Consider the following 144,179-nt stretch of genomic DNA (forward strand, 5'->3'; position numbering starts at 1 on the left):
TTGAGCACACTAGGCACTCTTATGTTTGATCGGGTTTATAACTTGTCAGCCCTATCTGAGCATCCTGCTCAAAGAATGCTCGGGCGTGCTTTCAGAACTTTGATGTTGGGCAATTAATCAGGACCAGTTAACAAACATCACCCTATCATAACCTTCATCACCACTTCACCTTAACTTTATTATCCTTATCATTTCTTGAATCCGCTCATCATAACCCTTATCACTAGGGTATCATATTCCTACATTAGTCGTGCCTTTTAAGTATCTATAGATTCATTTTGCCTTAGCCAAGTGTGATTCCTTGGTATAAGTTTGATACCTAGCACACATACTAACTACAAATAAAATATTAGGTCAACTTATAGTTACGTACAACAGTCTTCCTATGATACTTCTGTAATATTTTAGGTCTATGAATTTTTCATTTAGATTACTATCTAAGGTTATATTGGTGATCATTGGAATCTTCATTTCTTTAGAGTTTTCCATTCTAAATTTTTTAATTAACTTTAGTGTATATTTTTGTTGATCTACGTAATTTCCTTCATTAGTTTGTTTTATTTGAAGACCTAGGAAATAGGTTAATTTACCTACTAAGCTCATTTCAAACTCATGTTCCATTAAGGTTATAAATTCTTGTAAAAATTCTGAGTTTGTTGATCCAAAGATTATATGATCTATATATACTTGGGTTATAAAAATATCTAATTTGAGATTTCTTACAAATAGAGTTGAGTCAACCCTTCCCTAATTGAATCCCTTAGAAGTCAAATAGGTAGATAGTCATTTATACCAGACCCTAGGAGCTTGTTTTAGACCGTATATGACTTTCTTTAATTTAAAAATATGGTCAGGGTATTCTAGACTTTCAAACCCAGGTGGTTGACCTACATAGACTTCTATCGGATCGTTGCCGGCAGGCTAGAGGGAGGTGAATAGCCTTAACAAATAAAAAGAACCTTTCTCGAATTTACGGCTTAATTAATCTAATATTTGCATAAATAAAATAAATAACTGAAAGAAAAGAGACACAAAAGGGTTACTTAGTTACAACTGAGGAGGTTGTTAATCCAAAGAAGTTGGAGCTTAGTAAACAATCTTCTTCAGGCAGAGAAGCCTCTTACAATAGTTGAAGTACTCAATTACAGAACAAAACAAAACTAGATTGAATCACAAGTGTCGTATTGAACCTCTTGGACCAAGGCTATATTTATAGCCCTAGTCGTGACACTTGGAAGGGTTTAAGACGCTTGGAATGGGATAGAATTCTATCAATGACGCAACAGTTAAATGCCACGTCAATTTGGGTAAAGTTTGGAGGAGGTTGTTAATCCAAAGAAGTTGGAGCTTAGTAAACAATCTCCTTCAGGCAGAGAAGCCTCTTACAGTAGTTGAAGTACTCAATTACAAAACAAAACAAAACTAGATTGAATCACAAGTGTCGTATTGAACCTCTTGGACCAGGGCTATATTTATAGCCCTGGTCGGGGCACTTGGAAGGGTTTCATATGCTTAGAATGGGATAGAATTCTATCCATGACGCAACAGTTAAATGCCACGTCAATTTAGGTAAAGTTTGGATTCTAGGCGCCACGACCTAGTCCGGGTGCCCGGACTAGGAAAGTCAACATAGTTGACTTTTTTCATCCAAGTCTTTCACTCTAGTTCCACTCACCTCTATCCAGGTCTTCTACTCTAGCTCCGCTCACTTGGGTGATTTCGGCCATCCGAAATAGGGCTCACCCGAACCCAACTTCCGGCCTTCTCGAGTGACCTTCCGCTCTGACTTCTCATCCCTCAGAAACGTCGCGCGCCTCCTTCTTGTCTGCCAATGTAGTCTTTTGTAGCACCTCATCCCTTAGATGCATTGAGCCCGTTGGCTCTCTCCTGTGTCGTCCCTAGTTGGGCCTTTTACTCGACTTCCTGTGCTCCTAAGTTCCTACACACTTAGACACAAGGTTAAACCCAACAGGATCTAACTTAACTTATTTAATCACATCAAAACTACCTTGGGGTTCTAACAATCTTCCCCTTTTTGATGTGAGCAACCCAAGTTAAGTTAGGATAAATTAACATAAGGTAAAAGTTAGCAAATTACATTTGCTATTAATTTTAAGCTACCTCCCTTTAGACTTAATTTTTCCTTCTCCTCCTTTGATCACATAAAAAATGGGGTACCTCAAAAGTCTAAGGGAAAAAAAATTGAGTTGATAAAGTTTTATAAAAAACTTTGAGATAGATAATTTTTAAAAACTTCAATTTGTTACCTTTTCTCTGAGATTTTTGAATCCGGTGATCAGCTCCTTCAGTTTGGCGTGTAGTTATGTTACTGACTGTCCTTCTTTTAGTTGGAGGTTCGTTAGTTGGTTCTAGAGAAGGTCCTATTTAGTGAGCTTTGATCAAACATTCATTTGTGTAGCTCTAGGAAGTTTTTCCAAAGTTCCTTTACTGATTCGTAAGCATCGATTCTGTTGATTTCTTGAAGTGACAACACACTTAGTAGGTAGAATTCGGCACAAACTCTGCTTGTTCTTTTTTTATCTAAAGGTACTCTTATTTTTGTTCATCTCTTTGATCTTTAGAAGCTACAAAACCATATTTAATTATTAATAGAACTTCAAAATAAATTTTTAAAAAATACCTCCATGCGTTTATTCCATAACACGAATTCTCCCTCGAACTTTGGCCGATAGATGCTCAGTCTAGCCATCATCTTGGTGCTTCAGTCAGTGGTTAGTTATTTTGAGGTGTTCTGGCTCTGATACCACTTATTGATGAAGTGGGGGCTGGCAAGAGGGCGGTGAATTGCTTATAAAAAAATAACCCCTTTTTATTCTTTTGATTTGATTAGACTAGCATAACTAAAATAAATAAAATAATAAAATTGAACAATTAATGAAAAAGAGACAAATTAATTTACTTGGCTACCTAGGTGATTGTCAATCCAAGATAATGAAGAAAGCTCTACTAATGAATCTCCTTTGTTGAAGGCAGTGATGCCTCTTACACTCTTTTTAAGCTCAAAAAATACTAGGAAATTGAATATAGGATTTGTAGTTTAGTTGTTGAATATCTCCTAACTCCAAGACTCTTTTTATAGCCCCTGGAAGATACTATCCGTGGGTGGAAGACTCCTTCAAAAGGGCTCAAGGTACTTTTAAGTGGATAAAATTTTATCCACAACTCAATGGTAACAAGTGGTCATTTGAGGCTGACATTGTTCACTGAAGGCGCCTCTGAAGCCATTGAAGGTACCTCTGATATTATTCATGGAAGGTGCCTTTCAAGCCTTTGAAGGCACCTTTAGTACTGCATGGAAGGCGTCTTCCAAGCCTTTGAAGGCGCCTTCCAAGCCTTTGAAGGCGCCTTCAATACTATTCATCCAAAAATGGTTAACTTTCCTTATTAATCATTTTTCAATTTGCTCACTTAGGTGATGCTCCAACCATTCGAAATTGAGCTCATCTGAACCCAACTCTAGCTTTCTCCTCGAGCAGCCTTCCTCCCTGACTTCTCGTCCCTCACACCATCGATCGCGTCCTTCTCATCCACCGGTGTACTCTTCCGCGACACCTTGTTCTTCTAATGCACTGAGCCCATCGACTCCCTTCCTGTGCTATCCTTCTTGCTAGCTGCTTCTTCCTCTCAACTTCTTATGTTCCTAAGTTCCTACATACTTAGATACAAGGATCAAATATATAGGACCTAACTTAACATGGTTGATCATATCAAAACTAATCCGAGATACTTACAAGTGGCTCAGCTCAAGGTCACAATATTACTTTGAAATTTTGCTACCAAACTACCAATAGAAAACTTAGGTCATGAGCTTTCCAAAATCAATTTTAGATTTTGATGATCGACAATGACATAATTGACATTAAAAGTAGTGATAAGGGATTTGGGTTGAATTAAGAAAGATTTGGTCATAGAGAAAATGATAAACTCAGTTAACTTCGTTGACTAGCCCTAAATGTGAAGACCGGCCGGATAATGGAAGGAGTGGAAAGGATGGAGTTAATGGGACTCAAAACACTTGGATAATGGAAGAAGTGGAAGGGATGGAGTTAGTGGGATAATGGAAGGTGGAAGTAGTGGGTTAATGGGAGATCAAATATTCACCCTTGCCATTATAAATAACCTCACACCTATTGAAGGGAAGGTTTAGCCATAAGAGAAGACAGAACCCTGGCAGATTTATTTTGGGCAAGGAATAAGAGATCACCATTGTAGGAACGGGTAAGTGGACTTATTATGCAAATTCTGAATTTTTTGAAAGTAATAGTTTTTATTATCTAAAAATTAATTTGTTTCACTTATAAACATTTTTGATGACTGATTCCCATTATTTTTGGAATTTTGGGCACTAGACTAATCATAAACTAAATTGTAGGAATACATATTCTGAACATATTTAACTTTTGACTTCTGTAATTTTTCTGATCTTCGACCTCTCCTCTGGGAGGGATAATTCCAGAGGTCTAATATCAGTTAAGTCATAAGAAATATTACCTAATTTAAGTTCCCACGTGAAAATCTGTGTCTAGATTTTTTGTTATTTTTACTATTGCTACTCAAAAAGTTTAGTATTTGTGTTTTATCCCCCACCTGCTGAGTGATTCCCAAATCACTTACCCCCTTACAAACCATTTTAGTTAGAGATGAAAGTGGTACCGAGAATGAGATTGAGGATGGAGGGTAAGTGGAGTTCTCGGGATGGTGAACCGACTCTAATTATAGACAGGAGAACTAAAATTTTACTACAACTATGAGTTTCTTAATTTAGTTAGAGAAATATAATTTAATTTGTTGAACAGTGAAAATGGTGTCATTATCCGCTCACTTGGCAACCAGGATTCATAAACTCTAGTACTTAACCTGCAGGTCTAGAGTTTGAATCCTGGGGAAGACAAAAATCCATTGGCCAGGGGTGGAAAGTCCTAGTGAGTAACGGTACGACCGAGGGTCGTCGGTCGACGACATAAGAGGTCGCCAGTTGGGTCGTCCAAGGGGCCGAGGGGCCGGGTCATTACAAACTATTTCATTTTTCAATATGAAATTATCTTCCTCAAGTTTTGCAACTTGAGTTGGGATTTCGGTTTGAATTGGTTTAATTATTGAGTTTAATTTTAATTGTTCATTAAGTTTATCATTTTCTTTTATTAGTTTGTTTATTTGATTTTCATAAGTAGTTAATTTCCTATTTAAGCATGCAATAATTTTAAAGAACTTTTTATTTTAACTAAAATATACCTCATCGGAACCTTCGAAAATGAGTGCGGACTCGTGTCTTGATTTGGGTTCGGACCTGTGTTTCAATTCACTTTCTGATTCAGGTTCGTGCGCCATCAATGCGAGGTAGTTGGAATGTTTCGATTCTCTACCGTCAGATTCATCTCCGGACGACTCATCCCACGTCGGTTGGAGGGCCTTCTTCTTTTTCATATTCGATAGTCAATATTGTAGTGCCCCTTCTTGTTGCATCCAAAGTAGGTCACATTCTTGTTGTTAGAGTTGGAGGTAGAGTTGATCTTTTGCAAGTCCTTACTGGTGAAGTTCTTCTTTCTCCTGGTGAACATTTTTCTTACCAAGTTCACCAGGTGTTCTTCATCATCTAAGTCAAGGTCAAACTCATCTTCTAGTTTAGACTTGGATTTTGACTTGTCTTTTGATGATCCTGCAATAAGAGCAAGACCTTTCTCAGATTTGGCGTTAGTTTGTTCATGTAGTTCTAGTTCACAAAACAATTCACCTAGTTTTAATTTTGACAAGTTCCTCAAAATATTATAGGCATCCACGATGGATGCCCACAGTATTGGAATGTATACTAAAAACCTAGTTTTTGTATAAATATTTATTTAGAAATAAGAATCACATTGATCAAATGTCTACATTTATGTTAAGTGTAGTTGTCCATTTAATTTATATTGTAGATAACATGGTGTGAGGAAACACACAGAAGATCATGTTATCATATCCTTATAAATTATAAATAGTAGCTCACAACCAAGATAGAATGGACAATCCATTGGAGTAGTTGTAGTGTAATTTAGTATTAGTTTATCTAGACTATAAAATTACACTAGTACACTATGAGTGTATTCAGCAGGACCATCTGAGGTAGTTTCTTTTTATATTGACTATATAAGAGAACAAAACCTCTGTTATTATGGAAATGCATACTCTTAATCATGATATAATAACAAGCACGTATATTTAATATTTATTTCTTTGATTTATCAAAGTGTGCGATTTAGCTCGTTAAATCAATATGCCTGATAAGTTGGAAATGATATTATTTACATGGTGTGTTGTTGATTATAGAATGAAACCGTGTCCTAGTAATCTAGGTTGATGATGTCTCCTTGAGGAGCTCATAAGGATTGTGATGTAAACTCTGCAGGTGAACCTAGTCCGGCATGACAATGGAGTTGAGTGGTACTACTCTTGGAGCTAGATATTAATTAAGTGAGTTGTCAGTAACTCATTTAATTAGTGGACATTCTATATCTTAAACCCAGGAAGATTAATGCACTCATAATAAGAAGGGGACCATAATGTAATTTGGGATTGGTGCGGTAGTTCAATAATAACTCTTTAGTGGTATGAGCTATTATTGATGAACTTGAGCTGGGTGTTCAGGGCGAACACAGGAAGCTCAAGCTCATCAGGAGACCAAAACCAATTTCTCCTCTCGATCCCTATTGTAGCCTCTATAAAATCTTGTGTCCACTAAGTCCACTTCTTGTCCAAGTAATGGGTCAGACACAACCTTGCTTGGAGTAAGGGGGTCGGCCAAGCATAGGCTTGGAGCCCAAGTAGTGGCCAGCCACCAAGCATGGGGCCGACCACATAGGATTAATGGGAGATTTTATTTTTGTTAAAAATTTTCCTTTTATAGTCATTCATGAAAGGGATTTAAAAGAGAAATTTTATTTTTAAAATTTCCTTTTATAGTCATCCTCATGGTTTTAAAAAGAGAGTTTTAGATTTTAAAATATTTCCTTTTATAGCTATCAACAAAAGATTAAAGAGAGATTTTAATTTTGTTAAAATCTTTCCTTATTTGTAGTTGTCTATAATGTTTAAAAGAAAATTTTTAATTTTTGATAAACTTTCCTTTTATGTAACCATGATTTAAAAAGAGAAGTTTTAATTAATCTTTCCTTTTTTTGTAGTTGTCTATATGTTTTAAAAGAGAGAGATTAATTTTTAAAACTTTCCTTTATTGTCATGTACAATAGGAAATTTAAAAAGAGAGATTTTAATTGTTATTAAAATTTCCTCTTTTAAACAAATAAGGAAGTTTTAATTATATTTAAAACTTTCCTTTTTGTAGACATCATGGTTTAAAGGAAACTTTAATTTTTGTGGTAAAATTTTGTTCCTTTTTAGACTCCATGATGTGGTCGGCCATAGGAAGAAGAAAAGGAAGTTTTAATTAAACTTTCCTTTTTTGCCAAGATCAAGGATTATAAAAGAGATGGAGAGGGTGCCTCATGAGAAAACACAACCTAGGCTTTCTCCTCTCTTCATTGTGTGGTCGGCACCCTTATTGTTTCCTGAAGGGCTAGCGGCACACAAGCCTTGATTCCTTGGTGCCCGAATCTCTTCCATGCTCTTCTCTTTTGTTTTCTTCCTTTGAGGTCGGCGGTTCTTCAAGCTTCTTCATCTTGGTGGCCGATTGCTTTGAGAGGAAGAAGAAGAGAAGAAAATTTCCTATTTTGGCATCCCTTGATGGCTCAAGATTCTTGGAGAAGAAGAAGTGGTCCCGGTGGAATTCATCTTGGTAGATCGTCGCCCACACGATGCCTATGAGGAGGTGAGGAATATAACAGAAGATCAAGAGGTCTTTAGCTACAAAGAAAGGTATAACTAGTTGTCTTATTCCGCATCATGCTAGTTTTCTTTATATGGATTTTGAAATATCAAACACAAGAGGCTAACGATTCTAGGCAATCGAATTTATGTTTTGATTTTGTGTTTCTTTTGTTTTTCGATCTTATGATTCGATTGTTCTTAATGGTTAAACCTAGGGTTACTATAAGAAGATTAAATATTGAATTTCGTTGAAAGGCTTTGTTTAGGAAGTGGTGGATGATGTCATACCCAAGAAGGCCTAGTGTCTCTCCATGTTTAACCTGGAAGTCGATCTCTGAAATAAATATTTAATTAACTTTGTAACATGGGTGGATTTGGATTAATAATGTTAAGCATCGTTTGCGATCCAAATCTAAACTTTAAGAACAGATAAGTTGAATTTAGAATCAATAATATTAAGTTCTATTTGCGATTCCAAATTTAATTTCTAAATAACACAGTAGGTTGTTAGGAAAGGTTCGAGACTTGTACAAATTTTTTATACAGGGGAACCAGTACGATATTCCGAGTAGCAACCAACAATTAGTATCAGAGCTAGGATATTGCCTCTGTGTGTTTGGTTTTTTAGTTTAATTATGCACATGTCATACATATTTTAGGCAGGATAATAGTAGGATGTGCAATTAAATTAACTCTATGGTTGCAGGCATCCTATACCAACTATTTTGGCCCTAATATGATTGTGTATGATTGGACCTTCGGACATATCGAGGGCATTTTATGTGCGTGCATGATTATATGTATTACATACAGTAGGAGCTGTATTAGTTTTAGAATTTTACATTTTTGTTTCGATCTAGATTACATGTACATTCCCTTGTGGAATATAGGATCGATAAATATAAAATCTATTTTTGTCGTGAATCGTATTCTTGCAAGGCGTGGTACTATTTGAGGACCAGAGGCGCAGTGGAATAAGAAGCAAGATAGATGCGACAACTAGACCCGATTGCGGTGGCTAAAGATGGCAGTAGTTATAGTTGGCAGCACATGGAGGACAGTGATAGAAGAGGTCATAATAGTTGGAAAATTATTTTTCCATATTTATTGCTTTGCTGTAATGTGTGTGTGTGCATGTTAAAATCCTCATCTTAAATAACTAAGTGGGAGAGGAATTTATAAATTCCACGGTCTCCATTACTGGTTTGAAAGTGATGCAAACAAACGTGTGTGTTGGCTCTGAGTGCCTTCCTCCACAACGGATGAGTATGTTTGTGGGTCACTAGATCAAACTTCCTTTTATGGATGATTATAGGAAATTATTTAGGAGCGTGTGATCTTCTCCAACTGAAGGGGCACAATCTTATTTAATGGACTAAGTATCAAGTAATGATATATACTTAGACGTATTTAATAGTATCCTCCCTAACGGAGTCACTACTATTTTTACGCGGCCAAAGGAAAAATAACTATTAATTTGTCATAAAGTTAGGTAAAACCCCCTCTTACAAATGTTTGAATTTGTATACATCCACACTAACGTGGCATATAAAAAATCATGGTGTTTGAGGTAATTTTATTTGTCATAAAGTTAGGTTGACAAAATTAAATTAAAGGGTAAAACCTCTTCTTACAAATATTTGAACTTGTATACGTCCACACTAACGTGACATACAAAATTCATGGTTTTAGAGATAATTTAAGGTTGACAAGATAATTAATGGGTAAGACCCTCCTCTTACAAATATTTGAATTTGTATACGTCCACACTAACATGGCATACAAAATTCACGGTGTTTGAGGTGTTGGTGAATTTAAATTATATTGTTTTGAGGAATCAATATTATTTTAAATTCTAAAGTTTTGACCAAATATTTGATCGAAGACAGACAAACTATTAATTTTATTTATCATAAATATAGGTTGACAAGACAATAAAATTAATGGATAAAATCTCCTCTTATAAATGATTGAATTTGTATACATCCACACTAACGTGGAATACAAAATTCACTGGAATTTTGAGGTGTTGGTCTTGACCAAATATTTTTGTGATTCTTAGGATTTCAAATGTTTTTCAATCCCCTAGATGTTAGAGAATACACTTACTAGTCCCAAATTATAATGATTGGAAACAAAACTTGGACACTAAGGTGGACTGTCCTCTCATAAATGAGAACAATAAAGGTGTATTTTATTCATTAGTTGTTGAAATATATTTAGTGGTGTTATCTACCAGTACCTGATGTGTAGATACGAGAGCCACTGATCGTGTCTGTAATTCATTAAAGGGGTTCCAGGAAACCCGACAACTATATGAAAGGGAAAATACCGTCTACATGGGCACTGCTGCAAAAGTAGCAGCTGTTGCAGTGGGAGATGTTTATCCTTTGATAGGAATAAAGCATTGATTGTCTTTACGTACCAAGTTTTAGAAAGAACTTGATTTCAGTTTCTAAAACTATTTAGGGATGGATATTCTGTCTATTTTAATGATAAAGTTGTTATCAAGAAAAATAGGAAAGTTATCTGTTCTGGTACGCAATACTACCACAATGTAACAAAAGGAAATTAATAACGCATCTTCTAATTTTAATAAGAGAAAATAACATTCGGAAATGAACCAAACATATATTTGGCATCTAAGGCTAGGTCATATTAATTTGAGTAGGATTCAAAGGTTAATAGCCGATGGACTTTTGGGTTCATTGGTGGTGGAAAACTTTCCAACCTGCGAGACTTGCTTGGAAGAGAAAATGACCAAGAGGCTTTTAAGACTAAGGGGTATAGAGTCAAAGACGTATTGGAGTTGGTTCATTCTGATTTGTACCTAAAACTATCCAAGCAAGAGGTGGTTTCAAATATTTCGTCTCTTTTAGATGACTATTCGAGATACGGGTACATTTACATGATGCGCCGCAAGTCTGAGTGCTTTGATGAGTTCAAAGAGTACAAGGCTGATGTGGAAAAACATCATGGTAAAAGTATCAAGACACTACGGTAAGATCGTAATTGCAAGTACTTCTTAGGAGAGTTTAGGAGTCACTTATCATAACTCAGGGATTCAATCCCAACTGATTGCACCTGGTACACCCCAACAGAATGGTGTGGTAGAATGAAGGTATAGGACTCTTATGGAAATGGTTAAATCAATGATAAGTTATTCAGAATTACCGAATTCGTTTTGGAGATATACTCTGGAAACGACAATGAACATAATACCTTCTAAAATCAGAACCCTCTACTCCCATAGAATTGTAGAATGGACGTAAGCCTAGTCTGAAACATATTCAGATTTGGGGTAGTCCAGCACATGTGCTGAAGGGAGACACTGATAAGTTGGGCAGGAGTTCACTTGTTTGTGGGTTATCCTAGAGAAACAAAAAGAGGTTTATAGCCCTAAAAATCAGAAGGTCATTGTTGGCACCAATGCCCGATTTTTAGAAGAGGACTATGTTATGAACCACAAGCCCATGAGTAAAATTGTTCTTAAGGAAATAATAAAGGACATGTCTAATCTAGTACCTACAGTGCAAGATGAAATGTCACAAGAAACTGTAATACGTATCACAAATGATACACAACTACAAACAGTGTCTCGCCATAGTGGGAGGGTTGTTAGGCAACCTGAAAGATTCATATTTTTGGGAAAGTCATCGGACTTGATCCCAGGTAAACATGAACCTGATCCTCATACATATAACGAAACACTCCAAGATAAAGATGCAGCATCTTGGCAAAGAACAATGAATTCAGAAATAGAATCTATGATTCTAACAAAGTTTGAGAGCTAGTAGAACCATCAAATAGTATAAAAGCTATTGGATGTAAATGGATCTATAAAAGGAAAAGAGGGACAGACAAGAAGGTGGAAACCTTCAAAGCAAGGATTGTTGTGAAGGGGTATACTCAGAAAGAGGGAATCGATTATGAGGAAACCTTTTTGCCAGTAGCTATGCTTAACTCTATCTAGATACTCTTATCTATTGCTGCTTATATGGATTATAAGGTTTGGCAAATGGATGTCAAGACAGCTTTCCTTAACGGAAGTCTTGAAGAAAACATCCATATGAAGCAACCAGAGGGGTTTATTGCAAAGGGCAAAGAGCATCTAGTATGTAAACTCAATCGGTCTATTAATGGACTGAAGCAAGCTTCAAGGTCTTGGAACATCCAGTTTAATGAAGTAATCCAGTCATATGGATTTATTTAATGTCCGGATGAGTCTTGTGTATACAAGAAGTGTGATGAAAACGTGGTGGTATTTCTTGTACTATACGTAGATGACATTTTGTTAGTTGGAAACAATATCAAAGTGTTGTCGGAAGTAAGGGTATGGTTGTCCAAGAAATTCGATATGAAGGACTTGGGAGAATGTGCACATATTCTCGGGATCAAAGTAATAAGGGATCGCAAGAAAAGAATGTTGTGCTTATCCCAAGCTTTATATATCGATATGATCCTAGCTCGTTTTAGCATGCAAAACTCCAAGAAAGATTTTTTACCTTTTAGGCATAGAGTGTCTTTATCTAAAGAGATGTCTCCGAAGACATCAAAAGAGATAGAAGAAATAAAGGCAGTTTCTTATGCTTCAACTGTAGGAAGCTTAATGTATGTTATGTTATGCACGAGATCGGATATCTGCTTTGCTGTGAGCATGATTAGCAGATATCAAAGTAATCCAGGACAGGGACATTGGATTGCCGTAAAGCATATATTAAAGTACCTAAGAAAGGCTAGAGATTATATGTTGGTTTACCAAGTAGATGATTTGCTCCCTGTGGGTTACACGGATTCTGACTTCCAATCAGATAGGGACAATAGTAAGTCGACCTCGGGATTTTTGTGTTTACTTTAGGAGGTAAAGCCATAACAATGGAAGAGTGTTAAGCATAAATACTTTTCGGACTCCACCATGGAAGCTGAGTATGTGGCAGCCTCTGAGGTAGCCATAGAAGTTGTATGGCTCAGAAACTTCATGATGGACTTAGATGTGATTCCTGGTTTGCCCAAAAATTATTACAGTGTATTGTGATAATAAGTGGTGCAGTAGTAAACTCGAAGGAACCACGACCCCATAAGGCAAGTAAACACATAGAGCACAAGTACCACCCAATACGAGATATCGTATAACGAGGAGAAGTTGCTGTCGCCTAGATTACATCAGCGGATAACCTAGATCTTTTCACTAAAGCCCTTAAGGTAAGAGCTTTTGATGGGCATGTTGAAGGGTTGAGAATCAGATGTATGGCAGGGTATAAGGCAGCATAGTCTTTTAATATAAGTGGGAGATTGTTGGAATGTATACTAAAAGCCTAGTTTTTGTATAAATATTTATTTAGAAATAAGAATCACATTGGTTAAATATCTATATTTATGCTAAGTGTAGTTGTCCATTTAATTTATATTGTAGATAACATGGTGTGAGGAGACACACAGAAGATCATGTTATCAGATCCTTATAAATTATAAATAGTAACTCACAACCAAAATAGAATGGACAAATCATTGGAGTGGTTGTAGTGTAATTTGGTATTAGTTTATCTAGACTATAAAATTACACTAGTACACTATGAGTGTATTGAGCAGGACCATCTGAGGTAGTTTCTTTTTATACTGACTATATAAGAGAACAAAACCTCTGTTATTATGGAAATACATGCTCTTAATCATGATATAATAAGAAGCGCGTATATTTAATATTTATTTCTTTGATTTATCAAAGGGTACGATTTAGCTCGTTAAATCAATAGGTCTGATAAGTTGGGAAATGATATTATTTACATGGTGTGTTGTTGATTATAGAATGAAACCGTGTCCTAGTAATCTAGGTTTATGATGTCCCCTTGAGGAGCTCATAAGGATTGTGATGTAAACTCTGCAGGTGAACCTAGTCCGGCATAACAATAGAGTTGAGTGGTACTACTCTTGGAGTTAGATATTAATTAAGTGAGTTATCAGTAACTCATTTAATTAGTGGACATTTTATATCTTAAACACAGGGAGATTAATGCACTCATAATAAGGAGTTCATAATGTAATTTGGGATTGGTGCGATAGTTCAATAATAACTCTTTAGTGGTATGAGCTATTATTGATGAACTTGAGCTGGGTGTTCGGGGCGAACACAGGAAGCTCAAGCTCATCGAGAGACCAAAACCAATTTTTCCTCTCGGTCCCTGTTGTAGCCTCTATAAAATCTTGTGTCCACTAAGTCCACTTCTTGTCCAAGTAATGGGTCAGGCACAACCTTACTTGGAGCAAGGGGGCCGGCCAAGCATAGACTTGGAGCCTAAGTTGTGGCTGGCCAAACCATGCTTGGTGTCCAAGCATTGGGCCAGCTACATAGGATTAAAGGGAGATTTTATTTTTGTTAAAAAAATTTCTTTTTTAGCCATTCATGAAAGAGATTTAAAAGAGAAATTTTATTTTTAAAATTTCCTTTTATAGTCATCCTCATGGTTTTAAAAAGAGAGTTTTATATTTTAAAATATTTCCTTTTATAGCTATCTATAAAAGATTAAAGAGATATTTTAATTTTGTTAAAAAAAATTCTTATTTGTAGTTGTCTATAATGTTTAAAAGAAAGATTTTAATTTTTGATAAAACTTTCCTTTTATGTAACAATGATTTAAAAAGAGAAGTTTTAATTAATCTTTCATTTTTTGCCAAGATCAAGGATCATAAAAGAGATGGAGAGGGTACCTCATGAGAAAACACAACCTAGGCTTTCTCCTCTCTTCATTGTGTGGTCGGCACCCTTATTGTTTCTTGAAGGGTCGGCGGTACACAAGCCTTGATTCCTTGGAGGCCGAATCTCTTCCATGCTCTTCTCTTTTGTTTTCTTCCTTTGAGGTCGGCGGTTCTTCAAGCTTCTTCATCTTGGTGGCCAGTTGCTTGGAGAGGAAAAAGAAGAGAAGAAAATTTCATATTTTGGCATCCCTTGATGGCTCAAGAGTCTTGGAGAAGAAGAAGTGATCCCAGTGGAATTCATCTTGGTAGATCGTCGCCCACACGATGCCCAAGAGGAGGTGAGGAATACAATAGAAGATCAAGAGGTCTTTAGCTACAAAGAAAGGTATAACTTGTTGTCTTATTCTGCATCATGCTAGTTTTCTTTGTATGAATTTTGAAATACCAAACACAAGAGGTTAATGATTCTAGGAAATCAAATTTATGTTTTGATTTTGTGTTTCTTTTGTTTTTCGATCTTGTGATTCGATTGTTCTTAATGGTTAAACCTAGGGTTACTATAAGGAGATTAAATATTGAATTTCGTTGAAAGACTTTGTCTAGGAAGTGGTGGATGATCCCATGCCCAAGAAGGCCTAGTGTCTCACCATGTTTAACCTGGAAGTCGATCTCTAAAATAAATATTTAATTAACTTTGTAATATGGGTGGATTTGGATTAATAATGTTAAGCATCATTTGCGATCCAAGTCTAAACCTTTAAGAATAGATAAGTTGAATTTGGAATCAATAATGTTAAGTTTTGTTTGCGATTCTAAATTTAATTTATAAAGAACACAGTAGGTTGTTAGGAAAGGTTCGGGACTTGTACAAAATTTTTACACAGGGGAACCAGTACGATATTCCGAATAGCAATCAACAGTCCACAGTGCATTTCGAGGAAATGCATTTATGGCACACTTTATCAGATCTCAATTCTCTAATTGGTGGCCAATTATGTGGAGTCCGTTGAGGATGCCCTTTATCATCGTGTGCAGCTGACTTGTAGTCTCACCTTCCTGCATTTTTGTCATTAAACAATTTATTTAAAAATAAATCTCTCTTTGTGACCTTAGCGTCTTTGGTTCCCTCATGCAATTCTATAAGCTTGTCCCAAAGTTCCTTTGCATTTTCGTGTGGGCCGACACGATTTAGCTCTTCTTTTGTTAGTGTGCACTGAATTATGTTGAGAGCTTTGATGTACAATTGAGCCTTTTTCTTCATTTCCTGATTCTAATGTTCCGGGTTCATTGGAATTCCGGCGTTGTCGATGGGAACTTTGTAGCCTCTGGTGATGCTAAACCACTGGTCGAAGTCGATCTTCAGATATACCTCCATCTGTTTCTTCCAGTAGGGGAAGTTATCACTGTTGAATAGGGGAGGACAAACGGTGTTGTGCCCTTTAAGTTGTGTCATTTCACAACCGTAGAAAGAAAAACTAAAAGGTACCAAGACTTGGTCTTGGATTAGCAGTGTTTGAGATGAAAAAAAATGTAGAAAAATTTGAGTGGTGTTGCACTAATCTCAAATTAAAATCGAACGAAAAATAATTATCTAAATGGGTAAAGTTTTACCAATTCAGATAGAGAACAAAAAAAATGTAATTCCCTGGCTGAATGGGTAAAGTTTTACCAATTCAAATAGAGAACAAAAAAATGTAATTCCCCCAACTTGATTGGTGGTTGCATCAAATCAGAGCAAAACCTATTCTAATACCACTTGTTAGATCGAGTTGCACGTGAGAGGGGGGGTGAATCATGTGGTTTTCAAAATTCCTTTTTTCTTTGTAGTTTTAAAATCATGAGTATGCACAGTGGAAATTAAAAAGAAAATAATACAAGAAAACACAAGCTATTTCACTTGGTTCGGAGCCTTTGGCGACTCCTACTCTAAGACCTATGTCCCACTAACCTATTAACGGGTAATTCACTAAAAACCTCTTCCGGTACCTCCGGAAGAGGAAATTGAATACAAAGAAATTTAGAATAAGTGCAACACCCTACACTTGTCCTTTTGCAGTAATTAAATACACAAAATAAATGTTACCGACACCTAGAGATTGATGTTGAAGTGCTCATGTCGATGTCGGTCTGCCAGCCATGATCGAACTCCTCAGAGCAGTTGTCGGGTGCAGCAGCTTCATAGCAAAGTCGTAGCAGGAGCCCGGAGCAGTCAGAACCTTAAAAAGATACGTAGTAGCTCGAATAGTTGTTGTTCTTGAATGCCTTCTCGAGACAGCCTTATAAAAGGCATGGAAGGCACCTCCAATAAGGTAAGATCGATCCTAATCTGCCCGGTGCTTATCCACGACTTCAACCAAAATTTATCCTACGGAAGACGCCTTCCATAGCCATGGAAGGCATCTTCTATAAACAGTACGAAGGTGTCTTCACTACTTGAAGGCGCCTTCAGACATTGTTCATTCGAAGACAATTTTCTTCTATTTTTCCTACAAAATAATGTTAGTCCAAAATACCATACAAAACCAGTATTAGGACAATTTAATAATAATAAAAAGTAGTAATTAGTTCTTGTCCTCCCAAGACTAGGAACTAGTCAAGGTCTCAGCTTAGGGATCCCAAATGAACTTACACTGGACCGACGTCTACTGTCACTTCAACCAGGATGCGTCCTCACTTGGTTATTCTCCTCTAGCGACTTACCTTAACTTACTAGTTTGCCAAACATCCAGTCAGTTCGTCGACTTGTCTGGACTTCGTGCTAGTTATCCGGTTGACCCGTCGACCTTGCTGGACTTTGTACCAACTATCCGGTCGGCCCGTCAACCTAGCTGGATTTCATGCCAACTATCCGATCGACCCGTCGACCTAGCTAGATTTCGTGCCAGCTATCCGATCGGCCCGTTGACCTAATTGGACTTTGTACCAGCTATTCGGACGACCCGTCAACCTAACTAGATTTCGTACCAACTATCCAGTCAGTCCGTCGACCTAGCTGGATTTCTTGCACACTTGATCAAATGGTTAGATCATAATAAGGCCTAACTAAATTTACTTGTCATTCATCAAAATCCAAGTTAGACCGTTAGTACAAACTGCACCAACAAGACCGTCCGGTTCTAAACCCTAGATCAAGAAGAGATCGTGTTCCATGGTCAAGTTAAGAAGCGGAAATCTCTCTTGTCTGCTTCTCAAACTTGGGAAGCCATGAAAGGTGGGGAAGAAGTATACTTTGTAATGATAAGCAAGCTAAGGTCAAGGAAGACTCCGAGTTAAGACTAGAAGATATACTGATAGTAAGGGAATTTCTAGATTTTTTTCTAGATAAACTTCCAGGGGCACCTCCAGACCGAGAAATTGAATTCGAGGTCAATTTAGTGTTAAACATCACACCTATTTCAAAGACTCCATACCGAATGGCCCCAACGAAACTCAAGGAACTCAGGGAACAACTCTAAAAACTACTAGATAAGAAGCAGATAAGGTCAAATACATCACCATGAGGAGCACCAATATTATTCATAAAGAAAAAGGATGGTAACATGTGTTTGTGCATCGATTATAGGGAGTTAAATAATATCATAATCAAGAATAAATACCCTCTACCAAGAATTGATGATCTATTTGATTAACTCAAAGGAGCTAAAGTGTATTTAAAGCTCGACTTGAGGTCGAGATATCACCAGTTGAAAAGCAAAGGAGAAAATATTCTGAAAATTGCTTTTCGAATGAGATATGGGCATTATGAATTCATGGTAATGCTATTTGGATTAACAAATGCTCCCACAACATTCATGGACTTTATGAATCATGTCTTCAAATCATTTCTAGATAACTTTGTGGTAGTATTCATTGACGATATCCTCATCTACTCATCAAGTAAAGAAGACCACATAAAACACCTCTGACTTACAATCAAAACTCTTCGTGAGAAATAATTATACTCCAAGTTCAAGAAATATGAATTCTAGCTAAAGAGTGTAACCTTCCTGGGTCATATCATATCGGCGGAGGGAGTATTAGTGGACCCAAAAAAGGTGGAGGTGATACTAGAATGGCCACGACCGACAACGGTTATTAAAGTTCGAAGCTTTTTAGGATTAGCTGGCTACTACAGGAAATTCATCGAAGGATTTTCCTCAATAGCCATACCTCTGACCAAACTCATCCAGAAAAATTCCAAGTTCAATTGGGATGAGAGATATGAAAGGATCTTTGAGACCTTAAAAAGGAAAACTAGCGTCGACAATAATATTGATTCTACCCACCGAAGGTAAGGATTTTACCGTCTATAGTGATGCTTCAAAAAGGCCTGGGGTGTGTGCTTATGCAAGAGGGCATAGTGATTGTGTATGCATCAAGACAGATAAAGTCATATGAGCAAAATTACGCTACCCATGCTCTTGAGTTGACAGTAGTAGTCTTCGCTTTAAATTTTTTGTGACATTATTTATATGGGATTAAATGTGAGATCTTTATCGATCATCATAACCTCAAATACTTATTTACTCAAAAGGAACTAAATATGAGGTAGAGATGGTGGATTGAGCCCCTCAAGGATTATGATTTCACTATCAATTACCATATAGGAAAAGCCAATAAAGTGGTGGACACTTTGAGCCAGAAAAACTTAGGAAAGATGATTCTTTTTTCAGTGTCAGTCGAACCATGCATATATGAAAGAATCAAAATGAGCCAGAACCAAGACCCTAATTTGATTAAACTTAAAGCCCAAGCACATGATAGAAAAACTTCAAAATTTTAGGTAGATGGTAATAACATAGTTTGGATGAGAGAACAATTATATGTACCAGATGTCGACAACCTCCAAAAGGAAGTACTATCTGAGGCACACAAATCTAAATTCTTAATTCACCCCGGAAGTACAAAATTGTATAAAGACTTGAAGAAAAGCTTCTGGTGGAGTGGAATGAAGGGAGACGTAGCATACTTCATAGCTAAATGTTTGGTGTGTCAACAAGTGAAGGTCAAACACCAGCGACCTGAAGGACTCTTACAATCATTAGAAATTCTAGAATGGAAATGGGAACACATTTCAATGGACTTCGTGGTAGGGTTACCGAGATCGTGCCAGAGTCATGACGTTATATGGGTAATTGTGAACAAACTTACCAAGTCCGCTCACTTCATACCAGTCCACATAAATTATAATCTCAACAACCTAAGCAAATCTTTATATGGATAACATAGTGTGACTGCATGGAGTGTTAGTGAGTGTCTTATCTGATAAGGATCCAATATTCGTGTCCGAATTTTGGAAAAGCTTCCAACAGGCAATGGGCTCTAAAGTTACTCTTAGCATAACTTACCATCCACAAATGGATGTGCAAACAGAAAGAACCATCTAAACACTCAAAGTTATGCTATGAGCATGCACGCTAGAGTTTAGTTCAAATTAATAATAGCTACCACAGCAGTATCGGGATGGCCTCGATGAGGTACTATATCGACAAAAATGTCGATCGCCCTTATACTGGAATGAAATAAGAAAGAAAACTCTTATGGGGCCTGAGCTTATATAAGACACCGTGGGTAAGGTAGAAATTATTCGAGAGCGACTAAAGACGGCCCAAGATCATCAGAAAAATTGGGCAAATGCAAAACGAAGGCCCTTAGAATTTGATATTGGTGAGAAAGTAATATAAAAGTATCACTGATGAAAGGTGTGGTGAGATTCAACAAATCAGGAAAGCTGAGTCTTAGATATGTAGGACCATTTAAAATCTTAGGAAGGTTTGGTACCCTAGCATACAGACTGGCCTTACCTCCGGCGTTATCGAGAATCCACAATGTCTTCCATGTCTCTCAATTGAGAAGATATGTGAAGGACCTAAGTCATATCTTGAAAGTAACCATTGGTGACTCAAGGAAACTTACGGGAAAACCTAAAGTATAAAGAGATCACAATTCAAATCGTGGATTCAAAGGATCAAGTATTGAGACAAAGGACTATTCCATATGTTAAAGTCTAATGATCCAACCATACTACCAGGGAGGCTTCTTGGAATGAGAAAAGGAAATGCATGTACTATACCTACATCTTTTTGAGGTCTAAGGCAAGCCAAGTTTCGAGGACAAAACTTCACATAAAGAGGGAGGAATGTGAAGACCAATCGGATAATGGAAAGGATAGAGTTAGTGGGACTCGAAACACTTGGATAATGGAAGTAGTGGAAAGGATGGAGTTAGTGGGATAATGGAAGGTGGAAGTAGTGGGTTAGTGGGAGATCAAATTTTCACCACCACCGCTATAAATAACCTTACACCTATCGAAGGAAAGGTTTGACCGTAAGAGAAGATAGAACCCTGACAGATTTGTTTTGGGCAAGGAAGAAGAGGTCACCGTCATAACAACTTCTAAGGAACGGGTAAGTAGACTTATTACGTAAATTCTAGATTTTTCAAAAGAAATAGTTTTTATTCTCTGAAAATTAATTTATTTCACTTCTGAGCATTCTGATGACTGATTACTATTATTTTCGTAATTTTAGGTACTAGACTGATCATGAACTAAATGGTAGGAATATATATTTTAAACATGTTTGTCTTTTGACTTCTGCAATTTTCCCGATCTCTGACCTCTCCTCTAGGAGGGATAATTCTATAGGGCTGATATTAGTTAAGTCATGAGGAACATGACCTAATTTAAGTGCTTATGTGAAAATTTGTGTCTAAATTTTGTTATTTTTACTAGTGCTCCTCAAGAATTTCAGTATTTGTGGTTTATCCCCCGCCTGCTGAGTGATTCCCAAATCACTCACCCCTTTACAAACCATTTCAGTTAGAGACGAAAGTGGCACCAAGAATGAGATCGAGGATAGAGAGCAAGTCCAATTTTGGGGATGGTGAACCAACTCCAATTACAGATAGGAGGACTAGAATTCTGCTGCAACTATGAGTTTCTTAATTTAGTTAGGAAAATATAATTTAATTCATCGAATAGTGGAAATAGTGTACTTTTTATGTTGGAAATGTAAAGACCGACTTCATGTGCCAATTCTTATACTACCAAGGCTGATTATTTTTTAAGTTTGGATTTGAAAGCAATGCTGATGTCACTATCCGATTGACCCCCGGTTGTGGGGTGTGACACTGGGGGTGACCGACCCGGTCCCATGGAAGTTTTCCACTGACCACCAGGGTAAATAGAGAAGCGCATACAACAGGCAGCCCAGAAATCTAGTATCCTTTAGTTGCACATCCCATTTGGAGGAAAAATTCCTACAAATACTCCATATCTGAGGATCAAACTGTGTATACCTGGGTGACAATCCGGATACCCTACCGTGGCACTATAGCCCTGAGGACTTTTTTTTCTTTTTATCTAGTGATAGATTTGATCGGGGAGAGAGAATATAAATGGAGGGAAGAGAAAATATAATAGATGTATATTGAGTTGAAATATGAGAAATATAGTGGAAAAAAAATTAAGATCTAGTCATCCATAAGACTAAACTCAAGTTGTGTATAAAAAAGGGGTTATCATCATATCAATTATACATATTTATTTTTGGAGTGGTCAAATAATATATATACTAAGAAAATAAAAAATTTCTATAGAGTAATAATGCTATTAAAATTTTTGAGGGGTCATGACCCTTCAGTTCATGTGTAAATCTGTCTTAAGTATGGATATATATTTAGACGACTAATAAATATTCTAGCTAGTAATATGAAATCATGCCAACTATGTATATTAAAATAGAAAAAGAGAGAAAAAACTTTATTAGTAATGATAAAATCATATAATAATATTTAAATATAAATAATAATATAATAAAAGATAGAGTATAATGAAAGAAGGACTTGATTTATTGTGATAGTAAATTGACACAAATTATCTCTTTTAAGTATGGACGTATATTTTTTAAATTTCTATAATTTATTATTGTAAATACGAAGTTATAGTTAATTCGGGATAAATCATATGCTTAAAATTTAGGTAAATGAAAAAAATAAAAAAGATGAACTTAATTATTATATTGCAAATAAAAGCATACCATCTATAATTTAATATTTGAAATATCCTTTCTATACTCTATCTTGTATCAGATTTGGTCGTCCTTGGAGTCATGATGTCGTGGTAGGATATTCAAATTATTTCTCTGATACCTACGGTTCGAACCTCAGCTACGATGTATTTGTAGAAAATTTTTCTTATCCAACTTGATTAATCATTTTTTTATATCAGATTTGATCATATCAGAATTATGATATTGTAGTAGGAAATTCAGATTATCATTTGGAGATTCAGGTTTGATTCCCAATTATAACTTATTTGTAAGAATTTTTCCTTCAAATCGAGGGCACAATAAAAAAATACTGGGTTCTTGGGCTATCCACTATGCGTATTTTCCGATTTATTCTGATGATCGGTGGAAAATTTCCATGGAACTAAATCGATTATTTAAAAATAATACTAACTAGAATTATTATTTTTTTAATCAAATTTGATTAAATCTACTCTAGATACACTTTCAAGAGCATGAGAAGTTTAAATCAAAATTGTATCATTTGCAAATAGTTTTAATCAAAATTACATCACATTAGAGCAATTTAAATGAAAGGTGTCCTATGGACATAATTAATATCCATACATAATTAATATCTGTATGTATGTTTATTTTAATAAATTTTTAGGTTAATTTTTAATATATATAAAATATCTAAGTTGGATGATTGATTTTTCTATGAAAAAACTGATGTATTGAGATAAAATATTTTTTATAATTTATTTATTTTTATTTAAGTGTACGATAGGTGATATTGAACGGTTTGGAATGATATTTTAAAATGAAAATGAAAATGAAAATAATCACTGTTTTAATAAATCTTAAAATAGAAGTATATTTCTGATAACATAAATAATTAAGGACGACCTTCCAATTGTTCACCCATAAAAATTAATAAATTAATGATTTATATATCATATTTATTATTATCTGCACAAGGTGCGGATAACCGAGTAGTTATTGATAAAAGGGGCAACTATTTTTGCGACGCACGAATTTTCGACATCCTCCTCCTTTCCCTTCGTATTGGGAACTCGGGAAGCCCGGAGCCGCAATGGCTTCCATCCCTCATTCCGCCTGCGCTTTCCCTGCTACCCAGCTCAAGTTTTCGTCGTACCAAACCCATCTGCTCTTCTTCCGCAGCAGAAGTTCCAATTCCTTGTGTTCGGCGCAAGCCTCTCCTGCTGACCAAAATCCTGAACAAGAACAGCCGCCCCCAGAGGCGGTGAAGCTTGCCTTCTCCAAAGCCAAAGCCTACAAGAAAGCCAAAAAGCCTACTCCAACTGTGGAATCCGACCTCTCCCCTAGACTTAGTGATACTGAGTTAGCCGATGAAGCTGCCGCTGAATCTCCTCCAGAAATCCCCACCGCAGTTAAGCTCGCGATGGAGCGAGCTAAGAAATACAAAAAGAACAAAGCAGGTGCTACAATGGAGTCTGGTAAGTGTTTGTGATGTAACATTATGTTTATTGCAGTTAGGGCGCTATCATATGGTAAATGTTGGTGGTTTTAGTTGCTGTATTGGTTTCTCTTTTCTGGTTCTGGAAGAAATTTTTGTATTTCAGAAATTAGCTAAGCTTTCATCTCCTTTTGTTTGTGTATAGGAAACATAGAGATGAAAAATGTTTTTGATTGAAATAAAATATTCTATGATGATGATCATCATCAACTTCATGCTGTGTAAGTCGCAACTCTGGGATTTGCTGACTGAATCTTCTGTTGATTCTATCGTTAGTCGATTGTTAACTCACCATTAATCGACTTGACCAAGTTCTAGTTGACTGTAAACCTCAAACCAGGCAATTGTGGTATAGTTGAATTTAGGGTAATAATAATCGATTGATGGAAATGGTTTAAGCCTACTACACAACAATTGACAAATAACATAGTGTAGACAACATGTACTAAAGTGGATGACAAGGTCACTCGACTGGTGCACAATAATCTACTGATAACATAGTGAACAACGACGTGTATAACCGAAGCAGATGATGAGGTAGTGATCCAGAGGATTTAGTTATGAGATTTTATTTGGTTTAGTCGATTGATGGTAAATAATTAGTGGACTAATTAGCGAAAGAACAAGTTCAGTTTCAGGAGAGATATGCCAGGTGTCATGGAGGAGTGGATTGATAATCAACGAACAATCAGATCCACTAATGTGAAAGAGTCAAGTCGAATGATCAACTACAAGAAGTTGATTGGTCACTCGCGAACAAGAGGCTTGTAAAAGCTGATCTAATGGAGATTTCAATAACAATGCTTGTGATTGGTTCCAAAGAAAGTGTTGTGGTATTCTAGAGCCTTCCTGAGCAATCTACAATGACCAAAAATCAACCAAGCTATTTTTCTTGTGTAACTTTTATTATCCTTGCATTTCTTTTTGTTATTCGGTTGTACTTTTGTATTTCTTTGTGTTTGCTATAAAGAAATAGGAATTGTAAAAGGTTTCTTTACCTCTGGAAGGTGTTCAAAGAAAAGAAAATATAGTGATGTTTCTAGTAGTAATCCACTAATAGATCATATAGTCCTTGGAGTAGGAACTGAGGATTTCAAACCACGTAAGCTTGCATTCTTCCGTGCTTGTGTTCTTCACATTTGTTTATTTTTCTAGATTTTTGTCGTGTACTAACATTTTTGTAGAAGAGCAAAATTAAACAAACGTTAAAAATTATATGCACCTATTCACCTGTCTCTAGCCGCAACAACACAATCCAGAGCTTCCTATACATGGAGTAAGAGATGATCTTTTTAAGTTTTATGCATGAATGTTTATCATTAATAGTTTCATAATGTGCTAATTAGGGATTTTCCTATACCTCCTATTTATGTTTACCTATACGATTTCGATACCGTATCGTGTCATGCTAAAATTTATTAATTAAAAATATTTTTTAACATAAATATAAAAAATTAAAAATACAAAAAATAAAAAGAAAAAAAATTGTGGGATTGTTGTGCCCTCGCGAGCCCACAGAGGTCGCTATGGGATGGCGGAGTCCTTGTGACCCCGTTACACTGCCACCCTGCAGATTTCGCTGTGGGATCGTGATGGCTATGGTGCCCGGGTGGCGAGCAGATGACAAATTCTACCAGTGCCACCCAACATGATATGAAATTTTAAACCATGATGTCTACAATATTTTTTTTTGAGTTCTTGGTGCTTAGCATTTAAGGAACAAATGAGTAATATTGAATTTCTAATCAGTTGCACTCATTCTCTAGCTATTCTAAGCCATTTTTAACAAATTGGTTTATAATATACAACAAACACTTTGAATATGAAAATAACCTACCATTCAAAAGAATAAATTTGGGTTGACACTAACAATAGCAACATTATTTGATGCATTATAATTTAGATGTTATTGAGAAAGTCTTATCATTTATGCCCCTTGTAAGTGATGCTATATGTGTTAGTAGATATGTCGACATTGTGGAGGATATTCTTGTTGGTGCAGTCGACCTCTAGGTTTTTGATGTTTGATAATATACCTAAGTCGGGTCAATTTGACCAAGGTTCATCCAAACAGGACTTGGTGTTTGGAAGAGAAGAGTCTAGTCAGGACTAGATGACAAGCAAAGGTAAAGTCCTATCCAAAGGATAGGTAGGTGAGAAGTCCTGATGACTGAAGCCAGACCCTAGTGAGTGAAGCTAAGTAGTGGAAGTCCTGGCGAGTGAAGCTGGACCCTAGTGAGTGAAGTTGGGTGGTGGAAGTCCTGGTGAGTGAAGTCGGGCCCTAGTGAGAGAAGTTAGGTGGAGGAAGTCCTAGTGAGTGAAGCTAGGCAACCCTAGGAGGAGATAACTCTAGGTTATATGTGACCAACTGGTTTCCGGTCGTGACTAGCGAATCTTGAACTTTGTTAACACTGTTTTACTTTACTATTTTATTTATTGTGCTAACTCGGTATTGCAGGGAAGTCCAACTAGGTCAACGGGCCGACCGAATGGCTGACACGAAGTCTAGACTGGTCGACAGGCTGACCGGATGTCTGGCAAAAGGTAAGTGAAAGTAAGTACTGGAGGAGAGTGACTGTGAGGACGCGTCCCAATTGAGGGACAGTAGGCGTCGATCCAGTTTAGGTCCATTTGGGATCCCTAGACTAGGTCCATTTGGGATCCCTAGACTGAGACTTGACTAGTTCCTGGTCCTGGGAGGACATGAACTAATTATTCTATTTTTTATATTGTGCTAACACTTGTCTTGCAGGATATTTTGGACTAATACATTTGTTGCATGGCAAGAAAGCAAGCAAAGAAGCAAAGTTGTCTTCGGGTGAACAATATCCGAAGGTGCCTTCCATGGCTTTGGAAGGCGTCTCGGTACTATTCATAGAAGGCGCCTTCCATGGCTATGGAAGGCGCCTTCCATTGGATGAGATTTGGCCGAAGTCAAGGATAAGCACCGATCACTTCGAGATTGATTTTGCCTCATTGGAGGTGCCTTCCATGCTTACGGAATGCGCCTTCCAAGGTAGTTTTGAGGAGGCATTGGATCATCAAGAATATTCGAGCTACTACGCGTACATTTGAGCTTCCGATTGCTTCCGGTTACTGCTGCTACTCTACAGTGAAGTTGCTGAGTCCGACGACTGCTCCTAGGAGTTCCGATCGCGCCCGTCAGACAAACATCAACACGAAGTGCTCCATTACCATTTCTAAAAGTGTTGATAATATTTATTTTCTGTATTTAATTTCTACAAAAGGACAAGTGCAGTGTGTTGCACTTGACCTAAGTCTCTTATACTCGATTCTCTCTTTCGAGGGTACCGGAAGAGGTTTGTAGTGGATTGCCCATCAATAGGTCCGCGGGACCTGGGCCTTGGAGTAGGAGTCGTCGAAGACTCCGAACCAAGTAAAAATTACTTGTGTTTTTTTGGTGTTTGAATTCTTACTTTCCGCTGCGTACTTTGCTTTTAACTTTTAAAAGAAAACGAGTTTTTCAAAACCATGTGAGCATCACGATCCAACAATTCTAAACATTTAAAACTAACAATTCTTTTTTGATACACCCAATACTATTGCACAATTCACTCATTTTATTTATGTATATCTTAGATTTGAATTGATCGTATATGTTACACAGATGGAATAAAGCATTCCACCTCTTAAACTATGGAATGAGTGAGACGAGATGACCAATTCTTCTGAATGTCTCATTCCTTCTCAAATGGTTCATCTATATATCGCAATGAAATCATGGGGGGAATATAGCATTTCCATTCCATTTCATTCCACCCTACCAAACATAACGTAATTCATGTAAAGTAGAACCCTGTCTGAAAATATAAAAATTTAGTCAATTAAAAAATTAAGATTATCTTATAAATTCTATACGCCATGAAACAACCAAAAGCTAATAATTGACCTTTCTCCATAGATCAAAAAAAGATGAAACTGCCAGATTCAAGGAAGGGCATTGAAGAGAAAAGCACATCAAAAAAGAGTAATCTGAAAGTATCTCGTATTGATTTTTTGGGGCTTGATTTTGCGGAGAAGAAAGCATATAGAGGAATGCCACCTGGCTTGACTCCAACTGTAGAACCACTTGTGGATGGAGATTTCCCTGAGGTGGAACTTATTGTTGGGGATCCTAGCAAGTTTGAGACTGCCAGGCCATTAGAAACAGTTAATCAAGAGAAGAATGATGATAACACAGTATGTTATAAGCCCAAGGTTTCTACATGGGGAGTTTTTCCAAGACCAAACAACATTTCTAAAACGGTATGACATCTTGTGTGCTATTTATTGGAACTTAAATAGTTTGATGCTTTTAATGGTGCACTGTTATCTATTTTTCCTTTGTTTGCTTGTTGATAAGGCCTAATCCAACGAATATTTTTATGTGACATATTTCCATCATTTTCCTTAAGTAACTACTGCTTATGGCAAATCTGGTTGCCAAGTTGAATAAACAAATTGGCCCATTGACTTTGGTAATTTAATCACTTTGGAGATAGTACTATGTGGTGATCTTCTTTAACTATAATCAGATATTGTATTTGAGCCTTGCTTTATTTTAGTGGTTTAGGCTTTAGATTCCATTCAAATAATTTCAAGATTAACTTTGCAATATCTTGTTCTTCATCTTGAGAATCTTACAAAGAAATTAAATCCACTTAGAAGTTTGGTAATTGATAATGTAGGGTTGGAACACAATAGATTAAATTAGTCTGCCAAATTTATTAATTATGCTTAGACTATAATGTGGGTTGTAGCTAGATTAGCAAAATTATCTCAGTCGAAGCCGAGAAGGGGCTATTACAGTTTGCCTAGGTTTCCATAGTTTCAGTTGTGGTGCCTTTTAGGCTATTAAATTCAACAGAGGTCAGGACCATTCCATCTTAGGTGAATCAATCTTTGGGGTGATAGGGTCAATTCTTTGAAACTGAACTTTGATTTTTTGAGTTCAAAAATGTAGTTATAGAGAGTTTGGTCTTGCTCAAGGTGGTTATGGCTCCACCAAGGCGAGTGAGTAAAGGGGCTAGCTTACCAAGGGGGACTTGAGAGCACACAACTCTTTTTGTCTCTCTTGTTCTTTACTATCGAACTAACACTCTCAATGGATGACAGTTACTCTCTCAAAGCTACCAAAAGTTTCTGATAATATTGTAGCATCGCCTATTTATAACCCAAGCGTATAAATGCCGCCCTTGTGCCAAATATCACTCCTTCGGTGGGTCTGTCTATTTTACTTTGGACCTCTGAGGGTCTACTCTGGTGATGAATACGAGATATACATATGACATCCATCGATAATAACCAGTGAAAATGACAGTTTTCTCTCCTATTAATACTCCCCCCTCGCCTTGAATTGCAAGGGGAGGTGGGCTTTCAGAGGTTAAGGTGACGCAAAACACATATTAATGGTGACGATTGTTTGACAAGGCAAAGAGGATCTCTAATGATTGCAGAGCATCTCAAAAACTTTGTAAAATCACTCTCGAATGGACCATTCCTTTCTTTTTGAAATCACTGCCTCCTTATAATTCTTCTTCTCTTCTGCTTTCTTGTTCTGCTCTGTTGATTACAACTGTGCTCTGGCTCGTGGGTCGTCTCCACAGGTTTTTCTGTCTCCTTTGAGTCTTGGTTCATCTGAACCTGGTGTGTGTTTTCCACAATTGCACTCAACATCTTGTCCGAGCTTCACAAGGAGCTTCAACATGCCAATTGATTAGCAAGCTAGATCAATACCTTCACCTATCTTCTGATTATAAGGGAGTCCAACCTTGAGGTTGTCAGGCTTCTGGAGTCTCCATGTTCACACCACATCATGTGTCTTTGTCATTTCCTTTCTTCCTTGCATGCTTTTGACTTGTTTCCTTTTTCTGCTTAGATGTAGTTTTATTTGATGGACTACATAGAAGCCAATTTTGAAGAAGAGAAACCAAATGCCCCACCTTAGAGCGAAAACTTTGAGTTTAGGGGAATTTCCACCAGATTGAGACCTGCAACTTTCTTCCAAGGATGCTTGGCAACAAAATTCTTTTGCATAGGTGATCTCCACCTGATTCTTCAAGACCCAACCCTTGCCTCGACTAAGTGCCCTTGAAGCTGGTCAAAGTGCCAGGATTGTGGGCTAAAGCACCCATCTTTGGTTGATGTAGAGCCTCATAGTGCTATCCTTCTTTGCAAAGAAGTCTTGTGCTCCCCAAGGAGAATGTTTAGTCGAATAAAACCTTTATCTGATGGTTCTTACGACTACTTCAGTTCTTCTAGCTCTCTTGGCCATTCATTATGGTGCTTTTGAGATAGGAGCAGTTCTCGGTAGAAGTTAGTGAACTCCGTTTGCCTATCTCTGGGCAGATCTGTTAAGTTTTTAAGAAAGACATCAAGGAATTTTCAAGGAATAGGCATGTAAGCATGTGTTATGGATTTCTATTCTCTTTTGGTGTACATTTTTTCATTTGAATTATCTGATGTGGATAGATGTTACCATGGTGTTGGATTTATATTTTTGTATTATTCTTTCCTATGCTTATGATGCATCCACTGTGTGCGTGTTTTTTTATATATAAAAAGTGGTGAGGTTATTTTATTTCAGGAGCCATAGGTTTGGCTTTTGAGCTTTTTAAAAATTGCAATGTGTTTCCCTCGGATATAGTCAGTCGCCCATGGTGCATGATAACATTATTCCCTTATATCTGTCATACTACAATTATCAATATTTTCATTTCTATTATATTTGTAGGGAACTATAATGTTTAATGCTGAAACATTGTGCTAGTTCTTAAAAAGTTACACTTCGTGATGACACTTATATTTTCTCCTTCATGTTTAGTTTGGCGGAGGAAGAAATATCCAACCTGGTGAGATGCTTGAAACTTCAGAAAATAAAGTAGCTAAACAAAAGCACACTCAGGAGCTGTTAGCAGCCTACAAAAGTAAGATGGGATTGACAATTGATTATAAAAAAAGAGTCGAGTGTGAGAAGGTATCTGTTGAAAGCTCATAACTTTTTCTTCCCTAATGATTCTGATTGTGTACTATTCCTTTTGCTGTAGAAGTGCCTATGTTCAAATTCAGGATTCTTACTCCTATGCACCTTTTGAAGCTTACATCTGTTTGTTAATGACTTGTATTCCTCATTACGAGAGTTCAAACTTTCTTGGGGATAAATGCAATTGTTTTAGTATAAAAAAGGGCAGCCCGGTGCACGAAGCTCGAGCCGTGCGGGGTCCCGGGGAAGGATCCATTGTACGCAGCCTTACCCTATTTTTTGCAAGAGGCTGTTTTTAGGATTCGAACCCGTGACCTTTTGGTCACATGGTAATAATTTTACCGTTGCGCTAAGACTCCCGTTCTTGTTTTAGTATAGAATAACATAATTAATTATTTTTTAAAAATTGGATTCTTATTCTCATGCGCACATATATAGGTTATGATGAGTTCAATGTACTTCTGCACAAGTAAACTTGCAACACAAAACCAACTGATCTAGAACTCACCTCAAGATATAGATATCAATTATGTCGTTCATGTTCTCTAAAAGTAAAGAAAAAAAAAAATCAAACTAGGTGGCTTGTGTATGCATGTAATTCTTCCTTAAAATTCAGAGATTGGTGCTCTAGTGATCTGAAACGGTATGATTGGAACAAATTCACCACCTTAAGGATAAACAACATCACCTCAAGGATAAGAATTCTGATTTAGTTCATGAATGTTCCCAAGAGATAAGAAATCACGTGGCAAATACATAGTATTTTTTCTCAACTCAAAGATAGATTAAGTCTTGCAAAATTTGACTCCCTCTTATACTTAACATCCCCAGGAATAGGAAGTCATGCATCATTCATACAATAAACTAAAGTTCCAACTTCCAAGACAACACAAAGCACAACACACCTAAGGCCAACTACAACTACCAACACGTGTGCAAAATACAAGTATCAACACACCTTAATTAAGAGTCTTTCTTTCAATTAGCAAAGATAGAGATAAGACCAACTGTTATGTTTCTAATTAACTTCATACTTAATTGAAACATTAAAGTAAATAGTGGGTTGGTTAAAAAATTAAGTTTCGGTCTTTGAGTATTTCATGAACCATTGCTCCAAAATTAGACTCCATTGGACTCTTGCTGGTCAAATTCTCATTAGACTTGGACGGTCCAAGTGCATCATTTTCCCTTGGTTGAGGACTCATCCTCGAGTCTTTTGGCTCATCATCTTCATACGGAGAAAGATTTGAAACATTAAAGTAGATGAAACTACGTAGTCGCCGAGAAACTCCACTTTATAAGCATTGTCATTAAAGAATCTTGAAAGGTCCATCACCTTGGAGTTGAAGATTAACAAACTTTCTGTTAGGAAAGTGTTCCTTTCTCAAATGAATTCACACCAGCTCTCCTTCCTTAAACACAACTTGGTTTCAGTGCTTATCAACCTACTTTTTATACTTTTCAGATTGTTTCAAAATCTTATCTTTCACTTGCTCATGAATCTTCTTAATAAATTTAGCTCTTTCATCAACTTCTCCATTAATGTGATTAGCAATGTGAATAGGAGATAAATCCAAAGGGCCAATAGGGTTCAAAGGAAGTGGAAAATCAGAATCCTTTTGGCATTGATGACGATCGTAGTGATGAGGAGTAAGATCACCAAAAGCAAAGAAGGCTGGCAAGGAGATGTGAAGGTGATATGAAGGTTGAACTCCTGGAATTTGATGGCAATGCAAGGTGTTGCTTTTATCGATTGGTTATATATTGTTGAAAGAAATTTTGAATTCAAGGAATTTCGGAGCAAGGAAGGTGAAATTGGTGGCTATTAAACTGAAAGGCTATGCTTCACTTTGGTGGGAAAACAAATGAGTAGAGAAGAGAGGGGGGCCTATTCAGACTAGGGAGAAAATAAAGCGGGGATTATAGACAAGATAACTATATGAAGTTCTAAAATTTCAAGCAATACACTTGCTTGTGGAAGGGGATATAAGAGAATTTGGGTATTTAATGGTCAGATGTGAAATTAGAGAACTTAAGAATGAAGTCAAGGATGGAGGAATGATGCAAATGCCCTCCAACATTTCCAGTTCTACTCAGAAGTGTTACATTGCTTTAGATTGTTCCAACCGAACTGTAGTAACCATTAGAGAAGAAGTGTGAACCAAGAAGAGGAGGAAGAAGTGAACCAAGAAGAGGAGGAACTTGTTTTTGCAGAATTTGCTCAATATGCAGATGAGGGAGAAGCTTTGGTGATTCGGAGGAGTCTCAATATGATTCAAAAAAATGAAGAAGCATGGCTGCAAGAAAAAAAAATTTCAAACAGAATGCACTAGCCATGGAAAAGTATGTAATGTGGTCATTGATAGTGGAAGTCGTATTAATGTGTTGGCTCAAGATATGGTGACCAAGTTAAACTTGAAGATTGAGCCTCACCCTCACCCTCACCCTCACCCTCACCCGTATAAGCTTCAATTGTTTCAGAATGGTAATGGCTTGATGCTTACAAGGAGGTGTTTTGTTTCTTTCTCCATTGGTAAGAACTACAAAGATGAAATCTGGTGTGATGCTTGCAATGTTTCTTCAAGGGATGCATGCCAATTACTGCTTGCAAGATTGGCAGTATGATCAGAAGGTTTCTTATGATGGTAATACAGACTCCTTTATCAAGGATGGTGTTTGAATTGTGTTAGCACCCATAAAACTAACTGAAGATTTCCGAGGAAGGTAATTCTTTTCTTAGAAGTTCACAAATAGAACATGCTTTGACTAACCAAATCGAGATGAGATTTATGCTATCTTGGTTATGAGGCTACAATGGCTCGACAAGCTCCTATTGATGAGTTATTGCTACCATAATTGGGGGAGTTCCAAGATGTGGTACTCTATGAGATTCCAATTGGTTTACTACCCATGAGGAATATTTGACATCATGGCAAATATGCTTGATCAACTTATAGCTCAAGGCTTGATCCATAAAAGCACAAGTCCTTGTGTTGTCCCTGCTCTATTAGTTCCAAAGGGTTGGTGCATGTGTGTTGATAGTAGATTTATTAATAAGATCACTCTCAAGTGTCAATTTTCTATTTTGAGGTTGGCTGATATGCTTGATCAACTTCATGGAAGAGCTAAGGTATTTTCCAAATTAATCTTCGAAGTGGATATCATCATATCAGAATGGGAAAAGGAGATAAATGGAAGGCATCTTTCAAACCAAGAAAAGGGTTATATGAATGACTTGTGATGTTGTTTGGTCTTTCCAATGGTCCTAGTACTTTCATAAGACTTATAACACATTCTTACTCCGTTCTTGAGAATAATAGTTATTGTTTACTTTAATGACATTCTGGTCTACTGTTCATCTATCCATGAACATGCTGGGCATCTTAAAAATCTTCTTCAAATCTTGAGAAAGTAACAGTTGTTTGCTAACTTGCAAAAGTGTAATTTCTTCACAGATAACCCATTTTCTTAGGTTATGCGATTTAAAGTGAAGGTATCAAGATGGATCCTAGCAAGGTGGAAGCCATAGATAGTTGGCTAGTTCCTAAAATCATTCATGATATAAGGAGCTTCCTTGGTATGGTCTCTTTCTATAGGAGTTTCATTAAGCATTTCAATTCACTAGTAGCTCCTATCATTGAATGCCTTAAAGGAGGGACTTTCAAATGGACCAAGGAGTCATAAGAAAGCTTTGCATCTATTGAGAATAAAGATGACAACAGCCCTGGTTCTAACACTTCCAGACTTTAGCAAAGTGTTAGAATTAGATTGTAATGCATCCAATGTAAAAATTAGAGTTGTTCTTAGCCAAGAAGGAAGACCCATTGCTTTCTTTAGCGAAAAGTCGCGTGATGCAAAGAGAAAGTATTTACTTAATAAAGAATTATATGCCAGCATTCAAAATAGCGAGTTTGTGCTCAATTCTGACCATGAAGCATTGAAATACTTACGCAATCAACACAAGCTAAGTGTTAGGCATGAAAAATAGGTAGAATTTCTTCTAACTTTTCAATTTGTGCATAAACATAAATATGGGCTATTGAATAAGCTTGCAAATGCATTAAGCAGGAGGCAAGCTTTGTTGAATGCTATGACATATGTAGTGGTTGGTTTTGAGATCGTTAAGACTCTTTATGAAGATGATTTTAATTTTGGCAACCTATGGAAAGCTTGTCTAAGAGGAGTAAAGAATCAATTCTTTATTTATGATGTCTATCTTTGGGATGCCCGCAATTACTAATCAAATTCTCAGGACAACATTATAATAATAAAGCTTTTTGGGAAAGAGTTAAATACCTTGGGAATATTTGACTTTTGCTTAATCGGTTGCATATCTTGCATGTTGACCTTGAAATAAAAGTAATGTTCAAGAACACCGGAGGGACTTAAATGTTGCATAAGCTTTGAATTGTGCATGACTCTTTGAAGTTAGACTTTATAATGGTGCATGTTTACAACAACAATAATCAAGTCTTTGTCCTATATGGATCTTCCTGCACCATTGGGCTTGATCCCTTACTATATTATTATCTATATTTAAGTGAATTTTATCTTATTTTATCATTGTCAATCAGGTCTTCTTAGGTCTTTTTCTTTCTTGATTAATGTACGTATTGTCATGATCTCATATCACCTAAAATTTCATGATATAGTTCATTAACTAATTGCCTTTATAATTCTTGCAATTTTGTATGTCTCCTTTGTTTTTATACCGAGGGACTAAAGTACTTACCCTCCGTTGATAAAATATTTTCTTATTTTTAATACAACGTTAAATAACTTTATAAATCATTCATTACCTTACTTCTTTAGACGCTTCTATACCTCAACTGGAATTCAGTCTCCCATTTTTCATCCCATTTAATGTTTGTTCTACTTTTGAAATTTGAAGTCTCTTATAAAAATTTAAATTTATACCCCTCTAATCTACTTAAATTTCCTAAGCTAAATTGGTCACCTAAAATTTCATTAAAGCTAATGAAAATTCCTTTTTCATCGCTCCTTTATTTCTTAATCTTTCACTAGTACCCTATTGAATTCATTTTTAATGCATCTTTTTTGGGTAAAACCCTTTGTTCTCCTTTCTCTTGCTTTAGCTATTTTATATGTATCTTTTCTCTTCTTTTTTATCAAGTTATTGATATGATCATACAAAAGTTTTATTTTTAACTTCACTCACTACTTAGCCTCTTTCTTGACTACTACATACTTTTTAATAAAAATTCATTTTTACAAATGTCCATTAACTAATAGGTTATTTAATTTTTTCTTCAATTTCTTTTGTACTCCCTCATTTCACTCTTGCAGTTTTTTATTTAGAGGTATCAAGTTTTTTATTTAGAGGCATCCATTCTCTTGACTCACTGAGTACACTCTTGGCCATCTTTTTTAAATTTGAAGACATTTTATCTCATGTTGTATTTGAGTCTTCATGTATTTCTCCTAATATTTGTGCCCTTACCCTCTCCTTAAAGATATTTTGCTTTTCATCTTTTTAACTTCCACCATTTAATTCTAGGAGACATTCATATTTTCTTTCTATTGATACTATGCTTAAGGTACGTATCTAACACCACTAACGCATGTTAGGTGGTTAGCTTTTCTCTAAAGATGACTTTAGAATTTGCACAAATTTTCATATATATTTTCCTAATAATGAGAAAGTCAATTTATGACATTATTTCCACTTTTAAAAGTAACTAGTTGTTGTTATTTTTTTTAAAACGTATTCGCTATTGTAAGCACATATGCTATTGCAAAATCTAATATAATCTTTTCTTCTTTAATACTTGTTCTAAAACAATCTCCATCCTATCATATTCCTTATTCCTTATTTTTACATGTCCGTTTAAATCTCTTATTAAAATTATCTCATTTATCGAAATCATTAATACAACCTCATCTTAGTCTTCCAAAAGATATGTTTGGTGTCTTTATCTAATCTTATTGAAGGTGCATATACATTAATTATATTAATCATTTTTTTTATTACCACTATCTTAAGAGTTATAATCCTATGTCTCTTCCTATCTTATATCTCTTCCTAACTACTACTAAGTCTTTTAACAAACTATGTACAACAATGTTAGTGTAAACCGTAAGAGTCAATCATGAGTTGATTGACTTAGGACATATTGTATCATATTTATCAATAAAAGATAATGTTTTGGTTATTATATTTACTTCATGTTTGTGCTAGCTGAATAAATATAATAATACCTGAGAATAGTAGGTTCTAGTTTACAACATATCAATTTTGAATTGATTGTCGGAGGTTGTCGACAGACATATATAGAGAAAACTATTCTTAATTATTCTTATCCAAGTATTAGTATACATGAGTAATATTAATACGCTGAGATTAGTATGCAGGTCAATTGATGACTTATTCTTATAAATCATGGATATAAAATATCAAGTTGACACAATCATGTATATAAAATATCAAGATGACACATAAGTATATCTGTACTGAATTAACTGTCATGAGAAGTTTCATGAATCGTTATATGAGTGTTATAAACATTCTCATAGTGACTATTAGTATAAATAGTCCTTAAACTTGAATTCACTACGATTCCTTACATAGAGTTGTGTATTTTGGTATCAACAAACGTCACCTATAATAAGGTGGACTATAAAGTCATTTCACTGGGTATGCAATAAGCTATGCAGCGAGATGTGAGTGATGTAGATCAAATTTGTCCTTTCCATATAATGGAAGAGATATCTGTGGGTCTCTTAATTGAGTAGGACTACTAAAATACATGACCATGCTCAAATAAGTCAATATGAGATATTAAACTTATTTGGTTAAGTGAGTCTATTCAGAGATTAAGAAATACATAGATTGATTAGAGGATGGTACAGTCTATGCCTCGTGGATCAATCTAGATATCAAGGGCAAAAGGGTTGAGCTATAAAAGATAATGGTCACGGATAGGTTAGGTCGGATCTCAATATTCTCGTCACTTGGGTAGTAATGATACATTGCTAGATGCCACTCATTGCTTGTGTATCTAAAATAGTTTTTAAAACATTGCCAATGTTACGAGAACCTAATGGGTCACACACAAAGAGCATATTGATTTAAAGATTAATTTATTTTATGGTTTCGATCCTTAAGCTTATTGGATTAATAAGTTAATCTAATTGGGTTTTGGACTTGTTGGATTTATTACTTAATCCGTTTAAGGCCCAACCCAACTATAGAGTTTGTTAAGAGTTCTTCTTGAAGATGAAGAGTTTTTCTTGAAGATGAAGGGTTAGCGAGAAGGTGAAGGGTTAGCAAGAAGGTGAAAAGTTAGCTTCTTCTTCCTTACCACCTTAAATACCCATCTCTAGCAAGAAAAGGAATCTTCTTCCTTTTCTTCTTCACCTAGCCACCTTGAATAACCATCTGTGTGGTGGTGTGAGACTCTCCGATTCTAGAATTTGTGAGACGAAGGAAGGGATATGCTCGTGTGGATACGAGTCGTGGACATTCTGATCGCGTTGAGATCAGTCAGACTAGAAGTCTTCTAAGGGTTATTCATGCATTAAAGGTAACACTCCTATTTGCTAGTGTAGTTGCAAGAGTAGTTTTACAATCACATGAATCTCTAGAGGGATCAATTTCCACTGCGTTTTTAATTTATTTATCGCTAGAAAGTATTAGAGCCACTTGCGAATGCATTCTTTCTACATCTTCTTTTATATTTGATATAAACGAATGGACATATGTTTATTATGATTTGACGGGTGTTGTTTTTTATTTGTCTATAATGAAACAACTTGTGTTAATCAAACTATAGTGATTGTGGCATCTTCATGTTAAATATGAACGCGTGCTTCAATCCGATTTCATTCGACAAATCATAAATCCTAAGACCTCGTATGGTTTCGCCATATAAATCGTTAATCAGAATCATAATAAAATGATGTCATAGATCTGTTATATGCGATGCTTGCCATGGTGCATGATTATGGCCCATTACTCAAATTGATTGGACTATGTGTGTGTGTTGTAAGTTTATAATACGGTCTGTGTGTTGTGCCTTTTAACTTCATACTTTAAGTTGTAAAAGGATTATCTTCTCACCAGACTCCCTTCGAATGTAACTCGAGGTTTCTCTTTGTAATGTACAAATTAGAATAGTGCTAGTATAATACTGGACAACTATTGAAAAGGAGGCCAGCAATACATCACAACCAAGGAAGCACTCGGAGAAGATATAATCCCCTACGTTGACTTATTGATCCTCTCATTGGCTTGAGAAGATCGTAGTAGACAGGCTATAACCATGTCACATTTATTTGCTTATTTTGCATATATGTTGATGTATACTATGTTTGAATGTGATGCATGTATAATTAGTAGTTTTACCATAATTAGGTCAATTTAATATGTCTATCAAAGTTTGGTACTCACTGCTACCTTGATCAATTGTAGGCATATTTGTCAAAGCAAAATGACTTAATTTATCTTGGTAAAGTGCGACAAGACAATTGTGATGTCTGACTATTGAACTTTGGGTGCGACTTAACTAAGTTATCTCAATTGAATTGAAAACTTAGAGACATGTGGTCATTCATTGGGCAACAGAATAAATAATCTTGTTCGCCTAACTATCCAAGAGTTGCATACGATGCAATTGGTAAATATTACTAATATGGATATAGCTTAAGGGCAGAGGAGGGATTAGGAGAAGGGGGAGGGACATTTTGGTCATTGCATTGTAGCATCCCTTTTAGGGCACTGTTCACCCGTGGAAAAGGGGATTTCTTCGTGTTTTGCTTCAGCCGCCAAGGGGAGGGCCTGACTTCCTCCTTCTCATGCACTCCCCTTCACTATCGGCCGGTGGGGACGCCACCATTCGACACCACCTCTCCTCTTCCTTCTCCTCTTGATGCCCTGGCCGCCATCGCTTCCCTCTCCACGCCGACGACACCGATGTCACGTCTCTTCTTTCTCCTGTGAGATGTTGCCACCGCCACAACAGCACATGTGAGAGCCGGCACCTCCTCCTCCCTTCTCCACGCCGACACCGCCCAGGAGCATCGCGGCCGCCTCCCTCCCTCGCCAGCTACAACGCCTCTCTCCCTCTTCTCCTCTGCTCTCTCTCTCTCGACCAGGCTGGCGACCGCTAGCTTAGAGCTGCCCTCGTCGCCTCACGCAGGCCAAACACGCAACTGCTGCCTCTCCCTCTTCTCCCTCTCCACGAGTTCTCCTTTGTCGGCTCATGACACGCATCGCAACCCCCTTACTTGCAGCTTGCACCTACTGGCCACCCACATGTTGGCAGTACCCATACTGACTTCGCCCCTGTTCCGGCTTTGTGCCGGCTCTGTGCCGATCCGACCTTCGATCCGTCCGATCTTAGCGCCAATCTAGCCTGTGTGCTATGTTTCGACCTTCACGTTGATGTAGTTGGTATGCTGGGTGTTATGGTTTGTAAGCTGCGACCTTCGCGCCGTTATTGTATCCCGGCCTGCGTGCCGCTATCACATCCCGGCCTGTGTGCCGCTGTCACATCCCGGCCTATGTGTCGATGTCTTATCTTGATCTGTGTGCCAATGTCCTATCTCAGCCTATGTGCCGAAGTCATATCCCGGCCTGCGTGCCGATGTCATATCTCGACCTGCACGTCGCTGTTAGGTCCTGGTCTGCGTGTCATCTTCTAGCCGGATACGGGTCGTGTTCGTCTAGGCGCCGTCAGATCAAGCTCTCTATCCAGCTCAGAGTCACCTGCTCTTCCGGGCTGCGACAACTCGAGTAGCATCCAAACCAGCTCACCAATCAACCCGAGGGCGTCCCCTTGGTCTAGGGTACGTTATTCGTTCATATTCTATACGCATTTCATTATTATTCGTCTTAGTCTGTTAATTACATATTTGTTGGGTCTGCCTCGAGCATCGGGGTACCAGGGATTGGGGCAATCCGGTCGCTGGCGGCAGGTAGCGTTGACCAGAGGACTTCTAACGATTTGGTCAACATAGAAGCCATCTCAACATACCCCCTCCAGGTTCTCTCCTTGGTCAGGTGCGGGTCTCAGTTGCCGTTCTATTCGACACTCATAGCCTGGTCGACATTCATAGTTCACGACTCACTCGTCGTTCCGCCTTGCACTCGTCATCCGCGTCTCATTCGTCGCTCTGCTATGCATCCGCTGCTCGTGTCTCACTCGTCGCTTTGCCCCGCATTTGTCGTCCGGTCGGCACTTATTTTTTACTTATCGCTTGACATTTGCATAATCGCCCCATCGCTCTGCTCAGCATTGCCCGACCGCTTGCTGCTCGTGTCTCACTCGTCGCTTTCCCCGTATTCGCCGCTCGGTTGGCACTTGTTTTTCTCGTCGCTTTGCCAGGCACTCACTGTTCATCGTTATTCGTTTTTAACATTATATAATAGGTTCAGCTATCTGACTCTGCATTCGGCAGCAGTTCCGCTTTATGTTAGGCTTGGTCTAGTCAGTCGAACTTGTGCCTCCTTCGACTAGACTTGAGAGGGAGGCTTATGATGTGGATATGACTTAAGGGCAGAGGAGGGATTAGGAGAAGGGGGAGGGACATTTTGGTCATTGCACTGTAGCATCTCTTTTAGGGCACTGTTCACCTGTGGAAAAGGGGGCTTCTTCGTATTTTGCTTTCTCCGCCAAGGGGAGGGCCTGACTTCCTCCTTCTCATGCACTTCCCTTCATCATCAGCCGGCGGGGACGCCACCATTCGATGCCACCATTCGACGCCACCTCTCCTCTTCCTTCTCCTCTTGACTCCCTAGCCGCCATCGCTTCCCTCTCCACGCCGACGACACTGATGTCACCTCGCTTCTTTCTCCCGTGAGACGTCGCCGCCGCCGTAGCAACACATGTGAGAGCCGGCACCTCCTCCTCCCTTCTACACGCCGACGTCGCCCAGGAGCATCGTGGCTGCCTCCCTCCCTCGCCAGCTACAACGCCTCTCTCCCTCTTCTCCTCTGCTCTCTCTTTCTCTCTCTCTCGACTAGACTGGCGGCCGCTAGCTTAGAGCTGCCCTCGTCACCTCACGCAGGCCAAGCATGCAACTGCTGCCTCTCCCTCTTCTCCCTCTCCACGAGTTCTCCTTTGTCGGCTCGCGACACACATCGCAACCCCCTTGCTTGCAGCTTGCACCTGCAGCCCACCCATGTGTTGGCAGTACCCGCGCTGACTTCGCCCTTGTTCCGACTTTGTGCCGATCCGACCTTCAAGCTGCCCAATCTTAACGCCAATCTAGCCTGTGTTTTGTGTTTCGACCTTCGCGTCGATCTGGCTGGTATGCTGGGTGTTATGGTTTGTGAGCTGGGACCTTCGCGCCGTTATTGTATCCCGGCCTACGTGCCGCTGTCACATCCCGGCCTGTGTGCCGATGTCCTATCCCGATCTGTGTGCTAGTGTCCTATCTCAACCTACGTGCCGAAATCATATCCCGCCCTACATGCCGATGTCATATCCCGACCTGCATGTCGCTATTAGGTCTTGGTCTGCGTGTCATCTTCTAGTCGGATCCAGGTCGTGTTCGTCTAGGCGTCGTCAGATTAAGCTCTCCATCTAGATCAGAGTCACCTGCTCTACCGGGCCGCGACAACTCGAGTAGCATCCTGACCAACTCACCGATCCACCTGAGAGCGCCCCCTTGGGCTAGGGTACGTTATTCGTTCATATTCTATACACATTTCATTATTATACCTCTTAGTCTGTTAATTACATATTCGTTGGGTCTGTCTCGAGCATCGGGGTACTAGTGATCGGGGCAACCCGGTTGCTGGCGGCGGATAGCGTTGACCAGAGGACTTCTGACGACTTGGTCAACATAGAAGCCATCTCAATATACCCCCTCTGGGACGTCGCAATTCGGTCAACATTCCATCCCCCTCACCCGGCGGTCTGTCTGACTTAGATCCGGATAGAATCAATTACCTACCTAATATATCCAAGTCTTGGGCGATTAACCAAAGCTAACTCAAGATGCAGTACATATGAATCTTGTCCCACTTGAATGTTATTGCTATTGGAGTTTGGAGCTAGTAGTATGAGTAGACTACGATTGCCCACATCCATGACTTGCTTCTATCAAGCTTTATATTTTAGTGGGATAATTATTTGATTAAAGGTCTAATGAAGTGGTTTAAATATGATGCTTATTTTTATATTTCTTATTGTAGATCACCATATCAACACACACATCTAATACCCTCTACTGTGATCTGTCCTTGACATTACAAGCTTAATGAAACTAATTTCCTAGACTGTATGGAAACTTGAGAATTGTTCTTGAGCAAGAAAGGAAACTATACATCTTAGAGCAGCCTATTCCTGAATCACCCGCCTCTAATGCTATTCGTGCAGATAAGGATGCTCATAAGAAGCATCAGGATGATGCTTTGGATGTGTCATGCCTTATTCTTGCCACTATGAACTCTGAGCTTCAGAAGCAACATGAGAACATGAATACTTATGATATAGTTGAACAAACATCTTAGACAACTATATCAGGGGTAGACCAAGCATGTGAGATTTGAGATATATCCAAAGCTTTATTTCAATGTAAGATGCAAGAAGGAAGTCTCGTATGAACTCGTACTAAAATTGATTGGATTCGCTGAGAACCTTGAGAGATTGAAATTTTAGAGCTAAGGATTGACCACTAACCTTGTTTTGCAATCGTTGCAAGAAACCTATAGTCAATTTGTCATGAACTATAATATGAATGAAATTGACAAATCGTTACCTGAGATGTTAAGCATGTTGAGAACTACTGAACTCAATCTTAAGAAGACAAAGCATGTTAAGCATGTTGAGACTGGAATAGATACGATTCGAGATTTTGAACCTTGCATTTAAGGCTTCTCCCTTTGTCTTTGTGATTTTCTGAACCACACTTCTTTAGAATTGTTGTCCGCAATCACCTCCACCGCACAATTAGGATCCCAAATTAAAAAGATTTATTATGTAGAGAGTATTAGCTCACTATGGAAGCTCTCAAAAATAACAAGTTCAATAGGATGAACTCTGGAATATAAGACAATACTTAAATTATAAAAGACGAACTTCATAAAGGCACAAAACATGCTCTTTGAGATCTTACCAACATTTCTAATCCTCTCATGCAATGTGATCAAGTTCTTCTAGTGGATCAGAATAGTATAATAATTACAAATAGGATTTTTTAGTTTGTAGATATTGTAGAACATTATTATTGCGCTTTTGCTAAACATAACAGAATATATAAATCTATACTCTATTTTAGGAGGATAGAATGTTTCTGACCTTATTTAATGAAATTTGGTTATTGTTGGGCTTACAAAAGGAACTTAAACCATCTATTTTAAATGTCTCATATCTGATAAAATCTGTATTTCCATCACGGGTTTGTTCTCCCTGGTGTGTTACATCACCATATTAATGGAATTCTTTCAATTGGTAGTAGTGTAAGAGTATGAAGTAGTTCAAAATGCTAGAATATTATCAAGGATTAAAAATATACCTCACTAATTCCTTGGCATTGAAATAATAGTTCATAAGGTGTTAGTTATATGAAAGGAAATAAATTAGGATGCCAGAGGTTATCGGAAAAGAAGTTGGAGAAGATCCCCAAACTCACATAGAGATGTTGCAATAACATGTTCTACTACCATCTCATATTTTTGCAAAGAGACTTTAAACAATGGTTTGTTGGCCTATCCAGAAACATGAGTGTCAATAGAAACAATGTCAAATAACATTCTCAAAATATCTGTAGGCAGAGAGAGGCAGAGAGGACTAGTTATAAATGGAAAGGCATCTTTCATTGAACCATTTTCTAATTCCAAATATACTGGGGTATATATAGGAGAAGATCTACTTCACATTATTATACATGGTGGGAATTCCATAGACCATATCTCATTCAGTTGTTGAAGCTATATAGAATCCTACCTGACCATGCTTCATATGAGATGATGTGGCCTCACCTATTCCATACTATTATGTACTACCATAGCTAAGAAGCTACCTCTACTGCTAATTATCTTGTCCTCCATGAATGTATCAGCCATATTGAGGATAATTGTCATTTTACTCACGATAAAGTGATGCCCAAGAAGTATAGCATGATGCACTTGGGCCACCCATGTCTAATGAGAATTTCAGCCAAATTGAGTCTAATTTTGGGTTAATGACTCACGAAGTACTCAAAGCCAAAACTTAGTTTTTGACCAATCCACCATTTACTTTAATGCTTCAATTAACCATAAAGTTAATTAGAAACATAAAAGTTGGTTTAATCCCTATCTTTACTAGTTAAAAGAGTCTTAATTATGGTGTGTTGGTAGTTGTAATTGGCCGTAGTGTGTTGTGTTGCTTGGAACTCAAGTTTGTTGCATGAATGGTGCATGAATTCCTACTCTTGGTGGGAGGTTCCAAGTACAAGAAGGGTTGAATTTTGTAAGAACTTATCTATCTTTGAGTTGAGAAAAATAGCTTATGTTTGCCTCTTAGTTTCTTATCTCTTGGAAGGATTTGTGAGCCAAAACAGAATTCTTATCATTGACATGGTGTTGCTTATCTTCAAGGTGGTGAATTCATTCCTATCTTACTATTTCAAATCATTGGACCAATTTCATTTTGTATTAGTGCCTAGGTTTATCTTGCCCTTGGTCTCAACACTTCGAGTTCTTGTGTTCATCTTGGCAAGGCGTAGAAACCATATTCCTTCAGAAGTTCACATAGTGAATGAACAAGACCGAGATTCAAAGATTGCATAATTAAGGAGGATGCTTGAGCTACTGCAAAGAAAATTAGAGCAACAACAAATGAATGCCAACCAAGAAGAAATTGATATGAAGCGTGAGACAATTAGGAATCATGAAGTAAACACTAAGTGTTCTTCCTCTCTTGTTGCTCCATTTGCCGTTACTTTGCACTAAGGCTTACTTGAGTTACTACAAGTTAGGTCAGTGCTTGAAGCCTGATGTTGGTGACAAAAGTGTGACAACGTGACAACAACAACAATGGCATTTCTTTCATAGCACTGCAATGACAACTGAAACAATCTCTGCCATTATAACTATGGTGATAGCTGATGGAAGTGGCTATAGTGGGCGTTCCTGAGCCACATGATGGAAGCAATATACATCAGAAACTTTAGTAGCTGACAAGAGATACCTTTTCTGCTAGTTGCAACACCTACACCCCTTGCAGGTGTGTAAGATGGTTGCATCATAGATATCTTGAATGCTTTCGATTCATATACAAATAGGAATCATGCAACAAATCTCAAATGAGGATAATTGTGACTCTGCTTATGTTAATCTCAATCCAATTGACAAGTTTGGAAGACCACTGAATTGCGTTGCAAAGAATGATGAATCAATTTATGTTGGTGCTAATTGAAGTAAAAAATGAGTGCACCCAAAGACATCTCCTACCCCAAATGTAGCCAGTCTCGGATCCTCTGCCATAAGACTGCTATAGGAGGGCACCCAAAGAACAAATGCTCCTGCGTCTCCATCTCTCACCTACAAAAGGCACAACACTGATCCTCTAGATAGTCCAGCTCGTCTCTGGTGGGAACTTGCCTTTGAGCTAGCATCTAAAGCGTAACTACATGGCTAGGCTAGATGTAGGGCTTCCACACTATCCACACCTCAGACTTCTTAGGATTGAGGCACCTAAAGAAGTCATAATCCCTGGCCACACCTCCATCCCGCTCAAATCAATCTACCAACCTCTGCATAGTACCTACCGACGATCCTGTAATCATAAGGATAAGGTCACAAATATGCAACAACGATTAGTGGGGAATCTGAGTGCACTGCCTCCCAAGTTCAAATGCTCGCCCGCCTCAAGTAAAGATGATGCACCCACTTGATCCAAAGAGAATCCTCCTTTACTTGTATCCTCCAAAGTACCTTGGCCAATAAGGAAAGGCTCCAAGCTTTCAAATCGCGAAATCCCAGTCCTCCTTTGGGCCTGCTCATATATGCCCAAGACATTTAGGGGTGTTTGGACGTCCACAAAAAGATATGCTGTAAATGCGGTAATATAGAGAGTCAAAAGCACTCCACTCCCTGAAGCACTGAAGTAATGAGTTGCTCCTTTCTTTCATAAGTCAGTGTCTTTTTTGGCCAATAGTTAATTATTCGTACTTAGGAATCAGGGAGTGGGTTGTAGTATGAAATTTGTAGACACTTAACAGCAAGCAGTATCCCCAAATATCGAAAGGGCATAGTCCCCTCCTGGACGTCCGTAAGAGAAAGAAGACACAACTGTGTCGAATCATCTACTCTAGCTAGATAAATATTCGACTTCCGGTGATTAATCTGAAGGTCGCCCCAAACATCTACAAACAAGAAAATAAGGCTCCTACCAATTCCTCATCCATAATAAGTCATCTGCCTACTCTAATTGCGCTAATCTGAGATGACCACACCGAGGATGAATTTGAAATTTGATTTGCTGTATTTGTCGCTCAAGGATCTCCACCCAAATATCGAATAAGTAGGGAGAGAGAGGGTCTCCTTGTCGTAGTCCTCTGACCCCTTTGAAGAATCCAAAAGACCCATTAATGGGCAGAGAGAATGACGGAGTACACTCCATTATCCAGGATATAAACTTCATAGGGAATTGAAGACCAATAAGCGCCTCACACAGAAACTCCCAATGAAATGAGTCGGAGGCCTTTTGAAGATCAACCTTCATAATGCATCTAGTGGAGATGTGCTTCCTGTGATACCTTTGGAAGAGCTTATATGCCAGATGGATATTATTTATAATGAGACATCCTTGCACAAAAGTTGTCTGAGATTGATGAAGTATTCCTCCTACCATCTTAGATAATCTCGAAGCCAATAACTTAGAGATGACCTTGTAGAATACCATACAACAGGAGATAAGTCTATAATCTGTCACGTTGCTAGCGTGGGCTGATTTCGAGACCAGCGCAATCAAAGTGTGATTCCATCTCCGCAATAATATCCCACCGGTGAAAAATTCCATAACTACAGTAGTGAAGTCCAACCCCACAATGTCCGAAGAATGCTTGAAGAACTTAGAGCTATACCCATCCGAGCCTAGAGCCCTCTAATCTCCAATATCAAATAGCGCCTGCTTTATCTCCTCTGTTATAGGAATCACTCCAAAGCATCATGCTAGTCCATGTGGACATGCTAGACAAATGTCATGCAAGAGTGAGGAATCTTCCCAAGCTGGCGATGGAAGTGTTCTGTGAAAACCTTGACCACCTTCTCAAATGATTTTGTAAGACTTCCGGCTTCTCCACTGCAATGATCTCATTATGCTTATTATTACGCTTTACCATTATATGAAAAAAGGAAGAGTTCCGGTCCACATGCTTGAAGTAGCCAATTTTTGCTTGTTGCATGGAGAAAGATTGTTTTGCAGAATCCAACAACTCCTTGTAATCCTCCGTCATGTGACCATGCAATAGTCCATCACTTTGTGCCTCCTCAAGGCGTGCTCGGGCAACAACTTTGACAGATATGTGCTGATAATGCTTGGCGTTTAATCTCTTCAAATCCGATTTCAATGTCTTTAAGATATGTAAGAGCCCATATTGTTTGTTACTTCTCTCCTACTATTGTTTATATTTTATTTTACCCATTGTCTTGACTAGTTGTGAGAAGAAGTCATGTTGGACCCACATATTGAAGAATTAGAATGACTTCTCAATGCGAATTCCTCCACCCAAGATAAAGACCAAACATGCTGAGTGATCTGGTGTGAATTCCACAAAGCTCTGTAACTCGGATCTTTTATATGAGATCTACTTTAGAGAAGATGCTTCTCAAGCTTAATTTTGATTCAGGCTAGTCAGTGCTTAATTGGAGACAAGGATGTTGACAAGTCATCAAATTTAGTGGAAATTGACATACGATATCACATGATCCTTGACTTTTTATCTTAGGCTCTATTCCATGACGAAAGGAATAGATTTCACTTTGACCTAGTATATCATGGTCTCATCATCTTGGTGCATTTGTAACTAGCACTCTTGTTTATATTTTCATGGCTATCCACAAAAACTGTGCTCACGATAGCACGATGTAAAAATTCTTTGTTTCTTTTTTCAAGTTAACTAGAAGGATAGTAGTAAACTTATGGATCACACGGTCTATTAGCTAAGAAATAAATTTAGTTTAATGATTTCTTTGGTTTGAACAAACTGGTGCCCAGAAACCAAACTATGTTAGAATCAATGGCTGTTGGCTTGATAAGATTTGGCTAATATGCCCATAACTATCCAATTGTCTAAATAGAAGATTAAAAATTTTACTATGTTTTTGTGATGCTTATTCATTGCTTTGGAGTTTAGACAATTTAATTCATTATCCACCATGGAATTTTTATAATCTCAGTGGTGACTCTATTTAATTTCTAATCAATTTCTCATGCCCCAATGGATTATCAACTACATATTGAAGTTCATCTAAACAACTTCATATATCAAAATTCTGGATATTGCTATTAATATATTGAAGTTCATCCAAAAAACTGGTTTGAATTTGCAAAGCTTCAGTAGAAAGTATAACACAAAAAAATATAATCACTATGCATCTACTATTGCTTGAAATCCTTGGTGACTTAGCACATGTCAGGCTTTGATGGAAGGCAATAGATTCATGGATCTCGGAAGGCTACGAGAAGCATTACCATTCTATGAAAAGATTATGAAGAATTTGGTATTTCAGGTAATTTATCTCTCTAGAAAATAATGCATGATGAAGCATTTGAGTTTCTTTGTGTTTTCTTCATATGAGCTTATGATAAATTTCAAAATTCGATTACAAGTATGTTGATGAATTTTCACTAAATTTCCCTTCTCCTAGAGCTACATATCCTTAAATGCATTAGACTACAACTATGTCTAGATGCTCTTCTTAAATATGTAAATGGCAAACTATGATTTTAGGTAGAAGAAATTAAAAGTTGGTCTTGAGAATGTCATTCTAAAGTGATTTTTGTTGTCATGATAGTGTAACTTTTCTTCTCAGGACGTTGAGCTCATTGTCTCACTTGTGTATGACATGATTGTTAATATTGATAGGATTGATCGATGTTGTGATTGGCTGCTAGAGGAGGTGAATAGTATCTTTGACTCAGAAATAGAGATTATACTTTCTCTTTCACTTATGTGGCGATCAAGTTCGCAAGGTATCTGAGGTGTGCCGGTGTTAAAAAATAATAATAATAATGAATACAAAGAAATAACGCACTTAATATGGTATAAAATGTCGTGTTGTGCCGGTCCCATGGGTAAAATTTTTCATTCTGCCTGTAGACTAACACTAGCACAATTCGCCGCAAGGTCATGGAGGCTGCCACGACATCGTGGCATCCTCCGTGACCTTGTGGTGTCATGGAGGAAGTCGCGAGGTTGGTATTATTATTATTATTATTATTATTATTATTTTACTTTCTTTGTTTATTTTTTAGATTGTTAATTTAAATTTCTTCCCTTATTCTTTTCTTTTTTAATTATTTTACTCTTTGATTCCTTAATTTTGCCCCTCTATTGTTTTTTTTTCTCTTTGTCATTCGTCCACGATAATGATGATAATTTTTTCCTTCTTCATCCATCCATAAGATAATCATAGAAAAATAAAATCCCTAAGGATGGTTAATTTTTTTTCCCTCTATGTCCATGAGATAAATAGAAAAAAAATAAACTTGTGTAAGATGGAGAAAACATATTATTAGAAAAAAAAATAAATATAAAATAATTTCTAACCTTGTAAAATACACTATTATGGATTAGATTAGTATTTATATATATTTAGTGTCATTGTAAACTAATCAAAATAAATCCAGATTAAATTTAGTTTAAATCTATTTGATCCTGCCATATCTATTTGGTGGATTCTAACTAACCCAAAATTGACTTTTATAGATAATATCAAAACATGAACTCAATATTTAACATTTCAAATATAACTCAATGCGAAACAATCTATGACAATCAAATATTAATAAAACTTTTTTTAATTAATATATTTATATTTAAAAAAATATAGAAATTATTTCAACATGACTACAATATCGAAACCGTATGTCATAAACCAAAACTTTGACACAATTTGAAATTTTAAACCTTGCTCTTATCACTACATTTTTTATATGGTTTGGATCCCCGCCTTACTACACAGCTTAACGATTCGTTTGGTGGATTATGTAGGATCGAAGAAAGTGTTAGAGGGGGGAGGTGAATTGCTCATGCCACTTTTTCACAGTTTTTCATGAGATAGCAGCGGAAATAAAAACAAAGCTAAGCACAGAAAGATACATTTCTTTTTTACATGGTTCATAGTCTGTGCTACCAGTCTAAGGTCCGCGATCGTTGATCGCTTTTGATGGACAATTCACTATCAATCTGTTGATTACAAAATATTAGGATTGGTAACAAGTTTATCGTCCTTAAAAATGAAGTACGAATAAAATGAAATGAAATAAAGCACTAAGTATACCGACAATATCGAGATGTGGACTTCTATGCGTTTGATGGAGTAGTGTCTCGGTGTATTGGTGTAGCGTTGGCGTTTCGGGAGTGAGACATCAGTTGGAGCACTTGGAAGCTTGATTGAAGTAGTGTACTGAGCTCTTGGACGAAGGACCTTTATATAGATTGACTCCAGGCGGCTATACCAACTTCAGGCGTCTCCACTGAGGCCAATCTGATCACTTTTCATCGCTGACATCCATATCGCCTAGATCACTTCTGGGCACTTGGATCGCTGATATGGCTGCACCTGGGTGAAGCTTTATTTGAATCGTCATTATCCCTTCTCCGACCCTTGTATCCCTTCTAGGCGCCTAGAAGCTGATGTGTGCCAGCCAACCAGAGCGTGCCAACTCAACTTCTTGCGTGGCTAGGTTCTTGCCATCCCGACGCTGGGATCCTATCTAGTCATCCGGACGTCCGGGCGCTTGGATCCCTTTCGGATGCCTGGACTAGCCTAACTCTGGCCACCTTTGATTTCTTGCATCACAAAGTTAGTATAACTGGTATAATATGAAATTAAAAATTAAATGATTTGACAGTCTCGTGACTGTCTGATCTTTACTTTGGATTTCACTGAAACCCTAGGTCGAATTGACGCTTACTGTTCTCTTCGAGGGAACACATCCTCAACTATTGCTCTTAGGAGAGTTTACCTGACTTACCAAATATCCGGCCCTCCAGACTTGTTTGGACTTTATGTTTGACATCCGATCCTCTGACCCCAGGGCTTCCTCTCGATGTCCGGTTCCATCTAGACTTCCTGCTTGGTGTCCTTGATTTGCCAAGTCTTTTGCCAATTCCACTGATTAGGACATCCTTGTCTAGCCTTAACTAGGACTTTCCCTTTACCTAGTGTCCACTAGAACTTTTGCTTTGCCTAATATCCAGTTAACTTGACCTATTAGGATTTTCTGGTTAAACCATTTGTATACTTAGTCAACTTTGTTAGATTACAATAAACTTAACTTTGAACATTTGCTAACATCAAAATTTAGGTTTGACTATCTGGTGCTCACTGTTAGTGTTGGAAGTACCAACTAATTGAACCTAATTTTGATAATGATAAAATGTTCAAAGTTAAGCTGAGTTGTGATCTAACAAGCTTACCTGAGTATGCTACATGACACATCCTTTACCTACGAACTTAGAAGTCAAAGGAAAGCAAGGGGTAGTGAGGACACCGACTCGATGGGTATAAGAAAGATAGTGCATGAACTACATAGTGTAAGGAGATTAAAGGAAGCAGCCTTAGGTAATAATATTTACTACAAAAATAGGAGCCCCAATATGATCATCTGCTAATAAAAACATAAACTGTAATATAATCCTTTACTAACCTACTCAACCAGGTATAGCAATAAATAGGAAGTACATACATTATATCTAAAAACCATCTGCATAAAGCCAGCAATATAACAAATTCTGACTACGCACAAACTCATACTACCATTATTTGGTCTAGTGGGCAAACAAAGTGAGGTAGCTATTTAACTCCTCAGCTACTAACTGTGGGTGGAATCACGCTACCACTATTTGATTTAGTGGGTAGTCAGAGCGTATAAATGTCATTGTTTGCAAGGGAACTCACGCTACCACTATTGGTCTAGTGGGTAGATAGGACGTGTAAATATCTAGCTACGGACTGTGGGTGGGCTCACGCTACAACTATCTGGTCTAGTGGGCAGTTCAAATGTACACATGTATATAATGTAGTACAAACCAAACAGTAAGAATCTCATCCATGAGTAAAACCTCGCTAGCTATGTTACGGTAAGATAACATCATGTATATAAATAACATCATGCATGAATAACAATATGACTATACAGATATCAAATAGATATATATAAGTTTAAAAAATAAAAGGTCAAACTCAAAAAGCAACATAGAGTAGATATCAAGGTAATAATAACTACTATACATCCAATGTAAATAACAGATCATGTACTAAAGTCAAGAAACTATAGAGGTCAAAGAAAAAACTATCCACCTCTATTGTAAAACAAGTTGACTATCTTCTAGTCAAAGGGTCAGTCTCTCGCTCTACAATATTGGATACGAAACCAATCTAAGTACTTGAACAGTCCTAGTAATGAAAATCAAATCGGTTTATTAACCTATTGATTAATTCTTATGTTAATCCATTAATCGGCCAAATAATTGATTTATAATTTACTCAATTAATCAATGAATGATCTAATTAATCATATAATTAAACGGTTTTATCTAATAAGGGACTTAATCAATTCACTTCCTTAATTAACTGATTAACCAAATCCTACATTAATTAACCACTTAATCAATTATGTTACAGGGATATAAACTCTAACAACCCCATCTTTTAATTAATCCATTTATATTAAATAATCAACTAATCTTTTAATCAATACATTATAAATATTCCCATTTATTTATTCTGATTTGAGATTCATTAATCAATTAATTAAGCAAAGTTAGATAACTAGATCATACCATCCGATCAATGATAATTTTAATTAACTTCCAATTTTTCTTCTCCGATGGCTCTCAGTGGCAGGCGGAGACGTCGAGGCTGGTGGTCGACGGAGTGGCAGCAGCCGACGGTGGCGCGAGTTGCATCGGCGATTTGCAAAGGGGGCAGCCGGCTATCGTCCGCAATAGCTACGCATAGCAAGGGAGAAAGGAAGGAGGACGACCGACATTTGGGCGGTGGTAATGGATGCTCGGTACGACGGTGGGGACGCAACAGCAAGCATGACAACGATCCATGCCCGTGGCAGCTGATCGCTGGGAGGAGAGGTCAACGATGGCGGCCTCCAGGTGAAGGGAGAAGGCACGGGAACAATGGGAAATCCGACAGCGGCGCATATGATCATGGCCTCTCTTTCTCTCACTCATTGGACCACGTGAATCGGCTACGACCGACGGTTGGCGCATGGCGACAGATAGGGTTACAAGTGAAGGCAAAGGAGGAGCGATAGATGAGGTAATTATGACTTAGTTTAAACGATTAAAACCTAAGTTTATGTTTCAATTAACTCCTAACTTAATAGATAATCTAAACATGCTTTATCAGAGTCTAACCCATTTATCCCTATAAAATATAATTAAATTTATTTTAAATTTTGAAAAATTTCTATAAATCATATATATTATTTATGTTAATTTTTTATTGATTATTATAAATTTTAATATTTCATTTTATCTTAATTTAAATTGAGTCTATAATTTATTACTTTGATCACTTTTCTCTTAAATATTATATATATATATATATATAAATTTGGTATATTGCATTCTGTCCTACTAAATAAAAATTTAGCCCCTAAATTTACTACTTAAGGTGTAATAACACTAAAATATACTCCGCAATACGAGTAGAACAATGTCCACACTTCCATATTAAAATACGGAAGTCCTTTAGCTAAAACTACGAGATATGTTAGTGTCAGCTCTAAGAGCCATATTTATCATTAAAAGGCATTGTTTTAGTTATTATATTTACTTCATGTTTGTGTTAGTTGAATAAATATAATAATGCCGTAAAATAGTAAGTTCTAATTTATAACATATCAATTAGTTGAATTGATTGTGGGAGACTATTGATATATACATAGAACACTACTCTTAAATAATCCTAGTTAAGTGTTAATAAACAAGGACAATATTAATGTGTTGAGATTTGCATGTAGTTAACTGATGACTTGATCTCACAAGTTATGGATATAAGATATCAAGTTGACACATGAGTATATATTAGAGAATATGTACTGAATTGACCCACCATGAGAAGTTGTATGAATCGTTATATGAGTATCATAAACATTCTTATAGTGACTATTATTATAAATAATTCTTAGACCTGATGTCATTACGGTTTCCTACATAAGGAGTTGTGTACTTTGGCATTGATAAACATCACCTGTAACAAGGTGGACTATAAAATTGTTCACTAGGTATGTAATGAGCTATGCAGAGGGATGCGAGTGATGTAAATGAGATTTGTCCCTTCTATATAACTGAAGATACATCTGTAGGCCCTTTGATTGAGTATGATTATTAAAATGTATGGTCATGCTCAAACAAGTCAATATGAGATATCAATTTATTTGGTTAAGTGAGTTTATTTAGAGATCAAGAAACACATAGATTGATGAGAGGATGACACAATCAATGCCTCATGAATCTAGATATCAAGGATAAAAGGAATGAGTTATACGAGATAATGATCACAGATAGGTTAGGTCGGATCTTAATATTTTCGTCACTTGGGTAGCAATGATGATTGCTAGATGTCACTCATTACTTGTGTATCTAAAATAGTTTTAGAAACACTGTCAACTTTACGAGAACCTAATGGGCCACACACAGAGAGCATATTGATTTGGAGATAGGTTTATTTTATGATTTCAAACCTTAAGCTTATTGGATTAATAAGAATATAATTAGGGTTAGGACTTATTGGATTAATGAGTTAATCCAATTAGACCTTAAAGGCTTATTGGTTTAATAGTTAATTTAATATTCTTGTTCTTTCTTTTAAGCACATGCCAACTAGAAACTACAAGAAACCCTAATGATTAGGTTTTCTTTTTGATCTTCACCTTAAATAGCCATCTCTTTAAAAAGGGCAAGAAGGTTAAGAGTTAGCAAGAAGGTGAAGAGTTAACTTCTTCTCTTTATTGTCACCTTAAATAGCCATCTTTTTAAGGAGGGCAAGAAGGTGAAGAGTTAGTCAGAAAGTTCAATGTTAGCTTCTTCTCTTTATTGTCACCTTAAATAGTCATCTCTTTAAAGAAAGGAAGAAGGTGAAGAGTTATCTTATTCTTGGATTGCCACCTTAAATAGTCATCTTTAGCAAGAAGGAAAAGGTGTGTGAGACTCGGCTGGACTAGTAGTGTTGCAAGGGTTCACGCATCAAAGGTAATAATCCTATTCGCTAGAGTAGTTGCAAGAGTAGTTCTGCATTCGCATGGATATCTAGAGGGATTAATTTCCGTGACATTTTTTAATTTGTTTTTCGCTATAGATCTTAACAATGGTATGAGAGCCACTTGCGAATGTGTTCTCCGTCTTGTTTTATATTTGATATAAACGAATAGACGTGTGTTTATTATGATTTGCTCGGAATGATTCATGAGTGACTTTAACGGGTGTTGTTTTGATTTGTCTGGAATGAAACAGTTTGTGTTGATCAAAACACAGTGATTGTGATGTCTTCATGTTAAATATGAATGTGTGTTACAATCCAGTTTCATTCGACGGATCATAAATCCTTGGGGTGTTGCCCTTTAGGACCCTGTATGGTTTCGCCATATAAATCGTTAATTGGAATCATAATAAAATGATGTCATAGATTTGTTACATGTGATGTTTGCCATGTTGCATGGTTATGATTTATTACCCAATTTGATTGGATTATGTGTATGTGTGTTGTAAATTCATAATACGACATCCGTGTCGTGTCTTTTAACTTCATACTTCAAGTTGTAAAAGTATTTCTCTTTTCATCAGACTCCCCTTGAATGTAACTCGAGGTTTTTCTTTTTTATAATGTAAAAATTAGAATAGTGCTAGTATAATATTGGATGATAGTTGAAAAGGAGGCCAACAACACATTACAACCAAGGAAACACTTGGAGAAGATGCAATTCCCTAAGTTGACTTTTTGATCCCCTTATTGGCTTGAGAAGATCGCAGTAGATAGGCTATAACCATGTCACGTTTATTTACTTATTGTGCATATATGTTGATGTATGCCATGCTTGAATGTGATCCATGTATAATTAGTAGTTTTACCATAATTAGGTCAATTTAATGTCTACCAAAGTTTGGCTTGATCGATTACAAACATATTTGCCAAAGCAAAATTACTCAATTTATCTTGGTAGCGTGCAACATGACAATTGTGATGCTCAACTATTGAATTTTGGATGTGGTTTAATTAAGTTACCTCAATTGGATTGAGAACTTGGAGGCATAGGGTCATTCGATGGGCAAAAGAACAAATAGTTTTGTTCACCTAACTATTTAAGAATTGCATACGATGCAATTGGTAAATGTTACCTACTTAATATATCCAAGTCTTGGGTGATTAGCCAAAGCTAACTTAAGATGGGATATAATATGGATCTTGTCCCACATGAATGTTATTGCTATTGGGGTTTGTAGCTAGTAGTGTGCAAAGACTACGATTGCTTACATTCATGACTTGCTCCTACCAAGCTTTACATTTTAGTGGGAGAATCATTTAATTAAAGACCTAATTAAGTAATTTAAATATAATACTTATTTCTGCGTTTATTGTTGTTGTAGATAACCATGTCAACACACATGTCTAATACCTACTCATTGTGATCTTCTGTCCTTGATAAGGGCAAGCTCAATGGAGCTAATTTATTAGACTAGTACAAAAACATAATAATTGTTCTCAAGTAAGAAAGAAAATTGTACGTCCGCAGTTTATTTCTAAACCACCAGCCTCTAATGCTACTTGTGCGAATAAGGATGCTCATAAGAAATATCAGGATGATGCATTGGATATATATGTTGGATCGTGAGCACGTGAGAGGGGGTGAATCACGTGTTTTTGAAAAATAAAGTTATTTTAAAAATTAAAATAAATTGCAGCGGAAAAGATAAAAATAAGCAAAGTAAAGATACGAGCGGTTTTACTTGGTTCGGAGCTTTCGATGACTCCTACTCTAAGACTCATGTCCCGCAGCCTTATCGACGGATAATCCACTAAACGCCTCTTTTGGAACCGCAAGAATATGTAATTGAATACAAAGACAGAGACAGTGTAACAGCCTACACTTTCCTTTTAAAAACAGTAATAAAAATGCAACACAATTTAAATGTTACCAACAACTTCGGAGTTGTGTGTGCTCGTGTGTTGCGAACGATCTACCGGAGACTGTCGGATGACTTGGAGGAGCAGCTCCACAACAGAAAGACTTCTTTGAAGCAGCAGAGTCTGGCTTCATTCATCAGGATTTTTATTGCCTAGTTTCACTCTCCAGGATTTTCACCATGTAGTTTCACTCACTAGGGTCTGACTTCAATCATCAGGACTTCAACCACCTAGCTTCAGTCATTAGGGTCTGACTTCACTCACCAGGACTTCAACCACCTAGCTTCACTCACTAGGGTTCGACTTTAACCACCTAGCTTCACTCACTAGGATCTGATATCAATCACTAGGGCTTCCTCTTGCCTAACCTCCGATTAGGACTAGTCACTTAGTAGACTTCTCATCTACCTAATCTTCGGTTAGGACTTACCCTTGCTATTTATCTAGTCCTGACTAGACTTCTCTCTTCCAAACATCAAGTCCTGTTTGGATTAATCCTTAGTCAACCTGACCCTATATTGGTATATTGTCAAACATTAAAACCTTTAGAGGTCGACTGCACCAATAATCTCCTCTTTTTTATGTTTGACAATTTTCTTAAGTTAGGTTTGAGTCTTAATAGTTTTATACTATGGTTTGGGAGATTTGAAATAATATTTCTAACTTAAGGTCACTCTCCCTCTTTGACACACATCAAAATATCTAAACTTAAAAGGCACATATGAATTTTTGAAAAAATCTTAGAGTACAATCTTTAAATACTTAAGGATATTCATTTGAGAGTTTTTAAAAGATTTTTCAAGAATTTTTAAATAATTTTCAATATATATTTTAAAAGATTTTTCTAACAATATTTGTTAAAGATTTTTGGAAAATTATATCAAAGTTTCACAAGATGATGTTACAAAATTTTTCCAAAGAGTTTGCAAAAGATTTTTCAAGGATTTTAAAGACTTTTCAAAACATTTAGGAAAAATAATATTTATTAAAGAATTTTGAGAGAATATTTCAAAGTTTTGGTAAAATGATATTTCAAATAATTTTGAAACTGTATTGTAAGATTTTTCAAAGAGTTTTCAAAAGATTTTTCAAGGATTTTATAATTTCAAAGATTTACAAAACTTGAAAGAATTTTGAAAATTATGTTTGATTAGGACTCCTCAACTAGACAGAGTCTTAGAAAATCTTGTTAACCATAAGAAAAAACTTCCTACATGTCTTTAGGGTTGAACCAAATCAAAAGAGCAAACTTAAGTATTTTTCAAAATATTTTCTGAAGTTTTCAAAAGTGGTTTTCAAAAACATGTTTAAGAATTTTCAAAATATTTTTTTAAAGAAAACATGTATTTGTAGAATATTTTCTAAAGAATTTTTCAAATGGTTTGTTAGAAGAATTTTAAAGTTTATGTTGAAATTATATTGTCTGAAATTTGACGATAACATTTCTAAGATATTTTTCTAAATTTTTGTTTGAATATCTTTTCAAAATGTACCTTTCAAATGAATCTCCCCCTCAACCTAACATTTCCTTAGAAAACTTTTATTAGCCACAAGAAATTTCTGTCTATGTGTCTGGGGGTCTAGTAGTCTATGGTTAACCAAAAAGATCTAAATACTAAGTGTAGATCAATATTCATTTTTAAAAGTGTACACTTTTGAAAGCTATGCAATTAATCATGATTTATTTTTCTTGACATCTCAACCATTCTAGATTGTCAAACATGATAATCTTTTATGTTTAGAGAGATGCTTGACATATTTTGTCTAAGGTAGAAATAATTTTCCATTAGATTTGATAAAGTAGAATTGTTTAAATTAACATTAATTAATTATGTATTAATTAATTATTCCGAAATTTTAGAATTGGAATTTCAAATTAATCATGAGTTATAATTAATTTAGTTTAAGATTGCTTTCAGTTTGAATTAATTGAGTGTAATTAAATTTTGCTTAATTATTATTAACTTAATTAAATTGATTTTATTTGATTAGTTTATTACTGATTTGACTAATCGTTAATTTTAGAATAATTAAATTCATATTATTAATTGAGATTAATTTAATTAGTAATTAAATTTGGATTAACTATTACTTATTAATTAAATTTTAAGTTAATTGGCTATTAATTTTGAATTATTACTTGAATTATTTAGATTTAATAATTTTAATTGAGATCAATTAATATTTATTAAATAAATTTTGAATCAACTTAATTAGATAAATTGAGTAAATTCAGATTTATAATCATTGAATTTTAGATTTTATTTTATTTTTAATTTAATAGATAAGTTAAACAGGTTTTATCAGAATCTAACCCATTTATCCCTTAAAATATATTTTAAATTTATTTTAAATTCCAAAAAAAATCTATAAAATCATATATATTCTTTTATGTTGATTTCTTTATTTATTATTAATAATTTTAATATTTTATTTCATATTAATTTAAATTTAGTACATAATTTATTACTTTGATCACTTTTCTCTTATATATATATATATATATATAGATATTTAAATTTGGTATATTACACTTTCCTTCCCCATGACAGACAATCATTTTAATCTTCACTCGTTGAGGCTCGATGGATTTATTTGATTTTATATGTAGCAACTAAGGTAAGAGTATATCACCTGATCCTACTCATCACAACACTATTTTGGTATTGACATAAGGTTTAATCTTTGTGTCGCCTTGTTCCTTGTCTCATTCTCCAGTGGAACAATGAGTATTGGCCATGTCGGGAAGCACAATTATATATTTCAAGCACTGGACACTACCATTTTTGCACATTCAACCTTAAAAACATTAGAAAATAAGTTTTGCAGGGAAACATAATTATCCTATTGAACTTGCTAACAAATTTAAAGATATCAATTAACAAAATTTAATTCAAAATTCATTTGATTATTTTCCATGTTTTAGTACTGCATTTACATAGGATGAGAAATATACTTACATGGTGCAACTGGAAATTCAAGATTAAATGACAGATTAGTAGTGGAAGTATCCAAGACATTCTCAAATGAAGTCAAAGATGTTTGAGGTATCTCTGCTAGTCAGGAAGTAATGTACGTTGCTGATATACCTACAGCTGATGTGGAGTGGGCAAAATGGGGCTAAGGTGCTGACAGAACCTTTCTGTTAACGATTTGTGTCCTAGATGGAGTGAAAAGAAACTCAAAGAAAGAAATTAACTCAGAGTGGTGATATCAACTTAAATAAAATAACATCATACCTCTTTTGTATTCAATATCGAAGAATGATATATTCAATACAGCAAGGATAAAACTTACCATGACCCATAGACAAGGGTGAAGATAGTAAACACTTTAAAATTTAACGAACTGTGGGCAAGATAATTTTGTTGGATATAAAATAGAAACTAACATAAATGAAAGAACAGTATAAAATAAAAATAGATAGAAAGAAGTGCATCCTCCCAAAATTGATAGGGTATATGCATATGAAACAATAAGGAGCAAATTACATTCAACAAACGATTCTTGCTTTTACTTGCACTTCTTATAGGGAGCTATACAGACATCGTCTGTTAATATATAATATCATGAGTTATACAGGTGGAAGATAAAACAGGTTCTATGCATTCAATATTCAAGAGCATTATCATATCTGAGTCTTAATAGAAGCAGAAGACCAAACTTCTGTTTCTTGATAAACAGAGGCAGAATTTCTGACCGACACTTTCAACATATACACCACATATCATAAGTTTGAACGATGGATTTTACCAAAAAAATGTGAGCAATGGATTTGACAAAAAAAAATGTGAACAATGTAAGGGAAAGATAACAGAATCAGACCAATGAATAAAATTGGATTCCATTGACCTTTGTAAATAGGTTAAATATATAAATGAGTATAACATTTTTTTTGGTACCTTTGCATATTGTTTATGAATTTTTTTGTAACTTTTTTAATTTATCAATTAGAAACAAATTCTGTCATGACCCGTCTTAACCCCAAATAAAGAGGTTGCGTTATGTTGTTAGCCAATGTAAAACATAGACAAATATTATGTATGAATTTATCAAACTATTGTGCTAATGTTAAGTCCTCTAGAAGGAACGCATTGTAAAGTTTGAATGCAACGTTGCGACAAGGATGACTACATCTCCATGAGAACTTGTGTGTAATGTTACGTATGTAAGAGTTCTCACACCTTAGGTTGAATAACAATAGATATTATAGAAATACCAATTGTCTTAGATTTGAAACATGGAGCATAAGAACGTTCACTAACAAAGCAATGAAGAAAGTAGATTATGAGAATAATTAATATTTTGTAAGAGAAAATGAGTAGGGGAGAAGACAAAGATGATAGAAAATTCCCATGAAGCAAAGGGAAGAATAAAATGAAAAATGAAGTAGGAATTGCTAAAGATAGTTTATTAAGGGATGAAGTAGTAGGAGGGAGATAGGATTATAGCTCTCAAGATAGTGGTAGTAAAAAAAATTATTAATGTAATTATCATATATGCACCTCAAGTAGGACTAGATGAAGAGAACACTTGTATGTTTAAAAGTGAGAGCAATAAATCGCAAATTGACTTTCTTATGATGAGGGATAAAAATTTTTATAGGAGAAAACTTAACTATCCAATATAGGCTAGTGATATTAGATACGAACTTCAAATATAGTATGAGTAGAAGGAAAATATGCATGACTCCTATTGTCAAGTGATGGAAGTTAAAGGATGAGAAACAAAGTATCTTTAAGGAGAGTGTTGGAGCACAAATATTAGGAGAAATACATCTTGACTTAAATACAACATGAGATAAGATGACATTGAATTTGAAAACAGTGGCCAAGAGCATAAGAGGACAAACACCATCCAATTCAAAATCTTAGCAATGGAATGAGGAAGAATAAAGTGACAAAAAAATGAACAACCTATAAGTTACTATACACTCATAAGAACGAAAAATAAGTTAAAAAAGTATGCAGTATACAAGAAAGAGACTAAGAAAGCAGTGAGTGAAGTTAAGAATAAGCCTTTCGAATGGACAACTTGATCTAAAAAAAGAGGAAAGAGATATCTATAGAATAGCTAAAACAAGCGAGAGGAAAATAAGGGATCTTACTCAAATAAGATGCACGAAAGATAAATCTAATAGGGTATTAGTGAAGGATAAGAAAATAAAGGAGAGATGGATCATCAATTTTTTAATGGAGGTTCAAGTGACTAACTTTTCTTATAAAATTTAAGTAGGTAAGAGGAGTAAGGCAATTTAATTTTTTTATAGGAGAGTTCAAATTCTCAAAGTAGAACAAGTGTTGAATGAGATGCAAAATGAAAAAGATGAATGATTTTCCAATAGAGGTATGGAGGTGCCTAGGGAAGTAGGGTATTGAACGGTTTATAAAGTTATTTAATCTGCTATTGAAAATGAAGAAAATAACTAGGAGAGTAAGTACTTTAGTCCGTTGTATAAACACAAAGGAGACATAACATTATGTGAATTATAGGAACATTAAGTTAATGAGTTATACCATGAAACTTTGGGAATGAGTGATAAAGAGATCAAGGTGATCGAAAATCAATTTAGATTCATAACCGAAAGGTTGATGATAGAAGTTATTTATTTTCGAGGACAATTGAAAAGTATTAGAAAAAGAAGCAAGACTTACACATGGTATTTGTTGACTTTGAAAATTCTTATGAAAGAGTCTTAAAGGAAATTATGTGAATTTTTATAAAAGAAAGGTGTTAGCGTACAATTAAAGTATGTATGACGATGTAATGACAAGAGCGAAGATTCAAAGTGCATTAATTAAAGCGTTTTCATATAAAAATAGGGTTATATTAAGATCAACTCTAAGTTTATATATTTTTACATTAGTCATAAATAACTTCATAGGATACATTCAACACATGTTACCATGGTATTTGCAAATGACATTGTTTTGGTTGATGAGACATGTGGAGTAAATGCTAACGTCGAATCTTGGTGGAAAACACTAGAAGTAAAAAATGTTTTATGTTTAGTAGAGTAAAAACACAATATATAGAATTTAAGTTAGCATTAGACATAGCAAGACAATTGTTAAGATAGGAGATGACGATTTACTTGTAACTAAGAGCTTTAAGTATCTAGGATTGTTTTTGTAAGATGGAGGAGTTGATAGAGTATTTTACATAGGACCTAGTAGGATGGTTGAAATGGAGGAGGACGTTAGATGTACTTTGTGATCATAAGGTACCTCTAAAACTTATAGGGAAAGTTTACAAAATGGTGGTTAGATTTACTATATTATATAAAGTTGAATGTTGGGATATGAATTGAGTACATGAGCAGAAGATGAGAATTGTAGAAATGAGCACGTTAAGGTAGATGTGTGGATATACGAGGATGCACAATATAAGAAATTAGAATATTAAAGAGAAAGTCGAAATTGTGCCTATTTAAGAAAAACTCTGAGAGGCATGTATGGTATAGTTGTGCTTTGGTAACCAATAAATATTCTTGTTAGGCAATGTGAGGCTATGACAAATGCGCTTATTAATTGAGGAAGAGAGAAATAAAAAAAGACTTTATTAACAATGACAGAACATGATAAAATTTTAAATATAGATGATGATATAGTAGGGGATCAAGCCATGTAGGAGGATCCATATAGCCGATCCTATTTAGTGGGAAAAAGACTTCATTTTTGTTGTTGTCGTTGTTGTCAGTTAGAAACAATCTTATGGACTTACACAATAAAGGTTTGTTTTTGGCTTCTAAATTGACTAGTATTAACTCAACCATATTTTTCTTTCTTGACGGTCTATAAACAAATTGAATGTTATTTAAGTCAATTAAATACATTAGCTGGTAGATAAATCCAATAGAGATGTTAAAATATTCCACTTCATATTAATGGAATTTTAAGACAAACGCTATCTTAACTAGAGGTCCACACTGTAGTTAGCTGAAACATTTTGCAAGATAATAGAAATTCTGATTAATTGAGCTTTACCACCATTCATATGGTTGCCTACAATTGTTTTCTGAGAAAATGGCCAGGGCTAAAAATGCATTTCAAATATGTGAAATTGTACAAAATTTGTGAAGAACCCGGTATGTAAAAGAAGAAAAATAAGACAATAAATCAAAAGGTTCAGATATGAGTTAATACACTGCAGTCAATCAAATTCCAGCAATTCCGAAAGAGTACCAAGTACATGAACTAATAATTATCCATATATACTTGGTTGATTTGTAGTACTACATACAATAATTGGCAATAGTCCCAACAATATATCACAAGCTTTGAATTGAGGGATTTGCTGAAAGGGGTAGGAGTTTGGTTTCCATGTTTTTGATACTTATTTGTAGTGTAGGTTGTGTGGAGTGAGCACACCCTTATTTTCCAATTTGGAATTTCCAATTGTATATTTACTGGATTAGCGGCCATTAATGTGTCATTCTGATTCTCATGAATATCTATCTTAAGGATTGTAACTAAAGTTATTCCGCAAAACATGAATCAGGTCCGCATGAAACATTAAGTAAAGATAACTAGCAAAAAGCAATATTAAGGCCATCTGAATCCTGAGCGCTTATGACCATTACACTTTGCATTGGTTATATTTTTTATTTTTTTATTTTTTGTCTTTTTGTTGATTGTATCATTTAATGATGGATTGATAATGCAGAGTGAACTTCATGGACAAGCTGCTTTACAATGGTCTATCTGTCAAGATTCACTTAGTAGGTAATGCCTGTCTCTAAGAATTCTAATATGCTTCTTTGCATCAAAATGGTTGTTTCTGGCAAGTTATCCTGTGTGTAACTTTTCTTTGAGAGGATGAAGAGAGATTCCAAATTCTTCCTTTTGGAAATTATGTTTGTGAAAATATCTTGTTGACTTCAAATTTTCAAGCATATCAGGTTTCTTTCTGGATACGTAAGATTCTTAGGTAAAGGAGTTGGGTATAACCAGTGTTGAGTTACTTCTGTTATGGTTGCATCTGAAATATTGCATGTGCAACCAGGATCTCCACTCATGGACAACAAGTATTGCATGTGCAATAGAGGAAGTGCTGATATGTCTACGGTGATTGGATGTTTGACAAAAGAGGAAAAATTGAAAGCAAGATTTCTTGCCATATGAAGTTCACACGAAAGGATTATCTCTTGGTGCAATCAATTTTGATGTTAGGTAGAGGGTTGAGTTAGAAAATGTATTTGATAAGCTTGTGACAAGTATATGCAGGAACAAGTCATATACCTAGAGGAAGCCCCGACCCACCAGGTTCATCATATCATGGTTTTAAATTTTGAATCATTGTAGCAAAAGGTGATTAAACTCACCTTGAGCGCGCCTCACACCGGTTTTCAGGTTATGTGAAGGGAGATAAATTACGTGGTTAGCTTAGTTGACCGCCGAGTGGCTAGCTGACCGTCATGACATAGTGGAAATGTCCCAATAAATTATTGAAACTTAATACCGCTTGGCACAAATAATTTATCATGTATTGTTGTCTCATTTGTGTCTATATTATCATGTCATATTAGCGTTCGACACCCCTTGACTTGCTACAAAACGTGTTAAGATGAATTAAAATAATATTTGTTATATTTTTTAGCTTTGTCCATATAATATAATGTCAAATATATACCTCCATATGGGTGCTAGGTACATTGTTGCGTGTTATTCTTATTTTTCTTTTTTCATCTCCTTCCACCTTCCTCTAATTCCTAATTGACATCATACATGGAAATAGCGATACGGTATTGAAAGTATCATCTAGTTAAAGTTGGTAACTCTAGCATGGCTCGAAATTTTAATCCTTGGATTGGTTGTTTAGCAATAGAAAGTACCAGCAGATAAGGGTGATTTAAAGCATGACAAGAGGAAGTTATGGTAGATTAAGGATGATTGGATAATTGGCAAGATGAAGTCCCGACTAGTAAAGCTTGACAAAAGGTTTGGCAAGGCGAAGAATATTCCATACAAAGGATCTAGTTGGAGAAGGGTATTCTCTAGAGAAAGGTATTCTCCAGCGACTTGGTAGATGTCATGTGTGCAACTATGGCTTGGCAAATGACATCTCTTATGGGATATGGGAATTTGATCGAGCAGCTAGAACACATTAGAAGAGCATCTGCACATGGTGAATATTTGCTGAAAGTAGTTGGTGAGGAGCAAGCCCGGTAGAATAGCAGAGGAGATGAGGCAGCTTCAGTGGATGTCACTGTAGAGATCAGCACCATGAGTCTATCCATGAAATCGGTGTACTTTGTCCCCAGGGCGTAGCACAGCTGGGGCCGCATGGTTTCGTGGTCGAAAGGTCCAGGTTCGATCCTCGGGGTGTTATTGCCTGGGGTTAGCGTCCTGGCTATGCGCTTTCAACTGTGTACCTGCATTTACCTCTCTCCATATTCGTGGGACCGACTCTAGGGGGGCCGCTGATGTGGCGGTTCCACATTTTTATGAAATCGGTGTACTTCTCCATGAGGGAAAACTAAAGATCCTTCGGGAGGAGCCAAAGGTGCCCATAAGGCAGAGGACATTTAAAGGAGAATACAATGAGTCCTTTGAGTTTCTTCTGCTGCTGCCACTTTACAAATCCAGCATGGTAGTTTGGTTGGCATATCTATTGACTTGGCTTTCTGCCAAGTCATCACCACATTATCAAATTAACATTGAGCAGATCCAACATGTATATATTTTACACACATTATAAACATTGTGGTAAATTGAAAAAGTTTTAAAGTAATGATAGATATGAAATTCCATACAAAGCCGATGATAGATTTATCAATCAACCCTTATACAAATTGGTTGGGTTGCATATTATGAAACTATAACCATTGTGGAAAGGGGGCATACCCTATATCGAAAGAAATAGGATGCCAACTGTACCAGCATACATCCATAGATGAATTAGAACTATATCAAAATAACAAAGCAAGAGAAAAATTTAGAATTAACCATTAGCACTACCCAAACACAATAAAAGCATAGCAACTATCCCTACAAGGATGTCTCAACTTCGGTATAATTCCACTCAAAACTCTTGCACGTTCATGTTATATGTCAGAATGGTTTGCGTAAAATAAATAAAATTGACGAGTTGACAAGAGAAACAAATATTTCATATAAGACGGCTCACACACATAGTCACTTGCATCACACATAATCTCAAAGAAAAGACTCCAATAAGGTGCTTGCATTATTCTAGCAGATATCAATGCCTCCTTTATCGTGTAAAAAGCATCCAAAATTAAAATCAATGTCCTTAATTAATAAATTTGTTGGGTTTGGAAGTCTTGGAAAAGTCTTTTATAAAGTGTCGATAGAAACCCACATGCCCTAGGAAACTCCTCACTCCTTTCATGTTTGTTGGCGGAGGTAATTTCTCAATCACTTCCACTTTGTCTTATCAACCTCAATTCCCCGTTCATAAACCATGTATCCCAATACAATACTTTCCCTTAACATGAAATGACATTTCTTCTAATTAAGAATCAAATTCACTTTTTTCACACCTTTGCAAAACTCTAGAGAGATTAGCTAAGCATGTATCAAAATTAGACTCATATACGGAAAAATTATCCATAAAAATCTCCATTATGTTTTTAATCAAATCTGAAAATATAGCCATCATGCAACGTTGAATAGTAGTAGGTGCATTACAAAGATTAAAAGACATTCTCTTATAAGCAAAAGGAATTTGATAAAAACTTGAATATTCATCCAAATAGCAAAAGTATGAATATTTAATTAGCCTCTCAAGCATCTGATCAATGAAGAGAAGGGGAAAATGATCTTTCCTAGTTTCTTTGTTCAACTTCCTATAATCATTACAAATCTACTAACCTGTAATAGTCCTAGTAGAGATTAATTCATTATTTTCATTTTTTACCAAAGTCATCTCTCCATGTACAAGACTTACCCACTCACAGTCAGAACTAGGAAAAATCACCCTAGTATCTAACAATTTCAATATGTCTTTTTTTGACAACTTCCTTCACGTTGGGATTCAACCTCCTTTGATATTCTACCAAAGATTTATGATCATTCTCAAGTATAAATCCTATGTATGCACATGGAAGGATTAATTCCCTTAATATCATTAATTGTGTACCCTATGATTCTCCTATGTGACCTAAGTTTCCTAAGCAATTTCCTAGTTTCATATTCATTCAAACTTGCATTGCCAGTGACATGATATGTAAAATTTGGTCCAAGAAATTCATACTTGAGAGTTGAAGGAAGGGGTTTAAGTCTAGCTATGAAAGCTTGTCTTCTTCTAATTTTTGGTTCGAATTAAGCCTTTTAATATTTGCCTGTTCAAGGGAGACATGGGGATTTTATCCATGAGACGAGCATACTCCTCAACTTCATTGTCCTCGACTACTAATCCTCTATCGAGTAGGTATACTTCCAAAGAATCATCCGACGAGCATTGAGGTTTTTCTTCTTCCACCACCTGTTGCAATCGATCCACCCTACAAATAAACATTCCCATCAGTCGGTTGTTTAATAGTTTTAGACAAATCAAATTCAATCTTCTCTTCCCCAATTACTAAAGAAAGTTTATGGTTTTTAACATCGATGATAGCTCTAGTTGTCGCCGAGACAGTTCTTCTTAAAATTTTGGGGATCCGAGGATCCTCATCCATTTCTAGCAATACAAAATCAGCAGACAATAAAATTTCCAACCTTAACCGGGACATCTTCAGAAATACCTAGAGGATACCTAATTGAATGATCTGCGAGCTTCATCATTGTTGTTAGTAGTTAGCTTCAAATCACCTAGACCCAACTTTTTACAAATGGAAGAGGGCATAAAGCCTTACATTCTCACCAAGGTCACAAAACACTTTATCGTTAGTGTCACCAATTATGTAAGGGATCAAAAAACTACTTGGGTTTTTGAGTTTTTGAGGTAAACCATTTAGGATGAATGCGTGCGCTCTTCTAACAAGGCCACAATTTCATATTCCTCTCTTTTATGTGACAGTATGCCCTTTAGGAATTTTGAATATGTCAATGTGTTGCACTCTTCTAACAAGGCCACAATTTCATATTCCTCTCTTTTATGTGATAGTATGTCCTTTAGGAATTTTGAATAGGTGGCATTTGTTGTAGTGCTTCGGTGAAGGGTACATTGATGCAGAGTTTCTTGATCACTTCAAGTAACTTCCCAAATTGCTCATCCATCTTTATCTTGGCCACTCATTGAGGAAATTGTATCAGCAGTCTATAAACCCTCACCTGAGCGGTGGGGTTAGGTTTTATAGTTCCCTTTTGCCCTTTTCTCCACTGGCACCTCTTTCATCCTCCTGAAGCTCTTCAGGTTCTTGCTACTTCTCAATGCAACAACATCACAATGTTCACTGGGAGTTCCTAACTATTTGATTTCCTCATTCTGCTTAGCTTGTAACATGATGAAGTTCTCTAACATATTTTCTAAACTAGATCTTGGTGGCAATATTTCTCGCTACAACAGCAAACACGACTTGACCGTGCTTTTGGCACGGTCGTGCCAGATACTGTGGTTGTGGTTGCTCTAAAAGAGTTACTATGATCGACATTCAGATCGTGGTTGTTGATGGCCCTTGCATGCACTTCTAGGGTCCCTTGATCAAGTATACTTCTATTTCTGTCTAATCATTGGTGAAGATTCAATGCTACATTGTTAATAATGACGTATGCTTCATCCAACCTCTTATTCATCAAGGAGCCCCTGTAGCTGAATCCAATGAAGTCTTCGTCGAGTATGATACACTAGTGTAAAACGTGTGGATGATCAACCATTTTTCCAATCCATGATAGGGACATTGCTGCAACAACCCTTTAAACTTATCCCATGCTTTGAACAAGATTGTCTATCTGTGCAAAACTCATGATTTAATTTCTCAGATATGCTATCTTGCTAGGTGGAAAGTACTTGTTCAGAAAATGTTACTCCAGCTGTTCCCATGTCGTGATGCTTCCTAGTGGAAGACAATGCAATCAAGCCATAACTTTATCCTTTAGATGGCATCTATGGAAACATCTTCAAATTTCAATGTATCACAATACTCCAGAAATACCTCTAGGTGTAGATAGGGGTCATTTAAAGATGCGTCGCCCAATTGATTTTGTTGTATTATAGTAATGCAGGGTTTAGCTCAAAGTTATCAACGTCAATTGGAGGTCTCACGATGCTAGACCTCAGTCTTCTAGCAATAGGTGCAGCAAAATCTCTTAAGAATATTTTCGTCATCGACACCCATCGTATCATGTAAAGCACTAGAAAACAATAGTGAAAGAAAAGAAAATGAAATAAAAAGGAAAATCGACAATAAAGAAAAATCCAGATTAATCAACTCACAATTGAACTAATATCGATTTGACATAGTTCCTGACCAACGATGCTAAAAACTTGATGTGTGCAAACTGCAAGTGCACATTGTCAAGTAATAAAATATCATTCACTGAGATTGTTAAATCTAGTACCAATTTGAATTATGAAGTAGGCTATCTAAATCAGTCAAAATCGAGAAAATCGTGTGAGGAAAATATGAACGAAGAAAGCTAGAAGAGTTGTGGGGAAAACCGATTTGAGGAAGCAATTCTAGGACTTCAATTTCGTCACGATGATCGTTGACACCCAAAATATAGTTTCCTCTTTTACCTTAGGGTTGATAATATGAAAGTGATTTATCCCGAGGTACTCTATCTTCTTTCGAATAATACCAGTGTATTTACCCAAACACTACGCCTACTTTCAAGATAGCCTTATTAAAGCGATCGCTTTTTAGGGAGGCTCCTGACACGATGCCCTATGCTTTTCTAGGTGCTATCCCCTGTTGGGGCAATTTCCCTCGGTCAATGTTGACCAGTTTGACTAAGCTTGAGTCGAGTCAAGCTTGAGTCGGGATTTAAGTTTTGATGTTTGACAATATATGGAGATTGCTAGGACAATCGCCCGGTTGTGGAGATGGTCAAAGGGTTGACCAGGTTGATAAGAAGACAAGTCAAGTAGGTCAGGGATGACAGGAGACTTGACTGGGGAAGTCCTAACTGGAGGTTAGGCAGTGGTGAAGTCCTAACTGGAGTTTAGGCAGTGGTGGAAGTCTTAACTGGAGGTTAGGCATATGGAAGTCCTAATTGGAGGTTAGGCGTATGGAAGTCCTAACTGGAGGTTAGGCAAATTGGAAAGTCCAAATGTGATCTTGGCAAAGGAGAAAGTCCTGGTGAAGAGCCAGGCATTTGGGAAGTCCTGGTGAGGAGCCAGGCAACTGAAAGTCCAAGTATGATCTTGGCAAAGAAGAAAGTCCTGGTGAGGAGCCAGGCAATTGGGAAGTCCTGGTGAGAAGCCAGGTAGATGGAAAGTCCTGGTGAGTGAAGCCAGACAGTCGGGAAAGTCCTAGTGAGTGAAGCTAGGCAGAAGTTAAAAGTCCTGGTGGGTGAAGCCAAGCACGGAAAATCCAGATGGTTCAAGGATGATAGGACATCTGGTGAAAGTCCAAGTGAGTCATGGAGGACCGGACACTTGGCATGAGACGGTAAATCTAAGTGGGTCACGGAGGACCATACTTGTGATTAGAAGTCCAACCAAAAGTTGGCAAAGAGAAAGTCCAGATGGGTCAAAAGTTGACCGAACTCTTAGCGGTCGTAAGTCCAATAGGGAGTTGGCATGGAACTAGGAAGTTCGGACGTAGTAAATTTCCGAAGGCCATAACTTTTGACTCGGATATCGGAATAAGGTGATTTCGGATGCGAAACGAAGCTAATTTCAAGCTCTACACAGTTTTCTGGGTTTCAATTGATTGGCCAATCGATTGGGGGGTTCAATCGATTGGTCAATCGATTGGTTGACGTGAGTTTGTGCAGAAAAGCTCTGGATCGATTGGGTAATCGATCAAAACTTCCCCAATCGATTGGTTAATCAATTGGGAGAGTTTCTGAGCGAACAGTAAGCTTCTGAATCGATCAGTTGATCGATTGAAACCTCCAATCGATCGGCCGATCGATTGGAGCGCTGGAAATCGCTCGAGAAGCCTTGAATCAATCGGGCAATCGATTCAGGGCGATTCCAGAGAGCATAGAGGCACTCTGGATCGATCGGCCGATCGATCCAAAGCCTCCCCAATCGATTGGGAGCAATCCAATCCATTGGGATTTGACCGTTGGCGCAGATAAAGACGTTGACGAGCGTTTTTCTCAGTAGTTCTTCGATCCTCTTCGACACACGACTGCAGCTACAGCTTAGGGAGATTTTCTCCACTCTCACCGCCAGATCTTGAAGATTCTTAGAGGCACGTCCAAGTCAAGAGGCGAGTTACAACAAGAAGAAGAAGAAGCTAGGGTTTTATTGTAATCTTGTAAGATTCACTTGTATTTTGCTTCTTTCTTTCTTATTGTTGTATTGTGAGTTTGTGAGTTTATAAGGCTTCTCCGCCTTTGGTAGTTACCGTAAAGGAGGGTTTTCATAGTGGAGGGTGTGTGAGTGTGTGGATCCTTGGGCTAGTCACCTCTTCTTGAGGTGGATACCAAGTAAATCTACGTGTTAGCGTTGTAGTGTGTTGTTTCTTGTATTTTCCGTTGCACATCATCACAAGAAGCAAGCAACGACAAGCACGAGATCGCGACGAGCTATTCACCCCCCCTCCCCCTCTAGCTACATTTCGGTCCCAACATCCCCTACTTCGTGACATCAAATCAGGGTAAACCTATTAAACTCTGTGATAGTCAATGGTGCCTTAGAGAGGTTTTGGACTACTTTCGTGAAAAACCCTCAAGTCTTGGTCTTTATGTGTCGGAGAATTAGATTCACCTCTTGGTCCTTCCCCCACATTCTTGTGATATGAAAATGCATGCTAGCGTCGTAGTCATGTATGCATGATAAAGTCAGATAACAATTCAACACATCATGTAATAAAGACATAAAATAATAGAAAAGGAATGGCAACAATGTATCGGCTACTCCCTCATCTTATAATTAAATTAAGAGACTACTCCATGGAGATGGAGGTACAAGCAAAAGATATGAAGAAAATTATTTTACAACTCAAATCGAAGAGAAAAAAGAGAAAAGACTTAGTCGTAGTGGCTGTAATTGTCTTCGACTTGATCTCCAAGCTCTTCGGTGGATAGAATCTCGACGACTCCTTGGAAATCACTCTCCTAGGGTTTTGTGTCAGTGGAAACCCTTGATGCCTCCAACATGAGCCCCTTGGTGCCTTTTAAAGCTTTTAAAACCATCTAAATCTGCTACAACTTTCCAAAATTGTCAAGGTGCCGCCATCGGACCTCAGCGGTGTGGCTTAGTAGCATGCAAAAAATGGCCCGACACTGCTAGACCGTGCTCGGTTATGGAATCTTCTTGTCTCCAACAACATGTAATATGACTGTGTCAGGGACACGGTTTGCCCATCTAAGGTGCTAGAAGTCTATATGTTGCTTTGAATCTCGTTTAACTCCTCATATGATGCAAGACCATGTTGGGGGACACAACTAGACCGTGCACCATGCTTGAAATGCTCGCACCCAGGCTTCTTGACTCTGTTTAAGCTTTGAATTCACATCCTGACAATTAAAAATGTACAAAGAATAAATCTTCAAACAAAAGGATGAAAACAATACAAAGGTAATGAATATATACAAATATGCTCATATAATGAAACAAATGCATGCAAAATAATACCGAAACATATGCATGAAACACACATCAATGATGCAGAGCCATGATGTAGGTTTATACAATATCACTATAGATCTGATATCTATATTCAATGTGTTTAAGTTAGAATGTGACAATTATCATTGGATTTCCATGATATCCACTAAATCTTATTAATTGTTTATTTAATCTTGGATGCATTCTATATATCTAAATATTAAAACGACCCACATAAATTCTCAGTAAAATCCTGAAAAAAGAAAATTTCTCCTAGCATAGAACAATAAGGGAAGTACTATTTCTTAGATAAAATAAATTGATCAAATCTCTTACCATTAAGTAATTACAAATAATATTAATTCTCTAGATATTTGCTATGATAATAAATCAGCTTCGTTATCTATGCAAAATCTAATTTTTAATTAATTTTATAATTAAAATAGAATGGTTTGTGTATTTTTTGCACAATTTGCAACAACATGAAAATTAAAATTTTAAACATATTTTGATTGTTTAGTCAAGTTGCATGAATCTAAGGTTAAGTATTCAAAATACGTAATTGAAATTATTTTTTGTTAATTAAAATGGAAGAGTAAGACTTATGTTTGCTACTAAATTTGAAGAGATCAAATAGAAACAAGAGCTGTACCTTTGATCAGGCTTGAATCAATCACTAGAAGTTAAAATTATATAAGTCTAATATTATGTATGAAATGATTTCTTGAACATATTAAAAATAAAAATTTAAAATAGTTAAAAGAATACTACTCATATTTTAAAAAAGTTGTTCCTCAAATTAGTATACAATCTGATTTCTTTAAAGAAAAAAGTATTAACTTCAAAGATTATTTTCTTTTAGTTTAATAATTTCTATGTATAATTCCATATTTTATTTTGTAAATAAATCTATTTAGTAATTAAATCAGCACTATGAAGTTTATGATAACCTAAATATCATTATTTTTATGAAATAACAGGTGTTTAAATTTCTCTATATTTATAAGTATTTCTTTCATAAAAAGAAAAGTTTTAAAAAATGATTGCTCAAAATAATTAGAATCTTAATATAAAGTATTTTAATATCACCATTAATACAAAATTATCAAAATTTGTTAGAAAAATAAAATATAAAATCCAATTCCTTAATAATTTGAGTATCAAATATAAAATTTCTTAGAAATAAGATTTTTTATAAAATACTTACTATCCTAATTTTTAAAACATAAAATTAAAAAAAAAAATCTTCAGAAAAATAATTGTTATTACTGCAACCACTAATAAATGTCATTGGATTAAAACTAAGGTAAAATATTGTTAACTTATAATTTTTAGTTAATAAAAAATTTAAAACTTGGATTTGAATTAATGTGGAGTTTTAAAATTTAAATAGCTCAAATATTAATTGGATTACAACCTTGGTTTTTGTAATCTCGTATTGTACTTAGTGGCACGGTCGAAATGCATCATTCTAATAAATTATTGAAACTCGATATTACTCTTCACGATTAATACTCCAATGTCATTTTGTTAATCATATTGATAAGTATTATGTTATGCTAACATTTGACAATCCTTGACATGCTACAACATAGATCAAGATTAATTAACACAATATTATTATTTTTGCTTATGTCAATATAAGATAATATCATTTTAGATGGAACACAAAGTTCAAACATTAGTATATAGTTGTTTTATCTTATTTTTATATATATATTTATCTTCTTCCTCCTTCTACCTCTAATTTGCTAGTGACACCGTGCGTTGAAACATTGATATGATACTAAAATCTTGTTGTCAAAGATTTAAACTCTGGTGTAGCTTTTCTAGATACAAAATACTCGTAAACGCATTTCATGTAGTTATATATTCTCTATTTCTCTTGATATATTTCTCTCTCAATTCTCTTCGTTACTTATCTCCTCTTAGGACAAAGATTCTTATATCTTAGAATTCTAAAAAAGGTCAGCTAAAGAGAAATTACACGAATTGGGTAGGAAACTAGGTGATCCTTGTTTATATAACATCGATTAAAATGCCATTCTTTCATAGTTTTGAATCATGCCTTCACAACTTAAATCATTTAAATTCTAGTGATCAATTTGCCATCTCTATTTGAAAATTTGTCATAAGATACAAAACTAAGAGAGAGATTCCAAGTCATACATTTTATCCTCTACTATAGCTTTGTGAAACTCCTTGTGTAAATATTGCACACAACTTGATTCACACTTCCTCATAACAATGATAGATCTTGATCCTTAACCCTAAATTCTTGAAATCTGTCTCTAATGTCAAGCAGTTCTGGATTCTAGATTCTGAGTCAAGATAATTTTCATATTCTCAAGAATCAAACACCCGAAAGTAAGATTTGAAATTTCAAGCAGTGCCATTATTTCAGTCTTTGACTATAACGATATACTTCTGGTATTAGGCCAGTCATTCAATGTTCCAATGGATAGTGCTGGTGGTAATTTGGAGGTAGGAGGAAAGAGATGAAGAAAAAGATAGAGATAAAACAACTATATAATTATTCAATATTTAATTTGTATCTCGAATGCTATGATTTTGACATTATCATATATGGAGACAAATTACAAAAAAAGAATAACAATGTTATCTCAAACATAGGCCAGTAACATCCTTTCATACATATTCCTCACAAGGATTTCCTAGCTTTGGGTCTCTCTACATCTCTTGTCTATTAAATAAGTGAATCAAATTTGATGAGTACTCACTTATTACAAAATCACAGATATTGAGAATATTCATATATTTTTTTTTGGTTATTGTATCAGTAATAGTCACCATCTTGAGAATCACATGGGTCATAGTGGAGAAGTCATTTTCACGAATTTATTTTCATATATGGCTAAAGAGTTCAGGTTGTTATTGTAGAGGATAGTCTTATTTCTTGGCAATCCACATGATACTTTTGTTACCTGCAATAGGAATATCCTCTTTTCAGTTTCTTTGACCATTTTTCTTTTAGCTGAAACTAAACTGATATGCTGCAAGAACTCATCCCACATCTTCCTAAATGTTGACAGGCCAGAAGATGCTAGAGCAATGTATGAGAGGCTTCAATCTCATCCAAATGCTCTAGTGAGGAAGAGGGCAAAGCACTTCGCATTTAGTTTTCAGGTATGTCAGTTTGGAAAGGGAAATTTGGTTATGTTAATCACATGGGCAATTTCCCTGAAATGATCCTTTTTTTCATATTCCTCACCAAGGTATCCATTATAAAATGTCCAATTAGATCCTTAAAGAAATCCATGATTTTGACTTTGAAATGTTTGGCATCATTGGAACTCAACAACGACATTTATGTTTTTTATATTATTTTTTGGCATGTAAAGCTCTGTTTTGCATAAAAACATAATTTTTTATCATAGAGGTATTCTTAACATTTTTCATAGAAGCATCACTATAACTTTTTTTTGGTTAACAATATTTTGTTTGAAACATGATTCTCTACTATACAACTATCTGGTAGCTTTTGTTCTCATGTATAAACATCACTGTTCCTCACTAATTGGTTCCTAGCATTTCCGCTGATTTTAGCACCAAGATAGTATGATGTTTTGGGTACTTTAGTGAAAATGTTATGTTAGTGAAATAGGTTATGATGGATCAGATGTTGACTTTTCAACAGCATATGATTTTACAATATCCTAGTACTCAATTATTTGCAAGTGCTAAGAATCACATTAGTTAGGTGTAGATATGTTTATCTATGAGAGTGAAAGCCAATAAATGTCATAGAATTTATTTTTAAAGACATGTTTCTCTGCTACATTTTTTTATGCAACACTCATTTACATACAAAGGCATCATTATCTCTCAAATGGTATTTTTCATTTGTTTGAGGCAGGAAAGGAGTAGAACCATGTTATATAAGATGATTTTATGCCACAGATGTGGGTTGCCTCATTCTCATATAGATCATCACAACATCTTACCAAATATTTCCAAATGAATTTTGAAATAGGATAGTAGAATTATATTTCGTGGATAATTAAAATATGACATTAAAATCATATACAAGTGCTTGAAATTTAAAACTTTAAAAATGTCATGGGTGAGCTATAGTGATGTATATACAAAAATAAAGTTGGATATCAATGTAGCTATGAATCATGTTTAAGTCTATCATGTTTTGAACAAAATAAGGGTTTCTTAAACAAAAATATTTGTTGATTTTCATTATTAAATATAGGATTTTGTAAAAACATAACATGTCTAAATGGCAACCATTGTAATTTATTTCACTAAAGCACCCAAAGCATTATTTCAACCTACCTTAGTTTAAATAAATAAATAATATACAAATGCTAGAAGTCACTTCCGCGCGAGGTATAATGACGTCTATATATGAGAATAGAGATCGACAAATACTTACATAGCAAAAATCATCTTTCAAACCAAATATATGTTGGTAGACGATCGAACCTGTGTTTTGATTATCGCAAAGGGTTCAAAGTTAAGTTGTCTTGTTATCTAACAAATGTGAATGAGCTTGCATGAAAGTCCTAAGGATTCTGCAAAAGTCCTAGTGGAGTCTAGGCAGGTGGAAAATCCTAGGGGGAGATAACCCTATGTCCTAGGGGGTGGTAACCCTATGTCCTAGGGGGTGGTAACCCTATGTCCTAGGGGTGGTAATCCTAGGTCTTAAGGGGTGGTAACCCAAGGTTATGGAAAGTCCTAATTGTGGTTAGGCAACGAAGTCTTAGCGGATAGAGCACTTTGGGCGAAATCTTAGAGTCGGGGACTCTAGGTGAAAATCCTGGTGGTCGCGGACTAGGTGTAAGTCTGGATGGGTCGTGGAGCGGACGTTCAGCATGAAGACCTAAAGTCTCGGACGCTAAGCAAAGTCCAGACGGTCTGGAGAACCAATCTGGCAAAAGGTAAATTCTCCTGAGAGGATAGGTGAGGATGCGTTCCTCGAACAAGGAACAGTAGACATCGGTTCAACCTAGAATTTTCGCGAAACTCAAAGTTAGAATCGGACAGTCGTAGCTTGTAAAATTCATATTCTATATACTGTTTATTGCCTGAACTAACTTTATTTTGCAGAAAACGAAGAGGTTGGAAAAAGTTGGTCCGGACACTCGGGATACTTGGTCAGGGAGCTTTTGCCCAAGCAAGGCACCTGGGCAGGCGCCTCCGTGGTCCGGGTGCCCGGAGCTGGTCCAGGTGCCCGGAACGTCAAATTTCATCTCTTCGCCACGCTAGAGCACGTTGATTGGATGCCCCTACATCACGGTCTAGGCGCTCGTAAGGGATCCAGGTGCCCGGAACAGGTTATAAAAGCAGCATTCGACCAACACCTAAAATACAACATTCCGAATGACTTCTGCTCTTGCGCGCTGCTCTGAAAACGCTTCTACGACGTCCAAACGCTGCTTCGACAGCCTAGAACAAGAATCTTCAGATCTGTAGTTGTTGATATACTTTACTTTACAGTTATTTTAATATTGTAATCTCACACTTGTACTTATTCGGAATTGATAGTGAATTGCCCAACGTAAGCAATCGATGATCGCGGGCCTTAGAGTAGGAGTCGTCATAAGCTCCAAACCAAGTAAAAGAAACGTGTCAGCAATTACTTTGTTTTCTTTCTTTCTTTCCACTACATTTTCTCCGATTATTTTTAAAAGAATGTGAAAGTCACGAGTGCTATTCACCCCCTCTAGTGCAACGATCTTACAATTGGTACCAGAGCGGGGTTGCTTTGAATCGGTGAAACCACCATTCAAGCAAATTTTTCGTGGTATTAGTTTTTAAATTTTTCGGAGTCCATCGGAATTGGTACAGTTGCCTCTTCCAGATCAATTTTATCGCAATCGAGTTTTCTTCTTTCTCGAAGCTGGTGCAACACCACTCGAGTTCGCTTAGTTGTTTAATACTTTATTCCGTACTACTAAGCCAAAACTTAGTCTTGGGACAAGCTCTGTTTTTCTTGTTGTGCAAGAACTCTTTTTAAATGGCCCACCAAGAAGGTTATAGCACTGCACGCTCTCCACTATTCTCCGGCAAAGACTTCGGCTATGGAAGGGCCGAATGGAATACCACCTCAAAACACAGGTGGAAATATAGATAATCATCTAGATGGGATTCACATATTCCACCAAAGATGGAGTCCTCATCCCTATGCGACAAATGGGTTGCACTAACCAGAAAGAAGATAAAGGCTGACGCCAAAGCTACTCAGACTCTACAACGCGGCCTGACAAAAGAAGAGATGAACCAAGTTGGTCTGTTTTCAAGCGCAAAAGAACTATGGGAGAAGCTGATCGAACTGCAAGAGGAAACCTTAGACACCCAGGTAAGTAAGCGTGATTTGATTCTAAATAAATTGTATAATATAAAAATGCAGGAGGGTGAGACGGTGATCCAACTACACGCACGCATCCAAGACCTTCTCAACAGTCTACATGCAATAGGACTAAAAGTGGAGAATCGCGACTGTTGGGACTTTCGGGCCGCAAAAATCGTTTTTTGCGTTGCGGAAACCCCGAAGTCTTGCCACCGGATCCGTGCGAAGATTAAAATAAATTCATGTACTTGTTTCTATTCTAGATCTACTCTAGGTCTACATGGTAGAGATTTTATACCTTTGATGCGAAGCCCTTTGCTTATCCCGCTCGTCCAAGGTTGTCGGATTTCGAGAGTGTCAATTGAACACTCTTCTATATGTATCCACACAAACAACGAGATGGAGAAAAGACACTAGAGTGTGCTAGCACTCTTTGTGGCTCACGGTAATGGAGGAAGAGGGAGAGTAGAGAGGAAGAGATGAGGAAGAAGGAGTGAATAAGCACACAATTGCATTCACTTGCAATCAATTGGCCGGCCACTTCATGGAGAGGTTATAAACCTCCATGGGATACCAAGAGTCATGGCTCTTGGTCTCCCTCATGAGTTGGCACACACATAAGCCAACCTTGATGATGTGGAACATCATCATTGGCCCACCTTATGCCAACACACAAATGATGTGGCATTGGTCAAGTCAAACTTGACCTTTCATCTTCCCTCTCAAGTTAAGTCAAACTTGACCTCTTTTCTCCCATGGTTGATCAAATCTAACCATTGGTTCAAGTCAATTTGATTTAATGAATCTCTATTCATTGAATTAAATTGACTCAATGAGTCCAAGTCTAAATTAGACTCATTTAACACATGAATCAAATTGAGTCTAACTCAATTAGTTTAATTTGGATTATTCTTAATCCAATTTGGTTCATCATATGAACCTCATCCTCTTGGTTCATCATATGAACCTATTCTCCATCTAATTGCCCTTTGTGTGTGACCCTATAGGTTCTTGTAACGTTGGCAATGCTCCTAAACTCATTTAGAAGCATAAGTAATGAGCGGTATCTAGCAACACATCATTACTACTCAAGTTACAAGAATGTTGAGATCCAACATCACCTTGTGACTACTAATTGTGATCCTTCACAATATATGACAATGTCCTTCTATCCTTAACATTTAGATTGATCAATGTGAGGCATAGTCCGTTTCATCCTCTAATCAATCTAAATCTTGAACTCCAAGTAGACTCACTCTAATCAAATGAGCTCAATATCTCATATTGACTCATTTGGGCATGACCATGCACTTAGTGGTCTCACTCTATCAAGAATAATGATGTCACTCCCGTCATATAGGAGTGATAGATCCCATCTACATCACTCACATCCCTCCGCATAATTTGTTACATACCCAGTAATCGCCTTTATGGTCCACCCAGTTACGGGTGACATTTGACGAAGCCAAAGTATGCAACTCCTTATGTAGGGAACCATGGTGACTTCAGGTCCAAGGACTAATAGTCATACTAATAGCCACATGAAAAAGTATATGACACTCATATAACGATCCATGATACTTTCTCATAGCGGGTCATTCAGTATACATTCTCCAATGCATATCCATGTGTCAACTTGATATCTCTATATCCATGACTTGTGAGATCAAGTCATCGAGTTGACCTACATGCTAGTCTCATCGCATTAACATTGTCCCTGAATGTTAATACTTGACTAGGAATGATTAAGAGTAGTGTTCTCTATATCATCTCACTATCGATTCAACCAATCGATTGATATAGATAAGAACCCTCTACTCAAGGACGATATTATACTTAGTTATTTGGCACTAATAAAAGTAAGTATAATAACCATAATGAAATGCCTTTATAAATATATAGGAATATGATACATCGAGTCCATACAACAATCATCATATGATTGACTCTAGGGCTCTAACAAACAACGACATCATCAGGTAAATGTCTTTCCTAGGAACATCTTGTGGGCATCAATGGTAGATGCTTATAAGGTATCTAAGGACCTTTCCTTAATTAGATTAGATGAACTATTTTCTGAATTCGAACTTCACGAACAAACTAATGCACTGCAGTCGAAAAAGGTATTGCTTTAGTCATATGTACAAACAGAACGAGGGAACCAAAAATCAAGCGTTGAACCGAACCCTAGTCCGAAGACGAATCTGACTTGGAAGAATACGATGAAATTACCGCCGAGCTCGTGAAACTAGTATGAAAAATGTAGAAAAAGAAGATGACTCAATCAAACACGAAGGCGAAATCTGAAGTCACTTGCTACGGTTGCAACAAGAAGGGGCATATCAAGCCTGAATGTCCAAACCAGAAGCAAAGAAGAAGGAAGACCTTGAAAACAACGTGGTCCATATCCTCGGAAGACTTGGACGAAGAACACAAGCAAGCAAGCTTCGTTGCTCTACCAGCACAAGCATACGTTGTCGAAACCGATTCCAAATCTGAAGCCGGAGCCGAATCAGAAACAGAGTCCAAAAGAAGCTACGGATTCGTATTCATTTCCGAAGGGTCAAATAATATTGTAAGTTCACTAATTGTTGGTACTCAAGTCGATGATTTACAAAATTTAACTTCATATCTATTAAGGAAATTGGCCAAATCCAATATCCATATCACTTCACTCCAAAAGGAGTTAACAACCGTTAAGAAAGTGACTAACCCAATCTCCTTAACTGAATCTGTTCAGATTGGAACTTTAACTCAAGTCCAACAACTTGAGTGAAGACAATTCTAACTTGAAAAGTCAAATCAAGGAACTTAAGGACACGTTGGAATGATTCACCTTGGGTTTCAAGAATCTTGATCTGATTCTTGGAAAACAAAGGATTGTATACAACCGAACCGGACTTGGGTACAAGTCTAGAATCGATTCAAATCTTACTTGTCTTTAGTGAATCGATTAACTAAGAACCTAGTCCAAGCATGGATCCCCAAGTCTAACTTGACTAATCTAGTTGGACTTGATCAATATTGGATCCCCAATGATCAAATCCACTACCTTGATAGACCTTATCGAGGATATGATCCAGGGGAAGCTAATAGAAAGACCATCTTTATTAATAAACTTGATTGATGCTTGATTTATTGCTTTTTTTCCTTATATATGCTTAGATTATGATAGATAAGAACTTAGGCTTGATCGACACTTGATTAGTTAGACCAAGGATTCTGAGAAAGAAAATTAAATATTTAATTTCTTTAAAAGACTGTCTAGAAGTAGTTATTCTAATATCCAAGAAGGCCTAGTGACTCGTCACAGCTTGGAAGTCAATTATTGAAATGAATGTTTAATTGACTAATTGTTAAACCTTAGTCTAACTCATGTGTAAATCAATTCTTAGATTTGAATCTAAATTGAAGATAAAATAACCATCTCACAAAACAGATAAGGTTCCTTGATTGACAATCTAGAAAAAGGGTGAGATGGATTTAGGTTTAAAATTAGTTAAATAAAACTTAACCAAACTTAAACCGAATCTTAATCATAATTTTTAATTTTAATTTCAAAATCTTAAATATTTTCAAAACTTAATTATTTTCAAATTTTAATTTTAATTTCAAATCTTAATTAATTTTTAAATTTTAATTTCAAAATCTTAATTAATTTCAAATCTTAATTAATTTTCAAATTATATTTTCAAAACTTAATTATTTTTAAATCTTAATTAATTTCAAAGTTTAATTTCAAAACCTTAATTATTTTCAAATTTTATTATTTTCAAGTTTTATTATTTACAAATCTTAATTATTTTCAAATCTTAATTAATTGTTTAAATTTTATTATTCAAACATAAATTCAAACTTAATTATTTTGAAACTCAAACTTAATTATTTTAAATACTTTTTACCAATTAAACTTAAATATTTTTGAAATTCAAACATAAATATTTGTTCAAAATTCAAACATAAAATCAACTTAAAAATTAACTTAACTCCATCTCATACAAACTCATAAGCTGAATATATTTGATAACCTAGAATGGGTGAAATGGAAAATCAGAAAAATAGATAATTATTTCCATGCATTTATACTTAAGTTTTCCATGCTTAGACTCTAGGGTCATAGTCATTAATCAAGGCATTAATTGAATTATTTAAACTCATTATCCCCTACAAATTACTTAAACTTTTTAAGAGAGAGAGAGAGAGAAATAGGGAGTTAATTTTTTGGGGTGATATTTCAAAAGATTTATAACTTAAGTTTTTTTAAAAATCAATTACTTCTTCAAAATTTTATAAAAATCTTTTTGAAGCGAAGTACTTAACTAAGTTTTTAACTAAGTCTCTTTTCAAAGCTAAGTACTTAACTCAGTCTTTATCAAAATCTTTTTCTTTAGCTAAGAAAAATAGCTGAGTATGTTTCAAAGAAATCATTTTCAAAAGCTAAGTATTTAGCTAACTTTTTTTTTCTCAAAGCTAAGTATTTAGTTAAGTATTTTTCAAAGAAATCATTTTCAAAAGCTAATTAGTTAGCTAAGGTTTTTTTTTTTTTAAATTCTTTTTCAAAACTAAGTATTTAGCTAAGTATTTTTCAAAGAAATCATCTTCAAAAGCTAATTAGTTAGCTAAGGTTTACTCTTTCTAAAAGCTAAGTATTTAGCTATGTTTTTTAAAAAAGAAAATCTTTTCAAAGCTAAGTATTTTTCAAAGACATCCTTTTTAAAGCTAAGTATTTATAGCTAAGTATTTTTCAAAGACATTCTTTTCAAAGCTAAATATCTAATAAGTTTTCCTGAAAAACTCGTTGAAAGCTAAATATATTTTTTTGAAAAGAAAAGTAAAGTGCTAGTTTTAGGGGGAGCTTAAAGGAAAAGATTAAAAGTCAACCTCTCAAATTTAAATTTTTTTCAACTTTTCTCTCTACTTAATAGTTTTTTATATATGTCAAAGGGGGAGAAAGGTGTAAAAAGTAAAGTAAAAAGCCTTATTTTGATAAACAGTAATACTTAAGAGGGAGTGAGTAACATTTTATTTTTACCTTGAAAAATACTATTTGAAATCTACTTTATCTTTTCGAATGCTGTTTGTTTTTACTTAACTTTAAACTATATTTCCATAATCAAAAAGGGGGAGATTGTTGGTGCAGGGACACCAAACGATCAAATCTGTGTTTTGATTATGGTAAAGGGTTCGAAGTTAAGTTGTTTTGTTATCTCACAAGTGTGGATAAGCTTACAGGAAAGTCCTAAGTATTCTTAGGCAAAATTCCTAGTGGATTCTACACAGGTGGAAAATCCTAGGGGAGGTAACCCGAGGTCCTAAGGGATGGTAACCCTAGGTTATGGAAAGTCGTAGCTTCGGTTCGGCAACGAAATCTTGGCGGGTTGAGCACTTTGGGCGAAATCCTAGAGTCGGGGACTCTAGGTGAAAATCCTGCTGGTCGCAGACCAGGTGGAAGTTTGTACGGGTCGTGGACCGAATGTTCAGCATGAAGACCTGAAGTCTCGGACGCTAAGAAAATGTCCATACGGTCTGGAGGACCGATCTGGCAAAGGGTAAACTCTCCTGAGAGGAGTAGGTGATGACGTGTTCCCCGAAGAGGGAAGTTCAACCTAGAGTTTCAGCGAAACTCAAAGTCAGAACCGGACAGTCAGAAGCTATCAAATTCATATTTTATATACTGTTTATTATTTGGACTAACTTTATTTTACAGAAAACGAAGAGGCTAGAAAAAGTTGGTTCGGGCGCTTGGGATACCTAGTCGGGGAGCTTTAGCCTAGGCGAGGCGCCTGAGCAGGCGCCTCCATGGTTCGGGCGCTCGGTGCTGGTCTCAGGGCCGGAACGCTAAATTTCATCTCTTCGCCACACTGGAGCACGCTGATTGGACGATCCTACGTCATGGTCCAAGTGCCGAGAAGGGATCCAGGCGCCCGGAATAGCCTATAAAAGCAACATTCGACCATCACGTAAAATTCAACATTCCGAACGACTTCTGCTCTTGCGCGCTACTCCGAAAACGCTTCTACAACGCCCAAACGCTGCTCCAACGACCTAGAACAAGAATCTTCAGATATGTAGTTATCGGTATACAGTCGTTTTAATATTGTAAGATCACACTTATACTTATTCGGAATTGATAGTGAATTGCCCACAGTTCCGAACCAAGTAAAAGAAACGTGTTAGCAATTGCTTTGTTTTCTTTCTTTTATTTCCGTTGCATTTTACTCCGATTGTTTTTAAACGAATGTGAAAGCCACGAGCGTTATTCACTCCCCCCTCCTCCTCTAGCACAACGATCTTACAATATAATCATATGCTTTCCTATATATATATATATATAGAGAGAGAGAGAGAGAGAGAGAGAGAGAGAGAGAGTGTGAGTGAGTGTTATCTTTAATAAGTTGTATTGATCCGATACATTATAACAATGGAAGTTAATAAATTATGTTTTGATCAAAACATGATTCTGTACTTTTCTAGTAAAATAATATAAGAGCACTATAAACCTATTATTGAGTTATAGTGCATGTGAAAAAATGGTAATCAATGGGTATGTTTAGAATCAGAATCATGTTTCAAACATATGGTTTTTACATTATACTATATCAAGGCTATAAAGAACTTGTTATATATATTTATCCATTTATTCGTCTAATATTTATGTATTTTTATTTAAAACATTTATTAAGTACCCTCTCTATTGCTCTCACTGGAATATAGGCCAGTGAGGTTCCAGTCTAGCTGCTGGCAGTCGCAGTGAACTTTCCTGTGAAATCCAAGGTAATTATGGAATTGATGGGAAAAGGGCCTCATTTGTGCATGTTTGATGAAAGGGGCTCTGGTCAGCTACTGATAGGTTTCTCAAATTTCATAAAAAGGGGTCCTATATCGGCATGTTTGATAAAGGTGGTTTGGTGAGGTCATGTCTAGAGTGTTTTTAGAATTCCATAAAAATGGATTCTACTTTTTGGCATGCTTGATAAAATAGGCTTTGGTACACATTAATATCAAAACTTGAAATTTTTTAGGACATTTGCCTAATTTATTGGATTAATTACTTGTGCCAACTTTGCACTCTGATTCTGTTGAATGGTAAACTGAAAATGAGCAAATCAAATGGAAGAAGTGCATAACCTAGTATTGGTTCTTCCTCAGGCTATGGAAGTGATGAAAGTATCAAGGTCATCAGCCTTCCCAAGGGAAACAGGGTACGAGTCATACTTCGATGCATTCGTGGATGGTAAAGACAATTATATTCACAACAAGGATGAAGAAGATGATAGTGCAGTAAAAGAAGGCCTCCCTTATATTTTGTTCCTTTTGTCTCCAATTGTCTTTATATTTTTTCTTGCAGCAAGGAAAGCATTTGGATTCTAAGAGAAGTTTCTTGTTGTACAGATTTGGAGCATTCTCATAGGTTCATCTTTAAGATCTTTTCGAACAATACAAGACATCTGTAACTGATCTCCATTCGTATCTATTTTAAATGACAAGACACAAGGTTCAGTTTCCCGAATCCTCTCGACATTTTCATTTTCTATTGTGCTCGACTCACTCTCCATTGTTTAGAGGCCATCGGAAGTTGGATTTTGTTATTATCTACTTTTCCATGTCTTTCTGCTGTAACAATTTTAGTCGTTTCTGTTTTGCAAAGAGAATAATCTTCCTACTGAGTTTCTTCTCATGCGAGATGAATAATCTTCCACACTTCAAAGTTTAGGAAGGAATTATGATTTTCTTTTTACTAAATTATTGTGTATTGTTTACGAATAATATATAGCTACTAAAACAACTTGAGAAAACTTTCTTATGCCCTTAACTTTAAATATATAAGATATCCTTTGTTGTTTTATTATTATCATTTCTTAAGTCAGCTAAAGATTTTATTTTCTTGCACTTAAAAAGTATGAAAACAAAAGAACAATGATAAAATTATAATGGTTTTTGTTTTTTGTTAAAAGAAAGCAATAAGCTTTCCTCGAAGATACAAGGAAAGCTCCTTCCAAGTCTCGGAACCAACTTCCTCCTTCATGTTGTCTGAGTATTGAGCTTGAATGATAAGCCATTATTATTGCTAAATAGAAAAAAAAAAAAGAAAAAGATTTTAACCATAATTCAAGAAATTTAAAGTCACGAAAGGCCGGAGGATATAAAGGGCTCTAATCGTCAAAATGATTTTAGGGTACTCCACGTAGATAAGGAGAAGGAAGATTGGGATAGCCCCAATTACTAGAGTAATTGTCTGATGGTTAGTTCCTTAAATTGATAACCAAGAGATTGAAGTTTCAAATCTTAGCTGCGGTGTACTGCTTTTTCTTTTAGTGAGAAACAAGCCTAAGCGTACTAATTGTTTGGACAAATTTTCATTAGTATTTTTTGATTTATCCGATGGTCGATAGAAAATTTTTGTGGAACTAGATCGGTCATTTCAAGAATTAGTGGTTCGATAAGTTGGATATTTGGATTACCAAAACAAATAAAAAAAAATGGAAGGGAAGATTGGGATAATAAGAAAAGGTACAATGCCCTATAATTAGTAGTGAGCAAAATATCAATAAAAAAATTAGTTTGGTTAATTTGAAATTTAGTTTTTTTTAAAAAAATCTAGATTATTTCAATTTATTCTGTCGATTATAAAATTTAAAATTAAGTTAAACCAATTAAATTAAACAGAAATTTACAAATAAAATACGATAAATTCAAAAATCGATTGATGTGATTGATTATTCACATATCAATCAACTTATGCTACATCATCAGTTAATTGCTAGTCAATGAGACTAGCCGCGTGCGCTTCTCACCGAGTGTGTTTATCGTCATGTGCGCTTCTCGATTTCGTCTGATGACTGGTAAACAATTTTCATGAGACCGAACGGATTGAATTAGTTAATGAGTTATCATATCATATTATTAGTCAATTGCTGATAAAAAAAAGTTGGATTAATTCAATGACAGTTTGTATTTTAATGATAAATTTCGTTGGGTTCACAAGTTCATAAATATGCCCTTACTTTCCTTTCATAAATAAAATAAAAGGTTATCCTTGACTCAATTTTTCAAGAAAATAAGTCTTAGTTTGGTACCAAATTCTTAAGGCACGTCATTTGATGAATGAAATGATACAATTAAGTCTTGGTAAGGACGGATCCAGAAATAAGAGATAGATTGAGCTTAAATTTTATATATATATATATATATATATATAACTTAATTTTTTTTATTTAATTTTTTCTGTTTAATATCATAATTCAATTCTTAAATTCTAAAGGTAAAATTTGATTGACATAATCAAGAGCTAGAAAAAAAAATTAAAAAACTAAAGATAAACTTTGTATATGATATTGTTTAATGAGATTGTGCATATGAAATTTTGAATTATAAAATTATTTATAATAGAATTTATATCTATATTCTTAATTAAATATCATTTAATATATTGGGTCTATAAAATTGAGTCCATTACATTAGGTAAAATTCTTAATATCACCGAGATATACGATGGAGAAATGTGACAGACCCACCAGTATATACATAGGATACTTGGTTCCGTCCATTCATACCTTAACACATCATATTAATGCTACATCAAATTTGACAGACATAATTAATTAATTAGAAAGTTCATTATTTTGGATGACTATGCTGATCAGCAAACAAATTTATTCATCCAAATTATATTTTTTATTATTTACGTAATAAAATTATTATATGATTTAGACGTGATATATTTTTTTTTAAGGAATGATTTCCACCCATAATTTATATTGTGTCACTTGATTTGTTTCCATTTGATAGATGTCATAGCAAGCTACTAGATAAGGAAATGAATCTCATTTCAACACCTTGATGTGTGAGTCCTCACTATTGGTAATTAAATGTAAATTTGGGTGTGCTACAGCCCACTATAACCATAACATAGATTCATCTCTGAGTTCCCGTGCAATGGTTTAGCCATAAGATTAATTTTTAAATTTTTAGATATTTAAGGAGCAAATCTTAGTTTTGGCGAATTAACGAATAAATTTTTATTAATGGATGGTTAACTTGAGAATGTTGAGCTGATGGACCATTTGTTATGAGCGCCCTCCTGATTTATCTTGATGTTTGATGTGAAATTTTTGTGAAATTGGATCGATCATCTTTAAAATAAAAAAAATGATATAATATGTGATATTCCATATGAGATTGATTTGTAATTTGAGTAAATTTTACTGTCGTAATGATGAATTGTTGGATTACGAATTTAAAGATAAACTTCTTTGAACAATGAATTGAATAGAAGCATTAAGTTTTTTTAAATCAGAACTAGTTGATTTCCGAATTGAATACTTGATTGATATTTGTGGAGTCATATCCTTCACTTGACAACCATCGTATGCCGACGATACCACATACAACTTGATAATCAATCCTACATAGAAGGCTCCACAACTATGCACTAAGTAGCTAAGTCATTACCTGGGCAATCACCAGATCATTATAATGAGACTACATGCCCAAAGATAATAATGAAAGATTACAAGATCGTATATTTGATTTAAGTCATCATATATATAATTTTAATTATATGATTATCAAGTAATCACATAAATAAGGTTATGGAGAATAAAATATAATTTAATGTTGTTTAGTTCACTTAGATAATTTAATGAAAATTTATTTAATTTACAATTTTTAATGCATAAAAATATAATTTCTTCCTAGTGATGAAATTATGCAATTACAAGGAAAAATAGATTTTCAGACCAAACTTATCACTGGCCTAGAGAAAACTCTACAAGGTTGTCGCTAATCATTGTAGTCTCAAGAGGCTAAGAAGGAAAACTTGGAGCTTCAACTACAAAAGAGTGAATCCCAATTTTGAGTGAAGAGAGCTCTAAAAGATAAAGCTCTTTTGGATTTAGCTCAGAAAATCACCTTTTTAGAAAGGCTATAACTATCGTACAACTCTAGATCTTTTGAACTAATTCAAGAGTTGATTGCCAGAAACTTCTTATTGTTAAAACAACAAGAGAAGCTAAAAGCCCAAAATTCATAGATAACCTCCCTATTAGATGAGCTAGAACGTTCTAAAGCGGAACAGGCTGCCATTAAGGTTGAGAGGGATATTCTTCAGTTTAAACTTCAAATGTACAAGGTGGAAGAGGATGAACAATGGAAAAATAAACGAAGATCCTATTTAGACTCCCTTAAATTTGGTGAAGAGTATGTCAGGTGCATCGTAGGAAATCTTACCCACTTAGCTAAGGTGGTTGTTCAATAGTTAAGGGAGGTTACTTATCAAAGGAACCCCTCCCCTCTTTATAAATCATCGATGGCTCAACAAGGAGCTTCCAAAAGAATTCCTAAGTAAGTTGAGTGAATATGTATTTTTATGTCATACTTTATATTGTATGCTTGCTACTTAAAATAATGATAGAACATGAGATACCAATGAAAATTAATAAGTACCTAACACCCGTTGTCCTTTATATTGTATATTTGCCATTCTTTAGATCTTTGATTATAGTGCATGATTGTTTATTATCATATCTCGATTAAGTCGTAGTTACTTGCTTACCATAAATCTTCAGAACCACTCATAGTGCATGTGTACCTTCATGTATCTTCAGAACTACTCATATCTCAAGATACAAATTGAAGTCTTTAATATGTTTATAGATAAACCTCATAGAGAAATTCTTGATAACATAAGGAAATCTTGAGTATCTGGTCATTAAACAAATAACCACTCATAGAGTTCCCAGATTAAATAATGAACAAGATGAATATAAACTATCATTTGGGATAAGCACGCCGAATATTATATAAGAATTAATGATGACTTTCTGGTTGAATCAAAAACCACCCGAGCATATAGGGATAAACGGAATGAGTGAGCTAGATATAATACAAATATTCCATAATAAACTCATGAACTACATAATAAACCAGTCAGGCATATAGTTCGAATGAAATAAGCAGAGTTGATAATGAATTCCAGGACTATGTAATAAACTGATTGGACATATAATCTTGAACGAAATAAGCAAGTCGGTCATAGTATAAGCAGAGTTGATAATGAATTCCTGGACTACGTAAAAGACTGATCGAACATATAATCCCGAATGAAATAAGCTAGCCGGACATAACATAAGCAGAGTTGATAATGAATTCTTGGACTGCGTAATAGACCGATCGGACATACAATCCCGAACGAAATAAGCAAGCCAGACATAAAATAAGCATAGTTGATAATGAATTCCCGAACTATGTAATAGACCGATTGAACATACAATCCTAAACAAAATAAGCCAGCCGAATATAACATAAGCAGCGTTGATAATAAATTCCCATACTACATAATAGACCGATCGGACATACAATTTTGAACAAAATAAGCCAGCTAGTTGGACATAACATAAGCAGAGTTGATAATGGATCTTCTGATTAACTGTTGAAGTTTTAAAGTCTCTGGTCGCCCCTTAAGGTCACCTATCTAGTCACCCCTGAAGGTCACTAATCGACTGTTGATGGTTTAAAATCTCCAATCGTCTAGGTGGATGATCAACTGTTGATGGTTTAAAGTCTCCGGTTGTCCAGGTGACCAATCGACTGTTGATGGTTTAAAGTCTCCGACCGTCCAGGTGATCGATCGACTGTTGATGGTTTAATGTCTCTGGCCATCTAGGAGACCGATCGACTATTGATGGTTTAAAGTCTACAGCCGTCCAGGTGACTGATCGACTGTTGATGGTTTAAAGTCTTCGGCCGTCCTGGTGACTGATCGAATGTTGATGGTTTAAAGTCTCAGGCTGTCTAGGCGACTAATCGACTATTGGTAGTTTAAAGTCTCCAGCCATCCAGTGATCGATCAACTGTTGATGGTTTAAAGTCTCTAGCCATCCAAGCGACCGATTGATAGTTTAAAGTCTCTGGCCATCCAGGCGACCGATCAACTGTTGATGGAGAATAAATTCACTTGCTCAAGAGATTGTATAGACATTTTAGATAATGTTGCCTACACTTTTCATTAATTGTACAAAAAAGTTGAACAAAATACATGAATAGATTACAGGCGTACTTGTTAGGTTCTATAAGGCTGCAAATGATTAGCACTCCAAGGTCTATCCAATCTTCGACCTTCAGCATCTTCAAGATAATAACAGCTTGAGACAAGTTTTTGTACTACCCTAAAGGGTCATCCCCATTGTGGCTCTAGTTTATTAACGTCTTCGACCGGCTTGACATGCTTCTATACTAGATCACCCACATGAAAAAATCTCTTCAATTAAATCGAGCTCCAAAAGGAACCGACCGTCATTATCCTCATTATATAAACAACTTTGGTAGGACTCCACACCGATCTCAATCGGGACTACTGCTTTACCGCTATATACTAAATGAAAAGGAGTTATACCTGTTGATTCCCAAGGAGTTGTATAATATGCCCATAACACATTGGGTAACTTGTTCATCCAACTACCCCCAACGTAATCCAGCTTAGTTTTTAGTCCTCGAATAATCCCTTTATTTGTCACTTCTGCTTGCCCATTACTCTAAGGGTGTGCGAAAAAGTGCTCGAAGACTCCGGGTTGGCGAGAGAGGCACGGGGAGCAAGCGAGTACGACCTTCCTTTTGAACCCCCCTCTCCCTTTGAAGAGCATTGGTTGATGCTTCTAGATTTTGTGGCGGCAGCATGCCACCAGTATTGACTTGTTGTTGCTGTTGAAGCAATTTCTGTGCTCTGGCATTAATGAGTAATTCCATATCTTCTTGTATTAGGGTCATAGTATTGAGTTTCCTAGCCTCTTCCATCGCAAAGCTTCAAATTCAGGTGAATGTTGCCATAGATGGTGCCAAATTTGATCTTTTCTAAAGGCGATGAGATGGTGTGCTGGCTCAAGTGAATGAAGAACGATGAACCCTTTAAGATATCTGAAGGAACTCCTTGATGATCCTGCACATACTCAGACGATCTAACAAAGCGTTAGTGACCTAACACTAAGAGGGAAATCCCTAGCTAGGCCCTCCGACGCTCAAGTCAGTTTCCTTGCTCGAATGTGGACGAAGAACCATTACAGAAGATGCAGGAAAGTGGAACTTCAGATGCGAGTGCTTGTGTTTGTGTACCTTGCCAGCGGAGAAGATTTCCCTTTTTATACCACCTCATATAACCTCCGCAATCGTGAAGTGGTCCCCAATTTGTTAGACTTTATTAGAAGATGAGAAAAGTACAACCTAGACTTCATGCAATAATTCTCTGAGGAATCTTTTTTCTACCCAAGATGTACCCTCTTTATTGTTTATGACTTGAATCCTTGATATGATGATATATGCAAAAGAGTACATCGCTGTAATCGATTAATGAATGAAGAAGCTTTGAGAACACCTTGGGTAGTTTGCCAGGCTGTCATGTAATTATTGACTACTTGTCTACTAAATATATACTGACCAGTTATTAAGCAGGTCATATCATGAGAACACCTTCTGTTGAATATATCTCGACCGATCATGCATTAAGAATACCATTTGTTGAATATATCCTGGCCAATCATGCATTAAGGATACCTGTTGTTGAATATATCCCAGCCAGTTATTAAGTCTATCATATTATAAGAACACCTTCTGTTGAATATATCTCGGCCAGTCATGCATTAAGAATATCTTCTGTTGAATATATCTTGACCGGTCATATATTAAAAATGCCTTCTGTTGAATATATGCTGGTCGATTATTAAGCCGATTGTATTATGAGAACACCTTCTGTTGAATATATCTTGGTCGATCATGCATTAAGAATATCTTCTATTGAATATAATCCTGGCCGGTCGTTAAGCCGGGATTGTATGTTAAAAGCTTTATAAGGCTGAGTGCCCTTAAGCTCGATTGAGCTTTCCTCGATTGACCTTTGCTTGGTCGAGTGCATACAAGCACTCTTGTACTCGTTCAACCTTCGCTCAACTGATTGCATGCTAGAGACTTTACAAGGTTGAGTGCCTTTAGGCTCGCACGGGTTTTGCCCGGTCGAGCGTATACAATCACCCTTACGCTCATTTGGTCTTCGCTTGGTCGAACGTATGCTAGAAGCTTTATAAGGCTGAATACTTCTAAGTTTGATCGGGCTTTGCCCAGACGAATGCACGAGGCACCCTTATGTTCATTTTGACCTTGCTCGACCGATTGTATATTAAAGAAGTTGCAAGGCTGGATGCCTTTTGTCTCGGGCATATTTATGTCTGTCCGGGTGTATGTAGAGAGCCTTGTATTTAGTCGGTTAATGCTCGACTGATCATACACTATAGATTAGATAAGGCTAAGCATCTCTGGGCTCGACCAGTCTTTCCCTTCTGGGCATATGCAAAGAGCCTTATGCTCGACCAAGTTTGGACACCACCCCATCCTCTCGACTCTGGCTTCCCTTTTATCTAAGGGTTTGCTCACCATAACCCGTATCAATAACTGAGGCATGAGTGGGACTGAAGAAGCTCTACTTGGGCAGAAACAATGATTTAGAGAGAAGGAAGGAAGGGATTGTGGTTGGTCTAAGCGTCTGCTCAAACATGCATTATATAGAGGTTTATCAGTTGACTGATAAGTGGATTGGTCAATTGATCCGTTAGGTTTCAACCAATCAGGGTAAGTTTATTGGTTTTCGGTCGACTGATAAATTTATCAATTGATCGTTACCTTGAATGTCGAATAGCGATGACATGTTATGGCCAATCAGGTGATCCCACATTTTATATGTCGATGGATAAGCTCGTTCAGTCGATCGATGCCTTTAACTTGGACTGATCCGTCAGTAACTACTGGGTCAAACTTTATTTTATCTATTGACTGAAGGTTTGGTTGACAGATAAATTTAACTTTTACTTTACTTTCCTTGCTATTGCTTATTACATAATGATTGATATCACTATGTTATCAGATTAAGGGGGGAGAATTTATTTATATAAGTTAAAAATGTCTTCTAAAAATGATCTCTCTATTTTTTTTTCTTTTAATTTTTTCTTATTTTTTTTAGAAGAACTTTCAAAATTAGCCTTACCTAGTTATATTTTTAGAATGTTTTGAAAAGTTATTCTACTTTGATTTTTTTTTAAGAATTTATTACAAAGATTTACTTCAACAATGCTCTTATTCCTTATATGCATAATTCCTTAGAAGTTTTGCTGTAAACTTCCATTGAAAATATTACTTAGACATTTCTCTCTAAACTTTCTTTTAAAAGTCTTACGTAGAAAACTTTAAAATTTTAAAAATCATTTTGAAAAACAGCTTTACCATATTTTGAAAAGTTATTACTTTTAAAATATTCAAAAATCTTACTTACAAAATTTCTCAAAATATTTATTCCTCCCTCAAATGAACTTAAACTTCTGTCTTGTTACAAAGTTATTAGTATTAAAAATTCCTTACATTGCCATAATTCTTTGAAACTTGCTTGAAGATCTCAGTTTGTAATATTTTCTTACTTATTTTTTTATGCATTATGTTTTTATTTTTTTGATGTATGTCAAAGGGGGAGGATAGTGGGTTAAGTTAGAAAATTGAACCCACTTTAAAATACTTAAACTTTTTTATGCTTTATTATATTTTTTCTGAGTTTAACCGAGGTTGTCATTACATCAAAAAGGGGGAGATTGTTGGTGCAAGTTGCACTAATAGTCTGGTTTTGATATATGATAAATAGGTTAAAGTTAGATGGATTGTTTGTCTAACACTTCTACCAAGTGTGCAGGAGTTGACTAGTCTGAAAGACCTAACACCAGGTTGAAATCCAGCTAGGTCCGCAGAACCCGATAGTTGGTGCCAAGTCCAGATAAGTTCACGGGGCCCGATATATGGCTGGAAGTCCTGTTGGGTCCGCAAGATCTGACAATCGGTCGAAATTTAGTTGGGTTTGCGGACCTGACAACTTGACGGAAAAACCTGGTGGGTCAGAGGTAAGTCGAGTGACTGCAAGTGGTAAGTAAAGGTAATCAACTAAAGGAGAGATCCAGTGAGCATACGTTCCCCGTTGAGAGAACTGTAGGCATTGGTCTAGCTTAGGTCTATTTAGGAATCCTAAGTTGAGACCTTGACTAGATTCTGGTCTTGGGGAGATAGGATCTAATTACTACTCTTAATCTATTATATTGTGCTAACTCTGTTTTGCAGGGTAAAATATATTTTTTGATTGCTTGGAATAACCTTTTCTTGCAAGTGGAAAGACTGACAAAAAGGGGGTCCGGGCACCCAGACCAGGCTCACCTAGGTAGGGTCGTAGGCGCCCAGGCAGTTCGGGCACCTGGACTCGGTCCAGGCGCCCGGACCTGAAAATTGATCCACAATCTTACGTGGAGTGCGTCGATTGATCGGGCCACGTGGTCCAGGCGCCCGAAGGGATTCCAGGCACCAGGAATGGACCTATTTAAAGGCCTTTGACCCAAAGCTTCAAAACACAACTACAATGACTTTTTCTTCTACTCAGTGCTCTGAAAAAACTCCTACGACACTATGAAGCTCCTCCGACAAACGGCGATCAAGGCTCTTTTCTTTTTGTTGTCTGTAACACTATTTTATAGTTCTTGTACTTGCAATTTGTAACCATTTTAAACTATTAGTGGATTTCTCAACAAAAGCACTCGACGAGTGTGAGCCTTGGAATAGGAGTCATCAAAGGCTCCGAACCAAGTAAAAAACTTGGTCGTGTTAGCATTGCTTCTTATTCTTCCGTTGCGTATCTATTTTAAATCGAATTTTCGACGATCGCTATTCACCCCCCTCCCCCCGTTAGCGTTCTTTCCGATCCTACATATTATAGGGAATAACCCATTTCATCTATCAAGGAACACAATGATGAATGCTAATCTCTAGATGATGTTTTCATGGTAGTTAGGTTTTGGATTAAAATGCTAAGATCAATTCATGTAAAATGAGTGTAATTAAGGACACATGAGCACCTAACTATGATCATTACAAGGAAAATGAAGATAACCTACGATCGTAATAGAATTAATAGTGATTTGTATCACAATTAACTAATAAGCACAACTAATGTTACTAACATTAAACACACATGAAAAACATTGCAGGAATTAAACAAGAAAAAAATGCATGAACTAAAGTTAAGTAGAATCAACATAAGTGGCATTTCAACAAACACATTGTAAGAAAGAATTAAATGAAGCTATGTACCGAGACATACACGTAAGCAAACACAATGCAAGGAAATTGAACAATAAACTCCAACAATTGACAAGAACAAACTAAAATCTAGAGGTGGATTTGAAGGTTGAGTTGTGGATTGTGGAAGAAGGACCTCAGGCATTGCTATGGAGAAGATTAGAATCCCGAATCTCTCCGATGGTGAAGTGGCGATGGAATGAATGAAGCTTCGAGATTTTAGAGCATGTGGATGAAGAGGAGCTTCTTCTGATCAAGATGGAGCTTGTGGACGAAGGCGGATGGGAGATGGACTTCCTCCTTCAAATCGCCAAGAAATAGGTGGTCACTAGAGCTTTGGATGGAAATTGCTGGAGGTTCTTCCTTGGATGAAGGTGGGGTGAGATCAAGATGGAGGTGGAGAAGAGATGGAGGTTGTGTGATGGATGATGGATGAACCGACCTCTTCCCTCCTTTAGCTGTAAAACTTGAACCAACCTTCGATCGAACCGGTCCACAAGCTAAAGATGTTGCCACCCACGCCATGACCTTACCAATTGGCATGACTAGGCCGTCCCGGCAACTGAGTGTCACTTCCGCATCAAAATTTCTAGGACTTGCCAAGGGGCACAACTAGGTATTTTTCCCCTCTGAAGTGGCTCTCGGGCAGCTGCTTTTATGTAGTCACAATAGTAGAGAACATGGTTGTGCTAAGGGGCATGACTAGGCCGTATTGGCTGCTAAAATACTGGGCACTTCTCCTTTGATTGCCCTACAAGACAGAATACATTTGCAATTTAGACAAAATATCATTTTAGCGAGAAATTGAAATGAGGTTTAAAATAGACCCTTACTCATAAAACATAAAACATGATATAAACACGAAAAGCATACAACAAAGTTAAAAATGCCAAGTAGGAACACAAAATAATACATCAAATTTCTGGTTATCAATTATTACACACTTATTTTTTTGCACGTCTTAGACAAAATAAACCAAACTAGAAAAACAACTAAATATACTCATTGCACAAGCAATCCCTAATCACACTTTGAAGATCGTCAAAGAGTAACTTAGGGCTGTCAATTCTCAAAGATCAAGGCAGTCATGGACTCAGTTCTTGCAATAAATCTTGAATAAACTAAGAATGATAAAGACTCAAAAGATAATTAGTGATTCCTCTCGCTCTCATAAACATTTGCAAAGGTTTCCACTCAAAGCTACTCATGACACTATATTACCATATGCTTTCTTATTTTCTATTCTCCAATACTATAAACATATGAATGCATAAATCCAAAGGACTTCTTAGAATTGTAATGGAAAAATAATAACCAAAAGAGAGAAAAGAATGCTATAGGTGTAGGAAAAGAAACAAAAGAGAAAACATGAGACTGTTGGAATGTTACACATGATGAGTATAACCAAGCAATGCCTCACAAGGATTTCATTACTTACTCTTCTGGGAAACCACCTATCACTCCTCTATAATGCAAAACCTCTTAAAACTCTTGGTTTGTAAGAATCTTCCAATGGTTGTTACATCAAGGTTTATTATAGATTATCATGTTTCAACTCAAAAATGCACGACATATCCAATTTTTTTTCTCTTTTTTTTTTTTCCTTTCCTTTCCTTTTATTTTGTATTTTATTATCACCATTTTTTTCTTTTTCTTATTTTTTATTTTCTTATCACTTATTTTTCAACTTGATGAGCAATTCCCTATATTCCATCACCAAAGTCCCATAAACATGGAATTTATAGAAAAAGAGGGAGCACGACCTAGCCATGGCAATCAAAATGACCTACCCTTTTTCTTCTGTGATGACATCTACTCACATATGGGACTCATAGAATGGGGCACTTCCTAGTAGTGGCGATCAACATGACCTTCTTGTGTTCCCCTCTATCAAAATTTCTTCAACTCTCAGAGGTCCTAAAATAAAGCACAGTCGGGCACTCACCATGACCTCCTTGTGTTGTATTTTGGGTCTATGCATTCTCTCTTCCAAACCTAACTCCTCCCCTCACACTTAAAACTTGATTGTCTCGGGTAATGTATTCAACATGAGGACAACCAAATGGCTCATTTTATAAGGAATGGTGAAGAAAAGTCAATTTAAGTAGAAGAAAAAGACAAGAACAATAAGAATATTATTCAACCAAACATGCATCAATAAAATAAATCAAAGGGAAATAAGCAAAATGACCTATATCATAATCATGAAATCCTATGATATATTATAGTCTTAAAAAGAAATAAAACAAGTTCTAGAGTAACAATAACCATTAGTGCAATCCACACAATAAAAGGTTGAAGGGTAAGAATAAGTTAAATCTACACTAGGTGTATAAAAATGATCATACTCAATCTATCAAAATAGAATCCTTCTATATTGATGCAGGGGGCACCAGATAATCAAACCTGTAATTTGATGATTGACAATTTTTAAAATTAAGGTTAATTGTGATCTAACTATATTAATCAAGTGTGCATGTAGCTTAACTTGGGAAGTCCTAGTAGGTCAAGTTAATTAAATACTAGACAAAGGAAAGTCCTAGTAGATCAATTGGACTAGATACTAGGCTAAAGCCTTAGCAGATCAAGGTCATCATGCGGGAAGTCTAGACAGGTCAGTGGACTAGATGTCTAGTAGGAAGGGCTTGATTAGGTCAGGGAGGACCGAAGATCAGTTAAGAGAGTCCCAGGGGTCAGACGATCGGATGCTAAGTGGAGAAAGCCAAAACAAGTCTAGAGGACACATGCTTTGCCAACTGTAAGTTGAGGTAAGCTCCTGGAGTGGAGAGATTTTTCGAAAAGGAAGAATGGGTAAGGATGAGTACTTTTTTAGGAGGCATCCCTAGGCATCAATCCGACTAAAGGATTCACTGAAATTTTAAAGTCATGATCGGACAGTCAGGCGACTATTAGAACTTAAATTTACACATTATTATCTTTTCTATGCTAATCCTTTCTTTGCAGGATTGGTATATTGATAGGTTGGATTGGTAGACCGAATGAGTTCGGTAGACCAATTTGTAGGATCGATAGATCGAATGCCCATGTCTTTGCCTAGTCCTTCAGTTTGCTAAAGTGGCATCTGACGTAGGTCGGCTGAGTCTCAGATTACTAACACAGCATAAGATTAACCCAGAGTTTTGATATATGACTAAGGTTAAAGTTATATTAGTTGTGATCTAACCAGTTATATCAATTTTATAGGTGTAGGATACTTGATAGATGTTAAAGTCCTAGCTGTGAACACGATAGTAAATATATCCTAATGGATCTAGCCATCTATATATGTCTTGATTGCAAGTCAAACATAAGCTATGTCTTGGTTGGAGACCAAACAAAAAAATTCCTAGATAGAGGCTAAATGAATCAAGTTGAAGTGATTAAGGCTTGGATGAAAATTTCCAAGATAGAGGCTAGATGAATTAAGTCCAAATGATTAAGGCTTGACAGACAAATTTCTAGTTGAAAGATAGATGATTTAAGTATAATTATTAAGGCTTGGCAAAAAATTCCTAGCTGGACATTAGGTGGATCAAATATAATTGTGTAGAATTAGTTGGGAGCTAATTGCTTAGCACAAGTGCAAGTATGTAGAATAAGCTAGAAGTTGATTACTTGGTAAAACTGAACTAGACGGGTTAACTTTAGTCAAGTATGAGTAACTTCACATTCTATATCATACTCATTATTTGTAACAACTGCAGAGAAGCATGTTCGACTGTTCCAAGTAACTAAATGGAATTTGGGGGTGGTTAGTTGGTGATAACTCTCGAGAAGGGATTTTTGAGGGTTTAGACCTTCGTAGTTGGACGAGGTGACCGGAACATATGGGTGACCATAACAACTTCTAGGCAACAGAGAGACGATGCTATCAACAATCCAAACAAGGAAGTCAAGATAAAGTTTGATCCCTACCTAGGCGATCGGATGGTATACAGGCGATCAGAGAGCTTCGTTAACATTATCTTATGGATAGAAATTACAGCCATGTCAACACTTTTACAAGCGACCGAGAAGGCTCCAAGCGATTGAATGAGTCATATATAAGGAATTTCGAGGCAAAGCTTGAAAAGAAATCATCTATAATGAATTCACTCTTATTCTGATGCTTTGAGTGCTTCTTCGGCTTTTGTGCTGCGACACACTAAGACACCCTGCGACACACAATCCATTTCTGATCAGAACATCAAGTAACTAATTTTTTTCAGTGCTACCTTAATTTGTTTTATTGTGCTTAAGCATTTTAGAGTCTTTTTTCTATAAGATTTCTCCACCTTTGAGAAATTAGAATTAAGAATTATATTTTATATCTACTGCACGTTTATACTTTTGGTTTAGTTGATCAACTTACATGCTCAAATTGCTAGCTAAATTCACTTGCATATTTTTTTTTGTCTTTGTCTTACTTGATTGAATTAGTCTAAGTTTAATTTATTTTCGACTGTGCTTACTCTGATTAATTTAAATTCTTTGAATTACTATCTTCATATTTTTAAATTCTTAACAATATTCACCCTCTATAGAAACAAGGAAAGCTTGGATAGTTGCATATCTAGGTTGGATTTTCATACATAGTGCATCTAGTCAAGTGGTACTAGCAGAAATGATCTCACCTCACTCAAAACTAGTTAGACCTAAGCATACTATTAAAATTGGTTTAGTTTCTATTTTGTAAAAAGACTTTGTCTAAGGAAGTGATCATTTTTCTGATACTTAAGAAGACCATGTGTCTCACTATGACCTAGAAGCTGATTTTAGAAAATCTTGCTAAACCGCCCAAAGCAAAACTGGTATCTAACATAGGATGAACTTTTTGCTCTTAATCAAGGACAAATAATTAATTGATTAATAATTCGAGCTTAGCCTATACCCAAATCCAAACCGTAATTATAACCAAACCAAATCTATATCATGTCTTAAGCCTTAATACAACATGAATAAAAACTTGTTTGCTGATATGTCTTTGTAGGAAGTATTTATCAGAACCCGTTAGCCACTTTTCAATGGCGACAATTTCGCCTATAGGAAAAACAAAATGCAATACTATCTTATGAATGATATAGAAAATTATCTTATAATGAAGATGGACTTCAAGGTGCCCAAAACTCTAGATAACACCCCAGTTCTTTTTGAAAACTAGACAAGCAATGATAATAAAAAAGCTCAAGCCAATGCTAAAGCCACAACTATATTGTAGTGTGGGCTTACATAAGAATAAATGACTAAAGTCAACCAATTCAACATCGCTAAACATCTCTTGGAGAAATTAATTGAACTATATGAAGGTTTAGTTGACTCAATAACTATTAAAAAGACCTATTATTAAGTTAGCTTCAAAACATTCAAATGAAGAGGGTGAAAAGGTAATTCAGTTGCATAGTTGCTTTAAAGAGATAGTAAATGGTATCCATGGAATTGGCAAACAAGTAGACAACCGCGACTTAATCAGGTATGCACATAAGGTATTTCCAAGGACTACATTGTGGGCATTTATGGTTGATTGTACAAAATGTATAAGGACTTGTCTAGTACTATTAAGTTAGGTGAAATCTTTTGTGATTTCAAACTTCATAAACAAACTAATCTTGATTAGAAATAGAAGGGTATAACTTTAATTGCAAGAAAATTCAAACCAAAATCCAAATCTAAAGAAGAGTTTGAATTAGAATATGAGCCTGAACCAACATCTGATGAAGATGATCTCTCTTTAGAAGTTTCACACCTAGTAAAAAGGATGATCTGATAGAAGAAATTCACTCAAAGATTCATAAAGAAGGAGATCTTGAACAAGGATCTGACAAACATTCGATGCTATAAATGCAAGAAGAGAGAAGACTTCAGAACCAATTGCCCTAAAAAAACCAACTGCCCTTTACTAGAAGAAAAAGAGGATGAACCTAAAAAGAAGAAAAAGAAAAGGAAAGCACTAAAAGCAACCTAGGATGAGTCATCAACAAAATCTAAATCAATATCATATCAAGTTAACTTACTAGCACTAACAACACCCCATGAAGATTCAAGTTTAGAATAAGCGTCGATGTATAACTCATCATCAGATTCAAATCATGTCAACAACTTAGACGAGTCAGCTGACGAGATAACAAATCTAATTACTGAAAAATTATATAGTACTCTTTCCTATTTGACTAAGACTCTAGCTAAATACAAGTCCAAAGTTAAGATTCTACTTAAGGAGGTCAAAGATCTTAAGGAAAAGATTGGCTCACTGACTCAAGTTAGTCATGATAGAACCTCAACTCAGGTGTAAAAACTTGAGTAAGAGAATTCTAATTTGAAAAACCAAGTTAATGAGTTAAAAACTAACTTAAACAAGTTCATATCAAGGTCAAAATATTTAAATATGATGATTGGAATTAAATGTGTTGCTTAAAATAAGACTGGACTTGAGTCTAGTTCAAATCAAAACCATGTTCTTACTTTACTTTACGTTAGTCAAAAGAAATGCTAGAAATAAGATTGCATGGGTTCTGAAATCATGCTTAATTAACCAAGTAAAAAATAACTCTTATTGGATACCCAAACAACATATTTATGTGATAAATCTTAACATTTCTTATGCTTACCCAATTGCAAAAATTGAAATTTGTCAGAGCTCCATCTTAGGGGAACTAATTTTTGAACTATTAGACTAGGATTGATTCTAACAATAGTTTTCATGTTTATTATTTTCAAATATAATTTCAAAATTAACTATTTGTCAAAATATGATTTCAAAATTATAGTTCCTTTCATAAAAATCATGTTTTATTTCTTATCATTCATAAATGGACTTAGCCTAGGTTCTACCCTAGATAGTCTGTTCCTATAGATCTAGGCAACAAGTATCTCACAAAACATACTAAGGGATAACTTGTTTGTGTTTGAAAAATATAAAATGATGTGAGATGCATAGGGTAACAACCTCTAATTCTAGATGTCTATATCAGTGCATCAATATGAATTAGGGATAAAAACACTTTTAAATTGATTAAGTTAGGAAATTTTCCACATGTTAACAACTTAGTTTTCATAAGATTTAGGTGGAAACTCTTATTTAACTTGACCAACTAATTGAAAGCTCCTATACTATAGATAGTCAAGCTCAAAATTAAATTGGACAATTGGAAAAAGATTTTGACAAATTTATTTTGATATAAAATTCATATTCTACAAAATCTTATTTTTCAATTCATGTTAACATGTATTTTTTTTTAAAAAAACTTGTTTTGAAACTTAGGGATTGATTAATCTTAAAACAAAATTCTTAAAAAAGGTAGCTACCTAACCACCCAGACAATTTATAGGTAATTATAAATAAATATTTTCGAATAAGACTCTAACATAATTAACCAAATTTTAAAAAATTTTACCACATGGTCAACTGAGACTCTATATGGTCGACCACATGATCCCTTTATAAACCACCCAAACAATCACCAAATATGCATCCCAGAATCATATTCCACCCTTTTAATTTCAATTCTACTTCCAATCCAACCTCAATTTGTGGCTCAAGACTTTCTCCCTTTTCAAATCATCATGCAAAGGTAATTTTAGCTTTTTTTCCTCTTGACAACTCCCATTTTCAGTTAACATTTTCTTCTTTTAGTTTTTAGACATCGATCAACCATGATCTCATCTCATGCTTCCATTTATTTTAGATTTCCTTCTGAGAACCATCGGTTAAAATTTGAACAAAACACTTATATTCTTATTCCTCCAAAATATCTCAATCAATAATTTTTCTTTGATCATTGTCCAGACACTATTGATATAATATCTCAATATGGTTTGTCAAAACTTGTCTATTGTGATAAGACAATCATTCTAGACCTCTATACAGAATTCTATAACAATTTGACCAAATTAGATGAACTTACCTATGCATCTCAAATCGGAAGTCATAACATTTCATTGACACATGATCTTATTAGAACCCAACTTGAACTACATCCATCAAGTGAACGGAGAAGGTTCAAATTGAGCTTCAAATTCCAGGCCCTAGAAAAATCTGCACAACTAAAGAAAAAGCATACCTCCCACAAGCATGCTATAAGATAGAACTAGAACCATATTACATTTGATGAAGCATATATGGAAAAACGAATCACATTCCACAAAATTGATTTTAGGTACTTTTATGAAAATTTCTAAAAGATCACTAGATATACTCACCTTACATTGTTGAGAATAATGGTTCTAGCTCCATTGATTATAGGTACTTCTATGAAAATTTATAAACAAGTGGGTGTGACTACTTCTAGATCAAATGATGGTTCAAGCTCCGAGTCAGGTTGTGGTGTAACAAAAGGTGGTGATTCTTAGGACTCTGTAAGCTTTGCATAAGTCCCTACACATTGATCTATAACTTACTCAATTCTTGCAACTATCATAGTATCAAACCATTGTGGGAACAAAGGAAGTGATTCTTGAAATACTACTTTTAAAACACAATTCCCTACACTATTAGTATTAGCTCTAAGAGTCAATTATGAGATGATTGACACATCTGGATTTGAATAATTGAGTTAGACTCAAGTGAATCCAATCATATGGATTCAATCTAATCCGAATTAGACTTGAGTTAGACTCAAGTGAATTCATTCACTAAAGAGGATTAATGGAGATAATGAAACATTAGAAGAGTTAATTTTGAAATTCATTCAATTTTGAAATTGAATTAAAAAATAAAGAGTTCAAAAATGGCCTTAATGGAGTACAAAAATTGATGCTCATTAAATCTCATTAAGTGAATTAATGCTCATTAAGTATTTTCATTGGATGAAGTACAAAAATATTTTTTTCTCTCATTTTTGAGTGTGAATTCATTCTTCTTCTTCTCCTCTCTTTCTTTGACCAAAACTCAATGAGGGTTGTTAGCACAACCTTGAGTGTTGGTCTTCTCTATTTTCTTGTGTTCGTGTGGATACCGAAAGAGGCACGGACACGTGATCGTGCTGAGATCCTAGCTGTCGGGAGATTGAGTACACACATCAAAGGCATAACTCCCTATCATGTTAAAACTTAGTATATATTTTCTTCCTTTGGATGGATCTTCTGATAGGAACTAGATATTTTTCACTACGCCTTCTGCGTGTTTAGCGCCCTAATTCCTTACATACACTTCCATCAATAACTTTATCACAAGTAGGAAATAATATCTTGACATCAACATTAGCAACAATTGATGCGCCAGTAGACATAATTAAATCTTCTTCTTTAATTAATGCCTCAATGTCCTCATCCTCATTATTGTTGCTCATCTAAGACTCTTCCCAAGCTGAAAGTTGAGTTAACATCCTAACACATGATGAGTCTATATCATCGCACTTAGAATTCATTTTTTTGATTCACTCATGTGTTTGAACTTGTGAGGTTAAGATGTCTTCAGCCAATTGATATATTCTTTCCCACTAAGATGGTGTTAGAACTTCCATTGATAGACCAAAATTGTTATGCTCTTCTTGTTGTTGATTGTTCATGAAGAAATTTTGAGGGTCCCTCCAACCAAGGCTATATGTGTGAGATTGTGATGAGACCATTGCATCGAGCTTCCTATTGAGATCATCCATTGATGCTTCCAAGTTGAGTAACTTGATGCAATTTTTTTATTGTATGACTTGTTACATAACAAATCTCACAATATACATTAGGAGGTTTCACAATAATCATTTGTTTCGACCTTTGAATTGATGCATACATCATTTCAATTAAGGAAAACATATATATCCAAAGATAATAGTCAGAATAGTATATACATGTAATAGAAACAAAAACAAAAATGTAAAATTAAGAGCAAGAAAGAAAATGCAAAAATTAAAGAAAGAAAAAACTTAACTATAAACTAATAACAAGAAAAGTAAATTCAGAATTAAAAATAAACAAGAAAATTAAAAATCTATTAACAATCCAAGAGTAACTCATATGTTAATTAACTAACGGTAATTAAAAATAGTCACCGACAATGATGCCAAAAACTTGTTACACTACCGTAAGTACACATGGTTATGTTGTTAGTAATAAAAAAATATTGATCCCATAGGGACTGTTGATTAAGCACTAGTTAACTTCACATGGTGAATTATCTAGATGGTCGAAGGTTGGGAAAAGCCTTGAGATCAAACTTTGAGAAGGTGAGAGAGAGTTGAGAGAGCAAGAGAGAGAAAAGGAGAGATGATCTTGAGAGGGGAGGAGCTTAGAGAGTTGGTTTCTAGGATTTTGGTGCCATTATGATGTCGATTAATGTCCCTATATATTGTTTATCTCTTACCTCCATGCTTACACTCTTGTAGGGATTCTAATAGCCCCGAGGCTATGGTGCAGTGGCAAGACACTCAAGTTGTCATCCAGGCACCCACAGTTCAATCCCCAGCTATGGTGTATTTGGTGTATTTGTAGGAATTTTTCCTCCAAATGGAGAGTGCAACAAAGGGATATTGGGCTTCTGGGCCATCCACCGCGAGAGCTTCCCAATTTACCCTAGTGGCTGGTGGAAAAATTCTATGGGGCACAGACGATCACCCCCAGGGCTAGCTAGGTTAATCTTTTTTTTTTGTAGAGAGTCTAATAGTTACTGGGGCAACCCTGCGACAATCTCACCGGAGTGTTCTCCCCACTGACACTCAATGCTACTAAGTAGAAAAGGTAATGTAGAAGGTCTTGCTAAAGGGTTATCCTTTATCATCAAGGGCTACCCAATCATATGATCTAGATTACACAAATCACAACCTAGCACAGAATTGGTGAAAACTCATTAAGCTCTAATTAGCTAATCCTTTATGGAGGATTAGCTCCTAATTCAAGGTGATACTCCAAAAAATCTTACTAAAGGGTTATCCTCTATCACTGCCCCTCGGTCATACAATCCAAAGTACCTCCTCTACATGATAACTAATCCCTCACATCAACATGTTTACACCATTCATACATTTCATCAAACACTTACAAAATATAAGACACATAAAATATGACATAAACACTTCATTGAATAAGGAAATAGCATATATATAGTTCATACACCAATAAACACATTACAATTACTTCATACATCTTAGATTTGGAGATCTACTCCATTGCGAAGGATTTACAATCAAGAGACAAAAAATTAAGCATCTTACAATCCAAAACATAAGATAAAGAAGAGAGGAAACCATTTGGATGAGCGGGATAAGCGAAGGGCATCGCTACAAGGGTAATACTTCCTTTTCATGTAGATCTAAGGTAGATCTAGTGTAGACAAACATGTATATGAATATTTTTATTTATCTTCGCACATATTCGTGGCTAGCTTCGAGGTTTCCGCAACACAAAAAGCGATTTTTGTGGCTCGAAAGTTCTAACAGTCGTGCCCCATCACTAGAGAGTAGTCGTGGGTAGGTCATGCCATTTATCTAGAGCCAAGCCATGGTCTGGCCATGCCATATGTCCATAGCCTAATTAGAAAGGAGATGTGCCTTTTGGCATGACAATGCCTCTGTATGCCGCGTGGTGTGGAGTTGGGGCCATGTCATGCAAAAACAGGGCTACGTTGAATCTGGGCATACTGCAAACTAATTTTGAAACAGCTATAACTTTGTGCTCGGTTGGAGTTATGGGTTGTTCCAGATACCAAAATATAGCTAACTTTAAAATCTATAACTTTTCTTCAGGTTTAATAGAGAGTAAATTAACATGGTCTAGGACAAAAATTGAATATTTAAAAAATGAATCCGAGAAAAATTCATGAAAAATAATATATTGCTCAAAAAAATTTAAAACACTTTTTTATTAGTAGATCATATTACTATTTGTCATAGATAAAATTTAGAGTAAAAAAATATGATTAGAAAGTTAATGAAATAATTGAATTAAAAAATAAATCAATCAAATTTATTTTCTAGCCTGCATAGAAATTAATTTATTGAGTTAAGCCTGATTTTGATATCCAAAATAAATTATTTTCTACTATATTAACTAAATATTTTGTAAAAGTAAATCAATCAATATATTTAACAAAAATAAATTGACATGAATCAAGCAATTTAAGTTCAACTAAAATTTTACAAATAAGTCCTAACTTTTACCCCTCTAATTTCTTCCCTTTGATTATATTAAAAATAGGGGTAAATATTGAAAATAAATTTATAAAAGATTCTAAGTGATACATAAATAGTGACTAACACTCTAAAAAAAAATCTGAGAATTAATTTTCTATCTACTTTTTTAATTTAGCCACTATGGTTTTGTAAATACCAATTAAGCCTTGTGATATTTAAAATTTCTTTTTGGATCATGTAAAAAATTTGAGCATAAATTATCCTTTTCTAGAATTTCTATTTTATCTTTTAATTTTGTATTTTCAACTATTAATTTCTTAAATTCTTCTTTTAGGCATGTGTTGTCTATTTTGCTTTCTAAGTCAAGATTAACCTTTTTCAAGGAGACAACTGTAGGTGCAGCGGAGGCCGACAAGAGTGGGGTGAACTGCTTCTAAAAAAATAAAGTGTACCCTCCTCGGATCTTTTCAACTCAAAGTAAAATCAATAGCAATAATAATAAAAGAACTAAAATAATAAAGCTAGAGACTCGGGAGTTAACCTGGTTACAACCAAGAAGGTTGTTAATCTAGGGCCATGAAAAGTGCGCACTAGAAAAAATCTCCTTCTCTGAAGGCGGAGAAGCCTTTTACACTTTGGAAGCTTAGAACTATTGCTAGGAAAGACTACACAGTTGATTGCTTGAGTTGTTGAATATTTCCTAGCTCTAGGGGCTTTTATATAGCTTCTTGAAAGTCTATCCCGAGGGTCTAAGGCGCCTTCAACAAGGTTCAAGGCGCCTCCATCTCGGTTAGCGGATAAAACTTTATCCGAAGCGAAAACTGTCATTTTGACCAGTCGGAGGCGCCTTAAACCAGATTGAAGGCGCCTCCAATGTGGAGGCACCTCCAATGCTATTTGAGGCGCCTCCAAGGTGGAGGCGCCTCCAGCACTAGTTTAAGGCGCCTTGAGCTTTATTTTTAGCCTACTTTCTCCTTTGCTTTGACTTCCGACGCTCCAATCTTTTGGGTGATTACGACCAACCGAAATAGGGCTCACCCGAACCCAATTCCCGACCTTCTCCTCGAGCAGTCTTCCTCCCCGGCTTAACGTCCCTTGAACGTCGCGTACGTTCTTCTCGCCCACCGGTGTACTCTTCCATAGCTCTCTCGTCCTTCGGACGCACCGAGCCCGTCGACTCCCTTCCCGTGCCGTCCTTCTCGCTAGCTGCATCTTCCGCTCGACTTCCTGCGCTCCTAAGCTCCTGCACACTCAGAAACAGGGATCAGACACAAAGCAGGACCTAACCAACATGGTTGATCACATCAAAACACCCACAGAGTCCAACAATCTTCCCCTTTTTGATGTGCACCAACTCAAGTTCAAGTTAGGGTTAAAAATAGACAAACAAGTAATTTTAAAAGAAAATTACTAAACTAACATATTAAGCATCAGTTTGCAATAAATAAAATTGCAACTACTAATATTAAGAGTTAACCAAAATTTTTCAAAAATATTTTTTATTTTAAAAAATTCTCTCCCCCTAAACTTGTACTTATCTCTCCCCCTTTGATCACAGCAAAATGTGGTAAGAGTATGATATTTTTTAAAAATTATTTAGCATATTTTTAAGTTTAGAAAATTTTTGAGTAAGATGAATTTTCCAAAATTTTCTAAACAGAAAAATGATTTCTAAGTCAAAATTAATTTTTAGAATTTTCCAAAAAAAATTCTAAGTCAACAAATTTTTTTTTTAGAAAATTTTCAAAATAATTTCTAAGTCAAAATTAATTTGTAGAGTTTTCCAAAAATGTTTTAAAAAAACTTTCAAAGCATTATTTAATTCTAATTTTAATGCTTTTATCAGAAAGTTAATTAAACATTTTATTTTGATATTTTGGCTTCCAGGTCGTGGCGAGGAACTAGGCCTTCTTGGTTATTGGTGCAACAACCACTTCCTTAGACAAAGTTTCCATAAAGAAATTCAATGTTTAATTTTCTCACTGTAAGCTTTTAACTAAAAGAGAAATTTAAACTAGCAAAGATTTTGGAACCCAATAAAGGTTCCTTCCTACAGGGTTGGTCAAAAACTTAGGGGGTACATATCCTTTAGGTATTCTTCTAAGTTGGCCCTGATGTCTTCTTATATACCAGTTCAATTTTCCATAAATTCTTAATTTTAATTTTGGAAATTTATTTAAGCATGCATCATTATCTTTTAATTTCTCAATTTCAACTTTTAATTTTTCATTTTCTAATTTTAGATTATCATACATTTCTAGTGGACATGCTTTTGCTAGGTTCAATTTCAATTCAGCATTTTCTTTTTCTAATTTGAATAAGTCTTTAGAAAGAGACTTAATAAAGCGAAAAGACTGAGTCGGGGTTAGATTACGTACCTTACTTACCTGACTTGGTGAGGCTCCCCTTTCACTGCAGCTTTCCTCTTCTGATGTTCCTCCCCCTTCATCTATGCTCATCTCTGAGCTTGACTCTTCTTCCAGCTGATGGCTTGCCACTAGCGCTAACCCCGAGAATTCTTCGAGGTCTGATTCGGAGGATGACGAATCTGACCAAGTGGCTTTCAGGTTCTGGTGCTTGGAGGATTCTAGCTTTTTGTACTTGACCTTTTCCTTTTCTTTCTGCTTTCTCTTTAATTTCGAGCAGTCATCCTTGATGTGCCCTTCTTCGTTGTAGTTGTAGCAACGAACCATTCTTCTTTTTCGCTCATGCTTCTGCGATCTAAATTTGTTAGATTTAAAAAACTTATTAAATCGTCTTACCATTAATGCAGCTTCAGATTTGTTGATCGAGGCTTCGGAGTCAGAATCATTTGTTCTTGCCTTCAAGGCAATGTTCTGACTTGCTTTTTCCACTTTAATGGGCTCTACAATCCGAGATTCGTGAAGATCAAATGTAGAAAACAAACTTTCTAAAGTACTTTCCTCGAAGTCCTTAGAGATGTAGTATGCATCTACTAAGGAGGCCCACTCTGGAGTTCTGGGGAAGGCGTTGAGCGCGTACCGGATAGAGTCCCGGTTCATTACTTCTTCTCCAAGATTGGTTAGTTGCGTGATTAGTTCTTTGATCCTTGCTTGGAGTTGCGCTACCTTCTCACCTTGGTTCATCCGGAGGTTCATTAACTGGGTCCGGAGGATGTCGCGTCTCGCTAGCTTAGCTTCCGAGGTACCTTCGTGAAGCTCCAGGAATTTTTCCCAGAGGTCTTTCACGGAGTCATAGCTTCTGATTCGACTTACCTCTTGTGGTGGCAGCACGCTAAGCAGGTGGAATTCTGCCTTTCCGTTGGCAATAAAATCGGCTTGCTCCTTCTTACTCCACGTGTTTTCTTCTTTATCTTTTGGAACTGCATATCCATATTTCATAATTAAGCAAATATCAAATTCTATCTTGAAAAATACCTCCATCTGGTGTTTCCACGTTGCGAAGTCTCCGTCGAACTTCGGGGGATGAATATTCGCTCTGGCCATCATCTTGATCGTTGTGCTTCAATCGACGGTTAGTCCTTCTAAGGCGGTCTAGCTCTGATACCAATTGTAGGTACAGCGGAGGCCGGCAAGAGTGGGGTGAATTGCTTCTAAAAAAAATAAAGTGTACCCTCCTCGGATCTTTTCAACTCAAAGTAAAAGCAATAGAAATAATAATAAAAGAACTAAAATAATAAAGCTAGAGACTTGGGAGTTAACCTGGTTACAACCAAGAAGGTTGTTAATCCAGGGCGATGAAAAGCGCGCACTAGAAAAAATCTCCTTCTCTGAAGGCGGAGAAGCCTTTTACACTTTGGAAGCTTAGAACTATTGTTAGGAAAGACTACACAGTTGATTGCTTGAGTTGTTGAATATTTCCTAGCTCCATGGGCCTTTATATAGCTCCTTGAAAGTCTATCCCGAGGGTCCAAGGCGCCTCCAACAAGGTTCAAGGCGCCTCCAACTCAGTCAGCGGATAAAACTTTATCCGCAGCGAAAACGATCATTTTGACCAGTCAGAGGCGCCTCAAACTAGATTGAAGGCGCCTCCAATGTGGAGACGCCTCCAATGTTGTTTGAGGCGCCTCCAAGGTGGAGGCGCCTCCAGCACTGGTTTAAGGTGCCTTGAGCTTTATTTTCAGCCTACTTTCTCCTTTGCTTTAACTTCCGATGCTCCGATCTTTTGAGTGATTACGGCCAACCGGAATAGGGCTCACCTGAACCCAATTCCCGGCCTTCTCCTCGAGCAGTCTTCCTCCCCGGCTTAACATCCCTCGAACACCGCACATGTTCTTCTCGCCCACCAGTGTACTCTTCCATAGCTCTCTCGTCCTTCGGACGCACCGAGTCCATCGACTCCCTTCCCGTGTCATCCTTCTCGCTAGCTGTATCTTCCACTCGACTTCCTGCACTCCTAAGATCCTGCACACTCAGAGACAGGGATCATATACAAATCAGGACCTAACCAACTTGGTTGATCACATCAAAACACCCACGGGGTCCAACAACAACCTCGGTTCATAATTTACATAGGGATTTACTTGCCATTTTAATACACTCGAATAATTGATCAAGAGGAAGCTGACATACCTTACATACCATGTGAGTTTAGTTGTCCGACGCTCCCCCTATCATGTTGCTTTCTTCTGAAGTAACTCCCCCTTCATCGATGCTCATCTCGGGCGAGCTTTCTTTGTTGTGTCTTCAGGTAGATATTTAGCTATTAATGATAGTTCGACAATCTCCTCGGTCTCAGACTCTTCTAAAGATGAATTAGTATCCATCGAGGAGTCAGATTTGACTTCTTTATGTAGTTTTAAGAATTTTTCCCACAGTTCTTTTGTACTTTTTTAGTTGTCGATTCTGTCGAGTTCTTGAGCATGCAGCATGTTCAGAACGTGGAACTCAACCTTACCATTAGCCACAAAATTGTTGTGCTACTTTTTAGTCCATCGATGCTCCTCAAGTTATTTTCCTTCTTTGATTTTGGACATTTCAAAACCATACTTAATCGTTAGTAAAAAATTGAAATCGGTTTTAAAGTATATATTCATTCGACGTTTCGAAAATGTGAACTCCCCCTCTAACACTAGTGGGTAGATGTTAGCTCCGGCCATTTCTTATTTACTTCGGTCGATGGTTAGTCCTTCTGAAGAGTCCTAGCTCTGATATCACTTGTAGGCCCCATGTGGCTGGCAAGGGGGGAGGTGAATTACCCTGAAAAGATAAGAATACCCTTCTTGAGAATTTCAACTTTAATTAAGATAAACACTTAAATAAAAAAAAATATTCCATAAATTAAAAGAGGCTACTAATTTTTACTTGGTTATAATCGGAGAAGTTGTTAATCCAAGACGTTGAAAGCACTTATAAAATTTGTTGGAAGCACAGAACTTTGGAAACAAAATTGAAATTTGAAGAACAGAAAATGTTGCAATAAATCTCGAGCACCAAAGCTCCTTTTATAGGCTCACTGGTCGAAGTGACAATTTGATGACGTGGCATGATCCGAGAGCCCCCAGGTGGTTGTGTAGCTGGCTGTCTCATTCTGTTTCGCAACTATAAAGGGATAAGAATTTATCCATTCCCGGACGCCTAGACCCGTTTAGAGCGCTCGAACTGCTATTGACGTGGACCCAAAGTTGATCCACTATGTTGAGGCTCCCTTTCGTCACCAAACTGGGCTGGGCACCAAGATCAGTCAACCATTTACTGACCGTCCGACACCTTCTCCGGTTGCTGCCTTCTTTGGGTGATCTTTTGGCCTTCTAGAATTGAGCTCACCCGAACCTAACTCGACATTTTCCTTGAGCAGTCTTCTCTCCAACTTCTCGTCCCTCAGAAGCACCGCTCATGTTCTTCTACTCCACCGGTGTACTCTTACGCAACACCTCGTCCGTCAGATGCACTAAGCCTGTCAACTCACTTCCCGTGTCATCCTTCTCGCTAGCTGTGTCTTCTACTCGACTTCTTGTGTTCTTAAGTTCCTACACACTTAGATACAAGGATCAAAATACTACAGGACTTAACTTAACCCAGTTGATCACATCAAAACTTATCTGGGGTACTTACACATCCCTACATGTAATATTCTTGCAGATCCTTTTACTATGTCAATGACTAAAGAGTCATTTCAAGGATATGGAAAGTCTTTGTGACTTCATAAAATGTAACATGTTGTAAAATGTTATGATCTATTCAGTGTATACTTTGTTACCTTGTGGATTAACGTCTCGATGAGCATGTTTGCAGGTTGAGATTGGTCCACTCGCATGGATAATCATTTCTATTTGCTAAGTATAAATAGAGGTAAAACCGTTACTTATGGGATAACTTATGTAGTTATGAATACAGACATTATGTAATGATCAAAGTAAATGAACCCACCATTTATTGAATATGCTTAAGGCCAGATTGAAATTCATATGTTGTATTCAGGATTAGACATTAGGTATGTCTAGATCAAAATTTGTACGATGTTAAATTTTTAAAAAATACATGCTCTCTTTTTAGATAGCATTTGGTTTAGGGGTTTGGGAATGAGGGAATGGATTTATTCCTAAATCTTGTGTTTGGTTGATGAGAATGAAATTAAAATTTTGAAATGAAATCCAAAAACTTGGGTATTGATAAAACTCACCTCCTCCATTGGGTTTTGATAGGAATAAGAATTAAATTTTAGATGAAAATACCCTTAATATATTTATTCATTTTTTCTTTCATATCACTTTATCTCTCTTTGTTCTCTCTCGTCATACTTTCTCTCTCCTTATTCTATCATCACACTTTCTCTGTCCTCAATCTCTCTCATCATACACTCTCTCTCCTTATTTTCTCTCATAATACTTTTTCTCTCTTCATTGTCTCCCATCATACTTTTCTCTTGTTAGGGTCAATTTGTAACTAGAGGGGGGTGAATAGCTCGTCACACACTTATTGACTTACTTCATGATGATGATATGCAACGGATATAACTCGAAGCAAAACTTACAACGCTAACACAAGGACTTACTTGGTATCCACCTCAAGAAGAGTTGATTAATCCAAGGACCCACACACGACACACACTCCACTATCAAAATACTCCTTCTCAGTAACTACCAGAGGTGGAGAAATCTCTTACAATCTCTTCACAACAAGATGCACTCAAACAAGATGAAAATACACAAGTGTATAAATAAAAACGTTTCCTTTGCTTGATCTTGTTGATGTAGATCACCCCTTGTCTCTTGGAAGTGTAACAACACTTATCCCCAAGAAGCTTCAAGAACTAGCAGAAAGATGGTGAGAGCTCGTGTGAAGATCGGGAAGAAGAGATGCGAAGAAGAAAGCTTGCCACGGCTTTATACTCTGCGCTCCTAGGGCTCCCAATCGATTGGACTTGCTCCCAATCCATTGTCACGTCAGATCAGTGCCATCCCAATCATCCATCGCTCACTTCATGTGGAACGGTCATATCCTAATCGATTGGGGAGGCTTGAATCGATGGACCGATTGATTCAGAGTGCCTCTGTGCTCTCGCTAGAAAAGGCCTGAATCGATTGATCTATCGATTCAGCCTTCCTCACGTCCACGCGAGAAATCCAGCCTGAATCGATCGGCTGATTGATTGGGGATGACCAATCGATCTACTGATTGATTGGGAACCCCTTTATGCTCGCGACATTGCTTCCCAATTGATCGGTTGATCGATTGGGCCAGCCTCCACTCGCAATACACTCCCAATCGATCGATTGATCGATTGGGCTCCAGTTCAATCGATCGATTGACCAACCTTTGACTTGCCTAATTCAGGTCCGAGGTTTCCAAACCCAACATCCAGTCACTCATGATTTGTTAGGACTCCTCATGCCTAGTATCCAGTCAACCTTGACCTACTGGGACTTCTTCACCAAGTGTCCGATCAAACCTTTGACCCACTTGGACTTTTCACCTTGTGTCAAGTATCCAGTCAATCCTTTGACCTACTTGGACTTTCCAACACTAAGTGTCAAGTCATTCTTGACCAACCAGCTGGATTTCCATGTGCCTAGCTTAACTCACCAGGTCTTTCCATCTGCCTAGCTTCGCTCAATAGGACTTTCACTTGGCTTCACTCATCAAGATTTTCCTTAACTGCCTGGCTTCACTCACCAGGACTTCCAACTACCTGGCTTCACTAACCAAGTCCTTCCATCTGCCTAGCTTCACTTAGTAGGACGTTCACCTAGCTTCACTCACCAGGATTTTCCTTCTGCCTAGCTTCACTCACTAGAGCTTTAACCTGGCTTCACTCATCAAGATTTTTCTTAACTGCGTAGCTTCACTTACCAGGACTTCCACCACCAAGTGTTCGGTTAACACTGACCCGCTTAGATTTTCAATTTTCTGCCAACCTTCCTATTGGACTTACCTGCCTAACCTACAGTTCGGATTATTGCTCCAGCAATCTCCAATCTTGATCATATCATCTCCGTGTATTGCCAAATATCGAAACACAAATATCACGACTCATTCTTGAGCCAACTCAAGCTTAGTCAACCTGGTCAACCTTGACCAGAGCGATATTACATCAACAGTCTCCTCCTTTTTGTTATTTGACAATACATTTAAGTTAGGCTAATCCTATAGCATCAACTTCTTCTTCATGCCAAAGCATGAATGAGGGTTTCCTTCATTCTCTCCCTTTCCTAGAGGACAAACTCCCCCTTTGGGTAACAAAGGCCTAACTTAAGTCCTACATTCTCCCTCTTTGGCACACATCAAAAATTCTCCCCCTCAAGAGTTACTCATACGTTGTTCACAACCTCGCATGTTGTTCATAACACTATGATGAAGGTCTCATACCCTCCATTGTCTCCAATGCTCACCCTTTAGCATTAACCCTCTTCAAAATGCTCATCCTAGAGCATTCACCACAATGAAGGTTTGACTCCCTTAAAATGTTTGTGAGAAATAGGTTTTCATGTATTTAAGGAGTAGCTTCCCCTCCAAAACACGCTTCAAACTTCTGTCATTACACCAACAATGACTTGAAGTTCATAAAACTTTAGGAAACCTAAAATTTTGAAGTTTTGAGGTTTAAATATCAATATTAAAACCAAACCTCATCCTAAACTCAAATTTAGTCTTCCTTAATCAATCCATTCTTGTTTTCATCATGAAAACTCCCCTTAAATGTATATAAATTTATTTCAAGGGGATAGGAATGATTAACATGACTGAAAATAGCTTAACGAACTGAAATCAGACTTTTACAGTCAAATTCAGCCTTCTCAATCGATTGAAGTTGAGACTCAATCCGATCCAATGATCGATTCTGCGAGCTTCTGTTCGTGAAAAAGCTACTTAAATCGATCGATCCAGCAGAGTTGAATTAATCGACTGATCGATTTCACGAGCCTATGCTCGCGAGAAACTCAATCTCAATCGATTGGCTGATCGATTGATACCTCCCAATCGATCGGCTGATCGATTGGATTTCTAATTTCCTGAAATCCAATTTCTGCAAAATTTAGAAATACCCTAAAAATTCTATAAAATTTAAAAAAAAATCATGAAAATTCTTGTAGACATTATATAATGTTGGAGCAATCCCAATGGTCCGTTGGACCATGTGTTTTGGTGTTTGGGCAAAGAGTTTAAGTTAGGTTTACCCTTGTTATTTGATATGTGTACTTGAGTTGTGCAGGACTGCAGGTGACACATGTGACTCAGGTTGACGGCTTCGGGTCCGGTGAAGGATGGAGCATCCGAGGGACCGTGGACAAGGCAGCGAGGACAAGGGCCGAGGGAAGCAACTTCGAGGCATACGCGAAGGATGGCATTGGGGACGAGCCGCGGGCTTGGATGCATCCGAGGGACGAGAGCCAAAGGAAGTAAGCTTGAAGGCAAGAGGTCAAGACTGCAAAAGAAGAGTCAAGTGAGTCGTGAGGGTACGAGTGCATGAGAGATTGTACTCGGAGTAAAATCCTAGTTTTAGGGTTTTACTGTAGCGGCACTGTAGCAGTTACTGTAGCGTACTGTAGCAGTCGACTGGTGTATGGACCAGTCGACTGATGCACTGTAGCAGATAGCCGTTGAGAGAGCCGTTGGGCTGGCATCAGTCGACTGGTGCAAGGACCAGTCGACTGGTAACGGGCAAATCAGGTTCTGATTTGTTCCAAGCTCTATAAGAAGGAGCTTGGTATGGCCGGCCAAGGCGACGAAATTAGACTTGGTTAAAGCCTAATTAGTAGTCACCAAAGTGCTCAAGGTTCCCTTGTGTCCAAGTGTTGTTGGTGAGTGTTGTGGTGAGGTTTCTCCACCCACAAGGAGGTTGAGCTAGCCGGAGTTTGCCGGGGACTAATCCACCGACGGATTGAGGGATCGTCCACCTTACGGACACGCCGTGGAGTAGGAGCAAGTTATCTCCGAACCACGTAAACGAACGTGTTAGCGGTTTGCATTTCCATTCTTGTATTTAGTGTTTAGCTTTCTATTTGTGTTTGTTTGTATTCCGCTGCGCTAACATCATAGGAAGCAACGATTTGGGGGTGCCGTCTATCCAACCCCCCTTCAAGCCGGCCACCGATCGTCCAACAAGTGGTATCAGAGCGAGGACGCTCTCCGTTGGACTAACCGCCAAGGAAGCACAAGATGGCCGGGTTTATTGTCCCTCCAAAATTTGAAGGAGGAAGCCTTGGGGACATCACGTATTGGATGATGAGGATGGAGGTCTTCTTCAACACGGATTGGGACACCATGATGGTGGTAAAGAAACCGTTCGAAGTCCCGAAAGATAAGAAAGGGAAGAAGCTCCGATCACAACATTGGACGGAGGAGCAAACCTCACAATCGGAGGCAAACTCAAATGTAACATCAATCTTAATAGATTTATTGCCTCCTAATGTGATAAGTGATGTAGGTGAGTATGAAAATGCCCATGAATTATGGAGCAAAGTGAAGAAATTTCCATGGGAGGAATTTTTGCCTACACAAGAAGAAGAAGAAAAATCCGAAGAAAGTGATGAAGTGGTCCAAGAGGAGAAGAAGGACCAATCGGATGTGGAGCCCAAGGAGTTGGGTTTAGTAGCTCAAGAAGAGGAGGTGGAGCAAACGGAAGTTGAGTCATGCTCAACATCCGAGGAGGAGAAGGAAGATGAAGCATCATCAACATCCTCAAGGGTTGAAGAAGAATCCAAGACGGATGAAGAAGAGGTCTTGGAGGTCAACCTAGTGAGCACCTCCACCGAAGTCAAGTCAAAGGACCATATCATTTGCTTCGGTTGCAATGAAAAAGGGCACTACAAGAGTAGATGTCCTATGGGTAAGAAAGAGGTAAATTCTAAACCCATTCAAGTTGATTTGAATACTAATGTGGGTTGTAGAAATGATGGTGCCAAGAAGAAGAAGGAGAAGAAGCACATTAGATGCTTCACTTGTGGTGAAATAGGGCACTACCACACCAAATGCCCAAAGAAGAAAGAGCTCAAGAAGTTGGCGCATTTGAAGATGTGGGAAAAGAAGTGGAGGAAGAATGGAGGCTCATGTCAAGGGGGAGCTCCAAAGGTAAAGGGTAAGGTAAACCCTAGTTTGAATTTGAAGTCAAATTTAAATTCCTCCATGCATGCTAGGAATAATTCTCATTATTTACCCATGCAAAATTTTGGATTTAAATATCATGATAGGAATAGGGTAAATATCGATCATAACCCTAGGAGACCTATACATGAAAAACCTAGAAATGGTAGACCTAAGGAGACCCAAGGCATTAATCCCAAGAAGGGGAGACATATGCCTAGAAAGGGTAGGTCTAGGAATGTCCAAGGTGGACATGTTGACTCTAGGTTTAGGAACCTAGAAAGGGAGAATCAAGCCTTGAAGGCAAAGCTTGATGGTTTAGAGAAATTCCTTAAGAGATTCACTATTGGATCTAAGGGATTAAGTATGGTGTTGGGGAGTCAAAAATCCAACAATGATAGATCGGGTTTGGGATACCGATCTAGTCCCTCCAAGGTCAAAAGGAGATCATATGCTAGGGCGGCAAATGATCATGGCAAGGGAGAGTCCTCCAAGGCTAAGGGAAAGTCTTATGCTAGGGTTGCATATGACTATGGCAAGGAGAAGTCAATAGATGGCAAGGAAAAGTCATTTAATGGTAAGAAGAAATTAACCAAGGACAAGGTGTCCAAGGTTAAGAAAGTTACGTTTGTAGGCCAAGTGTCACCGGGGGTGGATCGATGTGGCCTAGCCATTGTGGATGAGTCACCTAGGGAGGTGGCTAACGCTAAGAGCTCTAGGGGGAGCTCCAAGAGTCAATTTGGGACCCATGGCCAATGGATCTCAGGTGGGTACTACTTGGGAGTCTAGAGGAGCCATGGAGTGTGCCAAATGGTTTAGAGACGGACTTGAGTCTCAAAACTAGGGTTTTGGCACAATTGGATTGTGTTTCATGCAAGAAATATGACAATTGGGGTCATATTGCATGATAATTGGTTTTAGATGTATAGATGTCATATAAACCAATGCTAGGGATGCATTGTGGGTTGGTATGGGCAAATACATCAAGAGGAAGCCAAAACTAGGACTTTAGGTCAAGGTTCAATTGAACCATTGAGCTAGTTTTGGATTTTATGTCAATCTTGGGATTGGTGATAGATATATTTTGTAATATTTTTTTCCCAGGTGGACACTGGTACAATAGACCTCTCCACAAAATTTGGGAATTTTTGGAGGTCTAGGGAATTTCTGGTGCATTTCTGAAGTTGGCCTAAAAAGGCTGGTTTTTTCAGAAATAGGGTACCAGTCGACTGGTACAGATACCAGTCGACTGGTAACAGTATTTTTGAGCACAGAATGTTTCTGTAAGCTCATTTTGACGACACCAGTCGACTGGTACCAACACCAGCCGACTGGTAACAGTGTTTTTCGACCACAGAATGGTTCTGTAAGGTTCTATCGAAGGGGGCAGTCGACTGACACTTGGGGCAGTCGACTGATACCAGCCTGAAAGTGTTTTTCAGCGCTGTTCTTGACCATGTCAACTCACTTAGATGTATGGGATCCAAGGGGGATTAATACATGAGTTTAGGGTCAGTTTGGATGAGAAATTTTCAACAATTGGGATATTGTTGGAGAACTTTTTGGATGTTAGGCAAAGGGGGAGAAGTAAGGTTTAAATTGGGAAAACTTTAAGTGCCTTTGCATAGGGGGAGCCTTGGGATAGGTTCTTAAAAAGCCCGTGGTAAAATCCTAGCTCATTGGGGAGTTTAGGTGTAGGGGGAGCCTTGGGATAGGTTCTTAAAAAGCCCGTGGTAAAATCCTAGCTCATTGGGGAGCGTAGGTGTAGGGGGAGCCTTGTGATAGGTTCCAATGCATGGTGCATTTTGATTCGGCGGTTGCCAAGTGTGTAGCCTTGGCAACGTAAGTCCATTTGGCGGTATAAGTCCAAGTGTGTAGTCTTGGCATCGTAACTCCATTCGGCGGTTGCCAAGTGTGTAGCCTTGGCAATGTAAGTCCATTCGGCGGAGTAAGTCCAAGTGTGTAGCCTTGGCATCGTAAGTCCATTGTATTAGCATGTTTATTTGTTATTTGTTTTCCCTAACTTAAACGTATTGCCAAACACCAAAAAGGGGGAGATTGTTGGAGCAATCCCAATGGTCCGTTGGACCATGTGTTTTGGTGTTTGGGCAAAGGGTTTAAGTTAGGTTTACCCTTGTTATTTGATATGTGTACTTGAGTTGTGCAGGACTGCAGGTGACACATGTGACTCAGGTTGACGGCTTCGGGTCCGGTGAAGGATGGAGCATCCGAGGGACCGTGGACAAGGCAGCGAGGACAAGGGCCGAGGGAAGCAACTTCGAGGCATACGCGAAGGATGGCATTGGGGACGAGCCGCGGGCTTGGATGCATCCGAGGGACGAGAGCCAAAGGAAGTAAGCTTGAAGGCAAGAGGTCAAGGCTGCAAAAGAAGAGTCAAGTGAGTCGTGAGGGTACGAGTGCATGAGAGATTGTACTCGGAGTAAAATCCTAGTTTTAGGGTTTTACTGTAGCGGCATTGTAGCAGTCACTGTAGCGTACTGTAGCAGTCGACTGGTGTATGGACCAGTCGACTGATGCACTGTAGCAGATAGCCGTTGAGAGAGCCGTTGGGCTGGCATCAGTCGACTGGTGCAAGGACCAGTCGACTGGTAACGGGCAAATCAGGTTCTGATTTGTTCCAAGCTCTATAAGAAGGAGCTTGGTATGGCCGGCCAAGGCGACGAAATTAGACTTGGTTAAAGCCTAATTAGTAGTCACCAAAGTGCTCAAGGTTCCCTTGTGTCCAAGTGTTGTTGGTGAGTGTTGTGGTGAGGTTTCTCCACCCACAAGGAGGTTGAGCTAGCCGGAGTTTGCCGGGGACTAATCCACCGACGGATTGAGGGATCGTCCACCTTACGGACACGCCGTGGAGTAGGAGCAAGTTATCTCCGAACCACGTAAACGAACGTGTTAGCGGTTTGCATTTCCATTCTTGTATTTAGTGTTTAGCTTTCTATTTGTGTTTGTTTGTATTCCGCTGCGCTAACATCATAGGAAGCAACGATTTGGGGGTGTCGTCTATCCAACCCCCCTTCAAGCCGGCCACCGATCGTCCAACATATAAGGCATATATTTTCATGAAGAAAAATACTTTTCTAAGAAAATAAATCTTATTTTCAAAGATTAACACAAAATTAGAAACTTGTAAAAACTTTAATGTTTCTTCCAAGTTTGTGTTTAACTATACAATGACGATTACTATCAAAAAATTGCCTTCACCAAGGTTTTCCAAAAGTATTTTAAAATCATTTTCAAAACTAATTTCCAACCATGTTCTTTGGGCTAAATGCACATGACTTGTACATTAGCTTTCCCAATGATTGGAAAACACATAACTATGTGTTTTGATAAACCTAAAACTCAAAAAGATACACTAAATTAGCATCTTGAGTTTTGTTCATCATCCTAGCATCTCACTTTCATCTAATGTTATTAAACTACATACAAGTCATCTTATGATTCTTTATGAGATGAAGATTTTGGTTTTGCCCTAACTAGGGGTTCATGCATATTTATCTAGGCATTTTAAGACTTATGAACATCCACCTAGGATGTCACTTGTTAGTAAATGTCATTGTCCTTAATTTACAAGGAATTTAAAATAATGCATGATGATTTATGACATACATTAACATAAGTAATTTTTCAAAAGAAAAACATGCTTTGGCTACATGATGTATGAATGACATGACATGGTATTTTTTATATTTTTCATAATGACAATGAATGCAACACATGATGTCATGACATATGATGGGCAATCAGTCATGCCAAATTAGCATAAATAAAATATACCTAAATAATCTATCTAAATATCCTTAATTCTTAGCTAAACTTAGAATTAAATCTAAATTGCCCCTCATCTTCTTCAAGAAAATGCTAAAACCCAACTTAGCATTTCTTTTACTCTTGATTAGTTGTGCCAATTTAAATTAAGTCTAATTCCTTAAATTTTGGCACTTTTTTACTCTTCCAAAGATTAAGCATTTAATCCACTTCATTTTCAAAGGTTAACACAAACCTTGAAAATGCCTTCAAGTGTCAACTACACCAAGGTTGGGTTAACTACACTTTCAATTAGAGTTGACACTCTCTAAACCCATCTAGGGTGTAGAGAATATGCTCCTAGGAACCCAAAACTTATTGGTGCTCCTTGGACATTCTAGATATTCATTAGAGACAACTTCTCTAGTTACCTTCCTAATGACCTTTCTAGGCTTCTTAGAAGCCTTGGTCACTTCCTCTAGGTCGACTCTAGGGATAGCATCCCTTGTGACCATCTTAGTGACTTTGCTAGGTTTCTTAGAGGCCTTATTCACGTTGGTCTTTGCAAAAATACTTCTAGGGATAACTTCCTTTGTATCTTTGACTCGACTCTTAGACCTAGGATTAGTTCCATAACTATATGGAGCTCTATGGTATGAGGTTGTATCCTTCTTAGTCTTAGGTTTGTATCCCAAACATTTATAACCATTGAATAACCTTTGTGTTCCTATGCCTAGGTTATGCTCATTTTGACCCTTAAAAATATTTTCAATTCTCTTTAGGGTCTTCTCCAATCTATCAAGCCTTAACCTCAATGTTGGGACCGGTAGGGCTAGCAAGAGGGAGGTGATTTTATCTATCAAAAATTAAAACACCACCTTTCTCAACCGTTCAACTCAAATTAGCAGCAATAGTATAGTTAAAATAAACAACAAGAAAAATGGAGGAAGAGGCACGGGGTTTACTTGGTTATAACCTAGGTGGTTGTTAATCCAAGGATAAATGAAAGCTCTAAAAATCCCCTTCGGTGAAGGTGGAGAAGCCTCTTACACTCGTTAATTACTCAGACTATTGCTAGGAAAAGAATACAGGAGTTGTGTTGTATTTCCAAGGTCCAGGGATATTTTTATAGCCCCTGAAAAATCTTATCCGTGCCTTGAAGGCACCTTCCGTTGGGCTAGAAGGCGCCTCCAATGAGACGCCAAAGGATAAACCTTTATCATTTGGTACTGGATAAAATCAACCTAGTCAAAGGAGCCTTCCATAGGGCTGGAAGGCGCCTTCGTACTGTTCATCGAAGGCGCCTTCCAACCATGGAAGGTTCCTTCCACAGTGACGATGCGGAGGCGCGGAGGCGCCTCGAAGGAGCCTTCAACTCCCTTTGAAGGAGCCTCCAATAACATTTTCAGCCTTCCCATGCTCTCCTACTGTTCCGATCACTTGGGCGATGTCGCCCAACCAAAATAGGGCTCACCCGAACCGAATTTACGGGCTTCTCCTCGAGCAGGCTTTCGCTCCAACTTCTCATCCCTCGGACAGCTGCGCGCACCCTTCTCATTCGCCGGTGTACTCTTCTGCAGTTCCTTATCCCTCAGACGCATAGAGCTCGTCGGCTCTCTCCCGTGTCGTCCTTCTCACTAGCCACGTCTTCCGCTCAACTTCCTATTATCCTAAGCTCCTGTACACTTAGACACATGGTAAATACTAATAGGACATAACTTGACTTGGTTGATCATATCAAAACTACCACGGGGTACTAACAATCTCCTCCTTTTTGATGTGATCAAACCTAAGTTAAGTTAGGAAAATTTTCTAAATTTTTGTAAGTACGAAAAAATTACAAGTAAGAAAATTTTTCTAAGTAAAATTTGCTAGAAAAATTTTACAAAAAGATTTTTTTTCAAAAAAGAAAAAAAATAACCTTTTGCAAGTAGAAAATTGTTCTATACTCCCCCTTTTGATCACATTAAAAATAGGATTCATTTAAAAGTTTTTAAAAAATTCTAACTATTTAAAAAGATGAAAATTAAAAACCATTTAATTTATTTTTAATAGAGAATTAAGGAGAATTGTTCTCTACTCCCTCCACTGCTCCACTTGATTTTGCTTGACTTATTCGGATGTTGAGTATCTCTCAATTTCTGAGTCCTCTTCCTCTTGTTCCAATGATTCACCCTCTTTGAATTCCTCTTGAATTGGAGCAGTGGAGGGTTCTTCATGAATTTTATCCAATTTTCTCCATAGCTCCTTGGCATCTTCAATGCTAGGCAACTTTGTTATTAGCCTCGCTTCTTTGAATTTGCTCCTTGCTCCATTTGCTCTTCTTGAGAGTTTATCTTTGCTATTTGTTGGAGCTTCAAATTCCTGCATTAGAGCAAACCATTACTCTATCTCCATCATGAAGAAGTTTTTTATTCTTGATTTCCAAGAATCAAAGCTTGTCGATGAGTATGACGGAGGCATCCTTGTGTCATATCCGAATCCATATCGGAATTCCATTTGAAATTAAACTCTTTTGAAATCTTTGACTTGTTGAAATTCGGCTTCAACTTTTTCAACCTCTAGCTCGTTGCCATTTCCAGCGATGATTCTGATGAAGAGAGACCTCGCTATAATACCACTTGTTAGGGTCAATTTGTATCTAGAGGGGTGGGGGGGTGAATAGCTCGTCGCTTGCTTGTTGACTTGCTTTGTGATGATGATATGCAGCGGATAGAACTCGAAGCAAAACTTACAATGCTAACAAAAGGATTTACTTGGTATCCACCTTAAAAAGAGGTGACTAATCCAAGGATCCACACACGACACACACTCCACTGTCAAAACACTTCTTCTCGATAACTACCAAAGGTGGAGAAACCTCTTACAATCTCCTCACAAAAAGATGCACTCAAACAAGATAAAAATGCACAAGTGTATAAATAAAAACCTTTTCTTGCTTGATCTTATTGATGTAGATCGCCCCTTGACTCTTGAAAGTGTAACAACACTTATCCCCAAGAAACTTCAAGAACTGGCGAAAATATGGTGAGAGCTCATGTGAAGATCGAGAAGAAGAGATGTGAAGAAGAAAGCTCGCCATGGCTTTATACTCTGCGCTCCTAGGGCTCCCAATCGATTGCCACGTTAGATCAGCGCCATCTCAGTCGTCCATCAGTTGCTTCATGCGGAACAGTCATATCCCAATCAATTGGGGAGGCATGAATCGATCGACTGATCGATTCAGAGCGCCTCTGTGCTCTTGCTGGAAAAGGCCTGAATCGATTGATCTATTGATTCAACCTTCCTCGAGTCTAAGTGAGAAATCCAGCCCTAATCGATCGGCTGATTGATTGGGGATGGCCAATCGATCTACTAATTGATTGGAAACCCCTCTGTGCTCACGACATTGCTTCCCAATTGATCGGATGATCGATTGGGTCAGCCTCCATTCGCAGCACACTCCCAATCTATCGATTGATCGATTAGGCTCCAGTTCAATCGATTGGTTGATTGATTGACCATCCTTTGACTTGCCTAATTCAAGTCCAAGGTTCCTAAACCCAACATCCAGTCACCCGTGATCTGTTGGGACTCCTCATGCCTAGCATCCAGTCAACCTTGACCTGTTAGGACTTCTTCACCAAGTGTCCAGTCAAACCTTTGACCCACTTGGACTTCTCACCTTGTGCCAAGTATCCGGTCAATCCTTTGACCTACTTAGACTTCCCAACACCAGGTATTCGGTCATCCTTGACCCACCTGGATTTCCATGTGCCTGGCTTCACTCACCAGGTCTTTCCATCTGCCTAGCTTCACTCACTAGGACTTTCTGATAGATCGTTTGAAGCGATAGATTGGGGGGGGGGGTGAATATCGCACTTTTAAAACTATTCTTTTCTTTCAAATCAAATTCATGCACAGTGAAAAGTAAATAGAGACAGTTTGTTTACTTTGTTCGGAGCCTAGCTCGACTCCTACTCGAAGGCTCACGGTCCTTGACCACACCGGTGAGCAAACCACTATAACTCTTCTTTCCGAAATTCTTCGGAAAGAAGCAGATCGTACAATGGAGTAAGATAGTAACACCCTACTATCTTGCTTAAATGAATTATAAATGCAAGCTTAAAATAAATTTTACCAACAACTTAAAATGAAGATATAGCTTAGGTCGACACTTTCAGATGGTGTAGCTTGCTACACGGATGAGGACGAGTTGCTTACAGAGCAGGAATTTTTTATCAGAAAGTTCTTCCTCTGCCTCTGACTTCGAGCCACAATTTATAAGAGTACTGGAGGTTCAGTCAACCGATCCCTCTTTTCGGTCGACGGAACCAGCTCCATTCCTTCCTCGATGAAGACTGCAGCTAGCTCGATATTCTGCATTAACTAGGCTTCAATGGTTTGGTCGATCGATCCCTCTGTTCGGTCGACCGAACATGCTCCTTCCTTGTTCGTCGAGATTTATCGTGATCTACATTTACTACGCCTTTAATATTGATGGTTCGATCGACCAATCCTCGGGTTCGGTCAACCGATCAGTGTATTTTCCTTCTGTATCTAATTATTGCTGATTAAACTGATCTGTGCTGAGTCCTCTTGGTTCGGTCGACCGATCCTCTGGTTCGGTCGACCGATCCGGCCAAACCTGCAACATAGTATTAAGCAAAGTATCCCTGTAACACAAAGGTTAGCACAGTAATATATAATGCATGAGTATGACAGTTAGGACTGTCTTGATCTCAACTTGGAAACCTTCCCGGTTTCTTTAGTTAGATCAATGACCTTAGGTTGTTTCCTTTAGGAACCCGACGTCACTGTCGTTCTTCCAGTTGCATACCTTAACTTACCTGCCAAACATAATCCTCCAGACATGTTTGGTCTTTTGTCTGCTCAGTGTCTGATCGCCTGATCCACTAAAACTTTTCCTGTAATACCATATTAGCCAACAACAATAATAGTAATACAGAAAATAATGGTAAACCTAAACCTAGATTTACCGAGATCTGCTGGTCCTCCGATCAACCTTGCTTGGAGTTCACTCCTCCAAGACTTCTCGTTACCTAAGGTTACCACCCCCTAGGCTTTTCTCAATCTGACTTCACTCACCAGGACCTAAGGTTACTACCACTAGGATTTTCTCCACTTGGCTTCACTCACCAAGACTCAGTATTCGGCTACCCAGGGATCAAGTCCTCCAGAACTATCCACCTGGCTTCCACGACATACCGAGATTTCCCTTACCTAGCCTACAACTAGGACTCAGTATTCGGCTACCCAGGGATCTGTTGGTGCAAGGTGCACCAGAATCAAACCTGAGTTTTGATGTTGTCAAAGGTTCAAGTTAAGTCTTGTTATGAACAGATATTTAGCTAAGTGTGCAGGCTATTTACTCAATCAAGAAAGCCCTAGTCATGGCCAGAGAGTAAAGTCCAAACAGGTCTGGAGGACCTAACGTTTGGCAGGTAGGTTGAGGTAAATAACTGGAGGAGCGACAGTGAGGTCGGGTTCCTGAAGGGAACAACCTATGGTCGCTGATCCAACTGATGAAACCGGGAAGGTTTTCAAGCTGAGATCAAGACAGTCCTAACTGTTATACTCATGCATATTACTATTATAATTGTGCTAACTTTGTTTTGCAGGAATATTCTTGTTATATCGAACTAACTTTGTGTTGCAGAATCATATGACCCCTTGGACTTCAAATGGTCATAACTTTTGACTCAGAACTCAGAATCATGCTCTGTCAGCGACCACGTGACCAACACTCAGAAACCTTCAATTTACCAAGGGTTCAGTCGACTGAACAGGAGGTTCAGTCGACCGAAAAAGGATTTTTATCAGTCGACCGAACAGGCAAAAATGGCAAAGCAGATCAGGATCGCAAATATGGCATCATAGCATGATCAGTCGACCGAAAATGAGGTTCGGTCGACCGAACATTAAAAGCATTAATGGAGCATTAAGTGTGAATCTTGGCGAGAAGGAAAGTCCACCGTTCGGTTGACCGAACAAGGTTATCGGTCGACCGAACCATTAAAGATCAGTTAAAGCAAAAGATCGAGCCAACGTCAGACTCCAGCCAAGAAGGAAGGGAGCGGGTTCAGTCGACCGAACAGAGGGATCGGTCGACTGAACAACAATGGCACTTATAAAAGGAGCTCGAGGTCTGAGGCTCAGCAACTCTTCTCTGATCGTCTCAAGTTCTGTTCTGCAAGCAAACCGTGCTACAAGCCTTCATCAACTCAGCAAGCCACACTATCTGGAAGTGCGACCAAAGCTTCAACTACATTTACTTGTCGATATATTTTATATAAGCTTGCATTGTAATTCACTTAAGCAAGATAGTAGGGTTGTTACTATCTTGCTCATTTGTACGATCTGCTTCTTTCTGAGGATCTCGGAAAGAAGAGCTATAGTGATTTGCCCATCGGTGCGATCAAGGATCGCGGGCCTTCGAATAGGAGTCAAGCTAGGCTCCGAACGAAGTAAACGAACTTGTCTCTTTATATTTTCTGCTGATTACTCGAATTATTTTGAAATACGAAAAGAAAAGTTTTTAAAAGAGTACAATATTCACCCCCCCTCTATCGTACTCATCCGATCTATCAATTGGTATCAGAGCTTGGTAGCTCTGAAATTACTTAACCGTTTTTTGAGCAACTTTAAAAACTTTTTCTTTTGCTTTAAAAGTGTTTTATTTAATTCTTAAGTTTTTTTTCTTTCTTAATCACGCACTACTAATCCCAAAACAAAAGTCTTGGAAATTCTTTTTGTTTCTCAATTTTTGGTGCAAGAACAAATGGTGCAATTCGAGGGATATTCGACCGTACGTCCTCCGCTATTCAATGGAAGCGACTTCTCATACTGGAAAAAGAGGATGGAAGTTTTTCTCAAAACAGACATTGATCAATGGCTTATTATCCGATGCGGCTACACATCACCAGTCAACAGTCCAGAGGAATGAACAGAAGAAATAAAGAAGAAAGTACAAATTGATTCAAGGGCACTCAACACTCTACAATGTGGATTATCAAAAGAAGAATTCAAACGAGTCGGCCCCTTCGACAATGCAAAAGATTTGTGGGATAAGTTAAGTAAACTACATGAAGGGACAAATGATAGAAAGGTAATAAAGCGTGATCTTTTATTAAATTCATTACTAAATATTAAAATGCAAGATGGTGAGTCGGCAAGCCAACTACACATGAGGATTAAAGACATCCTAAATGGACTGCATATCATCGGCCATCAACTTGAGAATCGCGATATCATCAGGTATACACTTAACTCATTCCCTCGAAACTCCTTATGGGCATCTATTATAGATGCCTATAAAGTTGCGAAGGATCTTTCCATTATTAAATTAGACGAACTATTTTGTGAATTAACATTACATGAGCAGACTAACTTGAGTCAAGCCAAGAAAGGGTTAGCTTTGTATGCAGGGCCAAACAAGGAAGCTAAGCCTCGAACAAAACCAGAACCAAAGCACTTGAGTCATATAGCATTTATGGCAAAGACTGAAGAGTCCGAATCCGAGTCTGGAGATAAGTATGAGTCAGAGTCTGACGACGAGTCTGAGATAAGCCATGGATTTGCATCAGTTTCAAAAGGACACGATAAGGTAACTTTTAATTCGAAGTCTGAAATGTTGAAAGTAATTAAATGCTTGTTTAAAAAATTAACAAAATCCGAAAAACAAAATAACTTGCTACTTAAGGAAATAGACCACCTTAAGGAACAAGTTAACTTGAGTAACTCGACTAATCAAGTTCAAGTTGGAACTTTGACTCAAGTTACAAAACTTGAGGAAGAAAATTCCAACTTGAAAAGACAAGTCGAGCAACTCAAGGAAATGTTGGAAAAGTTCGAACTGGGATCCAAGTGTCTAAATATGGTACTTGGATCGCAACGAGCCGTGTACAACAAATCAGGACTTGGCTACAACCCTAAACAAACAAACAAATCATATTTGTCTTTAATTAGTCAAAAAGTTAGAAGTCAAGTCCAAGCATGGGTCCAAACAAAATTTTTAATCAAACAAATTGAACCAAATCTATACTTGGTCCCTAAGAGTCAAATCTATTACTTAGATAGACCTTATCTAAGCTATGACTCAGGGGGAGAAAGTAGAAAAATAATACAACCAACTTGATTAACCAAACTTAATACTTAGGACTAGGTTTATTTCTGCTTAGAACGGTTAGATGAAAAAGGTTTACCAAACCCTATAACATAGCATCGGAATGGATTGGGATGATAGTACGTCAAGGAAGCTTTGTCGAAGGCATGTCTAGGTTGAATATGGAATTCTACCTGGTGCACTAGACTTAGTGGATCTGACCGAAGCTACCCCAGTCAAACATGGGCTAGTTAGACCAAAATTTAGTATTAAGTTTTTTGGACGGGAACAGTTTGGAAAGCCTTCAGCAAGTGGTCTAATGATATCCAAGTAGGTCGTATGCCTCGCCACTGAACTGAAAGCTTATCCTTAGGACGTCGGCTTGATTAACCCAAAGCTAAGTTTGAATCTAACATGAGTTCAATAACCTTTCTCGAATAATTAATTATCAAACCTAATTTAAACTTAAATTCAAAATTAATTATCAAACTTTAATTCAAACTTAAATTCATAATTAATTATCAACTCTAATTCAAACTTAAATTCAAAATTAATTATCAAACCTAATTCAAACTTAAATTCATAATTAATTATCAACTCTAATTCAAACTTAAATTCATAATTAATTATCAAACTTTAATTCAAACTTAAATTTAAAATTAATTATCAAACCTTATTTTAAAACTTATTAATTAATTATTTTAAACTTTTTAAAACTTTTTAAAACTTATTAAAAATCATTTTAAAACTTATTAAAATTAATTAAAATTATTTTAAAACTTAATTAAAATTATTTTAAACTTAAATAAAATGATTTTAAAACTTATTTAAAATTATTAAAAAAAACTTAATTAAAATTATTGTAAAACTTAATTAAAACTTTTTTAAAAAATTTATTAAAAACTTAATTAAAATTATTTTAAAACTTAATTTAAAATTATTTTAAACTTAATTAAAATTATTTTAAACTTAATTAAAATTATTTTAAACTTAACTAAAATTATTTTAAACTTAATTAAAATTATTTTTCAACTTAATTAAAATTATTTTTTAAACTTAATTAAAAATTATTTTAAAATTATTTAAAATTATTTTAAAACTTATTTAAAATTTTTAAATCTTAATTAAAACTTAATTAAAAACTTAATTAAATTATTTTAAAACTTAATTAAAATTATTTTAAAACTTAATTAACTTTCTTTTAAAACTTTATTAAAACTTAATTATTTTTTTTAAAAATAAAACTTTGTTAAAACTTAATTAAATTTTAAATTTAAAATAAATTACTTTAATTTATACAATAAATTATAAATAAATCAATAAATTTTTAATCTCAAACCTAATTTATTTTAATTAAAACAAAAATTAAATCATTAATTAATTTGAAGTTAATTAAATTAACTTTACAAATCTAATTAACACAAAATTCAAAATAATCGAAATTTAATTCTCAACTTAATCAATTAATTTATAAATTCTCTAATTTAATACGTAAATTAATTCACATTTAAATAATCTTAATCTAATCTAATTAAAAATCAACATTAATTAATTTTTATCAATTAATTATTAAGTTTCTTTAATTAATCTAAAATTGATTAACAACTTAAACTAATTACCGTATTTTATTAATTTAAATTTAATCCTAAATTAATTAATCTTAATTAATTCAAAACTAACCTTTATTAAGTTTAACTTAAATAATTTATTAAATTACTCCAAAACGTTGGTCTAACATATATTTTTCATATTGCGCTTGGTCTTTAGATTATTTAATTAAGGGGGAGCATCAACATCATTTCAAAACCAAACTTTCCTAAAATTTTTCAAAATTCATATTTTCAAAACTTATTTCTTTTAGACTTATGGATTTTAAAATATATTTCAAAATTCTCTTTCCAAAATATTTCAAAAATTATATACTTATTTTCCTAAAAAGTATAAATGTTCTTGATTAAAAATATTTTTTGCTTCAAAGTTTCTTCTTCAAAATTTGACTTAGATTTTTATTTTTTTAAAAAAAATTAAAGACTAATTTAAAAACTTAGTTCACTATTTTCTCTTAAAAAATTTTCTAACTTCCAAAGTTTTTCTTAGATAATTTTTCAAAAATTCATTTTCAAATAGTTTTAACTTAATAATTCAAAGCTTAGATATTTTATGGATTTTTATAAAAAAAACCTTTTTATTTTACTATTATTTTCAATCGAATAACTTCTAACTTATACTTAGAGAACCTTGATTTCAAAAATTTCCAAATCAATTTTCTAACTCAAACTTAGTTTTTCTCTTAAACTATTTCAAACATGTTGGTATTACCCCTATTTTTGATGTGTATCAAATGGGGAGAGATAGTAAATTTAGGGGGAGTTATTGAACTCAGGGGGAGAGTTAAATGTTTGTTTACTTAACTTTGCATATTTTAAACTTAACTGTGAACCTTGATTGCCAAACATCAAAAATGGGGAGATTGTTGGTGCAAGGTGCACCAGAATCAAACCTGAGTTTTGATGTTGTCAAAGATTCAAGTTAAGTCTTGTTATGATCTGATATTTGGCTAAGTGTGCAGGATATTTACTCAATCAGGAAAGCCCTAGTCATGGCCAGATAGTAAAGTCCAAACAAGTTTGGAGGACCTAACGTTTGACAGGTAGGTTGAGGTAAATAACTGGAGGAGCGACAGAGAGGTCGGGTTTCTGAAGGGAACAACCTAAAGTCGCTGATCCAACTGATGAAACCGGGAAGATTTTCAAGCTGAGATCAAGACAGTCCTAACTGTTATACTCATGCATATTACTATTATAACTGTGCTAACTTTGTTTTGCAGGAATATTCTTGTTATATCAAACTAACTTTGTGTTGCAGAATCATATGACCCCTTGGACTTCAAATGGTCATAACTTTTGACTCAGAATCAGGCTCTGTCAGCGGCCACGCGACCAGCACTCAGAAACCTTCAATTTACCAAGGGTTAAGTCGACTAAACAGGAGGTTCAGTCGACCGAAAAAGGATTTTTATCAGTCGACCGAACAGGCAAAAATGGCAAAGCAGATCAGGATCGCAAATATGGCATCACAGCATGATCGGTCGATCGAAAATGAGGTTCGGTCGACTGAACAGTAAAAGCATTAATGGAGCATTAAGTGTGAATCTTGGCGAGAAGGAAAGTCCACCGTTCGGTCGATCGAACAAGGTTATCGGTCGACTGAACCATTAAAGATCAGTTAAAGCAAAAGATCGAGCCAACGTCAGACTCTAGCCAGGAAGGAAGGGAGCGGCTTCGATCGACCGAACAGAGGGATCGGTCGACCGAACAACAATGACACTTATAAAAGGAGCTCGAGGTCTGAGGCTCAGCAACTCTTCTCTGATTGTCTCAAGTTCTGTTCTGCAAGCAAACTGTGCTACAAGCCTTCATCAGCTCAGTACGCCACACTATCCGGAAGTGCCGACCAAAGCTTCAACTACATTTACTTGTCGGTATATTTTATATAAGCTTGCATTGTAATTCACTTAAGCAAGATAGTAGGGTTGTTACTATCTTGCTCATTTGTACGATCTGCTTCTTTCCGAGAATCTCAGAAAGAAGAGCTATAGTGATTTGCCCATCGGTGCGATCAAGGATCGCGGGCCTTCGAATAGGAGTCGAGCTAGGCTCCGAACGAAGTAAACAAACTTGTCCCTTTATATTTTCCGCTGCTTACTCAAATTGTTTTGAAATACGAAAAGAAAAGTTTTTAAAAGAGTACGATATTCACCCCCCTCTATCGTACTCATCCGATCTATCAGGATCAAGTCCTCCAGACCTATCCACCTGGCTTCCACGATATACCGAGATTTCTCACCTTACCTAGCCTCCAACTAGGACTTCCCTTGCCTAGCCTACAACTAGGACTTCCCTAGATCAAACTCCATAATTAACATACTTAAGCATTCTTAAACATATTTGTCTGACATTAAAACCTTGAAGGTCGATTGCACCAACACTTTCACCTGGCTTCACTCACCAGGATTTTCCTTAACTACCTAGCTTCACTCACCAGGATTACCAACTACCTGGCTTCACTCACCAAGTCCTTCCATCTGCCTAATTTCACTCACTAGGACTTTCACCTGGCTTCACTCATCATGATTTTCCTTCATCCTATCTTCACTCACTAGGGCTTTCACCTGGTTTCACTCACTAAGATTTTCCTTTACTACCTGGCTTCACTCACTAGGGCTTCCACCAACAAGTGTCTAGTCAACACTGACCACTTGAATTTTCAACTTCTGCTAACCTTCTTGCTGGACTTGCCTTTGCCTAACCTCCAGTACGGACGATTGCTCTTGCAATCTCCAATCTTGATCATATCATCTCCATGTATTACCAAAAATCAAAACCCAAACTCAAGCTTGAGCCAACTCAAGCTTGGTCAACCTTGACTAGAGGGATATTGCACCAACATCTCTCTCCTTATCCTCTCTCGCCATACTTTCTCTCCGATCACACTCTGTTTTCTCTTTTTTTTTCTCATCACACTTTCTCTCTCCTCAATCTCTCTCATCATACACACTCTCCTCATTTTCTCTCATCACACTTTCTCTCTCTTCATTCACTCTCATCATACTTTCACTCTCATAATATTTTCTTTCTCATCCTCTTTCATCATGCTCTCTCCCATCATAGTCTCTATTCTCATTTTTTCTCATCACATTTTCCCTCTTTTTATTCTTTGCTATCACATTTTCTCTCTCATCATACATTCTTATCATATTTTTCTCTCACATTCAACTTTCTCTCACATCTATTTTTTTCTCTTATTTTCTTTAAGGGTAAAAAAGAAAATTTTAGTTTATTCTGATAAAAAATATTCAACTAACCAAATATTATTTTTAAGAGTGATATCCATGCTCATACTCATTTCTATTCTACAATACTATGATTCTCATTCCCATTCTCATTCCTAAGAAAGAACCAAACGTCACTTAGTAAAGAGAATAACATTGTAGCATGTGATTCATACCACATATACTATACTTATAATAAGGGTAGAGGAGAATGGATCCCTACTTCTCTACTATGTGAGACCTTTGAGATTATAAGTTAATCTCAATCTTATTTTAAATGACTATTTAGCTATCTACTTGAAGTTCTAATCAGTGTTTACTACTTTAGCATGTTTTCTATTGGCTATGGGTGATTTGGCCTATAGAGCATAACTAGGAAAGCGACTGATTAGAATGAATAGATTCTAACTAAAAAGGAAAATTAAATAGATTTATATCTTTTGATGTTATTCATTAGTTGACCTATTTTTGTTGTGTATAGAAATGTTTGTAAATATTTAAATATGGAATATATTCTTGAAATAATAGCCATAATGAAAGATTAGAGATATTTATATTGATGTAAATGAAAATAATTTAATCTAGGTAAAGACAAGTTATTGATGTCTCTGATTTATTCTATAGAGCAACTATGTAAGGTGTAATAATCTTTTTAGCAATAATTGCTCACTATGCTTGTTGTCGCACAAACCATTTTTCCTAAAGTAAGGATTAGATGTTCTTATTTAGTCTTTGTAACTAATTAGTGTTTTGCTCTGCTCTTTATGACTTGATTATAATATAGTTTATGTGGTTTATATGGTCTTTGTGACTAGTTAACATTTATGGATTGACTTGGACGAGTGTGAGATGTTAGAGTTCGTAAGGTAAGAAGGCACCCTTTCCCCTTACTCTTCCAATCCATTCACCTTCCTCCATCAATAAAGAAAGGGGAAGAGACCTTCTACACCTATATAAGGTCATCCAAAGCAATCTAAAGAAGTTGATCATAAGAGTGAAGGAAGAATACAAGAGAAGGCTTGGGATTTAGTTCATGGAATCTTGAAGAGCTTTCTGATTCGTTCGTGATCGTTCTTCCGAGGATAAGCAAAGATCAAGATCTACTACGGGAGATCACTGTGAGTTTTACAGATTTCATATTTCTATATTTCATACTTTAGAATCAACAACATCACCACCAACCATCATTAGGCTTTATCTTCACTACCCACTCGATCAATATCTTGATCTTCCTAAAAGTAAGGTAAATCCTTCTTTGTTTGAACTAAAGCATTTAAAATATCTTGACTTAAGCTTCAACAACTTCTCATCCCTGGTGCCTAGTATGATTTCCTCGCTTGTTCATTTGGAACATCTTAATCTATCTTGTGTAAACTTTGATGGATTAATTCCTCAACAATTGGGCAATCTTTCTAATCTACGCTTCCTCGACCTTAGTTGTTACGATTGCTATTCTTCACTATGGTCAAATAATCTAGGTTGGCTCTCCCACCTGACTCTTCTAGAATATCTAGATATGAGTTGTGTTAATCTCTCTTCAATAAATAGCTGGATTCACCAAATTAATTACAATAGCCTAGAGCATCTTGCTCTGTCAAATTATTTGTTACAAGATGAAGTAGGAGCTAATGTAAATACGATTGATGCGGATATATTTATGGGGCCCAAGGGAAATTATGGAGAAGAAGAGGTGTATTTCGGTCTTTTGATAGAGGAAAAGGGGATACTGCTTCATCTGGGGAGGTGGAGGCCGCCGCTCGCAGGAGGAGAGGATTAGGGGGTTTTTCTGACGAGGCCACCGCTAGAGGAGGGGTTTTGGAGGTTGTCCACCATGTTGACACGGTAGTCGGCAACGACATCTCCGCTCCTCCTCTCTTCTCTCTCACGAGCGTCCTCCTTGCTCCACAGCAGTTTGATACCCGCCCCTTAGCGTCACTGCAGGCCACCCTCGATCCACTCCAGCGCCAAGGGCTCCGCCATCGCACTCCTGGGCCAATAGCTTTTGTGCCATGACTGGCCTCTGCCTTCGTGCCACAACTGACTACCTCATGCACAGGGATCTGAGCTCACGCACACTATCATCGCCGACTATGCCGACGCCCTCAAGTGAGGGCTCCTCCGTCGACCAATGACGCTCCTTTCCTCCTTCGTATGCGGGCCGCCGGCACTACAAGTCAGAGTAGTCAGATCTCGCCGCTGGCTTAGGCCTCTGGGGTGCTGTAGCCATGCACCCCCTGCAGTGCTTTGCGCTAACTCCGCCCCCTTCCGACCACCACTTCTAGCTACAGCCATTGGCTGACCCACGACTTTCACTGATCACACAACGTCATCGTCGCTGTTGGCACCCCTATCGCCAGATATAACTATCCAACACCGCTGCCATGTTTACGGTGCCTACCCAGCCCTCGATCTGCATGGTCATACACTTCCGACGCTGATCCAATATTTGATCCATGTCAATGTACGGTTTCAGTGCTGATCCGACCCTCAGACCACTACTGATTCGACCTTTGGGGCACTGTTGTTGTACTCTGCCTCCGTGATCTGTGTTCTGTCCTGCATGCTGTATTCCAACTATTAAGCCATTATGTTTCGACCTTCACACTATTATTATGATTGCGAGATATTGGTATTATCTAGTCTGCGTGTCGCTTTCATATTTCGGTCTGCGTGCCATTGCCATATTTTGGCCTACGTGTCGCTGTTGTATTCCGACTGTGCTGACTTTCCGATCCATGCTGCATCTGGCTCCGTGCCGTCACCTCTGAATCTAGCTCCTCATCCGACTCACATTTACCTACCCTTCTGGATCACGATGACTCGATCATCCTTATGATCAACTCGCTGATCTACTAGAGGGTGCCCCCAGGCCAGGGTACATCATCGTACTCATTGTTTATTCATTTCATTACTCTACTATTTATCCTGTTCCTTATATATTCGTGGGATCTGCCTCGAGCATTGGGGTGCCAGGGACCGAGGCAATCCGGACTCTACTTGTAGGTAGCATTGACCAGATATCTTTTGATGGCTTGGTCAACATAAAAGACAGCTCATCACACTCCCCTTCAAGACATGATGACTTGGTCAACACTTCAGCCACATCATCACCAGCAGTTCTGTCTTCTCAGATTCCCAATAGAATCATATTGGCGCCATCTGTGGGAACTATGCCTGATCTGCAATGTGAAGATGAACGACGCTGAAAAACACTATCATCATCATCATCCCGATGGTTTTTGACAGACATATCATATTCTCCTCACTCCATGGATATTCGGGAGTCGAGGAATTGAGTTAGATCCTTAGCTGGTCGACAGGTCAGTTTTTTTATTATATTTTCTCCTTCAGTCATAGGATATGCCATAACTCCCTGATCAGAAATGAGCGGTACAAGTCTCCGATTAGGATCTCAGGGCCTAGCTCTCTGATCATAGACTAGAAGTCGAACGACAACTATAAACCCTCGAGTCAGAGACTCCCGTGCCAATCGGTCGGGTTTGAGTTATATTAGAGACATGGGCTCTAGAAGTCGAGTGGAGATTATAAACCCTCAAGTCAGAGACTCCCGTTCTGATTAGTCGGATTTGAGTTATATTAGAGCCACGGGCTTTAGAAGTCGAGCGGTCTTCACTGGTCTCATACCAGCTTATCAGATCCATTATCTCCTCCGTTCAGGGTCTAGCGGTCGTCACTAGTCTCTAACCAGCATATCAGATCCTTTATCTCTCCCGTTCGGGGTCAAGCAATCGTTACCTGACTCGGACCAGCTTATCGGATCCTTTATCTCCCCCATTCAGGGTCTAGCGATCGTCACTAGTCTCATACCATCATATCAGATCCTTTATCTCCCCTGTTTGGGGTCGAGCGGTGGTTAATGGTTTCAAACCAGCTTATCAGATCCTTTATCTCCCCCGTTCAGGGTCTATCTGTCGTCATTGGTCTTGAACCAGCATATCAGATCCTTTATCTCCCTCATTCGGGGTCGAGCGGTCGTCACTGGTCTCGGACCAACATATCGGATTCCTTATCTTCCCCGTTCAAGGTCGAGCGGTCGTCACTGGTCTCGGACCAGCATATCAGATAACTTTTCTCCCCCGTTCGGGGTCGAGTGGTCATCACTGTTCTTAGACCAGCATATCTGATTCCTTATCTCCCCTGTTCGGGGGTCGAGCAATCTTCACTAGTCTCAGACCAGCATATCGGATCCCCTATCTCCCCCGTTCAAGGTCGAGCGGTCTTCACTGGTCTTGGACCATCTTACCGGATCCCTTATCTCCCTCGTTCGATGTCTAGTAGACGCCACTGGTCTCAGACTAGCTTATTGTGGTATTTATCTCCCCCGCTCGAGGTCGAGCTATCTCTACTAGTCTCGAACCAGAGTATCTCACAGGCTCTACGCCCGCTCATCTCACAACTTTCGCTTTAGTGCACCTTCGATTTCATGGGCTACGCTAGCTCTCGTTCAATTGTCGGCCTCTATGCCCGCTCGGCTCATGACTTTCACTTTCATGCACCTTCGATTTCACGGGCTA

The 144,179-nt window shown here is 36.9% G+C and overlaps 1 protein-coding gene and 1 non-coding gene across 4 annotated transcripts; both read left to right on the top strand.

Moving 5' to 3' along the window:
* Positions 1-23,502: 23,502 nt before the first annotated feature.
* LOC121975047 lies at positions 23,503-88,771 on the top strand. Of its 3 annotated transcripts, XM_042526413.1 has the most exons (8): positions 23,503-23,983; positions 27,926-28,269; positions 30,827-30,979; positions 49,578-49,670; positions 65,976-66,034; positions 77,993-78,086; positions 88,411-88,542; positions 88,654-88,771. In XM_042526413.1, the coding sequence occupies exons 1-8, from the start codon at positions 23,599-23,601 to the stop codon at positions 88,717-88,719; spliced, it is 1,326 nt and encodes a 441-aa protein (XP_042382347.1). In that variant the 5' UTR covers positions 23,503-23,598; the 3' UTR covers positions 88,720-88,771. The 3 variants fall into 3 exon arrangements, with proteins under 3 accessions (XP_042382347.1, XP_042382348.1, XP_042382345.1); XM_042526411.1 differs by having other exon boundaries at positions 23,504-23,983; positions 88,411-88,771; XM_042526414.1 differs by lacking the exon at positions 49,578-49,670 and having other exon boundaries at positions 88,411-88,771.
* Positions 71,096-71,197, top strand: LOC121978891. Its single transcript, XR_006111220.1, has one exon. It is a non-coding gene; the product is annotated as a small nucleolar RNA R71 (small nucleolar RNA).
* Positions 88,772-144,179: the final 55,408 nt, after the last annotated feature.

This window comes from Zingiber officinale, chromosome 4B, assembly GCF_018446385.1.
Source record: "Zingiber officinale cultivar Zhangliang chromosome 4B, Zo_v1.1, whole genome shotgun sequence".
Taxonomy (NCBI): Eukaryota; Viridiplantae; Streptophyta; class Magnoliopsida; order Zingiberales; family Zingiberaceae; genus Zingiber; species Zingiber officinale.

Excerpts from the sequence above, each read along its gene's own strand:
- LOC121975047 (XM_042526411.1), top strand. The coding sequence starts at position 23,599 with ATGGCTTCCATCCCTCATTCCGCCTGCGCTTTCCCTGCTACCCAGCTC. Across the intron at positions 23,984-27,925 it reads AGGTGCTACAATGGAGTCTG|ATCAAAAAAAGATGAAACTG; the intron begins GTAAGTGTTTGT and ends CTTTCTCCATAG. Across the intron at positions 49,671-65,975 it reads TGAAGAATTTGGTATTTCAG|AGTGAACTTCATGGACAAGC; the intron begins GTAATTTATCTC and ends TTGATAATGCAG.